This window comes from Bufo gargarizans, unplaced genomic scaffold (genome assembly GCF_014858855.1).
Source record: "Bufo gargarizans isolate SCDJY-AF-19 unplaced genomic scaffold, ASM1485885v1 original_scaffold_1315_pilon, whole genome shotgun sequence".
NCBI lineage: Eukaryota > Metazoa > Chordata > Amphibia > Anura > Bufonidae > Bufo > Bufo gargarizans.
In genome coordinates this window covers 59,728-194,250 of record NW_025334305.1, presented here as the reverse complement: position 1 = coordinate 194,250, position 134,523 = coordinate 59,728, and the positions used below count along the sequence as shown (strand labels likewise).

At 48.9% G+C, this 134,523-nt stretch overlaps 2 protein-coding genes across 2 annotated transcripts; both read right to left on the bottom strand.

Annotated features, from left to right (window-relative positions):
• Positions 1 to 30,415: 30,415 nt before the first annotated feature.
• On the bottom strand, positions 30,416 to 86,676 carry LOC122923180 (E3 ubiquitin-protein ligase Mdm2-like). The gene is made up of 10 exons (XM_044273914.1): positions 86,633 to 86,676; positions 86,399 to 86,545; positions 86,196 to 86,199; positions 59,637 to 59,711; positions 59,417 to 59,550; positions 58,081 to 58,130; positions 48,565 to 48,695; positions 33,732 to 33,854; positions 33,488 to 33,562; positions 30,416 to 30,934 (listed from the first exon to the last, which is right to left on the bottom strand). The coding sequence occupies exons 1-10, from the start codon at positions 86,674 to 86,676 to the stop codon at positions 30,416 to 30,418; spliced, it is 1,302 nt and encodes a 433-aa protein (XP_044129849.1).
• Positions 86,677 to 86,695: 19 nt separating this feature from the next.
• LOC122923179 (E3 ubiquitin-protein ligase Mdm2-like) lies at positions 86,696 to 106,222 on the bottom strand. The gene is made up of 5 exons (XM_044273913.1): positions 106,199 to 106,222; positions 97,230 to 97,304; positions 97,010 to 97,143; positions 95,665 to 95,714; positions 86,696 to 86,850 (listed from the first exon to the last, which is right to left on the bottom strand). The coding sequence occupies exons 1-5, from the start codon at positions 106,220 to 106,222 to the stop codon at positions 86,696 to 86,698; spliced, it is 438 nt and encodes a 145-aa protein (XP_044129848.1).
• Positions 106,223 to 134,523: the final 28,301 nt, after the last annotated feature.

The window sequence follows — 134,523 nt, the reverse complement described above, 5'->3', positions numbered from 1 at the left end:
GGCTGCTTTACGCTTTTTTTTCACCGTATTAGTCATCTTTCACATGAATGTTTTTTTTTTTTTCCGTTTATGGGGCGTTTTCTGCATTCTGTATACGGTCTGTATACGGAACAATTCATTTCAATGGGTCATCAAAATATAACACAAAAAACGGAAGTGTTTTGTAAGCGTTCAGTTCCGTTTTTTCCGTTCAGAGATAGAACAGTGCTATCCTTGTCCATGATGTGGACAACAATAGGACAAGTTCTATTAGGGGCCACATTTTCCTTTCCACAAAATAAGAGAAGGCACGCGGATGTCATCCGTTTTTGTTTTATTTGTGGTTCCTTTTTTTTGCGGACCTCAAAACCATACGGTCTCGTGCAATAGGCCTTAGCCAAAAACCATGGTGTCCAATAGCGATCTTCCGCTGTATCGGGACGAGCAATGCCACGTTGATCGCCCCCCTCCACGACTGCTGCACGTAATAGGTGTTGTGAATGCGGTTTTAGGCCTCGTTCACATTTCCATTTCAGGGCCACGTGTTCGTGAAAGAAATAAAAAATATGGTTAAAAACATTCTGGTGTGAACGGACACATTTAACTCAACGGGTACAAAACGCGGACAGCGCACGTCACTGAAAAAGATGTATGTGACCGAGGCCTTAATCTGTTGGTTTAATACAGGCCTTGGGCCTCATGCACAATACCGTATGTATTTGGCGGTCTGCAAAAAATACCGATCTGCAAAAAGTACAGATGACGTCCGTGTGCATTCAGTATTTTTGGAACGGAACAGCCGGCTCCTAATAGAACAATACTTTCCTTGTCCGTAATGCGGAAGATAATAGGACATCTTCTGTTTTTGGCGGAACGGACATATACGGAAACAGAATTCAAACGGAGAAACTTGCGTGTTTTTAGTTTTGTTTTTTTGCGGACCCATTAAAATGAATGGTTCCGTCTAAGGTCCGCCAAAAAAACGGAATGGACACAAAAAGAAAATCTGGATTTCTGCCTCCAAAAGGTGATGCTGTGAATGTTTCCCTTTGACAAACCTGGTGTAGCTGAAGGCAGGCATCCTCATTCTGCACAACTACAACTCCCACAATGCCCTGCTGGAGGCTGTGCGGGCATGCTGGGAGTTGTAGTTTTGTAACAGCTGGAGGGCCGCAGTTAGAGGATGCCTGCTGTAGGATGATACCTGTAGGCTGTTGGGGCATGCTGGGAGTTGTAGTTTGGGAACAGCTGGAGAGCCGCAGTTAGAGAATGCCTGCTGTAGGCTGATACCTGTAGGCTGTTTGGGCATGCTGGGAGTTGTAGTTTGGGAACAGCTGGAGGGCCGCCGTTAGAGGATGCCTGCTGTAGGCTGATACCTGTAGGCTGTGCGGGCATGCTGGGAGTTGTAGTTTTGGAACAGCTGGAGGGCCGCCGTTAGAGGATGCCTGCTGTAGGCTGATACCTGTAGGCTGTGCGGGCATGCTGGGAGTTGTAGTTTGGGAACAGCTGGAGAGCCGCAGTTAGAGAATGCCTGCTGTAGGCTGATACCTGTAGGCTGTTTGGGCATGCTGGGAGTTGTAGTTTGGGAACAGCTGGAGGGCCGCCGTTAGAGGATGCCTGCTGTAGGCTGATACCTGTAGGCTGTGCGGGCATGCTGGGAGTTGTAGTTTTGGAACAGCTGGAGGGCCGCCGTTAGAGGATGCCTGCTGTAGGCTGATACCTGTAGGCTGTGCGGGCATGCTGGGAGTTGTAGTTTGGGACAGCTGGAGGGCCGCAGTTAGAGGATGCCTGCTGTAGGATGATACCTGTAGGCTGTTGGGGCATGCTGGGAGTTGTAGTTTGGGACAGCTGGAGGGCCGCCGTTAGAGGATGCCTGCTGTAGGCTGATACCTGTAGGCTGTGCGGGCATGCTGGGAGTTGTAGTTTGGGAACAGCTGGAGGGCCGCCGTTAGAGGATGCCTGCTGTAGGCTGATACCTGTAGGCTGTTCGGGCATGCTGGGAGTTGTAGTTTGGGAACAGCTGGAGAGCCGCAGTTAGAGGATGCCTGCTGTAGGCTGTGCGGGCATGCTGGGAGTTGTAGTTTGGGAACAGCTGGAGGGCCGCAGTTAGAGGATGCCTGCTGTAGGCTGATACCTGTAGGCTGTGCGGGCATGCTGGGAGTTGTAGTTTTGGAACAGCTGGAGGGCCGCCGTTAGAGGATGCCTGCTGTAGGCTGATACCTGTAGGCTGTGCGGGCATGCTGGGAGTTGTAGTTTTGGAACAGCTGGAGGGCTGCCGTTAGAGGATGCCTGCTGTAGGCTGATACCTGTAGGCTGTGCGGGCATGCTGGGAGTTGTAGTTTTGGGAACAGCTGGAGGGCCGCCGTTAGAGGATGCCTGCTGTAGGCTGATACCTGTAGGCTGTTCGGGCATGCTGGGAGTTGTAGTTTTGGAACAGCTGGAGGGCCGCCGTTAGAGGATGCCTGCTGTAGGCTAATACCTGTAGGCTGTGCGGGCATGCTGGGAGTTGTAGTTTGGGAACAGCTGGAGGGCCGCCGTTAGAGGATGCCTGCTGTAGGCTGATACCTGTAGGCTGTGCGGGGCATGCTGGGAGTTTGTAGTTTTGGGAACAGCTGGAGGGCCGCCGTTAGAGGATGCCTGCTGTAGGCTGATACCTGTAGGCTGTGCGGGCATGCTGGGAGTTGTAGTTTTGGGAACAGCTGGAGGGCCGCCGTTAGAGGATGCCTGCTGTAGGCTGATACCTGTAGGCTGTGCGGGCATGCTGGGAGTTGTAGTTTGGACAGCTGGAGGGCCGCCGTTAGAGGATGCCTGCTGTAGGCTGTGCGGGCATGCTGGGAGTTGTAGTTTGGGACAGCTGGAGGGCGCCGTTAGAGGATGCCTGCTGTAGGCTGATACCTGTAGGCTGTGCGGGCATGCTGGGAGTGTAGTTTGGGACAGCTGGAGGGCCGCAGTTAGAGGATGCCTGCTGTAGGCTGATACCTGTAGGCTGTGCGGGCATGCTGGGAGTTGTAGTTTTGGAACAGCTGGAGGGCCGCCGTTAGAGGATGCCTGCTGTAGGCTGATACCTGTAGGCTGTGCGGGCATGCTGGGAGTTGTAGTTTTGGAACAGCTGGAGGGCCGCCGTTAGAGGATGCCTGCTGCAGGCTGATACCTGTAGGCTGTGCGGGCATGCTGGGAGTTGTAGTTTTGGAACAGCTGGAGGGGCCGCCGTTAGAGGATGCCTGCTGTAGGCTGATACCTGTAGGCTGTGCGGGCATGCTGGGAGTTGTAGTTTCGGACAGCTGGAGGGCCGCAGTTAGAGGATGCCTGCTGTAGGCTGATACCTGTAGGCTGTGCGGGCATGCTGGGAGTTGTAGTTTTGGAACAGCTGGAGGGCTGCGTGTTTTTAGTTTTGTTTTTTTGCGGACCCATTAAAATGAATGGTTCCGTCTAAGGTCCGCCAAAAAAACGGAATGGACACAAAAAGAAAATCTGGATTTCTGCCTCCAAAAGGTGATGCTGTGAATGTTTCCCTTTGACAAACCTGGTGTAGCTGAAGGCAGGCATCCTCATTCTGCACAACTACAACTCCCACAATGCCCTGCTGGAGGCTGTGCGGGCATGCTGGGAGTTGTAGTTTGGGAACAGCTGGAGGGCCGCCGTTAGAGGATGCCTGCTGTAGGATGATACCTGTAGGCTGTGCGGGCATGCTGGGAGTTGTAGTTTGGGACAGCTGGAGGGCCGCCGTTAGAGGATGCCTGCTGTAGGCTGATACCTGTAGGCTGTGCGGGCATGCTGGGAGTTGTAGTTTGGGACAGCTGGAGGGCCGCCGTTAGAGGATGCCTGCTGTAGGCTGATACCTGTAGGCTGTGCGGGCATGCTGGGAGTTGTAGTTTGGGACAGCTGGAGGGCCGCCGTTAGAGGATGCCTGCTGTAGGCTGATACCTGTAGGCTGTGCGGGCATGCTGGGAGTTGTAGTTTGGGACAGCTGGAGGACCGCCGTTAGAGGATGCCTGCTGGAGGCTGTGCGGGCATGCTGGGAGTTGTAGTTTTGGGACAGCTGGAGGGCCGCCGTTAGAGGATGCCTGCTGTAGGCTGTGCGGGCATGCTGGGAGTTGTAGTTTGGGACAGCTGGAGGGCCGCCGTTAGAGGATGCCTGCTGTAGGCTGTGCGGGCATGCTGGGAGTTGTAGTTTGGGACAGCTGGAGGGCCGCCGTTAGAGGATGCCTGCTGGAGGCTCATGTCAGGGGATCTGCTGGGTCATTACGGAATGCAGGCCTGTCGCATCATTCAGAGATTGTCTCCAGACGTTGCTCCTCAGAGAACTTGACTCAGGCAGCAGATCAGCCTCCAGAGAGGCCCAGGACCATCGCTCTTCTGCGGTATGGGGCTCAGTGACAGCACGTCGGCCGCTCCATGTGACAGAGCACAGCGTGTAATAGCTGCGTTGTCATGCGCTAGCTAGATGGCGATAGCCGGGACGGTTCCCTCCTGGCAGCGTCTATCTGACCAACATCCGCCCACTCTGACCAGTTGACGGCGTGTAATCGCCCATCTGACCAACGATTAGCATACATGACACTGATGGCCCAATCAGATGGCCGCATGAATGGCTCCCCACCTGTTTCGCCATTGATTTTAATGGGGCTGTAAAAGAATCGGAGCGCGTGCGCTGTCGGCATCCGCGGTTCAGTTCTGCGGCCTGCGGATACAGCATGTCCTATTCCTGCCCACATTCATAGACTGGAATATGCATATTCTATTATGGCAATGGACATGTGCAGTCTGCAAACTGCGCAGCGCACACGCCTGGCAGCCATGTTTTGCGGATCTGCAATGTGAGGCTCCGATAAACACTGCGTTTGTGTGAATGTGCCCTTAGTCTGTTGGTCCAGACCTTATACCCTTCACACCGTGTGACTGCAGGTTATATTACAGAGAGATGGATCGCGGTCCTTGCATCGCACTAAGGCGACTTTCACACTTTCTGGGATCCGTCTCAGGGCTCTCACAAGTGGCCCAAAACGGGTCCATCCAGCCCCAATGCATCCTGAATGGACAAGGATCTGCCCAGAGCGCATCAGTTTGGCTCCGTTCCACCTCTATTCCGCTCTGGAGCATAGGCGTGCGCAGGGGGTGTGCGGGGTGTTCCCGGGCACACCCTAATTACGCCTGCTGGCCGGCGAGTACTAATGAGCGCCTCCATTTTGGAGGACCAGGAAGCTGTGAGCGCTATGTTCTTACCGCTTCTGGAGCATAGGCGTTGCGCAGGGGGTGTGCGGGGTGTTCCTGGGCACACCCTAATTACGCCTGCTGGCCGGCGAGTACTAATGAGCGCCTCCATTTTGGAGGACCAGGAAGCTGTGAGCGCTATGTTCTTACCGCTACTGGAGCATAGGCGTGCGCAGGGGGTGTGCGGGGTGTTCCGGGGCACACCCTAATTACGCCTGCTGGCCGGCGAGTACTAATGAGCGCCTCCAGTTTGGAGGACCAGGAAGCTGTGAGCGCTATGTTCTTACCGCTTCTGGGTCCTTGGCTGTGCAGGGGGTGTGCGGGGTGTTCCCGGGCACACCCTAATTACGCCTGCTGGCCGGCGAGGACTAATGAGCGCCTCCATTTTGGAGGACCAGGAAGCTGTGAGCGCTATGTTCTTACCGCTTCTGGGTCCTTGGCTGTGCAGGGGGTGTGCGGGGTGTTCCCGGGCACACCCTAATTACGCCTGCTGGCCGGCGAGTACTAATGAGCGCCTCCATTTTGGAGGACCAGGAAGCTGTGAGCGCTATGTTCTTACCGCTTCTGGAGCATAGGCGTGTGCAGGGGTGTGCGGGGTGTTCCGGGGCACACCCTAATTACGCCTGCTGGCCGGCGAGTACTAATGAGCGCCTCCAGTTTGGAGGACCAGGAAGCTGTGAGCGCTATGTTCTTACCGCTTCTGGGTCCTTGGCTGTGCAGGGGGTGTGCGGGGTGTTCCGGGGCACACCCTAATTACGCCTGCTGGCCGGCGAGTACTAATGAGCGCCTCCAGTTTGGAGGACCAGGAAGCTGTGAGCGCTATGTTCTTACCGCTTCTGGAGCATAGGCGTGTGCAGGGGTGTGCGGGGTGTTCCAGGGCACACCCTAATTACGCCTGCTGGCCGGCGAGTACTAATGAGCGCCTCCATTTTGGAGGACCAGGAAGCTGTGAGCGCTATGTTCTTACCGCTTCTGGAGCATAAGCGTGTGCAGGGGTGTGCGGGGTGTTCCGGGGCACACCCTAATTACGCCTGCTGGCCGGCGAGTACTAATGAGCGCCTCCAGTTTGGAGGACCAGGAAGCTGTGAGCGCTATGTTCTTACCACTTCTGGGTCCTTGGCTGCGCAGGGGGTGTGCGGGGTGTTCCCGGGCACACCCTAATTACGCCTGCTGGCCGGCGAGTACTAATGAGCGCCCTCCATTTTGGAGGACCAGGAAGCTGTGAGCGCTATGTTCTTACCGCTTCTGGAGCATAGGCGTGTGCAGGGGTGTGCGGGGTGTTCCGGGGCACACCCTAATTACGCCTGCTGGCCGGCGAGTACTAATGAGCGCCTCCATTTTGGAGGACCAGGAAGCTGTGAGCGCTATGTTCTTACCGCTTCTGGGTCCTTGGCTGTGCAGGGGGTGTGCGGGGTGTTCCGGGGCACACCCTAATTACGCCTGCTGGCCGGCGAGTACTAATGAGCGCCTCCAGTTTGGAGGACCAGGAAGCTGTGAGCGCTATGTTCTTACCGCTTCTGGAGCATAGGCGTGCGCAGGGGGTGTGCGGGGTGTTCCGGGGCACACCCTAATTACGCCTGCTGGCCGGCGAGTACTAATGAGCGCCTCCATTTTGGAGGACCAGGAAGCTGTGAGCGCTATGTTCTTACCGCTTCTGGGTCCTTGGCTGCGCAGGGGGTGTGCGGGCTGTTCCGGGGCACACCCTAATTACGCCTGCTGGCCGGCGAGTACTAATGAGCGCCTCCATTTTGGAGGACCAGGAAGCTGTGAGCGCTATGTTCTTACCGCTTCTGGGTCCTTGGCTGTGCAGGGGGTGTGCGGGGTGTTCCCGGGCACACCCTAATTACGCCTGCTGGCCGGCGAGTACTAATGAGCGCCTCCAGTTTGGAGGGCCAGGAAGCTGTGAGCGCTATGTTCTTACCGCTTCTGGGTCCTTGGCTGCGCAGGGGGTGTGCGGGGTGTTCCGGGGCACACCCTAATTACGCCTGCTGGCCGGCGAGTACTAATGAGCGCCTCCATTTTGGAGGACCAGGAAGCTGTGAGCGCTATGTTCTTACCGCTTCTGGAGCATAGGCGTGCGCAGGGGGTGTGCGGGGTGTTCCGGGGCACACCCTAATTACGCCTGCTGGCCGGCGAGTACTAATGAGCGCCTCCATTTTGGAGGACCAGGAAGCTGTGAGCGCTATGTTCTTACCGCTTCTGGGTCCTTGGCTGCGCAGGGGGTGTGCGGGCTGTTCCGGGGCACACCCTAATTACGCCTGCTGGCCGGCGAGTACTAATGAGCGCCTCCATTTTGGAGGACCAGGAAGCTGTGAGCGCTATGTTCTTACCACTTCTGGGTCCTTGGCTGTGCAGGGGGTGTGCGGGGTGTTCCGGGGCACACCCTAATTACTCCTGCTGGCCGGCGAGGACTAATGAGCGCCTCCATTTTGGAGGACCAGGAAGCTGTGAGCGCTATGTTCTTACCACTTCTGGGTCCTTGGCTGCGCAGGGGGTGTGCGGGGTGTTCCGGGGCACACCCTAATTACGCCTGCTGGCCGGCGAGGACTAATTAGCACTTCCAGTTTGGAGGACCAGGAAGCTGTGAGCGCTATGTTCTTACCGCTTCTGGGTCCTTGGCTGTGCTTTGTGGCCTCACACTGTGCGCGCCAGTACAGAGCACAGCCGACAACAGGAGGTAGAGGAGCGCGGGCGTCGAGGAGCAGAAATGAGGCATAATGGGGGCTAGTGAGGCATAATGGGGCTAGTGAGGCATAATGGGGCATAATGGGGCTAGTGAGGCATAATGGGGCTAGTGAGGCATAATGGGGCATAATGGGGCTAGTGAGGCATAATGGGGCTAGTGAGAGGCATAATGGGGGCTAGTGAGGCATAATGGGGGCTAGTGAGGCATAATGGGGCTAGTGAGGCATAATGAGGCATAATGGGAGCTAGTGAGGCATAATGGGGCTAGTGAGGCATAATGAGGCATAATGGGGCTAGTGAGGCATAATGGGGCTAGTGAGAGGCATAATGGGGGCTAGTGAGAGGCATAATGGGGGCTAGTGAGGCATAATGGGGGCTAGTGAGGCATAATGGGGCTAGTGAGGCATAATGGGGGCTAATGAGAGGCATAATGGGGGCTAGTGAGGCATAATGGGGGCTAATGAGAGGCATAATGGGGGCTAATGAGAGGCATAATGGGGGCTAATGAGGCATAATGGGGGCTAGTGAGGCATAATGGGGGCTAGTGAGGCATAATGGGGGCTAGTGAGGCATAATGGGGGCTAGTGAGGCATAATGGGGCTAGTGAGGCATAATGGGGCTAGTGAGCCATAATGGGGGCTAATGAGGCATAATGGGGCTAGTGAGGCATAATGGGGCTAGTGAGGCATAATGAGGCATAATGGGGCTAGTGAGGCATAATGGGGGCTAGTGAGAGGCATAATGGGGGCTAGTGAGAGGCATAATGGGGGCTAGTGAGGCATAATGGGGGCTAGTGAGGCATAATGGGGGCTAGTGAGAGGCATAATGGGGGCTAGTGAGGCATAATGGGGGCTAGTGAGGCATAATGGGGGCTAGTGAGGCATAATGGGGCTAGTGAGGCATAATGGGGGCTAATGAGAGGCATAATGGGGGCTAGTGAGGCATAATGGGGGCTAATGAGAGGCATAATGGGGGCTAATGAGAGGCATAATGGGGGCTAATGAGAGGCATAATGGGGGCTAGTGAGGCATAATGGGGGCTAGTGAGGCATAATGGGGGCTAGTGAGGCATAATGGGGGCTAGTGAGGCATAATGGGGCTAGTGAGGCATAATGGGGCTAGTGAGGCATAATGGGGCTAGTGAGCCATAATGGGGGCTAATGAGGCATAATGGGGCTAGTGAGGCATAATGGGGGCTAATGAGGCATAATGGGGCTAGTGAGGCATAATGGGGCTAGTGAGGCATAATGGGGGCTATTGAGAGGCATAATGAGGGCTAATGAGGCATAATGGGGGGCTAATGAGGCATAATGGGGGCTAGTGAGGCATAATGGGGGCTAGTGAGGCATAATGGGGGCTAGTGAGAGGCATAATGGGGGCTATTGAGGCATAATGGGGGCATATGAGGCATAATGGGGCTAGTGAGGCATAATGGGGGCTAGTGAGGCATAATGGGGGCTAATGAGGCATAATGGGGCAAATGAGGCATAATGGGGCTAGTGAGGCATAATGGGGGCATATGAGGCATAATGGAGTCTAATGGGGCTAGTGAGGCATAATGGGGGCTAGTGAGGCATAATGGGGGCTAGTGAGGCATAATGGGGGCTAGTGAGGCATAATGGGGCTAGTGAGGCATAATGGGGCTAATGAGGCATAATTCGGGCTAATGAGGCATAATGGGGCTAGTGAGGCATAATGGGGGCTATTGAGAGGCATAATGGGGCGAGTGAGGCATAATGGGGCTAATGAGCCATAATGGGGCGAGTGAGGCATAATGGGGCTAATGAGCCATAATGGGGCGAGTGAGGCATAATGGGGCTAATGAGCCATAATGGGGCGAGTGAGGCATAATGGGGCTAGTGAGGCATAATGGGGCTAGTGAGGCATAATGGGGCTAATGAGGCATAATTCGGGCTAGTGAGGCATAATGGGGGCTATTGAGAGGCATAATGGGGCGAGTGAGGCATAATGGGGCTAATGAGGCATAATGGGGCGAGTGAGGCATAATGGGGGCTAATGAGGCAAAATGGGGCTAATTAGACATAATGGGGCTAATGAGGCATAAGGGCTGATAATAAAAAATAAAGAATATATATATACACACACACACACACATGCATACATACATGCGTGCGGTGTTGGTGCTTTAGGGCGCACACCCTAATGCAATAGGCTGTGCACACCTATGCTCTGGAGGAGGACACCAAAACGCCTGGCGATGTGGAGCCAAACGGACCCGTATCTCACTTGCAATGTAAGTCAATGGGGACGGATCCGTTTACGTTGACACAATGTGGTGCAATTGTAAACGGATCCATCCCCCATTGACTTTCAATGTAAGTCAGGACGGATCCGTTTGACTTACACTTAGGCAGCATGCACACGACAGTTGTTTTTCTCGGCCTCCGTTCAGGTTTTTTCTGCGGATGGGATGGGGACCCATTCGTTTAAATGGGTCAGCAAAAAAAAATGCTGATAGTTCATCCGTTTGTGTTCTGTGTCAATTGTCCGTGTTTCCCTTCAGCAAAAAAGGTAGTGCATGTAATACATTTTTTTTTTACAATTGTGGACAAGGGATCTGTGGAAAAAAACGGATCCTCCCCAAAAACAAAAAACGGATGCCGCATCCGTTTTATTTTTGTGGACTCACATATTGCGGACGCAAAAAACAACTGTCACAGTGTGCATGAGAACTTAGACTTAGGCCTCATGCACACAACAGTGTTTTTTCACGGTCAGTGATTTGGCTTCAGTGGTCCGTGTCCGATTTTGCTTCAGTTGTGTTTCCTTGTCTTCCTTTTTTTCATTTTTTTTTGTCTGACGGGGGAAAAAAAAAAGGAAAGTTAATGAAAAGTTTAATTTTATTGCACTAAGGTCTTGTAGAAAAAAACGGACACGGCCGCTGACACGGATGACATACCAGTTCTGCATCTTTGCTTTTTTTATGGGTCCGTCCTCTGTTTTCCACTGACAAGAATAGGACAGGTTATATTTTTTTGATGGACCGGAATCACGGATCACGGATGCGGAGAAAAAGCGGAGGACTATCAGTTTTTTTTACAGCTACATAGAAATGAATGGGACCCCCCCCATAAACTGTGAGAAATGACAGAACAGACGTGGATGCACACAACGCTCGTGGGCATGAGGCCGTAATGCAGACGGATCCGTTCTGTACTCATATCAGCACTTGCATTATGGGTGCGGGTCCGTCTGTGCAGAAGCAGACGGATCCGCACCTAACGCAGGTGTGACAGTAGCCTAAGTGTTAATGAAGTCTGAAACTGTTCATGGACTATCCCTCAATACCATAAGGGTTGGCCCCAGACAGCCGGATGCCATGGTGGGGTTACACACAGTCTGAATGTTGTGAGCTGTGGACCAATAGCCTTCCAGGAGGCACACCATTGGTCAGGTGACAGGCTCATGGACGATCCCTCAATACCATAAGGGTTGGTCCCAGACAGCCGGGTGCCATGGTGGGGTTACACACAGTCTGAATGTTGTGAGCTGTGGACCAATAGCCTTCCAGGAGGCACACCATTGGTCAGGTGACAGGCTCATGGACGATCCCTTAATACCATAAGGGCTGGTCCCAGACGGCCGGGTGCCATGGTGGGGTTACACACAGTCTGAATGTTGTGAGCTGTGGACCAATAGCCTTCCAGGAGGCACACCATTGGTCAGGTGACAGGCTCATGGACGATCCCTCAATACCATAGGGGTTGGCCCAGACAGCCGGGTGCCATGGTGGGGTTACACACAGTCTGAATGTTGTGAGTTGTGGACCAATAGACTTCCAGGAGGCACACCATTGGTCAGGTGACAGGCTCATGGACGATCCCTCAATACCATAAGGGTTGGTCCCAGACAGCCGGGTGCCATGGTGGGGTTACACACAGTCTGAATGTTGTGAGCTGTGGACCAATAGCCTTCCAGGAGGCACACCATTGGTCAGGTGACAGGCTCATGGACGATCCCTCAATACCATAAGGGCTGGTCCCAGACAGCCGGATGCCATGGTGGGGTTACACACAGTCTGAATGTTGTGAGCTGTGGACCAATAGACTTCCAGGAGGCACACCATTGGTCAGGTGACAGGCTCATGGACGATCCCTCAATACCATAAGGGTTGGCCCCAGACAGCCGGGTGCCATGGTGGGGTTACACACAGTCTGAATGTTGTGAGCTGTGGACCAATAGCCTTCCAGGAGGCGCACCATTGGTCAGGTGACAGGCTCATGGACGATCCCTCAATACCATAGGGGTTGGCCCCAGACAGCCGGGTGCCATGGTGGGGTTACACACAGTCTGAATGTTGTGAGCTGTGGACCAATAGACTTCCAGGAGGCACACCATTGGTCAGGTGACAGGCTCATGGACGATCCCTCAATACCATAGGGGTTGGCCCCAGACAGCCGGGTGCCATGGTGGGGTTACACACAGTCTGAATGTTGTGAGCTGTGGACCAATAGACTTCCAGGAGGCACACCATTGGTTAGGTGACAGGCTCATGGACGATCCCTCAATACCATAAGGGTTGGTCCCAGACAGCCGGGTGCCATGGTGGGGTTACACACAGTCTGAATGTTGTGAGCTGTGGACCAATAGCCTTCCAGGAGGCACACCATTGGTCAGGTGACAGGCTCATGGACGATCCCTCAATACCATAAGGGTTGGTCCCAGACAGCCGGGTGCCATGGTGGGGTTACACACAGTCTGAATGTTGTGAGCTGTGGACCAATAGCCTTCCAGGAGGCACACCATTGGTTAGGTGACAGGCTCATGGACGATCCCTCAATACCATAAGGGCTGGTCCCAGACAGCCGGGTGCCATGGTGGGGTTACACACAGTCTGAATGTTGTGAGCTGTGGACCAATAGCCTTCCAGGAGGCACACCATTGGTCAGGTGACAGGCACATGGACGATCCCTCAATACCATAAGGGCTGGTCCCAGACAGCCAGGTGCCATGGTGGGGTTACACAGAGTCTGAATGTTGTGAGCTGTGGACCAATAGCCTTCCAGGAGGCACACCATTGGTCAGGTGACAGGCTCATGGACGATCCCTCAATACCATAAGGGTTGGTCCCAGACAGCCGGGTGCCATGGTGGGGTTACACAGAGTCTGAATGTTGTGAGCTGTGGACCAATAGCCTTCCAGGAGGCACACCTTTGGTCAGGTGACAGGCTCATGGACGATCCCTCAATACCATAGGGGTTGGTCCCAGACAGCCGGGTGCCATGGTGGGGTTACACAGAGTCTGAATGTTGTGAGCTGTGGACCAATAGCCTTCCAGGAGGCACACCATTGGTCAGGTGACAGGCTCATGGACTATCCCTCAATACCATAAGGGTTGGCCCAGACAGCCGGGTGCCATGGTGGGGTTACACACAGTCTGAATGTTGTGAGCTGTGGACCAATAGCCTTCCAGGAGGCACACCATTGGTCAGGTGACAGGCTCATGGACGATCCCTCAATACCATAAGGGCTGGTCCCAGACAGCTGGGTGCCATGGTGGGGTTACACACAGTCTGAATGTTGTGAGCTGTGGACCAATAGACTTCCAGGAGGCACACCATTGGTCAGGTGACCGGCTGATGGACGATCCCTCAATACCATAAGGGTTGGTCCCAGACAGCCGGGTGCCATGGTGGGGTTACACACAGTCTGAATGTTGTGAGCTGTGGACCAATAGCCTTCCAGGAGGCACACCATTGGTCAGGTGACAGGCTCATGGACGATCCCTCAATACCATAAGGGTTGGCCCCAGACAGCCAGGTGCCATGGTGGGGTTACACAGAGTCTGAATGTTGTGAGCTGTGGACCAATAGCCTTCCAGGAGGCACACCATTGGTCAGGTGACAGGCTCATGGACGATCCCTCAATACCATAAGGGCTGGTCCCAGACAGCCGGGTGCCATGGTGGGGTTACACACAGTCTGAATGTTGTGAGCTGTGGACCAATAGACTTCCAGGAGGCACACCATTGGTCAGGTGACAGGCTCATGGACGATCCCTCAATACCATAAGGGCTTGTCCCAGACAGCCGGGTGCCATGGTGGGGTTACACAGAGTCTGAATGTTGTGAGCTGTGGACCAATAGCCTTCCAGGAGGCACACCATTGGTCAGGTGACCGGCTCATGGACAATCCCTCCATACCATAAGGGTTGGTCCCAGACAGCCGGGTGCCATGGTGGGGTTACACACAGTCTGAATGTTGTGAGCTGTGGACCAATAGCCTTCCAGGAGGCACACCATTGGTCAGGTGACAGGCTCATGGACGATCCCTCAATACCATAAGGGTTGGTCCCAGACAGCCGGGTGCCATGGTGGGGTTACACACAGTCTGAATGTTGTGAGCTGTGGACCAATAGCCTTCCAGGAGGCACACCATTGGTCAGGTGACAGGCTCATGGACGATCCCTCAATACCATAAGGGTTGGCCCAGACAGCCGGGTGCCATGGTGGGGTTACACACAGTCTGAATGTTGTGAGCTGTGGACCAATAGCCTTCCAGGAGGCACACCATTGGTCAGGTGACAGGCTCATGGACGATCCCTCAATACCATAAGGGCTGGTCCCAGACAGCCGGGTGCCATGGTGGGGTTACACACAGTCTGAATGTTGTGAGCTGTGGACCAATAGCCTTCCAGGAGGCACACCATTGGTCAGGTGACAGGCTCATGGACGATCCCTCAATACCATAAGGGTTGGTCCCAGACAGCCGGGTGCCATGGTGGGGTTACACACAGTCTGAATGTTGTGAGCTGTGGACCAATAGCCTTCCAGGAGGCACACCATTGGTCAGGTGACAGGCTCATGGACGATCCCTCAATACCATAAGGGCTGGTCCCAGACAGCCAGGTGCCATGGTGGGGTTACACACAGTCTGAATGTTGTGAGCTGTGGACCAATAGCCTTCCAGGAGGCACACCATTGGTCAGGTGACAGGCTCATGGACGATCCCTCAATACCATAAGGGCTGGTCCCAGACAGCCGGGTGCCATGGTGGGGTTACACACAGTCTGAATGTTGTGAGCTGTGGACCAATAGACTTCCAGGAGGCACACCATTGGTCAGGTGACCGGCTCATGGACAATCCCTCCATACCATAAGGGTTGGTCCCAGACAGCCGGGTGCCATGGTGGGGTTACACACAGTCTGAATGTTGTGAGCTGTGGACCAATAGCCTTCCAGGAGGCACACCATTGGTCAGGTGACAGGCTCATGGACGATCCCTCAATACCATAAGGGTTGGCCCAGACAGCCGGGTGCCATGGTGGGGTTACACACAGTCTGAATGTTGTGAGCTGTGGACCAATAGCCTTCCAGGAGGCACACCATTGGTCAGGTGACAGGCTCATGGACGATCCCTCAATACCATAAGGGCTGGTCCCAGACAGCCGGGTGCCATGGTGGGGTTACACACAGTCTGAATGTTGTGAGCTGTGGACCAATAGCCTTCCAGGAGGCACACCATTGGTCAGGTGACAGGCACATGGACGATCCCTCAATACCATAAGGGCTGGCCCCAGACAGCCGGGTGCCATGGTGGGGTTACACAGAGTCTGAATGTTGTGAGCTGTGGACCAATAGCCTTCCAGGAGGCACACCATTGGTCAGGTGACAGGCTCATGGACGATCCCTCAATACCATAAGGGCTGGTCCCAGACAGCCGGGTGCCATGGTGGGGTTACACACAGTCTGAATGTTGTGAGCTGTGGACCAATAGCCTTCCAGGAGGCACACCATTGGTCAGGTGACAGGCTCATGGACGATCCCTCAATACCATAAGGGCTGGTCCCAGACAGCCAGGTGCCATGGTGGGGTTACACACAGTCTGAATGTTGTGAGCTGTGGACCAATAGCCTTCCAGGAGCAGTGGCGGATTACAATAGGGACGTTCGGGTCGGCAGCCCCGGGCCCAGCACCGCTGGGGGGCCCAACGCTGACCCGAACGCCCACATACTGCGGCGGGGCACAGGAGCGCATAGCTCCCTGTCCCGTCGCCGATCTCCGGCATTCACCGCATAGGCCTCAGGCCTTCTAGGCCTGAGGCCTATGCGGTAGTGAAATCCCGGCGCAGGCGTGCGTGATGACGTCATCGCGCGCCTGTGCCGGGACGCAGCACTGTGACGCGCCTGACTCATCCCGCCCGCCTTCCTCTGCGAGCAAGCGCCTGGCCCTGGACATAGGTGAGTATTTATTTTTTCATTTTTTGTTCATTTTTTATTTTTTTATTTAATTTGCCTACTTGGGGGGGACACAGGAGGACCTATTAGGGAAGATAAATCGATTACATGGGGGGGAATGTGGGGGCTGTATGGGGCCAAATTATTATGGGAGGGAATACTATGTGGGGGCAAATTACTAGATGGGGCAGTGTGGGGGCAAATTATTATGAGGGAATACTATGTGGGGGCAAATTATTATGGGAGGGACTACTATGTGGGGGCAAATTACTAGATGGGCAGTGTGGGGGTAACTATTGTGTGGGGGCAATTTGCTGTGTGGGGGCAAATTATTATGGGAAGGACTACTATGTGGGGGCAAATTTCTATCTGGGGGTAGTGTGGGGGAAACTATTGTGTGGGGGTAATTGCTATGTGGGGACTATGTGGGAGCAAATTACTATGTGGGGGAAACTATTGTGTGGGGCAGTGTGGGGGAAATTGCCATGTGGGGACAGTGTGGGGTAATTGCTATGTGGGGACAGTGTGGGGTAATTTCTATGTGGGGACAGTGTGGGGTAATTTCTATGTGGGGACAGTGTGGGGTAATTTCTATGTGAGGGCAATTTACTATGTGGGGGCAAATTACTATGTGGGGGCAGTGTGGGGAAAACTATTGTGTGGGGGCAAATTATTATGGGAGGGAATACTATGTGGGAACAAATTACTATGTGGGGGCAAATTATTATGAGAGGGACTACTATGTGGGGGCAAATTACTAGATGGGGCAGTGTGGGGGCAAATTACTAGATGGGGCAGTGTGGGGGCAAATTACTAGATGGGACAGAGTGGGGGCAAATTGCTATGTGGGGGCAGTGTGGGGAAATTGCTATCTGGGGACAAATTACTATATGGGGCAGTGTGGGGGCAAATTACTATGTGGGGGAAACTATTGTGTGGGGGAAATTGCAATGTGGGGACAGTGTGGGGTAATTTCTGTGTGGGGTAATTTCTATGTGGAGACAGTGTGGGGTAATTGCTATGTGGGAAAATTGCTATGTGGGGGCAAAATACTATGTGGGGGCAGTGTGGTGGAAATTACTATGTGGGGGCAGTGTGGGGCAAATTACTATGTGGGGGCAGTGTGGGGCAAATTACTATGTGGGGGCAGTGTGGGGCAAATTACTATGTGGGGCAGTGTGGGGCAAATTACTGTGTGGGGGCAAACTACTATATGGGGCAGTGTGGGGCAAATTACTGTGTGGGGGCAAACTACTATATGGGGGCAGTTTGGGGGAAATTACTGTGTGGGGGCAGTGTGGGGCAAATTACTATGTGGGGGCAGTGTGGGGCAAATTACTATGTGGGGGCAGTGTGGGGCAAATTACTGTGTGGGGGCAAACTACTATATGGGGGCAGTGTGGGGCAAATTACTGTGTGGGGGCAAACTACTATATGGGGCAGTTTGGAGGAAATTACTATGTGGGGGCAGTGTGGGGCAAATTACTATGTGGGGGCAGTGTGGGGCAAATTACTATGTGGGGGCAGTGTGGGGCAAATTACTGTGTGGGGGCAAACTACTATATGGGGGCAGTGTGGGGCAAATTACTGTGTGGGGGCAAACTACTATATGGGGCAGTTTGGAGGAAATTACTATGTGGGGGCAGTGTGGGGCAAATTACTATGTGGGGGCAGTGTGGGGCAAATTACTATGTGGGGGCAGTGTGGGGCAAATTACTGTGTGGGGGCAAACTACTATATGGGGGCAGTGTGGGGCAAATTACTGTGTGGGGGCAAACTACTATATGGGGGCAGTTTGGGGGAAATTACTGTGTGGGGGCAAATTACTATGGGGGGATTACTATGTGGGGGCAGTGTGGTGGAAATTACTATATGGGGTGTTGCTATTGGGGAGGCACTATAGGGGCAATTCTATTATTTCTGGGGACACTATACAGGGATTATTGTCTGGAGCACAATAGAGGGTGGTATTATTACTGGGGGTCTCTAGGGGACATTATAGCTGCTGTGGACATTATAGGGACATTTGGGGTAATTTATCAAACTGGTGTAATGCAGAACTGGCTTAGTTGCCCATAGCAGCCAATCAGATTCCACCTTTCATATTTGACAGCTCTTTTGGAAATCGAGTTCTACTTTACACCAGTTTGATAAATTACCCCAATTATATCTATCAGGGTCACTATTTTTTCAGCAGTATAGTTCCTGGGGCATTGGGGAGCACAACGGGCACAGTATTGGGGGTGGCAGGATGACACTGTGGGGACACCAGGATGAGGAGGTTGATGGAAAATTTGAGAAATCTAACGTTTCTGTGTTACAAACTGTAGAGACGAGATGCGGCTAAAAGAATTTGCCATGGTGGTCTGGGTCAAATGGAGGAGAAAAGGAAATAAAAGGTCTACATGACAGGAGATGTCACTGGATGTAAGAGGTATGTGGTGCTGTATTCTCCTCCATGTCTTTTTTATTACAATTATATGTATTTAAAATTTGACGACCAAATTTTTCAGTTTAGGACCCAATTTGGGGTATTTTTTTTTTGTCTGAAGATGTCATATGGCCTAAGAAGAGACTGTGGCGCTCATAAGGCACCGCAGCCTCTTCATACAAAAAATAAATAAAAATAAACTAAAATGGAGGGGGGGGGGGGGCCCAAGTTGGGTAGACAGCCCCGGGCCTATCATGCACTTAATCCGCCCCTGTCCAGGAGGCACACCATTGGTCAGGTGACAGGCTCATGGACGATCCCTCAATACCATAAGGGCTGGTACCAGACAGCCGGGTGCCATGGTGGGGTTACACACAGTCTGAATGTTGTGAGCTGTGGACCAATAGCCTTCCAGGAGGCACACCATTGGTCAGGTGACAGGCTCATGGACGATCCCTCAATACCATAAGGGTTGGTCCCAGACAGCCGGGTGCCATGGTGGGGTTACACACAGTCTGAATGTTGTGAGCTGTGGACCAATAGCCTTCCAGGAGGCACACCATTGGTCAGGTGACAGGCTCATGGACGATCCCTCAATACCATAAGGGTTGGTCCCAGACAGCCAGGTGCCATGGTGGGGTTACACACAGTCTGAATGTTGTGAGCTGTGGACCAATAGCCTTCCAGGAGGCACACCATTGGTCAGGTGACAGGCTCATGGACGATCCCTCAATACCATAAGGGCTTGTCCCAGACAGCCGGGTGCCATGGTGGGGTTACACACAGTCTGAATGTTGTGAGCTGCCAAAACCCTCACACTATCCTGAGAGAAGAGAACGACGCCCCTTTTCACCGTTACTTATTCCTAAACCAGTGGAACTGCCTGATATATACATTTAATGTATTTTTTCGCAAATGTAGATGTATTTTCCTGCTTTGCATTATTGTTCTATTACAGGTGCAGTATCCAGCTGGGCAGGGCAACGTTATAGCATGGGGGTATGTAGTGTCCCACTAGGTAGGGGTGGGCACTACACAAGGGTCAATTGGTGTGCGCGTTACTCCTACTCACAAGGGACAGAAATGTTACATTTAATTGTGCATTTAATGTATGTTCTAATGTGTTTTTATTTGCAATGTTCCCCTGTATGATGCAATAGCAGGCCTAGTTGGGTGTAGTTAGACATCCCAGACACTAGAGGGAGATAGGGAGCCCCTAGTATAAATGTCCAGGCCTAGACAGGGAGTGTTAGTGCAGAGTCAGGAGTCTGAGAAGACAGAAGCTAGAAGGCATCAGCCAGAGATATGCTGAGGGCCTCCTCCTGACATGCAGCTTGATAGCCCTGGCTGCTAGCTATGACCAGGAGGCTAGTGAGGAGACCTAGCCTGCCTGAAGCCAAGAGAGCCTTAGTTAGCTCTGAAGTCACCCCAGTAGCAGGACAGAACCTCCTGGGAGAAACCCACAGTCCTTCACCAGACAAGTAAGGAAATCACAGGGAAAGATAAGTAACCCTGATGGGCAGATGCATTAGAAAGTAAAGCAAGGATCTAATACCTGAGGAAGATATAGTTACCAAGGATTTAAGCCACCATTTAGGCATCCGGGCCTTGGGATAGAGAGCCAGACAGGAGTTCTAGAAGGAACAGTGTACGCTAATTCTGAGGAAAGGTACAACCTGATTCTGAGTGCATTGTGGATTTACCCTCTGAGTATCATAACCAATACCTGCCATCTTGTGGAGTAAGCCTGCTTGTAAATCTGTGAACTAAGAGACTGTGTCACCATCTGCATGTACAAAGTTGGACTGTTAAGTAAAGCAACGTTTGGTTCACTATACCACCTGTGTACCTCACTTATTCCAACTATCAACCAGTGTGCCACCATCACAGGCACTGGCGTCACGTATCTTAAAGGGACCTTGCCCCAGGCAATCAAAATACCCGTAACATCCAGGGCACCTCATCCACCATCAGGCCTGGTCCCTCCATACAGAGTGTGCCCCAGAGGAACCGTGTCTACCTCTCCTTCACTGCCACATGCCTGCCCAGGGTTCTCCAATACAGTGAGCAACCCTCGACTGCCCATAACCGTGACCTCACTTCGCTGTACCCTGCAGGTCTGGCGTGTTGCACAATGTATAAGGCCAGTACTGTATCCCAAAGTAGTGCAATTACTCCGCCCAAGGAAGGGGGCAATGCATACGACAAGTACTGCTGGCCACCGTAGACGCAATCTTGGGAGATTGCTTCGGATTCATGTCAGGGTCTGAATCAGCGATTCCCCCCCCTTAGACTGACCCTCTCCGGGGAGGGAAGGTCTGTCTGAGCATGATTGGGAATGTCAGAGGTCCTTCTTGGATGCGCAGGTGGAGGATTGTGAGCCAATGGCCCCGGAGGGAGTATAGGGAATCCTTCAGGGTTCACTGTATTGCGCAGGTGTATGCAGAAGTATCAACCAGGCGGCCGTGTAGGGTGGATTGGGACTATGAGAGGTCCTTCTGTGACCAGGACAGGGTACAGGCCCAGTCTGTTACCGTACGATGATTATGCATAACCACTTTCCCAGAATGTGTGCTAAGGGGACCGGGGCCCGTACTAAATGCTTTTTTTGTTTATAATACTGGGAGTCGGAGCGTTACTTCATAAGTAGCCGCACTGTTTTAACTCCTTAAAGACCCAGCGCTGGCCAAAAGAAATGGCTGGCCAGGAAGGGTTAAAAATGCAGAGAGCAGGGGCGGAGCTCAGCTGGCTTCTGGGGGAGGGGAACAGCTAGGCGGAAACAATTTGCGCCAGCTCGCCGCCCCCTCCCCCAAACGGGAAGAGTTGTGGCCTAGTCTGCCGCAAAACCCGGGGCCTAAATTAACACCCGGCCGCTGGGAGCACTGCCAGACGGTCCGGGTCAAAAGGGGGCCTGGAGCGGAGCAGATTGCGCATCGCCCGAAACAGACACTGCCTGGATCCAGGTCGGGCAGAGTACTCACCCTCGCAGCCGGAGTCCCCCATGCCGTAAGAGCTGTGCGGCGCACGAGGCGTCCAAGACTGTCTTGTCCACCATTAACCCTGTCGGAGCGGCACGCTTGGCGCCCGCTCCTGATGGGCGGAATATGGAGCTAGATAGCGGGGAGCGGGAGCAGTGCGCTCCTCTCTCTCCCGCTGATTTAGTAGTCTGTTTGTGCCGGTGTGATTTCCAGCAGCGCGCTCCGCCCGACTAGGTGCCATATTATCTCCTCCTTGCTCACAAAGTCAAATCGCCGTAATCTCGCGATGCGCAGTGCTGGCATAGTGTTCCTTCCCCGTGCTGGCATCAGCCTCAGGGAAGGAACTGTAAATGTGCGAGCTTGCGCATGCGCAGTGCTGGCATAGTGTTCCTTCCCTGTGCTGGCATCAGCCTCAGGGAAGGAACTGTGAATGTGTGAGCTCGCGCATGCGCAGTGCTGGCATAGTGTTCCTTCCCTGTGCTGGCATCAGCCTCAGGGAAGGAACTGTGAATGTGTGAGCTCGCGCATGCGCAGTGCTGGCATAGTGTTCCTTCCCTGTGCTGGCATCAGCCTCAGGGAAGGAACTGTGAATGTGCGAGCTCGCGGATGCGCAGTGCTGGCATAGTGTTCCTTCCCTGTGCTGGCATCAGCCTCAGGGAAGGAACGGTGAATGTGCGAGCTCGCGCATGCGCAGTGCTGGCATAGTGTTCCTTCCCTGTGCGGGCATCAGCCTCAGGGAAGGAACTGTGAATGCGCGAGCTCGTGCATGCGCAGTGCTGGCATAGTGTTCCTTCCCTGTGCTGGCATCAGCCTCAGGGAAGGAACTGTGAATGCGCGAGCTCGTGCATGCGCAGTGCTGGCATAGTGTTCCTTCCCTGTGCTGGCATCAGCCTCAGGGAGGGAACTGTGAATGTGCGAGCTCGCGCATGCGCAGTGCTGGCATAGTGTTTCTTCCCTTTGCTGGCATCAGCCTCAGGGAAGGAACTGTGAATGTGCGAGCTCGCGCATGCGCGGTGCTGGCATAGTGTTCCTTCCCTGTGCTGGCATCAGCCTCAGGGAAGGAACTGTGAATGCGCGAGCTCGCGCATGCGCGGTGCTGGCATAGTGTTCCTTCCCTGTGCTGGCATCAGCCTCAGGGAAGGAACTGTGAATGCGCGAGCTTGCGCATGCGCGGTGCTGGCATAGTGTTCCTTCCCTGTGCTGGCATCAGCCTCAGGGAAGGAACTGTGAATGTGCGAGCTCGCGCATGCGCGGTGCTGGCATAGTGTTCCTTCCCTGTGCTGGCATCAGCCTCAGGGAAGGAACTGTGAATGTGCGAGCTCGCGCATGCGCAGTGCTGGCATAGTGTTCCTTCCCTGTGCTGGCATCAGCCTCAGGGAAGGAACTGTGAATGTGCGAGCTCGCGCATGCGCAGTGCTGGCATAGTGTTCCTTCCCTGTGCTGGCATCAGCCTCAGGGAAGGAACTGTGAATGCGCGAGCTTGCGCATGCGCAGTGCTGGCATAGTGTTCCTTCCCTGTGCTGGCATCAGCCTCAGGGAAGGAACTGTGAATGCGCGAGCTTGCGCATGCGCGGTGCTGGCATAGTGTTCCTTCCCTGTGCTGGCATCAGCCTCAGGGAAGGAACTGTGAATGTGCGAGCTCGCGCATGCGCGGTGCTGGCATAGTGTTCCTTCCCTGTGCTGGCATCAGCCTCAGGGAAGGAACTGTGAATGTGCGAGCTCGCGCATGCGCGGTGCTGGCATAGTGTTCCTTCCCTGTGCTGGCATCAGCCTCAGGGAAGGAACTGTGAATGTGCGAGCTCGCGCATGCGCAGTGCTGGCATAGTGTTCCTTCCCTGTGCTGGCATCAGCCTCAGGGAAGGAACTGTGAATGCGCGAGCTTGCGCATGCGCGGTGCTGGCATAGTGTTCCTTCCCTGTGCTGGCATCAGCCTCAGGGAAGGAACTGTGAATGTGCGAGCTCGCGCATGCGCGGTGCTGGCATAGTGTTCCTTCCCTGTGCTGGCATCAGCCTCAGGGAAGGAACTGTGAATGTGCGAGCTCGCGCATGCGCGGTGCTGGCATAGTGTTCCTTCCCTGTGCTGGCATCAGCCTCAGGGAAGGAACTGTGAATGTGCGAGCTCGCGCATGCGCAGTGCTGGCATAGTGTTCCTTCCCTGTGCTGGCATCAGCCTCAGGGAAGGAACTGTGAATGCGCGAGCTCGCGCATGCGCAGTGCTGGCATAGTGTTCCTTCCCTGTGCTGGCATCAGCCTCAGGGAAGGAACTGTGAATGCGCGCGCTCGTGCATGCGCAGTGCTGGCATAGTGTTCCTTCCCTGTGCTGGCATCAGCCTCAGGGAAGGAACTGTGAATGCGCGCGCTCGTGCATGCGCAGTGCTGGCATAGTGTTCCTTTCCTGTGCTGGCATCAGCCTCAGGGAAGGAACTGTGAATGCGCGAGCTCGCGCATGTGCAGTGCTGGCATAGTGTTCCTTCCCAGTCCTGGCATCAGCCTCAGGGAAGGAACTGTGAATGTGCGAGCTCGCGCATGTGCAGTGCTGGCATAGTGTTCCTTCCCTGTGCTGGCATCAGCCTCAGGGAAGGAACTGTGAATGTGCGAGCTCGTGCATGCGCAGTGCTGGCATAGTGTTCCTTTCCTGTGCTGGCATCAGCCTCAGGGAAGGAACTGTGAATGCGCGAGCTCGCGCATGTGCAGTGCTGGCATAGTGTTCCTTCCCAGTCCTGGCATCAGCCTCAGGGAAGGAACTGTGAATGCGCGAGCTCGCGCATGTGCAGTGCTGGCATAGTGTTCCTTCCCTGTGCTGGCATCAGCCTCAGGGAAGGAACTGTGAATGTGCGAGCTCGTGCATGCGCAGTGCTGGCATAGTGTTCCTTCCCTGTGCTGGCATCAGCCTCAGGGAAGGAACTGTGAATGCGCGAGCTCGTGCATCGTGAGATTACGGCGATCTGACTTTGTGAGCATGGAGGAGATTCCCGGTGACAGGCGGTGCTGGGCTCCGGAACGGTTAGTACAGCCCCTTGGGCTCCTTACCAGGCTGATTTACATATATATATAAAATCATTTTTTGCACTCAATAAAACCACACAGAGCTATGGGACAGGTATATTGCGGACATGCTAGCGGCGATCTAGCCGTGCATGTCCGCATCTCTATACAGTAACAAGAGGTGACAGAATCGCTGAGACCTGAAGAATTCCCAAACCTGACTACCCCGGACCAGTTAATGGAAGGTTGGACTTTAATTCGAAGACATGTTTGTAGTGAAATCTGGAGGGAGACACCGTTTATGATAACCCACAGGGCTTTATATGGCTTCCATACTCCTAGGGACCCTAACAAAAACCTGAAGGTAGAATAACCCACTGCCCTACCACAGACATTACTCATGGACTATGGTCCTGTCCAAGGGTACAAGATTCTTGGCAAAACTTCCTAATTATGATAGAAACCAAGAGTCCCATAAAAATCCCAATGGATCCAGTGATCCTTCTATTTCATATAGGGAGGGAAACCACTAAACCCAAAATACCAGCAGCCTTCCATGTATTAATCTTAGCAGCTAAGAGGTCTCTGAAATCACTGGCCTAAATCAGAAACTCCACCAATGTAATAAATGAGTGTCCGACACCGGAACGTCTAGAGACGGAATACTGTAACTGGAGACGACTCCTGCTTTACAAACTGGAAACCATATATATCAGCCTTCTTCACCACGGGAGAAATATCGGCAACTATTCGTCCTTTTCTACATACCGACTGGTTTCTCCAACTGGGAATCTCAGACCCTTAGTACAAAATGCACATTCAACAAAAAATGTAATAAAAAAAGACTCAACACAAAATGTAACCCAAAAAATCCTTTATTCCACAGAAAATAACAGAGAATGGATATTGGTCGACATTCACCAATGGCTACAACTGAGATGGGGGAGGGAAACCATGTTGTAACTAAGTGTCTACCACTAACTCTGGTGACATGAAACGTTATATATACCTGTATACCTGTATATACCTTCTACACATTTATATATACCTGTATACCTGTATATATCTTCTACACATTTATATATACCTGTATACCTGTATATATCTTCTACACATTTATATATACCTGTATACCTGTATATATCTTCTACACATTTATATATACCTGTATACCTGTATATATCTTCTACACATTTATATATACCTGTATACCTGTATATATCTTCTACACATTTATATATACCTGTATACCTGTATATATCTTCTACACATTTATATATACCTGTATACCTGTATATATCTTCTACACATTTATATATACCTGTATACCTGTATATATCTTCTACACATTTATATATACCTGTATACCTGTATATACCTTCTACACATTTATATATACCTGTATACCTGTATATATCTTCTACACATTTATATATACCTGTATACCTGTATATATCTTCTACACATTTATATATACCTGTATACCTGTATATATCTTCTACACATTTATATATACCTGTATATATCTTCTACACATTTATATATACCTGTATATATCTTCTACACATTTATATATACCTGTATATCTGTATATATCTTCTACACATTTATATATACCTGTATACCTGTATATATCTTCTACACATTTATATATACCTGTATATATCTTCTACACATTTATATATACCTGTATACCTGTATATATCTTCTACACATTTATATACACCTGTATACCTGTATATATCTTCTACACATTTATATATACCTGTATATATCTTCTACACATTTATATATACCTGTATACCTGTTTATATCTTCTACACATTTATATATACCTGTATATATCTTCTACACATTTATATATACCTGTATATATCTTCTACACATTTATATATACCTGTATACCTGTATATATCTTCTACACATTTATATATACCTGTATACCTGTATATATCTTCTACACATTTATATATACCTGTATACCTGTATATATCTTCTACACATTTATATATACCTGTATACCTGTATATATCTTCTACACATTTATATATACCTGTATATATCTTCTACACATTTATATATACCTGTATACCTGTTTATATCTTCTACACATTTATATATACCTGTATATATCTTCTACACATTTATATATACCTGTATACCTGTATATATCTTCTACACATTTATATATACCTGTATACCTGTATATATCTTCTACACATTTATATATACCTGTATACCTGTATATATCTTCTACACATTTATATATACCTGTATACCTGTTTATATCTTCTACACATTTATATATACCTGTATATATCTTCTACACATTTATATATACCTGTATATATCTTCTACACATTTATATATACCTGTATATATCTTCTACACATTTATATATACCTGTATACCTGTATATATCTTCTACACATTTATATATACCTGTATACCTGTATATATCTTCTACACATTTATATATACCTGTATACCTGTATATATCTTCTACACATCTTCTTTTTGTAACATAACTATGTTTATTCAGCTCTATCAGAAATAATTCTTTAGAAAACTGCTTAGCGGGGGTTGTCGGGGTTGTCAGAGCTGAGCCCGGAGATGCCCCTATTGTCACCCCGGCCGCCCCCTGACTGAGCATCGGAGCAGTTCATGCTGAATCGCGCAGGACAAAGGCATTTTCTGGAGTTCTGGTGACAAACCGGGCTCTGCATCAGGATGGCAGGAAGCCCGGTGACGTCACTGGCACTGATGGGTGGGCTTTAGCACTGTTGTGGCCTGTAAAACGGCTAGGGCAGCACTAAAGCCCACCCACCAGAGCCGGTGACGTCACCGGACACACTGCTGGGGGGGAAGTCTCCGTCCGGCAGTGTGTTATTGTAAACAAAAGCCTTTGCTCTGCTCGAAGGAGAGCATCGGAGCAGTTCAAGTCAGGGGGCTGCCGGGAGAAAATGGGGGTATGTCCAGGTTCAGCTCTGAACCCAGACAACCCCTTTAAATTGGTATTTTATGTAAACCTGAATATGGAAAACTTCAATCAAAGACTTTGGTAATTCAATACACGCTCCACCACCAAACAGAAAACACACAAGAAAACTACTTCACGGGAGAAACTTTTCCGAATTATCTCCGATTTCAGTAACACAGGAGAACATTACATTGTTTTCCCCCAAATAATATTGTCTGTATAGTATAAAGAAAAAACCTCTTAGAAGTAGCAATATAATTTATATCACCCTACAGGGCGTGCAAATAGGACAGTAAGCGGCCAAGTCCATCTGCAATGTATCCGGACCTGAGCTCAGATTGGACAATTTCCTTGGCTGCGTCCTAAGAAGTCTCACTTTCCCCAGCTACAAGATGTTATATGTGAGCTCCAAGTCTGAAGTGTCTGCTATTGTAGCACAGCTCCACTGAACTGAATGGGGCTGAACCTGCGGTGCCCTTTCTGAAAGAACGTGGCCATCTTTTTCTGATCCTGGACAACACCTTTAATGTGACACAAGCCTTTAGCGTCACTGGATGAGCTGAGGAAGGACATGTTTAGCAAAGCGTTACCAATCCTAGAAGCTAGGTAATGGATGTATATTTTACCTTACTTTGCATTTGAAGCCAGTTATTTCTCCATAACTAGCCGTCTACTATGAAATTGTGTTTTTTCAGAAAAAGCAACCTTTCAGGATGACCAGGCACAACCTACTTACAGTTGTGCCACATGAGCATCTGAAGGTCACCTACCTGGCATCACATGGTTTAACCAGAGTAAGATGTGAACAGCCAACTGTATGGGGTGTGAGGGTATCCCCCTAACTGGACAGACATTCAGACGTCGGTACATCTGGCTGTGACCGGTACTACGACTCAGCCTCGAATCACGTGGCGCTCTGGAAGGCAGCAGCCGCATCTGCTGATCAGCTGACCACCAGTCCGGCACCAATGGCAAAGATGGGCATCAACGTGTTTTCTCTGAAAATCCATTTAAAGAACAAGGCCCCTTGCAGACGAGCGTTTGTCCACAGCTCCCAGCGCTGCCGGGGGTCACATAGCATTCTATTGATTTAGGATGCTATGTAACCCTTACAGTTCTGGAAAGTATTGTAGAACACTGACAGCATTATGTCAGTGTCATCTAATACATTCCAGAATTGTAAGGGTTACATAGCACCATAAATGAATAGAATGCTATGTGACCCGGTCCGTGCTGGGAGCTGCGGACTCGTAGTAGTGTGACAAACGCTCGTCCACAAGGGGCCTAAAGGACCTGTTACACTAGCTTAGCATCAGGCACATAACTGCTAGCTAGCATTCGTAGGAATGTCCGTTAGCCATGAACTGCAGGTGTAAAGGCGCCATCATTACCCCACGAATAAGCCAAACGCTATTCATCTGCTAATAAGATCATTTGCCGGCAGCACAGCGCTCCGCTGCGGGCAAACAACGACTCTGTATGGGAATCTATGAAGGGTAGAGAAGGGACTGTTAGAACCTAAATGGCATCAGCAATCACTCCTCAAATTGTGGGGTGGGTGGGGGTCTCTGCATGTAAATACCGCTTTCTTCAGCCGTGTAAAGGGGCCTTTAATCCTGTTCTAAGTGATAACTAAAACCCAAACGACTTCCTGCTGTTTAGGTCCTCCTGCCCCTACTCACGGATTTGGAGCTTCTTTCTATTAGAAATACCTTGGCAGTACCCAAATAATTCCAACAGTCACGTTACTGATGACTAGACAAATGAGTATTTGGTCCAAGGATGATTGTTGCAGGATCCTATTGGAGTCAACAGCGCACATACTGCTAGGACGCAATCTAAATACGGATTCCTAGCAGCACGAAAGCCAGGAGTACATAAGATTTAGAAGAAGGCACGGCATGCCATAAGGGGGATAACCTTTCAACAGATTTTATACTGACCTCGTGTGACAGGTCCCTGCTAGGGAACTTCAAATGCCCATCTAATACACTGTAGGCTAGGGCTTACCACACCTAGAACTTTCTATGGAGGTCTTCACTGTCTGACTGCCACACTGATGGAATTGACTCCTTAAAGGGATCCTGTCACCTGGATTTGGGGTACAGAGCTGAGGACATGGGCTGCTAGATCGCCGCTAGCACATCCGCAATATCCATTCCCCGTAGCTCTGTGTGCTTTTATTGTGTCCAAAAAAGGAGATTTTATATCTATGTAAATGAGGCAAGTAAGACGCCCCAGGAGCTGTTACTAACGTTTCCGAAGCCCAGCCACGCGCACTGTGAAGGAGCCCAGCACCGCTCTGCATACTCCGAATCTCCTCCTTCCTCCCCGACATCACAAAGCTAGTGCGCCGTAATCTCGCAATGCGTGAGCTAGCGCATGCGCAGTGTCGGCATAGTGTTGCTTCCCTGTGCTGGCATCAGCCTCAGGGAATGAACTGCGCATGCGCTAGCTCGCACATCGCAAGATTACGGCGCTCTAGGTTTGTGACATTGGGGAGCAAGGAGGAGATTCGGACGGTGCTGGACTCCTTCACAGTGAGCGTGGCTGGGCTCAGAGTCCGAGAGCGCTGGACTCATCTCTGAAGCATGGAGGAGACAGGACTCATCTAAGGGTCATTTACATATCTATTCAATCGGTTTTTGACACAATAAAAGCACATAGAGCTATAGGGACTGGGTATTACGGATGTGCTAGCGGCGATCTAGCAACCCATGTCCTCAGCTCTATACCCAAAATCCAGGTGACAGGTTCCCTTTAAATTTAAAGTAAGCGGTCCACTTAAAAATAACCTGCATAAACTGTTCATTTATGTGCAAGTGCAAAAATAAAGTAATGTAGTAAGTTATTTCCGTATAACGGAAGCTTATTTAGGCTCTAACAGTCCCTCCTCTACCAGTCATATATTCTAGAGTCCAATGTTTTGGTCTTGCATCTTCATGCTGTGTTGATTCATCTGTCCTGCCTTCTAGCTGACATAGGTTAATACGATCATTTGAATTGGTTGTCTGCATACAGGGCAAGGCTTGTTCCTCTTCTGAAGCTTTTTCGCGCATGTATAACATGCCATGAGATGCCCTGTTCTGCCATGGACAATGCAGCCATTCTTCAGCCTAGTCTGGCAGATTACGCAAGGTCCAACACTAGAAAGTGGAAGGCTCCCTTCTAAACTTTCCTGGTGAGCTTGGTCACCATCTCTGTACTCCTCCTGACTACAAGATGTGGAGGGCTGAGAAAAGCTCTGGATTCCCTCATCATCTTTTCTTGCGAGAACTGAATCTTGCATATCTGTCAGTTTGGGCTTTTTGCCATCTAGGACATCAATGCCCACATCTTCCAGGGAAACTTCAATCCCTTTTCTTTTCAAGGGGAAATTCTTCTTTTCACTTTGGTCTGGGAGACAGTCTTTACGAAGAGACCTACATCTTTTACAGTATCTTGGAATAGGAGGATTCATCTCATCACACTGTGAACACTTCCAGTAATCCTGTAATGAGATTTCAAAAAACATTAAAGGGGTTTTCAGACATTTTTATACTGATGACTAGGGATGAGCGAATCAACTTCAGCTGAAACATCCAAAGTCTATTCACATAAAACTTCATTTCAATACTGTACGCAGCAAGAGCAATAACTTCATAAATTGACTTCTACTGTAAAAAAAATAAATAAAATTCCCGAACTCAGGTTCAGTTCCAAGGTACCACTTGTGGGATGGAGGTCCTATCAGTGACTGACAGCCTTCCCTCTATGAGGAGGAGGTCCTATCAGTGACTGACAGCCTTCCCTCTATGAGGAGGAGGTCCTATCAGTGACTGACAGCCTTCCCTCTATGAGGAGGAGGTCCTATCAGTGACTGACAGCCTTCCCTCTATGAGGAGGAGGTCCTATCAGTGACTGACAGCCTTCCCTCTATGAGGAGGAGGTCCTATCAGTGACTGACAGCCTTCCCTCTATGAGGAGGAGGTCCTATCAGTGACTGACAGCCTTCCCTCTATGAGGAGGAGGTCTTATCAGTGACTGACAGCCTTCCCTCTATGAGGAGGAGGTCCTATCAGTGACTGACAGCCTTCCCTCTATGAGGAGGAGGTCCTATCAGTGACTGACAGCCTTCCCTCTATGAGGATGGGGTCCTATCAGTGACTGACAGCCTTCCCTCTATGAGGAGGAGGTACTATCAGTGACTGACAGCCTTCCCTCTATGAGGAGGAGGTCCTATCAGTGACTGACAGCCTTCCCTCTATGAGGAGGAGGTCCTATCAGTGACTGACAGCCTTCCCTCTATGAGGAGGAGGTCCTATCAGTGACTGACAGCCTTCCCTCTATGAGGAGGAGGTCCTATCAGTGACTGACAGCCTTCCCTCTATGAGGAGGAGGTCCTATCAGTGACTGACAGCCTTCCCTCTATGAGGAGGAGGTCCTATCAGTGACTGACAGCCTTCCCTCTATGAGGAGGAGGTCCTATCAGTGACTGACAGCCTTCCCTCTATGAGGAGGAGGTCCTATCAGTGACTGACAGCCTTCCCTCTATGAGGAGATGGTCCTATCAGTGACTGACAGCCTTCCCTCTATGAGGAGGAGGTCCTATCAGTGACTGACAGCCTTCCCTCTATGAGGAGGAGGTCCTATCAGTGACTGACAGCCTTCCCTCTATGAGGAGGAGGTCCTATCAGTGACTGACAGCCTTCCCTCTATGAGGAGGAGGTACTATCAGTGACTGACAGCCTTCCCTCTATGAGGAGGAGGTCCTATCAGTGACTGACAGCCTTCCCTCTATGAGGAGGAGGTCCTATCAGTGACTGACAGCCTTCCCTCTATGAGGAGGAGGTCCTATCAGTGACTGACAGCCTTCCCTCTATGAGGAGGAGGTCCTATCAGTGACTGACAGCCTTCCCTCTATGAGGAGGAGGTCCTATCAGTGACTGACAGCCTTCCCTCTGTGAGGAGGAGGTCCTATCAGTGACTGACAGCCTTCCCTCTGTGAGGAGGAGGTCCTATCAGTGACTGACAGCCTTCCCTCTATGAGGAGGAGGTCCTATCAGTGACTGACAGCCTTCCCTCTATGAGGAGGAGGTCCTATCAGTGACTGACAGCCTTCCCTCTATGAGGAGGAGGTCCTATCAGTGACTGACAGCCTTCCCTCTATGAGGAGGAGGTCCTATCAGTGACTGACAGCCTTCCCTCTATGAGGAGGAGGTCCTATCAGTGACTGACAGCCTTCCCTCTATGAGGAGGAGGTCCTATCAGTGACTGACAGCCTTCCCTCTATGAGGAGGAGGTCCTATCAGTGACTGACAGCCTTCCCTCTATGAGGAGGAGGTCCTATCAGTGACTGACAGCCTTCCCTCTATGAGGAGGAGGTCCTATCAGTGACTGAAAGCCTTCCCTCTATGAGGAGGAGGTCCTATCAGTGACTGAAAGCCTTCCCTCTATGAGGAGGAGGTCCTATCAGTGACTGACAGCCTTCCCTCTATGAGGAGGAGGTCCTATCAGTGACTGACAGCCTTCCCTCTATGAGGAGGAGGTCCTATCAGTGACTGACAGCCTTCCCTCTATGAGGAGGAGGTCCTATCGGTGACTGACAGCCTTCCCTCTATGAGGAGGAGGTCCTATCAGTGACTGACAGCCTTCCCTCTATGAGGAGGAGGTCCTATCAGCTATGTAACATCCCCCCCCCAAAAAAAAAATATCATTCAAAAAAATGATACAAACATGAAGTGGTCATATGGGGAATGTAAAGTCATCACAATTTTTGGGGGTATTACTATGTATTACAGAAGCAGAGAAACTGAAACTTTGAAATTTGCTAAACTTTTTTGACCCAATTTTAGCAGTGTCATGAAGTACAATATGTGACGAAAAAACAATCTCAGAACGGCCTGGGTAAGTAAAAGCATTTTAAAGTTATCAGCACTTAAAGTGACACTGGTCAGATTTGCAAAAAATGGGCAAGTCCTTACGGTGAAATAGGCAGAGCCCTTAAGGGGTTAATATCAGATTCCATCTTTCTTCTGTGTAAGCTCAGCAAGGTCATACTTACAGCTTCAGAAATGTCCATCTCCTCGTCCAAAGAGTCTCCTGATTCTTCATCTTGGTACATAGTCACCTGGTAAACCTGAGGCCCGAGAAGACAATGAGAAGGTAAAAGTATTGATAGAAGGCAGATTGTAAAGCAACACTAGAGTGAGGTCACACCAAACTGTACCCAATAGTTCCCTCCAGGCACCAGTGCAAATCTAGATTCTGCATGATGCCAGTGACATCCATGCTTCTAACAGTCTTACCTCATCATCCAGGTAATCTGACAGACTTTCTTCTCCTCCACTGGGACTATAATCTTCGGAATATACAGACTCCACCTCAAACTCAACACTGAACTGATCAGAGACAGAACCTGCCTCATGGTCCTAAAGGGAACAGGAAAAAAAAGATCCAACAGGATTAAGACTTCCTACGATGCCAGTCAAGGGCACCCGTCATCAGTTCTGTGCTGTCCTCACCAGTGTTGTGCATTTTCATACGTATACAATATTATCTAATGACATTATAACCAAAATGAATGCTCATCGCATTGACTTTAAGAATAAAATCAGCCTGAACCAAAGTTCTATTATGTGGCTGAGGAAGCCAAGATGAGTTCATGGCAAATTCAGTTTATATAAAAATAATTGTGAACATGAACGGATATTGTATTTAAAAGTTATTACTAAAGATATGGGATTATCTATGGGGAGTAAACTAGCTTCCCCAGACATGTCTGTCTGAAGGGAACAAGGTTGTTTCATGGATAAGCCATGACGTGATAAGGATTCCTATCCTTGAGGCACACCTGCTGTATGAGGTTCAATTTATATATTCAAAAGTTATTACTGAAGATATGGGATTATCTATGGGGAGTAAACTAGCTTCCCCAGACATGTCTGTCTGAAGGGAACAAGGTTGTTTCATGGATAAGCCATGACGTGATAAGGATTCCCATCCTTGAGGCACACCTGCTGTATGAGGTTCAATTTATATATTCATAATTATATTATATATAGCTCTGTATGGCATATTTAGATTACAACATATTTTAATCAATAATTCATATAATGTGTTATCCATGTGTAACAATGTATCGATTTATATATGTTATACCATGTATTTATCATTTAGAAGGTATTGTAGAAGGTACAGAAACATTGAAGTAAGTTTATGTTAATTGTGGATTTCTGAGAAGAGTAAATTTTATTTCAAAACAATAGTTATTCATGGATGTAGATAAGTGAAATGTACAAGTTCGATGCCAAGCATCAAAGCCATTATATAAAATTTTCATCAAGTTAACACATTTCACAAAGATAGGAGAAGACAACCGACTCCAACAAGTCCAGGATATAGGTAATTAAAAGTGTCAGGAAAACGCCTTCCTCAATGATGTATATTAAAAGGTCAAGAAGGTCCTGTGAACATATTTATTAGATATTTAGTTTTAAATGCTTAAAAGTTGTGATGTTCATCTGCAGTACCACAGTGCCATCTGGAGGCAGATGGACAATATTATATTATTTCATTATTTGTTCTATGCCATATTAGGACTTAATATGACATCATGGTTTTATTAGCATGCGAATACACCCACCTTACCTGATTGGAAATCCCTAATCTAAAAGGGGATGATTCTTAGATAAGGGGGGGAATAATTACTCGTGTGCGGAGCAGCAAAAGAGATCCATAGATCCATCCAATCAAAAAGAAAACTTTTCCAGAAGAAACTTGGATTATTATTTTGGGATTACTAGGAAAGTTCCTGAGAACTGGTCCCATCTGAACTCTGTCTACCTGTGACCCGGTAACGTATATTTTGTTTACTGCTCATGATAATAATAAGATATTTCTCTCGGTATATAGCCAAGAGTCCCCATACTGTGGGAATATATAGTGTCAGGTGCCTCCATAATGCTGATTCTTCTCTTAGCGAAGATGCATATTGTTACTGGAAGATCTGACATTGTTTGAAGAGAGGACTAAACCCTTGGAGAGTTATTGTCCACAGTCTGATTGCCGAGCTGAATATTTTATCATATTCCTGTATAATCCGTGTTTTATTGTTACAGCCTGTTTGATAACAGAAGATCCTAAGTTTCTCTTGGTATATGAGTCCGCTTGTTAAAGGTACGACACTGGTGGTCATAAATCACTAAGTCACACTGTGCTGGTCAGATAGGGGTGTGTTAGCGCCACCGTGTGGTACATTTTGGGTATTAATTTGTAACTTCATCATTTGTTTTGCAATAGTATTGATTTTATATTCTTTTATAAAAACGATGATATATTTTTGCACATACAACTGTCCCTTTGTGTCACTGCTCGCACAGATCAGATTAAGATACTGGATAAAAGAACTTAGAGGCGATTATGTCCGCCCGAAGGAGAAGATCATTTTTATGTTTTTTTAATCCTCTCTTTTATATGAAGATTCTTTTTATATAGAAGGTATATGAGACCAGGGGCAGCATGACATCCTGGTAGGGGAACACAAAGAACTATGCTCTATCCAAAATGCTGGGGCCCGGGATAAGTGGCCACTAGATGGCTCCACGCATCTCCCCCGCTCTTAACCCTTTACGTTTTGGCCTTTTCATTTTTCTTCCCCATCTTCCTTTTTCGTTACGCCATTGGTCGTGTTGGAAAAATATTTTTATATTTGAATAGTACGGGCGTTTTAGGTCACGGTGATAACTATGAGGTTTATAGTTTTTGTTATTTAGATATTTATATTTTTATTATACGGAAAGGGGGGGGTGATTTAAACTTTTATTTTTTTATTTATTTTATATATTTAACAGTTCAGAAAAATTTGGACTGATTCTGAAGCCCATATCTGAGCCGACAACATCTAGTTTTTGAACAATCCCGTATTTTTAAACTGGAGTCATTATTGAGAATTGCTCATTTCTTATGTTGGCCTGTCACCTGGTGGCCAAAACAGGAATTGCACTCTGAATGTTCTCAGCCTCTTTAGACTGAGCCCATTCAAATCAATTACCAGCCTCCCCATTGGCCACAGGCGAGGCCGGGTGCGCATTTAGATGGCGCAATCTCACTTGATCACGGCATCTAAAGCCTTCAATTGAAACAGCAGAGTCCTGCCGGCCATGACGCCCGCTGCACGCCATGTTTGCCTATCGCTCCACCTCCGTACTCGTACGGCACTGGTAGCAAAAGGGTTAATACATTTTAGAAGTGGCTCTAAGGTGGTGCTTCAGTTCTAACATTTCTGCAGTCGCTTCAACACCTAAAGGATTCTCTGGATTCTGCCAATAAGTCTTAACCATTGTATAACGGAAACATATCCATCTAGGACGGGCATGTCCAAACTGCGGCCCTCCAGCTGTTGCAAAACTACAACTCCCAGCATGCCTGGATAGCTTACAGCAATAAGGGCATGCTGGGAGTTGTAGTTTTGCAACAGCTGGAGGGCCGCAGTTTGGACATGACTGATAAGGCTACTCTCACACTGGTGTTTTGGCTTCCTGTTTGTGAGATCCGTCATGGGCTCAGCGCTCCAAAACGGATCCGTCCTGGCGCACAATGTAAGTCACTGGGGACGGATCCGTTTTCTCTGACGCAGTCTGGCACACTAGAAAACGGATCCGTCCTGGCCCACAATGTAAGTCACTGGGGACGGATCCGTTTTCTCTGACACAGTCTGGCACACTAGAAAACGGATCCGTCCTGGCGCACAATGTAAGTCACTGGGGACGGATCCGTTTTCTCTGACGCAGTCTGGCACACTAGAAAACGGATCCGTCCTGGCCCACAATGTAAGTCACTGGGGACGGATCCGTTTTCTCTGACGCAGTCTGACACAATAGAAAACGGATCCGTCCTGGCGCACAATGTAAGTCACTGGGGACGGATCCGTTTTCTCTGACGCAGTCTGGCACACTAGAAAACGGATCCGTCTTGGCCCACAATGTAAGTAAATGGGGACGGATCCGTTTTCTCTGACACAATAGAAAACGTATCCGTCCTGGCGCACAATGTAAGTCAATGGGGACGGATCCGTTTTCTCTGACGCAGTCTGGCACACTAGAAAACGGATCCGTCCTGGCCCACAATGTAAGTCACTGGGGACGGATCCGTTTTCTCTGACGCAGTCTGGCACACTAGAAAACGGATCCGTCCTGGCGCACAATGTAAGTCACTGGGGACGGATCCGTTTTCTCTGACACAGTCTGGCACACTAGAAAACGGATCCGTCCTGGCGCACAATGTAAGTCAATGGGGACGGATCCGTTTTCTCTGACGCAGTCTGGCACACTAGAAAACGGATCCGTCCTGGCCCACAATGTAAGTCACTGGGGACGGATCCGTTTTCTCTGACGCAGTCTGGCACACTAGAAAACGGATCCGTCCTGGCCCACAATGTAAGTCACTGGGGACGGATCCGTTTTCTCTGACGCAGTCTGACACAATAGAAAACGGATCCGTCCTGGCGCACAATGTAAGTCACTGGGGACGGATCCGTTTTCTCTGACGCAGTCTGGCACACTAGAAAACGGATCCGTCTTGGCCCACAATGTAAGTAAATGGGGACGGATCCGTTTTCTCTGACACAATAGAAAACGTATCCGTCCTGGCGCACAATGTAAGTCACTGGAGACGGATCCGTTTTCTCTGACGCAGTCTGGCACACTAGAAAACGGATCCGTCCTGGCACACAATGTAAGTCACTGGGGACGGATCCGTTTTCTCTGACGCAGTCTGGCACACTAGAAAACGGATCCGTCCTGGCGCACAATGTAAGTCACTGGGGACGGATCCGTTTTCTCTGACGCAGTCTGGCACAATAGAAAACGGATCCGTCTTGGCACACAATGTAAGTCAATGGGGACGGATCCGTTTTCTCTGACACAATAGAAAACGGATCCGTCCTGGCGGACAATGTAAGTCACTAAGGACGGATCCGTTTTCTCTGACAGTCTGACACAACAGAAAACGGATCCGTCCTGGCGCACAATGTAAGTCACTGGGGACGGATCCGTTTTCTCTGACGCAGTCTGGCACAATAGAAAACGGATCCGTCCTGGCGCACAATGTAAGTCACTGGGGACGGATCCGTTTTCTCTGACAATAGAAAACGGATCCGTCCTGGCGCACAATGTAAGTCAATGGGGACGGATCCGTTTTCTGTGACACAGTCTGGCACACTAGAAAACTGATCCGTCCTGGCGCACAATGTAAGTCACTGGGGACGGATCCGTTTTCTGTGACACAGTCTGGCACACTAGAAAACTGATCCGTCCTGGCGCACAATGTAAGTCACTGGGGACGGATCCGTTTTCTCTGACGCAGTCTGGCACACTAGAAAACGGATCTGTCCTGGCCCACAATGTAAGTCACTGGGGACGGATCCGTTTTCTCTGACGCAGTCTGGCACACTAGAAAACGGATCCGTCCTTGCCCACAATGTAAGTCACTGGGGACGGATCCGTTTTCTCTGACGCAGTCTGGCACACTAGAAAACTGATCCGTCCTGGCGCACAATGTAAGTCACTGGGGACGGATCCGTTTTCTCTGACGCAGTCTGGCACAATAGAAAACGGATCCGTCTTGGCCCACAATGTAAGTCAATGGGGACGGATCCGTTTTCTCTGACACAATAGAAAACGGATCCGTCCTGGCGCACAATGTAAGTCAATGGGGACGGATCCGTTTTCTCTGACACAATAGAAAACGGATCCGTCCTGGCGGACAATGTAAGTCACTAAGGACGGATCCGTTTTCTCTGACAGTCTGACACAACAGAAAACGGATCCGTCCTGGCGCACAATGTAAGTCACTGGGGACGGATCCGTTTTCTCTGACGCAGTCTGGCACAATAGAAAACGGATCCGTCCTGGCGCACAATGTAAGTCACTGGGGACGGATCCGTTTTCTCTGACAATAGAAAACGGATCCGTCCTGGCGCACAATGTAAGTCAATGGGGACGGATCCGTTTTCTCTGACGCAGTCTGGCACACTAGAAAACGGATCCGTCCTGGCCCACAATGTAAGTCACTGGGGACGGATCCGTTTTCTCTGACGCAGTCTGGCACACTAGAAAACGGATCCGTCCTGGCCCACAATGTAAGTCACTGGGGACGGATCCGTTTTCTCTGACGCAGTCTGGCACACTAGAAAACGGATCTGTCCTGGCCCACAATGTAAGTCAATGGGGACGGATCCGTTTTCTCTGACGCAGTCTGGCACACTAGAAAACGGATCTGTCCTGGCGCACAATGTAAGTCACTGGGGACGGATCCGTTTTCTCTGACGCAGTCTGGCACAATAGAAAACGGATCCGTCCTGGCGCACAATGTAAGTCACTGGGGACGGATCCGTTTTCTCTGACACAATAGAAAACGGATCCGTCCTGGCCCACAATGTAAGTCACTGGGGACGGATCCGTTTTCTCTGACGCAGTCTGGCACACTAGAAAACGGATCCGTCCTGGCCCACAATGTAAGTCACTGGGGACGGATCCGTTTTCTCTGACGCAGTCTGGCACACTAGAAAACGGATCCGTCCTGGCGCACAATGTAAGTCAATGGGGACGGATCCGTTTTCTGTGACACAGTCTGGCACACTAGAAAACTGATCCGTCCTGGCGCACAATGTAAGTCACTGGGGACGGATCCGTTTTCTCTGACGCAGTCTGGCACACTAGAAAACGGATCTGTCCTGGCCCACAATGTAAGTCACTGGGGACGGATCCGTTTTCTCTGACGCAGTCTGGCACACTAGAAAACGGATCCGTCCTTGCCCACAATGTAAGTCACTGGGGACGGATCCGTTTTCTCTGACGCAGTCTGGCACACTAGAAAACTGATCCGTCCTGGCGCACAATGTAAGTCACTGGGGACGGATCCGTTTTCTCTGACGCAGTCTGGCACAATAGAAAACGGATCCGTCTTGGCCCACAATGTAAGTCAATGGGGACGGATCCGTTTTCTCTGACACAATAGAAAACGGATCCGTCCTGGCGCACAATGTAAGTCACTGGGGACGGATCCGTTTTCTCTGATGCAGTCTGGCACACTAGAAAACGGATCCGTCCTGGCGCACAATGTAAGTCAATGGGGACGGATCCGTTTTCTCTGACACAATAGAAAACGGATCCGTCCTGGCGCACAATGTAAGTCACTGGGGACGGATCCGTTTTCTCTGACACAGTCTGACACACTAGAAAACGGATCCGTCCTGGCACACAATGTAAGTCACTGGGGACGGATCCGTTTTCTCTGACGCAGTCTGGCACACTAGAAAACGGATCCGTCCTGGCACACAATGTAAGTCACTGGGGACGGATCCGTTTTCTCTGACACAATAGAAAACGGATCCGTCCTGGCGCACAATGTAAGTCACTGGAGGACGGATCCGTTTTCTATTGTGCCAGATTGTGTCAGTGAAAACGGATCCGTCCTGGCGCACAATGTAAGTCAATGGAGGACGGATCCGCTTTCTATTGTGCCAGATTGTGTCAGTGAGGACGGATCCGTCCTGGCACACAATGTAAGTCACTGGAGGACGGATCCGTTTTCTATTGTGCCAGACTGTGTCAGTGAAAACGGATCCGTCCTGGCGCACAATGTAAGTCACTGGAGGACGGATCCGTTTTCTATTGTGCCAGACTGTGTCAGTGAAAACGGATCCGTCCTGGCGCACAATGTAAGTCAATGGAGGACGGATCCGTTTTCTATTGTGCCCGATTGTGTCAGTGAAAACGGATCCGTCCTGGCACACAATGTAAGTCAATGGAGGACGGATCCGTTTTCTATTGTGCCCGATTGTGTCAGTGAAAACGGATCCGTCCTGGCGCACAATGTAAGTCAATGGAGGACGGATCCGTTTTCTATTGTGCCAGACTGTGTCAGTGAAAACGGATCCGTCCTGGCACACAATGTAAGACAATGGAGGACGGATCCGTTTTCTATTGTGCCCGATTGTGTCAGTGAAAACGGATCCGTCCTGGCACACAATGTAAGTCACTGGAGGACGGATCCGTTTTCTATTGTGCCCGATTGTGTCAGTGAAAACGGATCCGTCCTGGCGCACAATGTAAGTCAATGGAGGACGGATCCGTTTTCTATTGTGCCAGACTGTGTCAGTGAAAACGGATCCGTCCTGGCACACAATGTAAGTCACTGGAGGACGGATCCGTTTTCTATTGTGCCCGATTGTGTCAGTGAAAACGGATCCGTCCTGGCACACAATGTAAGTCAATGGAGGACGGATCCGTTTTCTATTGTGCCAGACTGTGTCAGTGAAAACTGATCCGTCCTGGCACACAATGTAAGTCACTGGAGGACGGATCCGTTTTCTATTGTGCCAGACTGTGTCAGTGAAAACGGATCCGTCCTGGCACACAATGTAAGTCAATGGAGGAGGGATCCGTTTTCTATTGTGCCCGATTGTGCCAGTGAAAACGGATCCGTCCTGGCACACAATGTAAGTCAATGGAGGACGGATCCGTTTTCTATTGTGCCAGACTGTGTCAGTGAAAACGGATCCGTCCTGGCGCACAATGTAAGTCAATGGAGGACGGATCCGTTTTCTATTGTGCCAGATTGTGTCAGTGAAAACGGATCCGTCCTGGCACACAATGTAAGTCACTGGGGACGGATCCGTTTTCTCTGACAGTCTGACACAACAGAAAACGGATCCGTCCTGGCCCACAATGTAAGTCACTGGGGACGGATCCGTTTTCTCTGACGCAGTCTGGCACACTAGAAAACGGATTCGTCCTGGCACACAATGTAAGTCACTGGGGACGGATCCGTTTTCTCTGACAGTCTGACACAACAGAAAACGGATCCGTCCTGGCCCACAATGTAAGTCACTGGGGACGGATCCGTTTTCTCTGATGCAGTCTGGCACACTAGAAACGGATCCGTCCTGGCCCACAATGTAAGTCACTGGGGACGGATCCGTTTTCTCTGATGCAGTCTGGCACACTAGAAACGGATCCGTCCTGGCCCACAATGTAAGTCACTGGGGACGGATCCGTTTTCTCTGATGCAGTCTGGCACACTAGAAACGGATCCGTCCTGGCGCACAATGTAAGTCAAAGGGAACGGATCCGTCCTCCATTGACATGAAGTGAAGTTCATTACATGACAGATGCAGGCGGTTGTATTATCAAAGCGGAAGCGTTTTTTGCAGGTCCATGATGGATCCGCAGAAAACGCCAGTGTGAAAGTAGCCTAAGTGACATTTGTTACCGTTTCCGAGAGCCGTTCGCACTCAGAGAAGGAAAGTATTCCAGAGGACACAAGGTAATACATTAGTGGGAACAATTTGCATTCATCTCCTACAATTGCGGATACAATCCGGACTGCCCCGCAAAACACATAACTGCAGCTATAGGGTCAGAATGTGGCCACAAATAGAAAAAAAGTAATTTTTTTCAAGATTTTTTTTGTATTAAAACTCACGAAAAACTCTACACGTCTGGTATCTGTTGGGGAATTGTGTTTTTTTACTCCAGGTTCCCCCCATTTGGAATTCCTTTCCAGCTTCCCACCACATCATGTATGATGAAATTAGAAAGTGCAACTTGTCCTGCAAAAAACAAGCCCTCATACGGCTGAGCGAGCGGGAAGAGTAAACATGTTACGGTCCCTGGAACAGGGGTGAGGAAAAAATTCCCAAAAAAGAGTGTCAGTCAAGGAACCTCTTGGATGTGTCTCCAAAAGGTGAAAGAATAACGGCAGGGCACCAAAGGAAGGAAGGATGGTGACTATAGCATAGAGCGGATAGGCTGCCGGCAGTGGTTGTATATGTGGAGTGCACTACTACATACCTGACTGTGATAGGAGAGGAAAAGGGAGAAGATAACCACAGTAAAGGCGCCAATCCACTGACGGTAGGACTCAGGGCCGGCGTCATAACCCGGCATCCCCGGGCAAGTGCCGGGGCCCAATGCTCCTGGGGGGGCCCACTGAGCTGCTATGAGCACTTCCATCAATACAGATGGGAGCTCTCACTGCTGTCATTTCACTTACACAGTACCCCTTTGGTGGGCCCTCTGACTGCAGAGACTCAGACACGCCCCCTCTACACAGGACACGCCCCCCCCCTACACAGGACACGCTGCCTGAGGAGAGAGACCACAGGGCTGGAGCAGAGAAGTGTGTAGACAGTCTGTGAGTGAGTCTGCACTGTGACTGTCTCTTGTCTGTGGGACAGAAGGGGGGGACTCTTCAATCTGCTGCTGCTTCATTCTATTTAGTTGTGTTACTGTTTCATTAAGCAGTTTGGCTCCATGACACCTGCCCCCCCCCCCCCCCCCACATATCCTGTCCTTTCTCATCCTCATGGGGCCCCTGCTGTCTCCTTTCCTCCCTCATGTATCCAGAGCTCCTGTTTCACCCTCCTATCTCCTATTGCTGCCCTGCACAGACCTCCTGCCACTACTTCTTGTATGAATCCCCCTCAGAGCCCCTTCCCCCTACTTGCTGTGTCCACCCCTCCTGTCCATCCAGAGCTCCTGTTTCACCCTTCTATCTCCTGTTGCTGCCCTGCACAGACCTCCTGCCCCTACTTCTTGTATGAATCCCCCTCAGAGCCCCTTCCCCCTACTTGCTGTGTCCACCCCTCCTGTCCACCCAGGGCCCCTGTCTCACTCCTCTGCCTCTCATTATGGTGGCATCTGAACAGCATTCACCATAAGGACCTTCTAACGTCACAGGGTCATGTGACTGTGCCCCCCACCCCGTACTGTGCCCACTTATACCCTGCATTGTGCCCTCTTACCACACCCTGTGCAGTGCCCATAGTCATTCCCTGTACTGTGCCCTCTTATACCCTTTTATCCGGTCACGGTATGGTGGTTTTATCATTGTATGGCGGTGTTATCACTATATGGCGGTGGTATCCAATAACTGCATGGCCATAACTGTATCTCCTTCCATGCCCACACCACTTTTTTTAGACCTGGCATGAGCGGGAAAAGATACAGATTGCGGTGCTAAGGACCTTTGCGCCACAATCTGTGTCATGTCAGAAATACACCTAATATAGACGTATTTATATATAATAAATGACCCCCTAATTGTATTATTATTCGGGGGTAGGGCTAATATCTTTATATTATATAGATTCCAGTGTATTATACTGGGCCCTGTATTTCAGTCCTCACCCCTGACCACCAGGACCAGTTAGCGCTCTGTCAGTACATGGCGGCCTCCTCTCCCGCCACGCTTCTCCGCTGTGTACTGGGGATTATTCTGACACTAGGGCTGGGTTCACGTCCTATTTGTTCCATCCGTTTAATGCATACCAAAAAAGTATACGTTAACAGATGCCTCAGACTGATGGCGTACAGTGGCGTCCGTTCACCATACAATCCTCAGACTGATGCCGTACAGTGGCGTCCGGTCACCATACAATCCTCAGACTGATGCCGTACAGTGGCGTCCGGTCACCATACAATCCTCAGACTGATGCCGTACGATCACCATACAATCCTCAGACTGATGCCGTACAGTGGCGTCCGGTTACCATACAATCCTCAGACTGATGCCGCACAGTGGCATCCGGTCACCATACAATCCTCAGACTGATGCCGTACGATCACCATACAATCCTCAGACTGATGCCGTACAGTGGCGTCCGGTTACCATACAATCCTCAGACTGATGCCGCACAGTGGCATCCGGTCACCATACAATCCTCAGACTGATGCCGTACACTGGCGTCCGGTCACCATACAATCCTCAGACTGATGCCGTACAGTGGCGTCCGTTCACCATACAATCCTCAGACTGATGGCGTACAGGGGCGTCCGGTCACCATACAATCCTCAGACTGATGCCGTACAGTGGTGTCCGTTCACCATACAATCCTCAGACTGATGCCGTACAGTGGCGTCCGGTCACCATACAATCCTCAGACTGATGCCGTACAGTGGCGTCCGTTCACCATACAATCCTCAGACTGATGCCGTACAGTGGCGTCCGGTCACCATACAATCCTCAGACTGATGCCGTACAGTGGCGTCCGCTCACCGTACAATCCTCAGACTGATGCCGTACAGTGGCGTCCGGTCACCATACAATCTCAGACTGATGCCGTACAGTGGCGTCCGGTCACCATACAATCCTCAGACTGATGCCGTACAGTGGCGTCCGGTCACCATACAATCCTCAGACTGATGCCGTACAGTGGCGTCTGGTCACCATACAATCCTCAGACTGATGCCGTACAGTGGTGTCCGTTCACCATACAATCCTCAGACTGATGCCGTACAGTGGCGTCCGGTCACCGTACAATCCTCAGAGTGATGCCGTACAGTGGCGTCCGGTCACCATACAATCCTCAGACTGATGCCGTACAGTGGCGTCCGGTCACCGTACAATCCTCAGACTGATGCCGTACAGTGGCGTCCGTTCACCGTACAATCCTCAGACTGACGCCGTACAGTGGCGTCCGTTCACCATACAATCCTCAGACTGATGCCGTACAGTGGCGTCCGGTCACCATACAATCCTCAGACTGATGCCGTACAGTGGCGTCCGTTCACCATACAATCCTCAGACTGATGCCGTACAGTGGCGTCCGGTCACCATACAATCCTCAGGCTGATGCCGTACAGTGGCGTCCGGTCACCATACAATCCTCAGACTGATGCCGTACAGTGGCGTCCGGTCACCATACAATCCTCAGACTGATGCCGTACAGTGGCGTCCGGTCACCATACAATCCTCAGACTGATGCCGTACAGTGGCGTCCGGTCACCATACAATCCTCAGACTGATGCCGTACAGAGGCGTCCGGTCACCATACAATCCTCAGACTGATGCCGCACAGTGGCGTCCGGTCACCATACAATCCTCAGACTGATGCCGTACAGTGGTGTCCGTTCACCATACAATCCTCAGACTGATGCCGTACAGTGGTGTCCGTTCACCATACAATCCTCAGACTGATGCCGTACAGTGGCGTCCGGTCACCATACAATCCTCAGACTGATGCCGTACAGTGGCGTCCGGTCACCATACAATCCTCAGACTGATGCCGTACAGTGGCGTCCGTTCACCATACAATCCTCAGGCTGATGCCGTACAGTGGTGTCCGTTCACCATACAATCCTCAGACTGATGCCGTACAGTGGCGTCCGGTCACCGTACAATCCTCAGACTGATGCCGTACAGTGGCGTCCGGTTACCGTACAATCCTCAGACTGATGCCGCACAGTGGCGTCCGGTCACCGTACAATCCTCAGACTGATGCCGTACAGTGGCGTCCGGTCACCATACAATCCTCAGACTGATGCCGCACAGTGGCGTCCGGTCACCATACAATCCTCAGACTGATGCCGCACAGGGGCGTCCGGTCACCATACAATCCTCAGACTGATGCCGTACAGTGGCGTCCGGTCACCATACAATCCTCAGACTGATGCCGTACAGTGGCGTCCGTTCACCGTACAATCCTCAGACTGATGCCGTACAGTGGCGTCCGGTCACCATACAATCCTCAGACTGATGCCGTACAGTGGCGTACGGTCACCATACAATCCTCAGACTGATGCCGTACAGTGGCGTCCGGTCACCATACAATCCTTAGACTGATGCCGTACAGTGGCGTCCGGTCACCATACAATCCTCAGACTGATGCCGTACAGTGGCGTCCGGTCACCATACAGTTCCATGGTAGAAAAAAACATATACGTTAACGTCTGCATTTTTTACTTGACTCTGCAGGATACAAAAACGTGGAGCGCTGCATATTTGTATACATCAAACCGATAGGAAAAACGTGATGTGAACACACATGGGGGGGGAGGGGGGCGTACTAAAATTTGCTGTGGGGCCCAGTCAGTTCTAGCTACATCACTGCACATCTCCTTCTCTGCTCCAGGCCCGGCTCACTGCTGCAGCGGAGGAGAGAAGGAGCGCAGGGAGCTGCGGTTAGTGATGGACAGGACCACCAGCTCCCCTGCAATGATAGATATGTGAGGGGGCCACTGGGGGGTCATTCATCACACTGTGAGGGCCCCTTACACAGTATAATGACTCCCAGTGCCCCCCATTTAGTATAATGATCCCCATAGACCCTCCATTTAGCATAATGACCACCAAAGCCCCCATTAAATATAATAACCCCTCGTGCCCCCTCCATACAGTATAACCCCCAGTGTGGGGGTGACTGGGGGTCATTATTCTGAATGGAGGGTCACTGTGGGGTCATTATACTGTGAAGCCCTTTACATAGTATAATGACCCCCAGTGTCCCCCATTTAGTATAATGATCACCAATGACCCTCCATTCAGTATAATGACCCTCAGAGCCCCCTCCATACAGTATTCCCCCAGTGTGGGGGCTACTGGGGGTCATTATTCTGAATGGGGGCGACTGGGGGTTATTATTCTGAATGCAGGGCCACAGGTGGTCATTATACAGTGTGGGGGGGGGGGAATTGGGGGTTCATTATACTGTGTGAAGGGCCACTAGTAGTCATTATACTGTGTGAAGGGCCACTAGTAGTCATTATACTGTATAGGGGCCACTGGGGGTCATTATACTGTGTGGGAGCCACAGGGGGACATGTCAATGTAAAAAAATGCCTCATGGGGGCCCACTGGGATTTATCGCCCAAGGGCCCACATGAACCTGGAGCCGGCCCTGGTAGGACTAGCGGAGGGCAATAAAAGCATGGATAGAGCTATATGTACCACTTATTATAAACCCACCTACAGTCCGTAGGAAGTGTCACTGAAAATAATAGAATGAACACAATATGATACAAATGGTGATCAAAGACTCACTTCACCGGGGAGGTGTTTTGTGGGATAAAACTCAAGACCCCCACAAATCCAACCTCCCTCGCCTGGATGGCTCGTAGTGTCCACAGCTGGGACTTCCATCGGTAACACAGGTCGGGCTCAAGGCGTTTCGGGGGTACATTAATCCCCCTTCATCAGGAGCAGTCACCAATAATGAAGATGTATGGAAGACCATTATTGGGAGTGAGAATGAAATCTTTTCTCCAGTAATAGTACATTCCGTCCATTACGCTCATGTGGCCTGACTGGACGTTGTTCCTCTCTGTGGTCAGAATGGTGTCATCTAGGAGCCTTACTTACTGCATTAGAAGAGGTGTCTGTAGAGTCACTTATCACCGACCATGAAAGGCTCTCATCTAGGGTTAAAGAGACACCGTCTGACTTCTGGCCCTCTCTCTGAGGTTCTGATGGTTGACCATTTGAAGAACTTTCTTCTAAGCAAAGTAAAAAAATATACAATAAAATACTCAGCAGGCAATTGTTGAAATAACGCACCTCTGTAGTGCACCGCCACTGGTGCCGTACCCATACGTTTAACCCCTTCAGGACCAGGCTCGTTTGTACCTTCAGGACCAAGCCACATTTAGCAAATCTGACATGTTTCACTTTATGTGGTGATAACTCTGGACCGCTATTACTTATATAAGCCATTCTGAGTGTTTTCTCGTGACACATTGTACTTCGTGTTAGTGGTACCTAACGGAGTCAATACGTTTCACCTTTATTTATTAAAAATTCCCAAATTTACTGAAAATTTTGAAAAATGGATCATTGCTGAAATTGGAATGTCTCTGCTTTTAAAGCAGATTGTGATACCTCATAAAACAGTTGTTACTGTGCATCTCCCAGATGTCTACTCCGTGTTGCCATCTTTTATCAAACATCATTTTATTTTTTAGGATGTTACAAGGCTTAGAAGTTTACATGCAATTCTTAAAATTTCCAAAACCCACTTTTTAAGGACCAGTTCAGTTATGAAGTCACTTTGTGAAGCTTACATAGTAGAAACCCCCCAAAAATGACCATTTTAGAAACTACACCCTTCAGGTTATTCAACACAGATTTTATAAACTTTGTTAACCCTTTAGGTGTTCCACAAGAATGAAAGGAAAATGGAGGTGGAGGGGATTTTCCATTTTAATCTATTTTTCTCTGTAACCCAGCAAGGGTTAACAGCCAAAGAAAACTCAATATTTATTACCCTGATTCTGCAGTTTACAGAAACACCCCATATGTGGTCGTAAACTGCTGTACGGGCACACGGCAGGGCGCAGGAGGGAAGGAACGCCATATGGTTTTTGGAAGGCAGATTTCACTGGAATAATTTTAACTTGCCATGTCACATTTGAAGACCCCCTGATGCAGCCCTAGAGTAGAAACTCCAAAAAGTGACCCCAATCTGTAAACTACGGGATGAGGTGACAGTTTTGTTGGTACTATTTTGGGGTACACAGGATTTTTGTTTGCTCAATATTATACTTTTTGTGAGGCAAGGTAACCAAAAAATGGCTGTTGTGCACAGTATTTTTACGGATAGATCATGTGTTGCTTTTATAGAGCAGGTTGATGTGGATGCGACAATACCAAATATGTGCATTTGTTTTGCTGTTTGTTTCACATAATAAAGCATTTTTTAAAACAAATATAATGTTTTTGTGTCATCATTTTCTGAAAGCTACATTTCTTTTATTTTTCTGCCGATTGTCTTGTGCAGGGCTCTGTTTTATTTGGCACCATTTTTGGGTACATTAGATTTTTTTGATCATTTAATATGAGACTTTTTTGGGGCACGGTGATTTTGGCACAGTTTGCATATTTATTTTTTTAACAGCGTTCAACTGAGGGGGTAGATCATATGATATTTTTATAGAGCAGGTTTTTACGGACACGGCAATACTTAATATGTCTACTTTTTTAGGTATTTCAGTTTTACACAATAAAAGCATTTGTGAAAATAAAAAAAAACATGTTTTATCATCTCCATTTTCTGAAGGCCATTTTTTTTATTTTTTGGGGAGATCATCTTATGTAGGGGCTCATTTTTTGTGGGATGAGATGACGGTTTGATTGGTACTATTTTGGGGTACATACAGTACAGACCAAAAGTTTGGACACACCTTCTCATTTTAAAGAGTTTTCTTTATTTTCATGACTATGACAATTGTAGATTCACACTGAAGGCATCAAAACTATGAATTATCACATGTGGAATTATATACATAACAAAAAAGTGTGAAACAATAGAAAATATGTCATATTCTAGGTTCTTCAAAGTAGCCACCTTTTGCTTTGATTACTGCTTTGCACACTCTTGGCATTCTCTTGATGAGCTTCAAGAGGTAGTCACCTGAAATGGTCTTCCACCAGTCTTGAAGGAGTTCCCAGAGATGCTTAGCACTTGTTGGCCCTTTTGCCTTCACTCTGCGGTCCAGCTCACCCCAAACCATCTCGATTGGGTTCAGGTCCGGTGACTGTGGAGGCGAGGTCATCTGGCGCAGCACCCCATCACTCTCCTTCATGGTCAAATAGCCCTTACACAGCCTGGAGGTGTTTGGGGTCATAGTCCTGTTGAAAAATAAATGAAGGTCCAACTAAACGCAAACCGGATGGAATAGCATGCCGCTGCAAGATGCTGTGGTAGCCATGCTGGTTCAGTATGCCTTCAATTTTGAATAAATCCCCAACAGTGTCACCAGCAAAGCACCCCCACACCATCACACCTCCTCCTCCATGCTTCACGGTGGGAACCAGGCATGTAGAGTCCATTCGTTCACCTTTTCTGCGTCGCACAAAGACACGGTGGTTGGAACCAAAGATCTCAAATTTGGACTCATCAGACCAAAGCACAGATTTCCACTGGTCTAATGTCCATTCCTTGTGTTCTTTAGCCCAAACAAGTCTCTTCTGCTTGTTGCCTGTCCTTAGCAGTGGTTTCCTAGCAGATCTTCTACCATGAAGGCCTGATTCACACAGTCTCCTCTTACCAGTTGTTCTAGAGATGTGTCTGCTGCTAGAACTCTGGGTGGCATTGACCTGGTCTCTAATCTGAGCTGCTGTTAACCTGCGATTTCTGAGGCTGGTGACTCGGAGGAACTTATCCTCCGCAGCAGAGGTGACTCTTGGTCTTCCTTTCCTGGGGCGGTCCGCATGTGAGCCAGTTTCTTTGTAGCACTTGATGGTTTTTGTGACTGCACTTGGGGACACTTTCAAAGTTTTCCCAATTTTTCGGACTGACTGACCTTCATTTCTTAAAGTAATGATGGCCACTGGTTTTTCTTTACTTAGCTGCTTTTTTCTTGCCATAATACAAATTCTAACAGTCTATTCAGTAGGACTATCAGCTGTGTATCCACCTGACTTCTCCACAACGCAACTGATGGTCCCAACCCCATCTATAAGGCAAGAAATCCCACTTATTACACCTGACAGGGCACACCTGTGAAGTGAAGACCATTTCAGGTGACTACTTCTTGAAGCTCATCAAGAGAATGCCAAGAGTGTGCAAAGCAGTAATCAAAGCAAAAGGTGGCTACTGTGCAGAACCTAGAATATGACATATTTTCAGTTGTTTCACACATTTTTGTTATGTAGATAACTCCACATGTGATAATTCATAGTTTTGATGCCTCCAGTGTGAACCTACAATTTCCATAGTCATGAAAATAAAGAAAACTCTTTGAATGAGAAGGTGTCCAAACTTTTGGTCTGTACTGAATGTTTTTTTCATCGCTTGGAATTACACTTTTAGTGATGTACGGTGCCATTCACCTGAGGTGGTAGATGATGTGACATTTTTATAGAGCACGTCGTTACCACGGACCATAACGCCATTCTATGACGGAATGCATAACGGGATGCCTTTAAAGGACTCCCCTGCATAACGGAAATGGGACGGATCCGTTTGGCAGCCCATAGACTTCTATTATGCCTCTAAAGGCATTCCGTTATGCATTCCGTCATAGAATTGCGTTGTGGCCCGTGGTAATGTAATCCATAACGCAATTCACCTTTTACCACCAAATGAAGTGTGAACAAAATGTAAAAATAAGAAATTTGCTCCTCTCTAGTCCCCATGATCAACCCAATTAGGCCAGACATACTGCATGGCAGGACTGATCATGGTGAAGTAAAGCGATTGTGCAGTGGCTTAAAACTGACGGATAGGTCATCAATATCAGATCGGTAGAGCTCGGACTCCTGGCGCCCCTGCCGATCAGCCAATCAAAGGGGCAGCTGTGTTTGTGCAAGCACTGCTTCCTCTTCAAAATGACTTGTGTTATTCACTGGACCGGCTGGGGTGCTGGGACTCAGACACCCGTCAATCCGGTAATGACGACCCCCCCCGAGGATAGGTCATCGTTATTTCCTGGATAACCACTTTAAAAAGTTGATTACTTACAGTGATACATTTTAAAGATAAATGCAAATTAAAGGGGTTCTCAAGTCTAATTTAAAACCTAAAATAAAAAACATTACACTCCCACCTCAGCTCCGTTGCCTGTGGTGCCGGTCCGGTCCTCCTGCCACTGCTTGCTTACTAATGCAGCGGTGACGTGCTGCGGCCAGTGATTGGCTGCAGCGGCGCTGTACTGACACATCACCACTGCAGTAAGAGGACCGGACCAGCACCACACAGCAAAGAGAGAGGATATCAGCATTTTTTATTTTAGGATGTTGTCCCAGATTTTTAATGATCTCAGACAACCCCTTTAACTAAACCCCTTTAGTGCGCTAACCTTGTCCTCCGATTTCCAGGAATTAATCACATTTCTAGCACAGAAGCAATAAAAAATAATTCACAGCAGTCACTGTACAGGTCGCCCCAACGAAGTCCAGAAATAACAAAACTGGATTCTTCTCTAACACAAAGGGGAAGATTTATCCTCTCCCTTGCACCTAAAAAGTAGCATTAAGAAGTCGCTAATTACCGTATTTTTCGCCCAAGGTTTTAGAGGAGGACAATAAGAAAAAAATATTTCTTGCTCATATCATTGGGGGACACAGGACCCTGGGTATAGCTTGCTGCTGCCACTAGGAGGCAACACTAGGCTGAAAACGGTTATGCTCTCTCCAGACTGGAGGGGGTATAGCTGGCAGGGGAGGAGCTAACAGTTTTTAGATTAGTGTCGTAGGAGGCAGACCTCCCTGCTTAGCAGGGTGGCTCTGTGGCTTATTTTATTTTCTCTTAATTTTATTATTTTTTCACAGGTCTTGGGGACCCAGAGTTACAATGCTGCTCTGTATCCCCGGGAGGCTGGCCGATGTCAGTTGTCCCACCGCCTTTCCTCCCCCAAGAAGACAACTGGACCAGGGCAGCCTAGCTCCCCTGCCTCCCACCAGCAAGAGGGCCAAGAGCTCCAAGCCCTTTACTGCCCGGTCCCCTGCCACTTCGGTGCCAGCGGCCGTAAAGGTCGCCATTCCTCCTGTGACGCTTTAACATCCCCACCTCCTCCCGGTTCCCATTCACAAGTGTCCTTCCTGGGCAACGCGCTGTCGAAGGGGGAGATTGTGGATTCGGATGCAGAAATGGATCTGGAGCAGTCTTCCCAGATTGCATCCATGGTGGATAGTCTAGTATCTGCTATCCAGGATACTTTTCAGGTACAGGAGGACCTTCCCTCCACGAGCCACCAGGGGTGTCTTTTTTGCGTGCAAGGCAGTACCCTAAATCTTTTCCCTTGCGCGACGATTTTTCTGTGGTTGTAGCAGAAGCTTGGGAACAGCCAGGTCTAAGCTTCCTGGTTTCAAAGCGCCTGGACCTGCTCTATCCCTTTCCAGCTGAGTGCGTGGTGAAATGGTCCTCTCCTCCGAAGGTGAACCCATCGGTTGCTCGCCTAGCGAAGAACACGGCCATTCCGGTGGCAGATGGCTCCTCTCTCCAGGACCCGGTGGACTGTTAATTACGGCCAGTGGATCTGCCCTGCGACCCATTTTTGCCTCTGCGTGGGTGGCCAGGGCGGTCTCGGAGTGGGCCCTCCACTTACACCAAGACCTGGCAGCGGATCACCCTATTGCGGAACTCAAATCCTTGGCAGACCAAATCTCTCAGGCAGGGAAGTACCTCTATGAGGCCGCTCTGGATGCTGGTACTATGGTCGCGTGCTCTTCTGCTCTCGCGGTCTCTATTTGCCGGGAGCTCTGGCTTAAAGTTTGGGCTGCAGATTCCTCCAAGCGCTCGCTTTCTAGCCTCCGTTTTATGGGGCTCGATTCTTTGGTTCCCGTCTCGACGAGATCATATCGGAAACGACGAGTGGGAAGAGCACTCATCTTCCACAACCCAAGGCGAAACGTTCCTTTCGTCCCAGAACTTCGACCTCCCGTTATCAGTCCTTTCGGAGGTTCTCTGGCATCCGTGAGGCAGCTACCTCGGCGGCCAGACCGCTCATACAGGACCAGCGAAAAAAGCCATCCTTTAAGCCTCAGCTCACTCTGGACACTCTCTCCTGATTTGGTTGGATAGTGAATCTGCGAAAATCCTCCCTCAGTCCTTTCACCCACATCAGATTCCTCGGCATGACGCTGGATTCGGGCATGGCATTGGTGCGCCTTCCGCAGGACAAGAGACTGGACATCCAACGGTCAGTGCGTCTGCTACTTTGGCGCCACAGGACGTCAATCCGAATTTGTATGCGGGTACTGGGGATGATGGTGGCCTCCTTCGAGGCAGTCCCATTCGCTCAGTTTCACACCAGGTCTTTTCAGCATGCCATTTTGTTTCCTGGGACAAACTTACGGATTCGCTAGATCGGGAGATTCACCTGTCTCGGCAGGTTCGGTTGGTGGATACCTCCTGCACACCTGACGATGGGGAGATCTTTTCTCCCAGTCTCATGGATGGCTGTTACAATGAACACCAGTCTTCACGGTTGTGGGGGGGTCTTAGCCACCCGGACGGTCCAGGGCATTTGGTCTCAATCGGAGTCCATACTGCCCATCAACATCTTGGAGCTCCGGGCAATTTATCTATCCCTTCGCCATTGGACTCCCCTACTTCAGGGCCATCCGATCCGAGTACAAATCGGACAATGCTACGGCGGTGGCTTATATCAACCACCAAGGGGGGACCCACAGCCTGGCGGTGATGAAGGAATCTGTGAAGATTCTGCAGTGGGCGGAAGAACAGGTTCCGGTGATATCTGCGGTCTAAATTTCAGGAGTGGGACAATTGGACGGCGGATTTTCTAAGCCGGACGACGGTGGACCCGGGGGAGTGGTCTCTTCATCAGGAGGTGTTCGAGGCTCTCTGAAACCTTCATTTTGAAACACAAGGGTTTCTCGGATGCGGTCATTAGGACTACGATTAGAGCCAGGAAACCTTCATCATCCAAGACTAATTACAGGACATGGAGGCACCTCCTCCTGGGTTCACGGCTCACTCTACCAGGGCGGTCGGGGCTTCTTGGGCTCACCTACACCACGCTTCTGCGTTAGAACTGTGTAAGGTGGCAACCTGATCCCCCTTACACACCTTCACAAAATGTTACCGGGTGCATTCTCTGGCCTCGACGGATGCTGCTCTCGGCCGCAGAGTCTTGCAGGTCGCAGTGTAGTGACTTCCGTGAGGGAGTTGTTTTTTTTAGACATGTTTTCTTCCCTCCCTGGGGACTGCTTTAGGACATCCCACGGTCCTGTGTCCCCCAATGATATGAGCCAGAAAACAAGATTTTTGTGAACTCACCTGTAAAATCTCTTTCTCGCTCTATTCATTGGGGGACCACCATTGTTCTTAGTGCGGCATGTGGGGTCCATGGGTTGCCAGTTCTTGTTTGGTTTTTCTGCTTCTCCTACTGCTGGAGCACAAACTGATATGCTCTCTCTAGACTGGAGGGGGTATAGCTGGCAGGCGAGGAGCTAACAGTTTTCAGCCTAGTGTCACCTCCTAGTGGCAGCAGCAAGCTATACCCACGCTCCTGTGTCCCCCAATGAATAAAGCGAGAAAGATTCACAAAAATCTAGTTTTTTTCATTAGAACTCAGATCAGACCAGCGATCAGACCCCTAACGTTAATAAGACCCCAACAAGACCTCAGATCAGACCCACAATATCAGACCTCACATAAGAGCCCCATGTCTCTCATCAGCCCCCAGCAGCCCCCTTTGCCTCAAATCAGCCCCCACTGCCTCTCAGGTTAGCCCCCATTGCCTCAGACCAGTCCCCAGCAGCCCCATATTGCCCCACATCAGCGCCCAGCATCTCCATATTGCCCCAGATCAGCCTCTAAATTGTGCTCAGCATCTCAGAGTACAGAGCCCTTACCGCTTCCCGGTCCTCCGGTACTAATGAGCGCTTCCATAAATGGAAGAGCTCATTAGTATTCACCCCATAAGACGCAGGGGCATTCCCCCCCCCCCCCCACTTTTTTTTGGGGGGGGAATGCTTCTTATGGGGCGAAAAATACAGTATGTTTGCAATTTTTTTTTTATTGTTGCATCTGTCACTTTGTAGGCCACCCTCACCACTTTTCAGGAAGGGAGGGGGGGCTTGGCAAGGGTGGGAAGGGGCATGGACAGAAACCGTAACGGTTTTATCTTCATTTACACCACTTTCCAGAAAGGGAGGGGGGGGCTTGGCAAGGGTGGGACGGGGCATGGACAGCAACCGTAACGGTTTTATCTTCATTTACACCACTTTTCAGGAAGGGTGGGGGGGCTTGGTAAGGGTGGGACGGGGCATGGGCAGCAACCGTAACGGTTTTATCTCCATTTACACCACTTTCCAGAAAGGGAGGGGGGGGCTTGGCAAGGGTGGGACGGGGCATGGACAGCAACCGTAACGGTTTTATCTTCATTTACACCAGTTTTCAGAAAGGGAGGGGGGGCTTGGCAAGGGTGGGACGGGGCATGGACAGCAACCGTAACGGTTTTATCTTCATTTACACCAGTTTTCAGAAAGGGAGGGGGGGCTTGGCAAGGGTGGGACGGGGCATGGACAGCAACCGTAACGGTTTTATCTTCATTTACACAAGTTTTCAGAAAGGGAGGGGGGGCTTGGCAAGGGTGGGACAGGGCATGGACAGTAACCGTAACGGTTTTATCTTCATTTACACCACTTTCCAGAAAGGGAGGGGGGGCTTGGTAAGGGTGGGACGGGGCATGGACAGTAACCGTAACGGTTTTATCTTCATTTACACCAGTTTTCAGGAAGGGAGGGGGGGCTTGGCAAGGGTGGGACGGGGCATGGACAGCACCCGTAACGGTTTTATCTTCATTTACACAAGTTTTCAGAAAGGGAGGGGGGGCTTGGCAAGGGTGGGACAGGGCATGGACAGTAACCGTAACGGTTTTATCTTCATTTACACCACTTTCCAGAAAGGGAGGGGGGCTTGGTAAGGGTGGGACGGGGCATGGACAGTAACCGTAACGGTTTTATCTTCATTTACACCAGTTTTCAGGAAGGGAGGGGGGGCTTGGTAAGGGTGGGACGGGGCATGGACAGTAACCGTAACGGTTTTATCTTCATTTACACCAGTTTTCAGGAAGGGAGGGGGGGCTTGGCAAGGGTGGGACGGGGCATGGACAGTAACCGTAACGGTTTTATCTTCATTTACACCAGTTTTCAGGCGTCAGTGAAGCCAGAGATGTAAGATTTCTGTTTAGGAACATGGACTGCCGGAGGAGGCACCACATGTGTGATGAGGCCTGAGCCTTGTCCCAGATTAGGCGCACCCACCAGCATCGCAGGGGATAGTAACACTGGCATCGCAGACAATCATTTCAGGTGTTACTCTCTCACTGCATCCCTCACTTGTCAGACATTAGAAATCCCATAAGATTGGGGCCACACGGCGCTAAAACGGTTATTTCTACAAAATGTTACCTTCTGAATCAGTAGTTAGCAGATTTCTGAAAATCATTGCATACAGTCTCCTGAAACAGAGAGATGATAATTTACATCTAGATGGACTTTCCGACAGGGTTCCGAGCTCCATTTGCAGTAATACCATAAACATGTCCGTGCATCCCACCCCAGATACCTGTGCAGCGTTTCATCCTCTGTCCGAATATATACACGGAAAACATAGGAAACACCGACCGCACGGTCCAGATTTATTCCATCATTTACAGGAAACCTCCACAACCTAAATCTCACCGGATTGTTTTGTGGAAATCATCCATTTTGATCAACTTTAGTGTAATGTGCATGGGTACATTTACCCCAATATAGCAGCCGAAATACGAGCTAAGGCCAATGAGCCCCCAATAATCAGGTGGCCCCCATTATTCAGGCTGTTTGTACTGTACTAAGAGGATGACTAAGCTCTAGTGCCCACCTATTACATCATGATATAGATGTGCAATTACTTAAAGGGGTTGTCCAGGCTACTGATGAGGTATCCTCAGGATAGTCATCAGTATCAGATGGGTGGGGTCCGGCACCTCCAGCGATTAGCGGAGCGGAAGGGTCTGCACACTGTATTTCAGGAGCTCTGCACTTGAATAGGAGCTGCACTGCAGTACCCAGCATGCCCACTGCACAGCTGTCTTATTCTACATTCATACACTGTTTAGTTTAATCCAGTGCCGCAGCCACCCAAACCAGCTCATCAGAGGGGGTGCCAGGTGCAGGACCGCCACTGATCCGATATTGCTAGTATCAGCACATGTCAATATCCATATCTGGATACCTGAAACAACCCTAATCTGAATACTATTGTAATTGCAGGTAATAAACAATGTAGCATAGCCCCCGAGTTACTCAATACAATGCATTTGTATAGCACCACCGGCTGTTATTCTTATTTCTTTGTCCTGCTCACTGAGAAGGTCGCACATGCTCAGTGTCATCCTTCATCTGCCTCCTGAGCTGTGATACGCAGAGCAGGGACACGCCCCCTGAGCTGCAGCAGAAAGGACACTGCCCTTGAGCTGTCAGCTGGAGATAAATCTAGCAGAGCAATGAATGGGGAGATCTCTGGATCCATGTGAGGTCCAGGACTGGCTCTGGCTTTGTTAGAAAGAGGTTGTCATGTCCTATACGATGTCTGGTTTTCAATGTTTAGATTTGTCCTGGGATAACCACTTTAAGTGGAAGGGGGTAAAGGAAGATAACAGGACACCCAAAATAATATTGGGGTCAATTTTATTCTACAGACTGAAAAAATCCCTTCTGGAAAATGACATCAAACATTGATTGTTAGAAGCCCATCAGTTACCTGGGTTCTTTCACAGAGAAGCTCTGTACCCCAAATAGTTCTCCGAGAGGATCATTAGAGCAGTGGACAATGTGCTGCTGCTTCTTGTCATACAACTGCTTGGCCATAATGTACTGACCAAGATGGTGAAGCACCTACAGAGCAAGTACAAAGACACAGCAATAACCAGCATACAGAATATCACAGCATCATACATCATCATCAGGGATTGTGCACCCACCTCTTTCATTGTAAAGGTTTCCTTCTTGGCACCACCAGATTGTAACAGATTTAGCAGAAGAGCATTTGGTCTTACCTTAAAAATAAAGAAAATGTTGCATATGAACATATAATGCCAAGACTGAAGTGTAGGTTTACAGACTTACACAGAGAATGCTATGACTCACTGATAACACCTCCCTATGTACAGCTATCAGGGACTGACAGCTATCTCTGTATACACACTTACACAGAGAATACTATCACTGATAACACCTCCCCTGTGTACAGATATCAGGGACTGACAGCTATCTCTGTATACACACTTACACAGAGATTACTATCACTGATAACACCTCCCTGTGTACAGATATCAGTGACTGACAGCTATCTCTGTATACACACTTACACAGAGACTACTATCACTGATAACACCTCCCCTGTGTACAGATACCAGTGACTGATAGATATCTCTGTATACACACTTACACAGAGAATGCTATCACTGATAACACCTCCCTGTGTACAGATATCAGTGACTGACAGCTATCTCTGTATACACACTTACACAGAGAATACCATCACTGATAACACCTCCCCTGTGTACAGATACCAGGGACTGACAGCTATCTCTGTATACACACTTACACAGAGAATACTATCACTGATAACACCTCCCCTGTGTACAGATATCAGGGACTGACAGCTATCTCTGTATACACACTTACACAGAGAATGCTATGACTCACTGATAACACCTCCCCTGTGTACAGATATCAGTGACTGACAGATATCTCTGTATACACACTTACACAGAGAATACTATCACTGATAACACCTCCCTGTGTACAGATATCAGTGACTGACAGCTATCTCTGTATACACACTTACACAGATAATACTATCACTGATAACACCTCCCTGTGTACAGATATCAGTGACTGACAGCTATCTCTGTATACACACTTACACAGAGAATACCATCACTGATAACACCTCCCCTGTGTACAGCTATCAGGGACTGACAGCTATCTCTGTATACACACTTACACAGAGATTACTATCACTGATAACACCTCCCCTGTGTACAGATATCAGGGACTGACAGCTATTTCTGTATACACACTTACACAGAGAATACTATCACTGATAACACCTCCCTGTGTACAGCTATCAGTGACTGACAGCTGTCTCTGTATACACACTTACACAGAGAATACTATCACTGATAACACCTCCCCTGTGTACAGCTATCAGGGACTGACAGCTATCTCTGTATACACACTTACACAGAGATTACTATCACTGATAACACCTCCCCTGTGTACAGATATCAGGAACTGACAGCTGTCTCTGTATACACACTTACACAGAGATTACTATCACTGATAACACCTCCCCTGTGTACGGATATCAGGGACTGACAGCTATCTCTGTATACACACTTACACAGAGAATACTATCACTGATAACACCTCCCCTGTGTACAGATACCAGTGACTGACAGCTATCTCTGTATACACACTTACACAGAGATTACTATCACTGATAACACCTCCCCTGTGTACAGATACCAGGGACTGGCCGCTATCTCTGTATACACACTTACACAGAGAATACTATCACTGATAACACCTCCCTGTGTACAGATATCAGTGACTGACAGCTATCTCTGTATACACACTTACACAGAGATTACTATCACTGATAACACCTCCCTGTGTACAGATACCAGTGACTGACAGCTATCTCTGTATACACACTTACACAGAGAATATATCACTGATAACACCTCCCTGTGTACAGATCAGGGACTGACAGCTATCTCTGTATACACACTTACACAGAGATTACTATCACTGATAACACCTCCCCTGTGTACAGATATCAGGGACAGACAGCTATCTCTGTATACACACTTACACAGAGAATACTATCACTGATAACACCTCCCCTGTGTACAGATATCAGGGACTGACAGCTATCGCTGTATACACACTTACACAGAGAATGCTATCACTGATAACACCTCCCCTGTGTACAGATACCAGTGACTGATAGATATCTCTGTATACACACTTACACAGATAATACTATCACTGATAACACCTCCCTGTGTACAGATATCAGTGACTGACAGCTATCTCTGTATACACACTTACACAGAGAATACCATCACTGATAACACCTCCCCTGTGTACAGCTATCAGGGACTGACAGCTATCTCTGTATACACACTTACACAGAGAATACTATCACTGATAACACCTCCCCTGTGTACAGCTATCAGGGACTGACAGCTATCTCTGTATACACACTTACACAGAGATTACTATCACTGATAACACCTCCCCTGTGTACAGATATCAGGGACTGACAGCTGTCTCTGTATACACACTTACACAGAGATTACTATCACTGATAACACCTCCCCTGTGTACAGCTATCAGGGACTAACAGCTATCTCTGTATACACACTTACACAGAGAATGCTATCACTGATAACACCTCCCCTGTGTACGGATATCAGGGACTGACAGCTATCTCTGTATACACACTTACACAGAGATTACTATCACTGATAACACCTCCCTGTGTACAGATATCAGGGACTGACAGCTATCTCTGTATACACACTTACACAGAGATTACTATCACTGATAACACCTCCCTGTGTACAGATACCAATGACTGACAGCTATCTCTGTATACACACTTACACAGAGAATATATCACTGATAACACCTCCCTGTGTACAGATCAGGGACTGACAGCTATCTCTGTATACACACTTACACAGAGATTACTATCACTGATAACACCTCCCCTGTGTACAGCTATCAGAGACTGACAGCTATCTCTGTATACACACTTACACAGAGCATACCATCACTGATAACGCCTCCCTGTGTACAGATATCAGGGACTGACAGCTATCTCTGTATACACACTTACACAGAGATTACTATCACTGATAACACCTCCCCTGTGTACAGATATCAGGGACAGACAGCTATCTCTGTATACACACTTACACAGAGATTACCATCACTGATAACACCTCCCTGTGTACAGATATCAGGGACTGACAGCTATCTCTGTATACACACTTACACAGAGAATACTATCACTGATAACACCTCCCCTGTGTACAGCTATCAGGGACTGGCCGCTATCTCTGTATACACACTTACACAGAGAATACTATCACTGATAACACTTCCCTGTGTACAGATATCAGTGACTGACAGCTATCTCTGTATACACACTTACACAGAGAATACTATCACTGATAACACCTCCCTGTGTACAGATATCAGGGACTGACAGCTATCTCTGTATACACACTTACACAGAGAATACTATCACTGATAACACCTCCCTGTGTACAGATATCACTGACTGACAGCTATCTCTGTATACACACTTACACAGAGAATACTATCACTGATAACACCTCCCCTGTGTACAGATATCACTGACTGACAGCTATCTCTGTATACACACTTACACAGAGAATGCTATGACTCACTGATAACACCTCCCCTGTGTACAGATATCAGGGACTGACAGCTATCTCTGTATACACACTTACACAGATAATACTATCACTGATAACACCTCCCTGTGTACAGATATCAGTGACTGGCCGCTATCTATGTATACACACTTACACAGAGATTACTATCACTGATAACACCTCCCTGTGTACAGATATCAGGGACTGACAGCTATCTCTGTATACACACTTACACAGAGAATACTATCACTGATAACACCTCCCCTGTGTACAGATATCAGGGACTGACAGCTATCTCTGTACACACACTTACACAGAGAATACTATCACTGATAACACCTCCCCTGTGTACAGATACCAGTGACTGACAGCTATCTCTGTATACACACTTACACAGAGATTACTATCACTGATAACACCTCCCTGTGTACAGATATCAGTGACTGACATCTCTGTATACTGTCAGGATAATTATAGGCCCAAAATGAATCAAGCCCAAATTTCTATGTTAAATAGTGTGGCATCTGCCATTTTGTAATATGTCCACCATTTTGTGTGAGCTTATGGAAAGGCTACACAGTCCTAAAGTGTATTCTTATATTTTTCTCTATAATTATACCAGTTGGAGGGAGTATTTGCTTCCTTACAGATTATATAAAAAGACAAGACATTTATCCATATATGCTAGTTATAGTGGATTTGATTATATACATATATGTATCTATAAAAGGCCATATTCTTATTTATACAAAGATGGCCGAAAGAGGTTCATGAAAGTTCAGTATGTATAAGGTTCATATTGAATATAGAGAGCATTGTTCATTACAAGGAGGTTTTTGTATAACTTACCAGTAAAATCTCTTTCTCTGTCTTCATTGGGGGTCACAGGAACCGTGGGTATAGCCATGTCCTCTAGGAGGCGTTGACATTAGTAAAAGCTGTTAGCTCCTCCCCTGGCAGCTATACCCCCTCCAGCCTGGAGAGAGAGCTTCAGTTTGTGTACAAGCAGAAGGAGAAGCAAGCCAACCAAAGAAAAAACATGGAACACCAACCATGCCAAAAGGACCTAGTGGGGTTCAAACCAGCAACTGCTCAACTGTGGTCATACAACAAAACTGGGTGGGTGCTGTGTCCCTCAATGAAGAGCAAGAAAGATTTTACTAGTAAGTTATACAAAAATCTTCTTTTCTCGCCCATATTCATTGGGGGACACAGGAACCGTGGGACGTCCAAAAGCAGTCCACAGGGAGGGAAAAACTACAGACCCATGGTAGCAAGCGTCCTGGCAGGCATCCAAGAATCTGCCGCCTGCAAGACCATGCGGCCTAAGGCAGCGTCCGCCAATGCATAAGTATGCACCTGGTAAAATTTGTGAATGTGTGTAAGGAGGGCCAAGTAGCCGCCTTACACAACTGAGCAGCCGAAGCGCGATACCTCTGAGCCCAAGATGCGCCCACCGCTTTGGGGTAGAAGTCATGATACTTAAGGTCAGAACTCTGCCTCGGGTGCGTTATGCTTCAGCAATTGTAGACCGAATTTGGTGTGCGACTGCCACCTTGAAAGCCGCCAATCCCCTTTGAGGACCCTCAGGAATGCCAAAAAGGGGATCCGTACGGCGGAAGGGATCGGAGACTGCTAAATAGATCTTCAGAGCTCTGACAACAACCAATAGTGTAACTCCGTTTCCTTATGGTGAAGGAGATGGGCACAGTGAGGGAAGGACAATTTCCTCGTTGATATGGAAGTCAGAGACCACTTTCGGAAGAAAAGAAGGGACAGGCCAGCGAACCACCTTGACCCTATGAAGAACCAGGAAGAGTTCTTTGCAAAGAGCGCCGCCAACTCAGACACCAGTCTGATGAAAGTGATAGCGACCAGAAAAAGCTACCTTCCAGGACAGGAGTTGGAGAAACTCTCCCACAAGGGCTCCAGGGAAAGCCTGGAGCGCTGAGAGGACTAAACTCAGATCCCAAGGCAGTAAGGGAGGACGGTACGGAGGAACCGTACTAGCTACTCCCTAAAGAAGGTCCTTACAGTCCCTAGGGAACCTGAGAGCGCTGGAAAAGAATAGAAAGCGACGACGCCTGACTCTGCAAGAACTAAGAGCCAGAACAAGGTCCAACCCTGATTGTAGAAAGGACAGGACCGTGAGGAGGAAAACGAAGTGGCAGAACATTTCGGCTTCCACAGAAATCCAGGAAGGACCTCCAAGTCCTGAATAGATCCTGGATGATGCAGGCTTGCAGATGACATCCACCGAAAAAAATCTCTTCGCATAGAATGGCGGTCTTAATAGCCACGCCGGCAAACCAAGAGACCTAAAATACTAATGGAAGACCGGACTCTGCGAAGGAAGGATATCTCTGAGTGACAGTGACCAGGACATCACCTAGAACAGGGGTGTCAAACTCAAATTCATCGGGGGCCGCATCAGCAGTTTGGTCACCCTCAAAGGGCCGGTTGTATCTGTAGGACTATGTGTCCACTCTTTATTATCATAAATTATTGTCACTGCATTCAATTATTACTGTTTTTTGTAATAATGTAAGTAATAACTAGCTCTGAAACAGGGGCGTAGCTATAGGGGGTGCAGAGGTAGCAGTCGCTACCAGGCCCAGGGGCCTGAGGGGGCCCAAAGACCCTTGTGATGCATACAAAAACACTGGTATTATAGAAATGCTGGTCAAGTTACACCTCTGGCTGGAGGGAAGGGGTTAGTTCAATAATTTAGCATGGTAGGGTAGTTCCAATTTTTACATCAGGCAGCAGAAAGGCTATATGCTTCCCTGCTCCTGACCACAGAGCACTGAGGGAAGGGGGCCCAAGCTGAACTCTTGCACCAGGGCCCATGAGCCTTTAGCTACGCCCCGCTCTGAAAGCTTGACCTGCAAGCGCTGACTGGGGTCACATAGCATTATACTGATTTATGATGCTATGTAACCCTTACAGTTCTGGAATGTGTTGGATAACACTGACATAATGCTGTCAGTGTTATCCAACACATTCCAGAACTGTAAGGGTTACCGTATTTTTCGCCCTATAAGACGCACCGGCCCATAAGACGCACCTAGGTTTTTGAGGAGGAAAATAAAAAAATATATATTTTGAACCAAAAAGGTGTGCTTTTGGTGGGTTTTGAACTAATTGTGGTCTGTGGATGGCACTGTTATGGGGGGTCTGTGGATGTCACTGTTATGGGGGATCTGTGGATGGCACTGTTATGGGGGATCTGTGGGTGGCACTGTTATGGGGGATCTGTGGGTGGCACTGTTATGGGGGATCTGTGGGCGGCACTTATGGGGGATCTGTGGGCGACACTTATGGGGGATCTGTGGATGACACTGTTATGGGGGATCTGTGGGTGGCACTGTTATGGGGGATCTGTGGGCGGCACTTATGGGGGATCTGTGGGCGACACTTATGGGGGATCTGTGGGCGGCACTTATGGGGGATCTGTGGGCGGCACTTATGGGGGATCTGTGGGCGGCACTTATGGGGGATCTGTGGGCGACACTTATGGGGGATCTGTGGGCGACACTTATGGGGGATCTGTGGGCGACACTTATGGGGGATCTGTGGGCGGCTCTTATGGGGGATCTGTGGGCGGCTCTTATGGGGGATCTGTGGGCGGCTCTTATGGGGGATCTGTGGGCGGCTCTTATGGGGGATCTGTGGGCGGCTCTTATGGGGGATCTGTGGGCGGCTCTTATGGGGGGATCTGTGGGCGGCTCTTATGGGGGGATCTGTGGGTGGCTCTTATGGGGGGATCTGTGGGTGGCTCTTATGGGGGGATCTGTGTATGACAGTTATGGGGGGGGGGGGATCTGTGGATGACACATATATAGCATCTTATGCTATGTGTCATCCACAGATCCCCTCCATAAGTGTCCCTGTAGTAGTGAATGACCCTCAATACACGGGCTAGGGGCCGGCATCTGCTTTTATAATGACAGCGGGGCCCATGCAGTGACTATTCTACTACACGGGCCCGCTCACTGTATAATCGTATCTCTAATAGTTAATGGTTACCGTACATATATAATCGCATAAGGAGCGCTGTGTATTACCGGTACTTACAAATACAAGCGCTCGCCGAGAGGAGGAGGGGGCAGGCCGGGAGGACAGGCGCTGGCAGCGAGAGTCATACGTCATGCGCCCACGCCGCCTGCTTCATTCATAAAGTGGGCGGCGCATGACGTATGACTCACACTGCCAGCGCCCATCCTCCCAGCCTGCCTCCTCCCTCCTCTCGGCGAGCGCTTGTAGTTGTAAGTACCGGTAATACACAGCGCTCCTTATGTGATTTATTATCACTGTCTGCAGGGGCCGCCTGCAGGAAGTGATAATAAAAGGTGAAGGCTGGCGGCCGGCGGCGGCTATGCGGGCCACATGACGAGGTCTGGCGGGCCGGATTCGGCCCGCGGGCCTTGTGTTTGACACCCGTGACCTAGAAGGAGACGAGGTCGGCGTACCACGTGCGACGGCCAATCCCCAGGGTGACTAGGATAGTCGGAATACCCTCCATCCTGATCTTTCTTAGAACTCTGGGTAGGAAGGGGAAGGGGGGAAAATGCAAAGGAGGGAGAACCCTGCCAAGGGGAATCAGGGCATCCACACTGCAAGCTTCCGGATCTCTGCTCGGGAGAGAAAGGTGGGAAGCTTCCGAGTCTCGAAGCCATCAAGTCCACTTCTGGGTGACTCCAACGCAGACAGACCGCCTCGAACACCTTCCACAGTCCAGGAATACAGAACGGAGAGGCCGGCAGACGTTTGGTCGAGGGGGAAGAAGAAATAGAAGGGTGTTCCGTACCAGGAATGGAACATCTATCATTGCGGCAAGACGTGACAGCAATCCCGCTCTATCTGGTGTGGGGAGTCTCGCAGTCTAGCCCCGAATGGGCAGTGGGAAGTATGATCACCAGAGGGCTGACGTGACCTAGACATTAGTGATGTCTTAAGAGAGGTAATATATATACAGGTAAAACACCAAGGACCAATGGGAAGGATTCACCTGCAGAAGGAGAGATGTGGAGCGCGCCACACCCCACCAGCCGGGTCCGAAACTCTGGAATACCCCATGCAAATGCGATGTAGTCAGGAATTTAGTGGCTGTACCAAAACTCTACCTGAGGAGGAAGCCAAGTAAGGGGAGCAACAACTGTATCGCTAGCCCTTACTCCAGCAGAGGAGGGGGCCATACCGCAGAGGCCACCAATTCAGATCTAGAAGAATCAGTCACCTGACGAAGGAGCTGTGCAGTAAGAACCATAGTAGGTAGCGGTAACGCAAATACCACTCTCCCAGAAGTAGCCAGCGCCTGCTCCGTCGGCGCAAAACTAAAGGGAAGCTGTGAGGCCACCCGTAGAAGCCATGGCACCATACTGCGCCAGTTTAGAAGAGCTAGCTTTAACACTTTACCTGGAAGGGCTCTGAACAGGAGCAACAACAAGCTAGTGTCAGGGTAGAACCCCCAGCTGAGGGGGGACTACAGAGTCAGTGAATACTCGACTCGCTGAAACGTACTCCCCAGAATATGCGCAATGGCACATGCACTACGTAGTGATGAGGACAATGTCCTGACTGACTGGAACCGAGGAGGCCCATGGAGATGGGTGGTCTCTAGGACACATAAATGTTGCTAGTCAACCCCTCTGAGAGACAGAGGATGGCACAACCATGCTCCAAACCAGCATCGATAGATAAGAAGGATACCAAGTGGAAACAGCGACCGTATCCACTGGCTGCCCCCGTACACCGCAGATGGAGAGCACCGGCAACAGGAAGCATGGTGATGGGAGAAAGGCTAATGCATACGGCAGGGACAGAACCCAGTGGAGGGCCTGCGGTGAAGAGGCTGACGGGTAGGGGGGGCCCTTATAAAAACGTATCTACCTTGTCCTGAAACTAGGATGCCCAACGACAAGTGTGCAGAGAGACAGGAAGGGGTTTACTGTTTTAACTTTCACGCAAAGTTTGTACTGAAGATAGAATCCTCAGATAATCTGGGGCTGGCCGCAGGAGGTGGCTGGCCAGAAGGGGTTAAGCTGACCTGAGGAAGGGAGGCAGGGCCAAGCGGCTTCAGGGGGGGTGAGTGGAGGGAAGAATTTGCGCCTGTTGTTAACCCCCTAGTTCCCTGACACTAGCGATCCTACATAGGGGGAAGCCTCTACGCTTCCTTCCCTGTTTGTCTGCCGATGCATGTTCCCAGTTCGCAGCGGGGATGTTCGGGTCCAATCATGTTGCACACGGCCGATCGAATGGCCGGGGCGCAGAGGTACACCGAGCGAGAGTGCATGTCGGTGAGCTCTCACTGTCAATACACTCTGGTTTGCTCCACTGATCCCCACCAGCTGGGGGATTTCACCCCGGACTGGAAACAGCCCGGGCTGGAATGCTGCAGTGGCCGGCATCACTCAGGCATTAACCCCCTCCGGAGCGGCGCTTCTGCTGCCTGCTCCAGAAAGGGCGGAATCGTGTTGGAGACGCGGTCAGACCGACTGGAGGCCGAGAGGGCAGTGCGTTCATCTGAAATAAGCCCTGCACATGGTCCCTCGCCGTGCGCCTGCCCGGATGCCATTAACCCCCTAGTGCCCGCGAGTCGTCGGCCCAGAGGGGAGCGAGGGGAGTCCGGAGCTATAAATAAAGGCAGTGCCTGTTTTGTGCGCAAAGTTTTAACCAGGATTTGAAGTCACAAGCTTCTGCAGAGTCCCACTTGGCCTATACAAAACTGCCACCAAAGAGAGAGAAAGGAGAGGAGGGGGGATACTTACCTAATCCCGTGTACTCACCTCATCATCATCCTCTTCTCATCACCCTCCCTAATTGTGCCTATAAGGTCACCTTCTCCAGCAGGGTCGCCTCCTCAGCAGCTGGCACCGGTGTGGCAGGAGTCTGGTATGGCGGTATGCAGGGGAGCGAGGCTGTCCTGGTCCACCTTGTCTTCTTGTGGGGGAGGAGGCAGCGTGGTGAGCCAACGCTGGTGTGCTGCCCCGGGAGAACAGGGAGGCGAGGCGACCACTGTTTCCCACCTGAAAGAAGGAAAAATAATAAAATAAAAAATATTCAGGGAGGTCTTGCCTACTATTGACACTAGAAAAAACTGAAGCTCTCTCTCCAGGCTGGAGGGGGTATAGCTGCCAGGGGACGAGCTAAAAGCTTTGTCAGCGCCTCCTAGAGGACATGGCTATACCCACAGTTCCTGTGTCCTCCAATGAATATGGGCGACAAAAGTTATTACCACAGATGTAGGTTTATCTGAAGGGAGTAGAGTTGAGCGAACACCTGGATGTTCGGGTTCGAGAAGTTCGGCCGAACATCCCGGAAATGTTCGGGTTCGGGATCCGAACCCGATCCGAACTTCGTCCCGAACCCGAACCCCATTGAAGTCAATGGGGACCCGAACTTTTCGGCACTAAAAAGGCTGTAAAACAGCCCAGGAAAGAGCTAGAGGGCTGCAAAAGGCAGCAACATGTAGGTAAATCCCCTGCAAACAAATGTGAATAGGGAAATGAATTAAAATAAAAATTAAATAAATAAAAATTAACCAAAATCAATTGGAGAGAGGTCCCATAGCAGAGAATCTGGCTTCACGTCACCCACCACTGTAAGAGTCCATTTTCATAAATTTAGGCCCAGCACCCAGGCAGAGGAGAGAGGTCCCGTAACAGAGAATCTGGCTTCATGTCAGCAGAGAATCAGTCTGCATGTCATAGCAGAGAATGAGGCTTCACGTCAGCCACCACTGCAACAGTCCATTGGCATATATTTAGGCCCAGCACACAGGCAGAGGAGAGAGGTCCCGTAACAGAGAATCTGTCTTCATGTCAGCAGAGAATCAGTCTGCATGTCATAGCAGAGAATGAGGCTTCACGTCAGCCACCACTGTAACAGTCCATTGTCATATATTTAGGCCCAGGCACCCAGGCAGAGGAGAGAGGTCCCGTAACAGAGAATCTGGCTTCATGTCAGCAGAGAATTAGTCTGCATGTCATAGCAGAGAATGAGGCTTCACGTCAGCCACCACTGCAACAGTCCATTGGCATATATTTAGGCCCAGCACCCAGGCAGAGGAGGGAGGTCCCGTAACAGAGAATCTGTCTTCATGTCAGCAGAGAATCAGTCTGCATGTCATAGCAGAGAATCAGGCTTCACGTCAGCCACCACTGCAACAGTCCATTGGCATATATTTAGGCCTAGCACACAGGCAGAGGAGAGAGGTCCCGTAACAGAGAATCTGTCTTCATGTCAGCAGAGAATCAGTCTGCATGTCATAGCAGAGAATGAGGCTTCACGTCACCCACCACTGCAACAGTCCATTGGCATATATTTAGGCCCAGCACCCAGGCAGAGGAGAGAGGTCCCGTAACAGAGGATCTGGCTTCATGTCAGCAGAGAATCAGTCTGCATGTCATAGCAGAGAATCAGGCTTCACGTCAGCCAACACTGCAACAGTCCATTGGCATATATTTAGGCCCAGCACACACACAGGCAGAGGAGAGAGGTCCCGTAACAGAGAATCTGTCTTCATGTCAGCAGAGAATTAGTCTGCATGTCATAGCAGAGAATCAGGCTTCACGTCAGCCACCACTGCAACAGTCCATTGGCATATATTTAGGCCCCGGCACCCAGGCAGAGGAGAGAGGTCCCGTAACAGAGAATCTGGCTTCATGTCAGCAGAGAATCAGTCTGCATGTCATAGCAGAGAATGAGGCTTCACGTCAGCCACCACTGCAACAGTCCATTGTCATAAATTTAGGCCCAGCACACAGGCAGAGGAGAGAGGTCCCGTAACAGACAATCTGTCTTCATGTCAGCAGAGAATCAGTCTTCATGTCATAGCAGAGAATGAGGCTTCACGTCAGCCACCACTGAAACAGTCCATTGTCATATATTTAGGCCCAGCACCCAGGCAGAGGAGAGAGGTCCCGTAACAGACAATCTGGCTTCATGTCAGCAGAGAATCAGTCTGCATGTCATAGCAGAGAATCAGGCTTCACGTCAGCCACCACTGCAACAGTCCATTGTCAGATATTTAGGCCCAGCACCCAGGCAGAGGAGAGAGGTCCCGTAACAGAGGATCTGGCTTCATGTCAGCAGAGAATCAGTCTGCATGTCACAGCAGAGAATCAGGCTTCACGTCACCCAACATTGGAACAGTCCATTGGCATATATTTAGGCCCCGGCACCCAGACACAGGAGAGGTTCATTCAACTTTGGGTTGCCTCGCAATATAATGGTAAAATGAAAATAAAAATAGGATTGAATGAGGAAGTGCCCTGGAGTCCAATAATATATGGTTATGGGGAGGTAGTTAATGTCTAATCTGGACAAGGGACGGACAGATCCTGTGGGATCCATGCCTGGTTCATTTTTATGAACGTCAGCTTGTCCACATTGGCTGTAGACAGGCGGCTGCGTTTGTCTGTAATGACGCCCCCTGCCGTGCTGAATACACGTTCAGACAAAACGCTGGCTGCCGGGCAGGCCAGCACCTCCAAGGCATAAAAGGCTAGCTCTGGCCACGTGGACAATTTAGAGACCCAGAAGTTGAATGGGGCCGAACCATCAGTCAGTACGTGGAGGGGTGTGCACACGTACTGTTCCACCATGTTAGTGAAATGTTGCCTCCTGCTAACACGTTGCGTATCAGGTGGTGGTGCAGTTAGCTGTGGCGTGTTGACAAAAGTTTTCCACATCTCTGCCATGCTGACCCTGCCCTCAAAGGAGCTGGCATTGACACAGCTGCCTTGGCGACCTCTTGCTCCTCCTCTGCCTTGGCCTTCCACTTGTTCCCCTGTGACATTTGGGAATGCTCTCAGTAGCGCGTCTACCAACGTGCGCTTGTACTCGCGCATCTTCCTATCACGCTCCAGTGCAGGAAGTAAGGTGGGCACATTGTCTTTGTACCGTGGATCCAGCAGGGTGGCAACCCAGTAGTCCGCACAGGTTAAAATGTGGGCAACTCTGCTGTCGTTGCGCAGGCACTGCAGCATGTAGTCGCTCATGTGTGCCAGGCTGCCCAGGGGTAAGGACAAGCTGTCCTCTGTGGGAGGCGTATCGTCATCGTCCTGCCTTTCCCCCCAGCCACGCACCAGTGATGGACCCGAGCTGCGTTGGGTGCCACCCCGCTGTGACCATGCTTCATCCTCCTCCACCTCCTCCTCATCCTCGTCCTCCAGTAGTGGTCCCTGTCTGGCCACATTTGTACCTGGCCTCTGCTGTTGCCAAAAACCTCCCTCTGAGTCACTTCGAAGAGACTGGCCTGAAAGTGCTAAAAATGACCCCTCTTCCTCCTCCTGGGCCACCTCCTCTTCCATCATCGCCCTAAGTGTTTTCTCAAGGAGACATAGAAGTGGTATTGTAACGCTGATAACGGCGTCATCGCCACTGGCCATGTTGGTGGAGTACTCGAAACAGCGCAACAGGGCACACAGGTCTCGCATGGAGGCCCAGTCATTGGTGGTGAAGTGGTGCTGTTCTGTAGTGCGACTGACCCGTGCGTGCTGCAGCTGAAACTCCACTATGGCCTGCTGCTGCTCGCACAGTCTGTCCAGCATGTGCAAGGTGGAGTTCCACCTGGTGGGCACGTCGCATATGAGGCGGTGAGCGGGAAGGCCGAAGTTACGCTGTAGCGCAGACAGGCGAGCAGCAGCAGGATGTGAACGCCGGAAGCGCGAACAGACGGCCCGCACTTTATGCAGCAGCTCTGACATGTCGGGGTAGTTGTGAATGAACTTCTGCGCCACCAAATTCAGCACATGCGCCAAGCAAGGGATGTGCGTCAAATTGGCTAGTCCCAGAGCTGCAACGAGATTTCGCCCATTATCGCACACCACCAGGCTGGGCTTGAGGCTCACCGGCAGCAACCACTCGTCGGTCTGTTGTTCTATACCCCGCCACAACTCCTGTGCGGTGTGGGGCCTGTCCCCCAAACATATGAGTTTCAGAATGTCCTGCTGACGTTTACCCCGGGCTGTGCTGAAGTTGGTGGTGAAGGTGTGTGGCTGACTGGATGAGCAGGTGGAAGAAGAGGAGGAGGAAGCCGAGAAGGAGGAGGTGGCAACAGGAGGCAAAGAATGTTGCCCTACGATCCTTGGCGGCGGAAGGACGTGCGCCAAACAGCTCTCCGCCTGGGGCCCAGCTGCCACTACATTTACCCAGTGTGCAGTTAGGGAGATATAGCGTCCCTGGCCGTGCTTACTGGTCCACGTATCTGTGGTTAGGTGGACCTTGCCACAGATGGCGTTGCGCAGTGCACACTTGATTTTATCGGATACTTGGTTGTGCAGGGAAGGCACGGCTCTCTTGGAGAAGTAGTGGCGGCTGGGAACAACATACTGTGGGACAGCAAGCGACATGAGCTGTTTGAAGCTGTCTGTGTCCACCAGCCTAAATGACAGCATTTCATAGGCCAGTAGTTTAGAAATGCTGGCATTCAGGGCCAGGGATCGAGGGTGGCTAGGTGGGAATTTACGCTTTCTCTCAAATGTTTGTGAGATGGAGAGCTGAACGCTGGCGTGTGACATGGTTGAGACGCTTGGTGACGGAGGTGGTGGTGGTGGTGTTGGTGGTACATCCCCTGTTTGCTGGGCGGCAGGTGCCAACGTTCCTCCAGAGGCGGAGGAAGAGGCCGAGGCGGCGGCAGCAGAAGAGGCAGCAGGGGGAGCCTGAGTGACTTCCTTGGTTTAGGGTGGTTACTCCACTGCAGTTCATGCTTTGCATGCAGGTGCCTGGTCATGCAGGTTGTGCTCAGGTTCAGAACGTTAATGCCTCGCTTAAGGCTCTGATGGCACAGCGTGCAAACCACTCGGGTCTTGTCGTCAGCACATTGTTTGAAGAAGTGCCATGCCAGGGAACTCCTTGAAGCTGCCTTTGGGGTGCTCGGTCCCAGATGGCGGCGGTCAGTAGCAGGCGGAGTCTCTTGGCGGCGGGTGTTCTGCTTTTGCCCACTGCTCCCTCTTTTGCTACGCTGTTGGCTCGGTCTCACCACTGCCTCTTCCTCCGAACTGTGAAAGTCAGTGGCACGACCTTCATTCCATGTGGGGTCTAGGACCTCATCGTCCCCTGCATCGTCTTCCACCCAGTCTTGATCCCTGACCTCCTGTTCAGTCTGCACACTGCAGAAAGACGCAGCAGTTGGCACCTGTGTTTCGTCATCATCAGAGACGTGCTGAGGTGGTATTCCCATGTCCTCATCATCAGGAAACATAAGTGGTTGTGCGTCAGTGCATTCTATGTCTTTCACCGCTGGGGAAGGGCTAGGTGGATGCCCTTGGGAAACCCTGCCAGCAGAGTCTTCAAACAGCATAAGAGACTGCTGCATAACTTGAGGCTGAGACAGTTTCCCTGGTATGCATGGGGGTGATGTGACAGACTGATGGGGTTGGTTTTCAGGCGCCATCTGTGCGCTTTCTGCAGAAGACTGGGTGGGAGATAATGTGAACGTGCTGGATCCACTGTCGGCCACCCAATTGACTAATGCCTGTACCTGCTCAGGCCTTACCATCCTTAGAACGGCATTGGGCCCCACCATATATCGCTGTAAATTCTGGCGGCTACTGGGACCTGAGGTAGTTGGTTCACTAGGACGTGTGGCTGTGGCAGAACGGCCACGTCCTCTCCCAGCACCAGAGGGTCCACTAACACCACCACGACCATGTCCACGTCCGCGTCCCTTACTAGATGTTTTCCTCATTGTTATCGTTCACCACAACAACAAATATATTATTTGGCCCAATGTATTGTATTCAAATTCAGCGGGATATAAATTTGAGGCCTAGTATTTAGGCGCTGGGTGACCGGTATGGATTTACTGACAGAATTAGACTTGGAAATACACAGTAGCGTGTGTGTGAAGTTATTCTGAATGACCCTATGTGCACCTTGAATATTATATACCCTTTTAGGGATAGATTTCAAATAGCTCTGATACAGCAGAAACCACTAAATTAGGAAATTGCTAAATTGGGAATTGTATTTCAACCAAGAACAAAAAATGTGCTTTGACGGACACTAAATAACTTTCCCAGCCACAACAGGACAGCGGTAACGACAGATTTAGCGGGATATAAATTTGAGGCCTAGTATTTAGGCGCTGGGTGACCGGTATGGATTTAGTGACAGAATTAGACTGGGATATGGCCAAAAAATAACCACACTATTGCTGGTTAAATGCACTTGGTGACGGGCGCAGCTTGCCCCTGATGTAGTATATGGCCAAAAAATAACCAGACTATTGCTGGTTAAATGCACTTGGTGTGACAGCTTGACCAACCACACTACTGAGGGTTAAATGCACTTGGTGACGGGCGCAGCTTGCCCCTGATGTAGTATATGGCCAAAAAATAACCAGACTATTGCTGGTTAAATGCACTTGGTGTGACAGCTTGACCAACCACACTACTGAGGGTTAAATGCACTTGGTGACGGGCGCAGCTTGCCCCTGATGTAGTATATGGCCAAAAAATGAACAGACTATTGCTGGTTAAATGCACTTGGTGACGGGCGCAGCTTGCCCCTGATGTAGTATATGGCCAAAAAATGAACAGACTATTGCTGGTTAAATGCACTTGGTGTCACAGCTTGACGAACCACACTACTGAGGGTTAAATGCACTTGGTGACGGGCGCAGCTTGCCCCTGATGTAGTATATGGCCAAAAAATGAACAGACTATTGCTGGTTAAATGCACTTGGTGACGGGCGCAGCTTGCCCCTGATGTAGTATATGGCCAAAAAATGAACAGACTATTACTGGTTAAATGCACTTGGTGTGACAGCTTGACCAACCACACTACTGAGGGTTAAATGCACTTGGTGACGGGCGCAGCTTGCCCCTGATGTAGTATATGGCCAAAAATTAAACAGACTATTGCTGGTTAAATGCACTTGGTGTGACAGCTTCACCCTGATGTAGGCTTTAGCCAAAAAACAACCACACCATTGAGGGTTAAATGCACTTGGTCGCAGCTTGTGCTGGCGCACCACAAGACACAAAATGGCCGCCGATCACTCCAGAAAAATGTGACTGACAAACGGTCTGGGCAGCCTAAAAACAGTGAGCATTTGAATTTCAGCAGCTCAATGATGCACAGCTGCAGATCGATCGATTAATCAAGTGAAGTCCTTTGGAGGAGTTAATCTGCCTAATCTCGCCCTACTGTCGCAGCCGCAACCTCTCCCTACGCTAATCAGAGCAGAGTGACGGGCGGCGCTATGTGACTCCAGCTTAAATAGAGGCTGGGTCACATGGTGCTCTGGCCAATCACAGCCATGCCAATAGTAGGCATGGCTGTGACGGCCTCTTGGGGCAAGTAGTATGACGCTTGTTGATTGGCTGTCACGGACACCCCAAAATTCGGTACGAACCCGAACTATACAGTTCGAGTTCGCTCATCCCTAGAAGGGAGTAATCTTACCTTATTACAGGGACATGAAGGAGGTAGCACTGTTTCATGAGAGACATCTGGTGTATATGTTTATTCATATAATCAATAGTATAATGTTTGTATATATATGGTGGAATTATTTAGTTTTAGCATAAACGAATAGATAAATCATATATATATTATATGCAGTACAGACCAAAAGTTTGGACACTTTCTTCTCATTCAAAAGAGTTTTCTTTATTTTCATGACTATACACACTTACACAGAGATTACTATCACTGATAACACCTCCCTGTGTACAGCTATCAGTGACTGACAGCTATCTCTGTATACACACTTACACAGAGAATACTATCACTGATAACACCTCCCTGTGTACAGATATCAGTGACTCACAGCTATCTCTGTATACACACTTACACAGAGAATACTATCACTGATAACACCTCCCCTGTGTACAGATATCAGGGACTGACAGCTATCTCTGTATACACACTTACACAGAGAATACTATCACTGATAACACCTCCCTGTGTACAGATATCAGTGACTGACAGCTATCTCTGTATACACACTTACACAGAGATTACTATCACTGATAACACCTCCCCTGTGTACAGATACCAGTGACTGACAGCTATCTCTGTATACACACTTACACAGAGAATACTATCACTGATAACACCTCCCCTGTGTACAGATATCAGGGACTGACAGCTATCTCTGTATACACACTTACACAGAGATTACTATCACTGATAACACCTCCCTGTGTACAGATATCAGTGACTCACAGCTATCTCTGTATACACACTTACACAGAGAATACTATCACTGATAACACCTCCCCTGTGTACAGATATCAGGGACTGACAGCTATCTCTGTATACACACTTACACAGAGAATACTATCACTGATAACACCTCCCTGTGTACAGATATCAGTGACTGACAGCTATCTCTGTATACACACTTACACAGAGAATACTATCACTGATAACACCTCCCTGTGTACAGATACCAGTGACTGACAGCTATCTCTGTATACACACTTACACAGAGATTACTATCAATTACTGCTAACACCTCCCCTGTGTAGAGATACCAGTGACTGACAGATATCTCTGTATACACACTTACACAGAGAATACTATCACTGATAACACCTCCCTGTGTACAGATACCAGTGACTGACAGATATCTCTGTATACACACTTACACAGAGATTACTATCAATTACTGCTAACACCTCCCCTGTGTACAGATACCAGTGACTGACAGCTATCTCTGTATACACACTTACACAGATAATACTATCACTGATAACACCTCCCTGTGTACAGATATCAGGGACTGACAGCTATCTCTGTATACACACTTACACAGAGATTACTATCAATTACTGCTAATACCTCCCCTGTGTACAGATACCAGTGACTGACAGATATCTCTGTATACACACTTACACAGAGATTACCATCAATTACTGCTAACACCTCCCCTGTGTACAGATACCAGTGACTGACAGCTATCTCTGTATACACACTTACACAGAGAATACTATCACTGATAACACCTCCCCTGTGTACAGCTATCAGGGACTGACAGCTATCTCTGTATACATACTTACACAGAGAATACTATCACTGATAACACCTCCCCTGTGTACAGATATCAGTGACTGACAGCTATCTCTGTATACACACTTACACAGAGAATACTATCACTGATAACACCTCCCTGTGTACAGATACCAGTGACTGACAGCTATCTCTGTATACACACTTACACAGAGAATACTATCACTGATAACACCTCCCCTGTGTACAGCTATCAGGGACTGACAGATATCTCTGTATACACACTTACACAGAGAATACTATCACTGATAACACCTCCCCTGTGTACAGATATCAGGGACTGACAGCTATCTCTGTATACACACTTACACAGAGATTACTATCACTGATAACACCTCCCCTGTGTACAGATATCAGTGACTGACAGCTATCTCTGTATACACACTTACACAGAGAATACTATCACTGATAACACCTCCCCTGTGTACAGATATCAGGGACTGACAGCTATCTGTGTATACACACTTACACAGAGATTACTATCACTGATAACACCTCCCCTGTGTACAGATATCAGTGACTGACAGCTATCTCTGTATACACACTTACACAGAGAATGCTATCACTGATAACACCTCCCCTGTGTACAGATATCAGTGACTGACAGCTATCTCTGTATACACACTTACACAGAGAATACTATCACTGATAACACCTCCCTGTGTACAGATATCAGTGACTGACAGCCATCTCTGTATACATACTTACACAGAGAATACTATCACTGATAACACCTCCCCTGTGTACAGATATCAGGGACTGACAGCTATCTCTGTATACACACTTACACAGAGATTACTATCACTGATAACACCTCCCTGTGTACAGATATCAGGGACTGACAGCTATCTCTGTATACACACTTACACAGAGAATACTATCACTGATAACACCTCCCTGTGTACAGATACCAGTGACTGACAGCTATCTCTGTATACACACTTACACAGAGATTACTATCACTGATAACACCTCCCTGTGTACAGATATCAGGGACTGACAGCTATCTCTGTATACACACTTACACAGAGATTACTATCACTGATAACACCTCCCTGTGTACAGATATCAGTGACTGACAGCTATCTCTGTATACACACTTACACAGAGAATACTATCACTGATAACACCTCCCCTGTGTACAGATATCAGGGACTGACAGCTATCTCTGTATACACACTTACACAGATAATACTATCACTGATAACACCTCCCTGTGTACAGATATCAGTGACTGACAGCTATCTCTGTATACACACTTACACAGAGAATACTATCACTGATAACACCTCCCTGTGTACAGATATCAGGGACTGACAGCTATCTCTGTATACACACTTACACAGATAATACTATCACTGATAACACCTCCCTGTGTACAGATATCAGTGACTGACAGCTATCTCTGTATACACACTTACACAGAGAATACTATCACTGATAACACCTCCCTGTGTACAGATATCAGTGACTGACAGCTGTCTCTGTATACACACTTACACAGAGAATGCTATCACTGATAACACCTCCCTGTGTACAGATATCAGGGACTGACAGCTATCTCTGTATACACACTTACACAGAGAATACTATCACTGATAACACCTCCCTGTGTACAGATATCAGGGACTGACAGCTATCTCTGTATACACACTTACACAGAGATTACTATCACTGATAACACCTCCCCTGTGTACAGATATCACTGACTGACAGCTATCTCTGTATACACACTTACACAGAGAATACTATCACTGATAACACCTCCCCTGTGTACAGATACCAGTGACTGACAGCTATCTCTGTATACACACTTACACAGAGATTACTATCACTGATAACACCTCCCTGTGTACAGATATCAGGGACTGACAGCTATCTCTGTATACACACTTACACAGAGATTACTATCACTGAAAACACCTCCCTGTGTACAGATATCAGGGACTGACAGCTATCTCTGTATACACACTTACATAGAGATTACTATCACTGATAACACCTCCCCTGTGTACAGATATCAGTGACTGACAGCTATCTCTGTATACACACTTACACAGAGAATACTATCACTGATAACACCTCCCTGTGTACAGATATCAGTGACTGACAGCTGTCTCTGTATACACACTTACACAGAGAATGCTATCACTGATAACACCTCCCTGTGTACAGATATCAGGGACTGACAGCTATCTCTGTATACACACTTACACAGAGAATACTATCACTGATAACACCTCCCCTGTGTACAGATATCAGTGACTGACAGCTGTCTCTGTATACACACTTACACAGAGAATACTATCACTGATAACACCTCCCCTGTGTACAGATATCTGGGACTGACAACTATCTCTGTATACACACTTACACAGAGATTACTATCACTGATAACACCTCCCCTGTGTACAGATACCAGTGACTGACAGCTATCTCTGTATACACACTTACACAGAGAATACTATCACTGATAACACCTCCCCTGTGTACAGATATCAGTGACTGACAGCTGTCTCTGTATACACACTTTCCAATCACTGTTAACAATATTAGTAATAATAGTACGGGCGTTTTAGGTCACGGTGATAACTATGAGGTTTATAGTTTTTGTTATTTAGATATTTATATTTTTATTATACGGAAAGGGGGGTGATTTAAACTTTTATTTTTTTTATTTATTTTATATATTTAACAGTTCAGAAAAATTTGGACTGATTCTGAAGCCCATATATGACCGACAACATCTAGTTTTTGAACAATCCCGTATTTTAAAACTGGAGTCATTATTGAGAATTGCTCATTTCTTATGTTGGCCTGTCACCTGGTGGCCAAAACAGGAATTGCACTCTGAATGTTCTCAGCCTCTTTAGACTGAGCCCATTCAAATCAATTACCAGCCTCCCCATTGGCCACAGGCGATGCCGGTTGCGCATTTAGATGCCGCAATCTCACTTGATCACGGCATCTAAAGCCTTTAATTGAAACAGCAGAGTCCTGCCGGCCATGACGCCCGCTGCACGCCATGTTTGCCTATCGCTCCACCTCCGTACTCGTACGGCAGTGGTAGCAAAAGGGTTAATACATTTTAGAAGTGGCTCTAAGGTGGTGCTTCAGTTCTAACATTTCTGCAGTCGCTTCAACACCTAAAGGATTCTCTGGATTCTGCCAATAAGTCTTAACCATTGTATAACGGAAACATATCCATCTAGGACGGGCATGTCCAAACTGCGGCCCTCCAGCTGTTGCAAAACTACAACTCCCAGCATGCCTGGATAGCTTACAGCAATAAGGGCATGCTGGGAGTTGTAGTTTTGCAACAGCTGGAGGGCCGCAGTTTGGACATGACTGATAAGGCTACTCTCACACTGGTGTTTTGGCTTCCTGTTTGTGAGATCCGTCATGGGCTCAGCGCTCCAAAACGGATCCGTCCTGGCGCACAATGTAAGTCACTGGGGACGGATCCGTTTTCTCTGACGCAGTCTGGCACACTAGAAAACGGATCTGTCCTGGCCCACAATGTAAGTCACTGGAGGACGGATCCGTTTTCTATTGTGCCAGACTGTGTCAGTGAAAACGGATCCGTCCTGGCGCACAATGTAAGTCAATGGAGGACGGATCCGTTTTCTATTGTGCCAGACTGTGTCAGTGAAAACGGATCCGTCCTGGCGCACAATGTAAGTCAATGGAGGACGGATCCGTTTTCTATTGTGCCAGACTGTGTCAGTGAAAACGGATCCGTCCTGGCGCACAATGTAAGTCACTGGGGACGGATCCGTTTTCTCTGACAGTCTGACAAACTAGAAAACGGATCCGTCCTGGCCCACAATGTAAGTCACTGGGGACGGATCCGTTTTCTCTGACGCAGTCTGGCACACTAGAAAACGGATCCGTCCTGGCCCACAATGTAAGTCACTGGGGACGGATCCGTTTTCTCTGACACAGTCTGGCACAATAGAAAACGGATCCGTCCTGGCCCACAATGTAAGTCAATGGGGACGGATCCGTTTTCTCTGACGCAGTCTGGCACACTAGAAAACGGATCCGTCCTGGCCCACAATGTAAGTCAATGGAGGACGGATCCGTTTTCTATTGTGCCCGATTGTGTCAGTGAAAACGGATCCGTCCTGGCACACAATGTAAGTCAATGGAGGACGGATCCGTTTTCTCTGACACAGTCTGGCACACTAGAAAACGGATTCGTCCTGGCGCACAATGTAAGTCAATGGGGACGGATCTGTTTTCTCTGACGCAGTCTGGCACACTAGAAAACGGATCCGTCCTGGCGCACAATGTAAGTCAATGGGGACGGATCCGTTTTCTCTGACACAGTCTGGCACACTAGAAAACGGATCCGTCCTGGCCCACAATGTAAGTCAATGGGGACGGATCCGTTTTCTCTGACGCAGTCTGGCACAATAGAAAACGGATCCGTCCTGGCGCACAATGTAAGTCAATGGGGATGGATCCGTTTTCTCTGACGCAGTCTGGCACAATAGAAAACGGATCCGTCCTGGCCCACAATGTAAGTCACTGGGGACGGATCAGTTTTCTCTGACGCAGTCTGACACAATAGAAAACGGATCCGTCCTGGCGCACAATGTAAGTCACTGGGGACGGATCCGTTTTCTCTGACGCAGTCTGGCACACTAGAAAACGGATCCGTCCTGGCGCACAATGTAAGTCAATGGAGACGGATCCGTTTTCTCTGACACAGTCTGGCACACTAGAAAACGGATTCGTCCTGGCGCACAATGTAAGTCAATGGGGACGGATCTGTTTTCTCTGACGCAGTCTGGCACACTAGAAAACGGATCCGTCCTGGCGCACAATGTAAGTCAATGGGGACGGATCCGTTTTCTCTGACACAGTTTGGCACACTAGAAAACGGATCCGTCCTGGCCCACAATGTAAGTCAATGGGGACGGATCCGTTTTCTCTGACGCAGTCTGGCACAATAGAAAACGGATCCGTCCTGGCGCACAATGTAAGTCAATGGGGATGGATCCGTTTTCTCTGACGCAGTCTGGCACACTAGAAAACGGATCCGTCCTGGCGCACAATGTAAGTCACTGGGGACGGATCCGTTTTCTCTGACGCAGTCTGGCACAATAGAAAACGGATCCGTCCTGGCGCACAATGTAAGTCAATGGGGATGGATCCGTTTTCTCTGACGCAGTCTGGCACACTAGAAAACGGATCCGTCCTGGCCCACAATGTAAGTCACTGGGGACGGATCAGTTTTCTCTGACACAGTCTGGCACAATAGAAAACGGATCCGTCCTGGCGCACAATGTAAGTCACTGGGGACGGATCCGTTTTCTCTGACAGTCTGGCACACTAGAAAACGGATCCGTCCTGGCGCACAATGTAAGTCACTGGGGACGGATCCGTTTTCTCTGACGCAGTCTGGCACACTAGAAAACGGATCCGTCCTGGCCCACAATGTAAGTCAATGGGGACGGATCCGTTTTCTCTGACACAGTCTGGCACACTAGAAAACGGATCCGTCCTGGCCCACAATGTAAGTCACTGGGGACGGATCCGTTTTCTCTGACGCAGTCTGGCACACTAGAAAACGGATCCGTCCTGGCCCACAATGTAAGTCAATGGGGACGGATCCGTTTTCTCTGACACAGTCTGGCACACTAGAAAACGGATCCGTCCTGGCGCACAATGTAAGTCAATGGGGACGGATCCGTTTTCTCTGACAGTCTGGCACACTAGAAAACGGATCCGTCCTGGCGCACAATGTAAGTCACTGGGGACGGATCCGTTTTCTCTGACAGTCTGGCACACTAGAAAACGGATCCGTCCTGGCGCACAATGTAAGTCACTGGGGACGGATCCGTTTTCTCTGACAGTCTGGCACACTAGAAAACGGATCCGTCCTGGCACACAATGTAAGTCAATGGGGACGGATCCGTTTTCTCTGACGCAGTCTGGCACAATAGAAAACGGATCCGTCTTGGCACACAATGTAAGTCACTGGGGACGGATCCGTTTTCTCTGACGCAGTCTGGCACACTAGAAAACGGATCCGTCCTGGCCCACAATGTAACTCAATGGGGACGGATCCGTTTTCTCTGACACAGTCTGGCACACTAGAAAACGGATCCGTCCTGGCACACAATGTAAGTCACTGGGGACGGATCCGTTTTCTCTGACGCAGTCTGGCACACTAGAAAACGGATCCGTCCTGGCCCACAATGTAACTCAATGGGGACGGATCCGTTTTCTCTGACACAGTCTGGCACACTAGAAAACGGATCCGTCCTGGCACACAATGTAAGTCACTGGGGACGGATCCGTTTTCTCTGACAGTCTGGCACACTAGAAAACGGATCCGTCCTGGCCCACAATGTAAGTCACTGGGGACGGATCCGTTTTCTTTGATGCAGTCTGGCACAATAGAAAACGGATCCGTCCTGGCGCACAATGTAAGTCACTGGGGACGGATCCGTTTTCTCTGACGCAGTCTGGCATAATAGAAAACGGATCCGTCCTGGCCCACAATGTAAGTCACTGGGGACGGATCCGTTTTCTCTGATAAAGTCTGGCACACTAGAAAACGGATCCGTCCTGGCACGCAATGTAAGTCAATGGGGACGGATCCGTTTTCTCTGACGCAGTCTGGCACAACAGAAAACGGATCCGTTCTCCATTGACTTTCTATGGAGTTCATGACGGATGCAGGCGGTTGTATTATCAAAGCGGAAGCGTTTTTTGCAGGTCCATGATGGATCCGCAGAAAACGCCAGTGTGAAAGTAGCCTAAGTGACATTTGTTACCGTTTCCAAGAGCCGTTCGCACTCAGAGAAGGAAAGTATTCCAGAGGACACAAGGTAATACATTAATGGGAACAATTTGTATTCATCTCCTACAATTGCGGATACAATCCGGACTGCCCCGCAAAACACTCCAAAAGGTGAAAGAATAACGGCAGGGCACCAAAGGAAGGAAGGATGGTGACTATAGCATAGAGCGGATAGGCTGCCGGCAGTGGTTGTATCTGTGGAGTGCACTACTACATACCTGACTGTGATAGGAGAGGAAAAGGGAGAAGATAACCACAGTAAAGGCGCCAATCCACTGACGGTAGGACTAGCGGAGGGCAATAAAAGCATGGATAGAGCTATATGTACCACTTATTATAAACCCACCTACAGTCCGTAGGAAGTGTCACTGAAAATAATAGAATGAACACAATATGATACAAATGGTGATCAAAGACTCACTTCACCGGGGAGGTGTTTGGTGGGATAAAACTCAAGACCCCCACAAATCCAACCTCCCTCGCCTGGATGGCTCGTAGCGTCCACAGCTGGGACTTCCATCGGTAACACAGGTCGGGCTCAAGGCGTTTCGGGGGTACATTAATCCCCCTTCATCAGGAGCAGTCACCAATAATGAAGATGTATGGAAGACCATTACTGGGAGTGAGAATGAAATCTTTTCTCCAGTAATAGTACATTCCGTCCATTACGCTCAGGTGTCCTGACTGGACGTTGTTCATCTCTGTGGTCAGAATGGTGTCATCTAGGAGCCTTACTTACTGCATTAGAAGAGGTGTCTGTAGAGTCACTTATCACCGACCATGAAAGGCTCTCATCTAGGGTTAAAGAGACACCGTCTGACTTCTGGCCCTCTCTCTGAGGTTCTGATGGTTGACCATTTGAAGAACTTTCTTCTAAGCAAAGTAAAAAAATATACAATAAAATACTCAGCAGGCAATTGTAGAAATAAGGCACCTCTGTAGTGCACCGCCACTGGTGCCGTACCCATACGTTTAACCAGGCCCGTCGCTAACGGACAGGCAAAACAAGCAATTGCTTGGGGCCCCGAGCTGGATGGGGCCAAACAGAGTAACTCAGAAGATTCGATGGTATATTCTAACCCCTTGCCTGGGGGTTAGAATATACCATCGGATCTGAGTTTTACGAGCTCAGTGAGATCGCAAAAACTCAAATCCAATGGTATATTCTAACCCCCAGGCGTTCCCATGGTGACGGGGACGCTTGCCTGGGGGTTAGAATATACAGGGCCACGCCGCTCACAGCAGTATATTTTAAACTAATCAGTAACTACTTTAACTTTATTCATTGCTCATTGCTGAGCTCTTAACTTGGATTATTTGGATATCTCTTACTTTGTCTTCGCTCCGGTAACTAACAGCAGGCAGCGGGTGGCGGCGCTCACTCACTGTCACTGACGTCAGGCGCCTGCTCCTCCCACTAGGCGGCGCAGGCGCGTGACGTCAGTGAGTGAGCGCCGCCACCCGCTGCCTGCTGTTAGTTACCGGAGCGAAGACAAAGTAAGAGATATCCAAATAATCCAAGTTAAGAGCTCAGCAATGAGCAATGAATAAAGTTAAAGTAGTTACTGATTAGTTTATAAATATACTGCTGTGAGCGTCGGGGAGGGGGATGTGTGGATGGCACTGTAGGGGGATCTGTGGATGGCAGTGCCATCCACAGATCCCCCCTCCCCTAAACAGTGCCATCCACAGATCCCCCCTCCCCTAAACAGTGCCATCCACAGATCCCCCTACAGTGCCATCCACAGATCCCCCCTCCCCTAAACAGTGCCATCCACAGATCTCCCCCCTAAACAGTGCCACCCACAGATCTCCCCCCTAAACAGTGCCATCCACAGATCCCCCCCCTAAACAGTGCCATCCACAGATCCCCCCTAAACAGTGCCATCCACAGATCCCCCCTCCCCTAAACAGTGCCATCCACAGATCTCCCCTCCCCTAAACAGTGCCATCCACAGATCCCCCTACAGTGCCATCCACAGACCTCCCCTAAACAGTGCCATCCACAGATCTCCCCCTAAACAGTGCCATCCACAGATCCCCCCAAACAGTGCCATCCACAGATCCCCCCATAACAGTGTCATCCACAGATACCCCTCATAACAGTGTCATCCACAGATCTCCCCTCCCCTAAACAGTGCCATCCACAGACCTCCCCTAAACAGTGCCATCCACAGATCTCCCCCCTAAACAGTGCCATCCACAGATCCCCCCCAAACAGTGCCATCCACAGATCCCCCCCAAACAGTGCCATCCACAGATCCCCCCCATAACAGTGCCATCCACAGACCTCCCCTAAACAGTGCCATCCACAGATCCCCCCCAAACAGTGCCATCCACAGATCCCCCCATAACAGTGTCATCCACAGATACCCCTCATAACAGTGTCATCCACAGATCTCCCCTCCCCTAAACAGTGCCATCCACAGACCTCCCCTAAACCGTGCCATCCACAGATCTCCCCCCTAAACAGTGCCATCCACAGATCCCCCCCAAACAGTGCCATCCACAGATCCCCCCCAAACAGTGCCATCCACAGTATTTGCACTGTAAACCTCCTTTTTATTTATATAAAGTGTGGGTGAACTTAAACTGTATGGCTATACTGTGGTTCCTGTAGGCTTTGCGTGCGTAAGGTGGGGAGGGCGTGGAGGGGGGGGGGGCCTCCATGTCTATTTTGCTTGGGGCCCCCAAATTCCTTCAAACGGCCCTGCGTTTAACCCCTTCAGGACCAAGCTCGTTTGTACCTTCAGGACCAAGCCACATTTAGCAAATCTGACATGTTTCACTTTATGTGGTAATAACTCTGGACCGCTATTACTTATATAAGCCATTCTGAGTGTTTTCTCGTGACACATTGTACTTCGTGTTAGTGGTACCTAACGGAGTCAATACGTTTCACCTTTATTTATTAAAAATTCCAAAATTGACAGAAAATTTTGAAAAATGGATCATTGCTGAAATTGGAATGTCTCTGCTTTTAAAGCAGATTGTGATACCTCATAAAACAGTTGTTACTGTGCATCTCCCAGATGTCTACTCCGTGTTGCCATCTTTTATCAAACATCATTTTATTTTTTAGGATGTTACAAGGCTTAGAAGTTTACATGCAATTCTTAAAATTTCCACCAGTTCAGTTATGAAGTCACTTTGTGAAGCTTACATAGTAGAAACACCCCAAAAATGACCATTTTAGAAACTACATCCTTCAGGTTATTCAACACAGATTTTATAAACTTTGTTAACCCTTTAGGTGTTCCACAAGAATGAAAGGAAAATGGAGGTGGAGGGAATTTTCCATTTTAATCTATTTTTCTCTGTAACACAGCAAGGGTTAACAGCCAAAGAAAACTCAATATTTATTACCCTGATTCTGCAGTTTACAGAAACACCCCATATGTGGTCGTAAACTGCTGTACGGGCACACGGCAGGGCACAGGAGGGAAGGAACGCTATATGGTTTTTGGAAGGCAGATTTCACTGGAATAATTTTAACTTGCCCTGTCACATTTGAAGACCCCTGATGCAGCCCTAGAGTAGAAACTCCAAAAAGTGACCCCAATCTGTAAACTACGGGATGAGGTGACAGTTGTGTTGGTACTATTTTGGGGTACACAGGATTTTTTCATCGCTTGGTATTCCACTTTTAGTGATGTAAGGTGCCATTCACCTGAGGTGGTAGATGATGTGACATTTTTATAGAGCACGTCGTTACCACGGACCATAACGCCATTCTATGACGGAATGCATAACGGGATGCCTTTAAAGGACTCCCCTGCATAACGGAAATGGGACGGATCCGTTTGGCAGCCCATAGACTTCTATTATGCCTCTAAAGGCATTCCGTTATGCATTCCGTCATAGAATTGCGTTGTGGCCCGTGGTAATGTAATCCATAACGCAATTCACCTTTTACCACCAAATGAAGTGTGAACAAAATGTTAAAATAAGAAATTTGCTCCTCTCTAGTCCCCATGATCAACCCAATTAGGCCAGACATACTGCATGGCAGGACTGATCATGGTGAAGTAAAGCGATTGTGCAGTGGCTTAAAACTGACGGATAGGTCATCAATATCAGATGGGTAGAGCTCGGACTCCTGGCGCCCCTGCCGATCAGCCAATCAAAGGGGCAGCTGTGTTTGTGCAAGCACTGCTTCCTCTTCAAAATGACTTGTGTTATTCACTGGACCGGCTGGGGTGCTGGGACTCAGACGCCCGTCAATCCGGTAATGACGACCCCTCCCGAGGATAGGTCATCGTTATTTCCTGGATAACCACTTTAAAAAGTGATTACTTACAGTGATACATTTTAAAGATAAATGCAAATTAAAGGGGTTGTCAAGTCTAATTTAAAACCTAAAATAAAAAACATTACACTCCCACCTCAGCTCCGTTGCCTGTGGTGCCGGTCCGGTCCTCCTGCCACTGCTTGCTTACTAATGCAGCGGTGACGTGCTGCGGCCAGTGATTGGCTGCAGCGGCGCTGTACTGACACATCACCACTGCAGTAAGAGGACCGGACCAGCACCACACAGCAAAGAGAGAGGATATCAGCATTTTTTATTTTAGGATGTTGTCCCAGATTTTTTATGATCTCAGACAAGCCCTTTAACTAAACCCCTTTAGTGCGCTAACCTTGTCCTCCGATTTCCAGGAATTAATCACATTTCTAGCACAGAAGCAATAAAAAATTATTCACAGCAGCCACTGTACAGGTCGCCCCAACGAAGTCCAGAAATAACAAAACTGGATTCTTCTCTAACACAAAGGGGAAGATTTATCCTCTCCCTTGCACCTAAAAAGTAGCATTAAGAAGTCGCTAATTACCGTATTTTTCGCCCAAGGTTTTAGAGGAGGACAATAAGAAAAAAATATTTTTCATTATAACTCAGGTCAGACCAGTAACCAGACCCCCAACGTTAAAAAGACACAAACAAGACCTCAGATCAGACCCCAATATCAGACCTCACATAAGAGCCCCATTGCCTCAGATCAGCCCCCAGCATCTCCATATTACCAGAGATCAGCCTCCCAGCATCTCCATATTACCAGAGATCAGCCTCCAGCATCTCCATATTACCAGAGATCAGCCTCCAGCATCTCCATATTACCAGAGATCAGCCTCCAGCATCTCCATATTACCAGAGATCAGCCTCCAGCATCTCCATATTACCAGAGATCAGCCTCCAGCATCTCCATATTACCAGAGATCAGCCTCCAGCATCTCCATATTACCAGAGATCAGCCTCCAGCATCTCCATATTACCAGAGATCAGCCTCCAGCATCTCCATATTACCAGAGATCTGCCTCCAGCATCTCCATATTACCAGAGATCAGCCTCCAGCATCTCCATATTACCAGAGATCAGCCTCCAGCATCTCCATATTACCAGAGATCAGCCTCCAGCATCTCCATATTACCAGAGATCAGCCTCCAGCATCTCCATATTACCAGAGATCAGCCTCCAGCATCTCCATATTACCAGGGATCAGCCTCCAGCATCTCCATATTACCAGAGATCAGCCTCCAGCATCTCCATATTACCAGAGATCAGCCTCCAGAATCTCCATATTACCAGAGATCAGCCCCCAGCATCTCCATATTACCAGAGATCAGCCTCCAGCATCTCCATATTACCAGAGATCAGCCTCCAGCATCTCCATATTACCAGAGATCAGCCTCCAGCATCTCCATATTACCAGAGATCAGCCTCCAGCATCTCCATATTACCAGAGATCAGCCCCCAGCATCTCCATATTACCAGAGATCAGCCCCCAGCATTTCCATATTACCAGAGATCAGCCCCCAGCATCTCCATATTACCAGAGATCAGCCCCCAGCATCTCCATATTACCAGAGATCAGCCTCCAGCATCTCCATATTACCAGAGATCAGTCTCCAGCATCTCCATATTACCAGAGATCAGCCCCCAGCATCTCCATATTACCAGAGATCAGCCTCCAGCATCTCCATATTACCAGAGATCAGCCTCCAGCATCTCCATATTACCAGAGATCAGCCTCCAGCATCTCCATATTACCAGAGATCAGCCTCCAGCATCTCTATATTACCAGAGATCAGCCTCAAGCATCTCCATATTACCAGAGATCAGCCACCAGCCACAGAATCTCCATATTACCAGAGATCAGCCCCCAGCATCTCCATATTACCAGAGATCAGCCTCCAGCATCTCCATATTACCAGAGATCAGCCCCCAGCATCTCCATATTACCAGAGATCAGCCCCCAGCATCTCCATATTACCAGAGATCAGCCCCCAGCATCTCCATATTACCAGAGATCAGCCTCCAGCATCTCCATATTACCAGAGATCAGCCCCCAGCATCTCCATATTACCAGAGATCAGCCTCCAGCATCTCCATATTACCAGAGATCAGCCCCCAGCATCTCCATATTACCAGAGATCAGCCTCCAGCATCTCCATATTACCAGAGATCAGCCTCCAGCATCTCCATATTACCAGAGATCTGCCTCCAGCATCTCCATATTACCAGAGATCAGCCTCCAGCATCTCCATATTACCAGAGATCAGCCCCCAGCATCTCCATATTACCAGAGATCAGCCCCCAGCATCTCCATATTACCAGAGATCAGCCTCCAGCATCTCCATATTACCAGAGATCAGCCTCCAGCATCTCCATATTACCAGAGATCAGCCTCCAGCATCTCCATATTACCAGAGATCAGCCCCCAGCATCTCCATATTACCAGAGATCAGCCTCCAGCATCTCCATATTACCAGAGATCAGCCCCCAGCATCTCCATATTACCAGAGATCAGCCTCCAGCATCTCCATATTACCAGAGATCAGCCTCCAGCATCTCCATATTACCAGAGATCAGCCTCCAGCATCTCCATATTACCAGAGATCAGCCTCCAGCATCTCCATATTATCAGAGATCAGCCTCCAGCATCTCCATATTACCAGAGATCAGCCTCCAGCATCTCCATATTACCAGAGATCAGCCCCCAGCATCTCCATATTACCAGAGATCAGCCTCCAGCATCTCCATATTACCAGAGATCAGCCCCCAGCATCTCCATATTACCAGAGATCAGCCTCCAGCATCTCCATATTACCAGAGATCTGCCTCCAGCATCTCCATATTACCAGAGATCAGCCTCCAGCATCTCCATATTACCAGAGATCAGCCCCCAGCATCTCCATATTACCAGAGATCAGCCTCCCAGCATCTCCATATTACCAGAGATCAGCCCCCCAGCATCTCCATATTACCAGAGATCAGCCTCCAGCATCTCCATATTACCAGAGATCAGCCTCCAGCATCTCCATATTACCAGAGATCAGCCCCCAGCATCTCCATATTACCAGAGATCAGCCTCCAGCATCTCCATATTACCAGAGATCAGCCTCCAGCATCTCCATATTACCAGAGATCAGCCTCCAGCATCTCCATATTACCAAAGATCAGCCCCCAGCATCTCCATATTACCAGAGATCAGCCTCCAGCATCTCCATATTACCAGAGATCAGCCCCCGCATCTCCATATTACCAGAGAACAGCCTCCAGCATCTCTATATTACCAGGGATCAGCCCCCAGCATCTCCATATTACCAGAGATCAGCCTCCAGCATCTTCTATAATGGAGTCATATTTAGGACCTAACCTGGGTAAGGTATTTTAACCAATATATTAATTAAAGCCTAACGCGGCAGTAAGAGCTCCCCGGACCCCGGTGTAGTATAAAGCGTCACTGCTATTACTATAGGTACTAAACCTGAATGTCAGCAGACGGGGGAAGGTACTGCTTATCTTTACTAATTGTTCCTACAAACCAGATTACACTGAGCGTCCCCACTGCAGCAGGAGTTGGGGTACTAGACGGTGAGGAGGACGCGGGAGACGGCACTAACTGCCACCCTCTCACTAGGTATACAAGATACTACAGTGTACCTGGCTATTACTAGCTCTATGCTGCTGGCAGTTTGGCAGTGTAAAGCAGTGGGGACCTAAAGGCCTTTCCACACTGTCAAGGAAGTGCAAGTTGCACCCATACACACAGCGGATCGGCTGGAGGCTGACAGGCTAGAAGCACTACACACTATAGTGATCACTGATAGATGACGTGGATGAATGATCGCACTATTGGTGATCACTGATAGATGACGTGTATGAATGATCGCACTATTGGTGATCACTGATAGTGTGATCATTCATACATGTCATCCATCAGTGATCACCAATAGTGCGATCATACATACACGTCATCCATCAGTGATCACTAATAGTGTGATCATTCATACACGTCATCTATCAGTGATCACCAATAGTGTGATCATTCATACACGTCATCTATCAGTGATCACCAATAGTGCGATCATTCATACACGTCATCTATCAGTGATCACTATAGTGTGATCATTCATACACGTCATCTATCAGTGATCACCAATAGTGTGATCATTCATACACGTCATCTATCAGTGATCACCAATAGTGCGATCATTCATACACGTCATTATCAGTGATCACCAATAGTGTGATCATTCATCCACGTCATCTATCAGTGATCACCAATAGTGCGATCATTCATACACGTCATCTATCAGTGATCACCAATAGTGCGATCATTCATACACGTCATCTATCAGTGATCACCAATAGTGTGATCATTCATACACGTCATCTATCAGTGATCACTATAGTGTGTAGTGCTTCTAGCCTGTCAGCCTCCAGCCGATCCGCTGTGTGTATGGGTGCAACTTGCACTTCCTTGACAGTGGGGAAAGGCCTTTAGGTCCCCACTGCTTTACACTGCCAAACTGCCAGCAGCATAGAGCTAGTAATAGCCAGGTACACTGTAGTATCTTGTATACCTAGTGAGAGGGTGGCAGTTAGTGCCGTCTCCCGCGTCCTCCTCACCGTCTAGTACCCCAACTCCTGCTGAAGTGGGGACGCTCAGTGTAATCTGGTTTGTAGGAACAATTAGTAAAGATAAGCAGTACCTTCCCCCGTCTGCTGACATTCAGGTTTAGTACCTATAGTAATAGCAGTGACGCTTTATACTACACCGGGGTCCGGGGAGCTCTTACTGCCGCGTTAGGCTTTAGACTTCCATAATGGCAGAGCTCATTAGTACTCACCCCATAAGACGCAGGGGCATCTCCCCCACTTCTGGGGGGGGGGGGGATACTTCTTATGGGGGCTTCTTATGTGTTTGCAATGTTTTTTATTGTTGCATCTGTCACTTTGTAGGCCACCCTCACCAGTTTCCAGAAAGGGAGGGGGGGCTTGGCAAGGGTGGGACGGGGCATGGGCAGCAACCGTAACGGTTTTATCTTCATTTACACCAGTTTCCAGGAAGGGAGGGGGGGCTTGGCAAGGGTGGGACGGGGCATGGACAGTAACCGTAACGGTTTTATCTTCATTTACACCAGTTTTCAGGCGTCAGTGAAGCCAGAGATGTAAGATTTCTGTTTAGGAACATGGACTGCCGGAGGAGGCACCACATGTGTGATGAGGCCTGAGCCTTGTCCCAGATTAGGCGCACCCACCAGCATCGCAGGGGATAGTAACACTGGCATCGCAGACAATCATTTCAGGTGTTACTCTCTCACAGCATCCCTCACTTGTCAGACATTAGAAATCCCATAAGATTGGGGCCACACGGCGCTAAAACGGTTATTTCTACAAAATGTTACCTTCTGAATCAGTAGTTACCAGATTCTTGGAAATCATTGCATACAGTCTCCTGAAACAGAGAGATGATAATTTACATCTAGATGGACTTTCCGACAGGGTTCCGAGCTCCATTTGCAGTAATACCATAAACATGTCCGTGCATCCCACCCCAGATACCTGCGCAGCGTTTCATCCTCTGTCCGAATATATACACGGAAAAGATAGGAAACACCGACCACACGTTCCAGATTTATTCCATCATTTACAGGAAACCTCCACAACCTAAATCTCACCGTATTGTTTTGTGGAAATCATCCATTTTGATCAACTTTAGTGTAATGTGCATGGGTACATTTACCCCCATATAGCAGCCTAAATACGAGCTAAGGCCAATGAGCCCCAAATAATCAGGTGGCCCCCATTATTCAGGCTGTTTGTACTGTACTAAGAGGATGACTAAGCTCTAGTGCCCACCTATTACATCATGATATAGATGTGCAATTACTTAAAGGGGTTGTCCAGGCTACTGATGAGGTATCCTCAGGATAGTCATCAGTATCAGATGGGTGGGCTCCGGCACCTCCAGCGATTAGCGGAGCGGAAGCAGAAGGGTCTGCACACTGTATTTCAGGAGCTCTGCACTTGAATAGGAGCTGCACTGCAGTACCCAGCATGCCCACTGCACAGCTGTCTTATTCTACATTCATACACTGTTTAGTTTAATCCAGTGCCGCAGCCACCCAAACCAGCTCATCAGAGGGGGTGCCAGGTGCAGGACCGCCGCTGATCCGATATTGCTAGTATCAGCACATGTCAATATCCATATCTGGATACCTGAAACAACCCTAATCTGAATACTATTGTAATTGCAGGTAATAAACAATGTAGCATAGCCCCGAGTTACTCAATACAATGCATTTGTATAGCACCACCGGCTGTTTGTTATTCTTATTTCTTTGTCCTGCTCACTGAGAAGGTCGCACATGCTCAGTGTCATCCTTCCTCTGCCTCCTGAGCTGTGATACGCAGAGCAGGGACACGCCCCCTGAGCTGCAGCAGAAAGGACACTGCCCTTGAGCTGTCAGCTGGAGATAAATCTAGCAGAGCAATGAATGGGGAGATCTCTGGATCCATGTGAGGTCCAGGCCTGGGTCTGGCTTTGTTAGAAAGAGGTTGTCATGTCCTATATGATGTCTGGTGTTCAATGTTTAGATTTGTCCTGGGATAACCACTTTAAGTAGAAGGGGGTAAAGGAAGATAACAGGACACCCAAAATAATATTGGGGTCAATTTTATTCTACAGACTGAAAAAATCCCTTCTGGAAAATGACATCAAACATTGATTGTTAGAAGCCCATCAGTTACCTGGGTTCTTTCACAGAGAAGCTCTGTACCCCAAATAGTTCTCCGAGAGGATCATTAGAGCAGTGGACAATGTGCTGCTGCTTCTTGTCATACAACTGCTTGGCCATAATGTACTGACCAAGATGGTGAAGCACCTACAGAGCAAGTACAAAGACACAGCAATAACCAGCATACAGAATATCACAGCATCATACATCATCATCAGGGATTGTGCACCCACCTCTTTCATTGTAAAGGTTTCCTTCTTGGCACCACCAGATTGTAACAGATTTAGCAGAAGAGCATTTGGTCTTACCTTAAAAATAAAGAAAATGTTGCATATGAACATATAATGCCAAGACTGAAGTGTAGGTTTACAGACTTACACAGAGAATGCTATGACTCACTGATAACACCTCCCCTGTGTACAGCTATCAGGGACTGACAGCTATCTCTGTATACACACTTACACAGAGAATACTATCACTGATAACACCTCCCCTGTGTACACATATCTGGGACTGATAGCTATCTCTGTATACACACTTACACAGAGATTACTATCACTGATAACACCTCCCTGTGTACAGATATCAGTGACTGACAGCTATCTCTGTATACACACTTACACAGAGAATACTATCACTGATAACACCTCCCCTGTGTACAGCTATCAGGGACTGACAGCTATCTCTGTATACACACTTACACAGAGATTACTATCACTGATAACACCTCCCCTGTGTACAGATATCAGGGACTGACAGCTATCTCTGTATACACACTTACACAGAGAATACTATCACTGATAACACCTCCCCTGTGTACAGATATCAGGGACTGACAGCTATCTCTGTATACACACTTACACAGAGAATACTATCACTGATAACACCTCCCTGTGTACAGATACCAGTGACTGACAGCTATCTCTGTATACACACTTACACAGAGAATACTATCACTGATAACACCTCCCCTGTGTACAGCTATCAGGGACTGACAGCTATCTCTGTATACACACTTACACAGAGAATACTATCACTGATAACACCTCCCCTGTGTACAGCTATCAGTGACTGACAGCTATCTCTGTATACACACTTACACAGAGATTACTATCACTGATAACACCTCCCTGTGTACAGCTATCAGGGACTGACAGCTATCTCTGTATACACACTTACACAGAGAATACCATCACTGATAACACCTCCCTGTGTACAGATATCAGGGACTGACAGCTATCTCTGTATACACACTTACACAGAGATTACTATCACTGATAACACCTCCCTGTGTACAGATATCCAGTGACTGACAGCTATCTCTGTATACACACTTACACAGAGAATGACTATCACTGATAACACCTCCCTGTGTACAGATATCAGTGACTGACAGCTATCTCTGTATACACACTTACACAGAGAATGCTATCACTGATAACACCTCCCCTGTGTACAGATATCAGTGACTGACAGCTATCTCTGTATACACACTTACACAGAGAATGCTATACTCACTGATAACACCTCCCCTGTGTACAGATATCAGGGACTGACAGCTATCTCTGTATACACACTTACACAGAGAATACTATCACTGATAACACCTCCCCTGTGTACAGATATCAGGGACTGACAGCTATCTCTGTATACACACTTACACAGAGAATACTATCACTGATAACACCTCCCCTGTGTACAGCTATCAGTGACTGACAGCTATCTCTGTATACACACTTACACAGAGAATACTATCACTGATAACACCTCCCTGTGTACAGATATCAGTGACTGACAGCTATCTCTGTATACACACTTACACAGAGATTACTATCACTGATAACACCTCCCCTGTGTACAGATACCAGGGACTGGCCGCTATCTCTGTATACACACTTACACAGAGAATACTATCACTGATAACACCTCCCTGTGTACAGATATCAGGGACTGGCCGCTATCTCTGTATACACACTTACACAGAGAATACTATCACTGATAACACCTCCCTGTGTACAGATATCAGGGACTGACAGCTATCTCTGTATACACACTTACACAGAGAATACTATCACTGATAACACCTCCCTGTGTACAGATATCAGGGACTGACAGCTATCTCTGTATACACACTTACACAGAGATTACTATCACTGATAACACCTCCCTGTGTACATGATATCAGTGACTGACAGCTATCTCTGTATACACACTTACACAGAGAATACTATCACTGATAACACCTCCCCTGTGTACAGATATCAGGGACTGACAGCTATTCTGTATACACACTTACACAGAGAATACTATCACTGATAACACCTCCCTGTGTACAGCTATCAGTGACTGACAGCTATCTCTGTATACACACTTACACAGAGATTACTATCACTGATAACACCTCCCTGTGTACAGATATCAGGGACTGGCCGCTATCTCTGCATACACACTTACACAGAGAATACTATCACTGATAACACCTCCCTGTGTACAGATATCAGGGACTGACAGCTATCTCTGTATACACACTTACACAGAGATTACTATCACTGATAACACCTCCCCTGTGTACAGATATCAGTGACTGACAGCTATCTCTGTATACACACTTACACAGAGAATACTATCACTGATAACACCTCCCCTGTGTACAGATATCAGGGACTGACAGCTATCTCTGTATACACACTTACACAGAGAATACTATCACTGATAACACCTCCCCTGTGTACAGATATCAGTGACTGACAGCTATCTCTGTATACACACTTACACAGAGAATACTATCACTGATAACACCTCCCTGTGTACAGATATCAGGGACTGACAGCTATCTCTGTATACACACTTACACAGAGAATTACTATCACTGATAACACCTCCCCTGTGTACAGATATCAGGGACTGACAGCTTATCTCTGTATACACACTTACACAGAGAATACTATCACTGATAACACCTCCCCTGTGTACAGATATCAGGGACTGACAGCTATCTCTGTATACACACTTACACAGAGAATACTATCACTGATAACACCTCCCCTGTGTACAGATATCAGTGACTGACAGCTATCTCTGTATACACACTTACACAGAGATTACTATCACTGATAACACCTCCCCTGTGTACAGATATCAGAGACTGACAGCTATCTCTGTATACACACTTACACAGAGATTACTATCACTGATAACACCTCCCCTGTGTACAGATATCAGGGACTGACAGCTATCTCTGTATACACACTTACACAGAGAATACTATCACTGATAACACCTCCCCTGTGTACAGATATCAGGGACTGACAGCTATCTCTGTATACACACTTACACAGAGAATACTATCACTGATAACACCTCCCCTGTGTACAGATATCAGTGACTGACAGCTATCTCTGTATACACACTTACACAGAGATTACTATCACTGATAACACCTCCCTGTGTACAGATATCAGGGACTGACAGCTATCTCTGTATACACACTTACACAGAGAATACTATCACTGATAACACCTCCCCTGTGTACAGATATCAGTGACTGACAGCTATCTCTGTATACACACTTACACAGAGATTACTATCACTGATAACACCTCCCCTGTGTACAGATATCAGTGACTGACAGCTATCTCTGTATACACACTTACACAGAGATTACTATCACTGATAACACCTCCCCTGTGTACAGATATCAGGGACTGACAGCTATCTCTGTATACACACTTACACAGAGAATTACTATCACTGATAACACCTCCCCTGTGTACAGATATCAGTGACTGACAGCTATCTCTGTATACACACTTACACAGAGAATACTATCACTGATAACACCTCCCCTGTGTACAGATATCAGGGACTGACAGCTATCTCTGTATACACACTTACACAGAGAATACTATCACTGATAACACCTCCCTGTGTACAGATATCAGGGACTGACAGCTATCTCTGTATACACACTTACACAGAGATTACTATCACTGATAACACCTCCCTGTGTACAGATATCAGTGACTGACAGCTATCTCTGTATACACACTTACACAGAGATTACTATCACTGATAACACCTCCCTGTGTACAGATATCAGGGACTGACAGCTATCTCTGTATACACACTTACACAGAGAATACTATCACTGATAACACCTCCCTGTGTACAGATATCAGGGACTGACAGCTATCTCTGTATACACACTTACACAGAGATTACTATCACTGATAACACCTCCCTGTGTACAGATATCAGTGACTGACAGCTATCTCTGTATACACACTTACACAGAGAATACTATCACTGATAACACCTCCCCTGTGTACAGATATCAGGGACTGACAGCTATCTCTGTATACACACTTACACAGAGAATACTATCACTGATAACACCTCCCCTGTGTACAGATATCAGGGACTGACAGCTATCTCTGTATACACACTTACACAGAGAATACTATCACTGATAACACCTCCCTGTGTACAGATATCAGTGACTGACAGCTATCTCTGTATACACACTTACACAGAGAATACTATCACTGATAACACCTCCCTGTGTACAGATATCAGTGACTGACAGCTATCTCTGTATACACACTTACACAGAGAATACTATCACTGATAACACCTCCCCTGTGTACAGCTATCAGTGACTGACAGCTATCTCTGTATACACACTTACACAGAGATTACTATCACTGATAACACCTCCCCTGTGTACAGATACCAGTGACTGACAGCTATCTCTGTATACACACTTACACAGAGATTACTATCACTGATAACACCTCCCTGTGTACAGATATCAGTGACTGACAGCTATCTCTGTATACACACTTACACAGAGAATACTATCACTGATAACACCTCCCTGTGTACAGATATCAGTGACTGACAGCTATCTCTGTATACACACTTACACAGAGAATACTATCACTGATAACACCTCCCTGTGTACAGATATCAGTGACTGACAGCTATCTCTGTATACACACTTACACAGAGTATACTATCACTGATAACACCTCCCCTGTGTACAGATATCAGGGACTGACAGCTATCTCTGTATACACACTTACACAGAGAATACTATCACTGATAACACCTCCCTGTGTACAGATATCAGTGACTGACAGCTATCTCTGTATACACACTTACACAGAGATTACTATCACTGATAACACCTCCCTGTGTACAGATACCAGTGACTGACAGCTATCTCTGTATACACACTTACACAGAGATTACTATCACTGATAACACCTCCCTGTGTACAGATATCAGTGACTGACAGCTATCTCTGTATACACACTTACACAGAGAATACTATCACTGATAACACCTCCCCTGTGTACAGATATCAGGGACTGACAGCTATCTCTGTATACACACTTACACAGAGAATACTATCACTGATAACACCTCCCCTGTGTACAGATATCAGGGACTGACAGCTATCTCTGTATACACACTTACACAGAGAATACTATCACTGATAACACCTCCCTGTGTACAGATATCAGTGACTGACAGCTATCTCTGTCTACACACTTACACAGAGAATACTATCACTGATAACACCTCCCTGTGTACAGATATCAGTGACTGACAGCTATCTCTGTATACACACTTACACAGAGATTACTATCACTGATAACACCTCCCTGTGTACAGATATCAGGGACTGACAGCTATCTCTGTATACACACTTACACAGAGATTACTATCACTGATAACACCTCCCCTGTGTACAGATATCAGTGACTGATAGCTATCTCTGTATACACACTTACACAGAGAATACTATCACTGATAACACCTCCCCTGTGTACAGATATCAGTGACTGACTGCTATCTATGTATACACACTTACACAGAGAATGCTATGCCTCACTGATAACACCTCCCCTGTGTACAGATATCAGGGACTGACAGCTATCTCTGTATACACACTTACACAGAGATTACTATCACTGATAACACCTCACCGTGTACAGATATCAGTGACTGACAGCTATCTCTGTATAAAAACTTACACAGAGAATGCTATCACTGATAACACCTCCCCTGTGTACAGCTATCAGTGACTGACAGCTATCTCTGTATACACACTTACACAGAGAATACTATCACTGATAACACCTCCCTGTGTACAGATATCAGTGACTGACAGCTATCTCTGTATACACACTTACACAGAAAATACTATCACTGATAACACTTCCCTGTGTACAGATATCAGTGACTGACAGCTATCTCTGTATACACACTTACACAGAGTATACTATCACTGATAACACCTCCCCTGTGTACAGATATCAGGGACTGACAGCTATCTCTGTATACACACTTACACAGAGAATGCTATCACTGATAACACCTCCCTGTGTACAGATATCAGTGACTGACAGCTATCTCTGTATACACACTTACACAGAGATTACTATCACTGATAACACCTCCCTGTGTACAGATACCAGTGACTGACAGCTATCTCTGTATACACACTTACACAGAGATTACTATCACTGATAACACCTCCCTGTGTACAGCTATCAGGGACTGACAGCTATCTCTGTATACACACTTACACAGAGAATACTATCACTGATAACACCTCCCTGTGTACAGATACCAGTGACTGACAGCTATCTCTGTATACACACTTACACAGAGAATACTATCACTGATAACACCTCCCTGTGTACAGATACCAGTGACTGACAGCTATCTCTGTATACACACTTACACAGAGATTACTATCACTGATAACACCTCCCTGTGTACAGATATCAGGGACTGACAGCTATCTCTGTATACACACTTACACAGAGAATACTATCACTGATAACACCTCCCTGTGTACAGATATCAGTGACTGGCCGCTATCTATGTATACACACTTACACAGAGATAACTATCACTGATAACACCTCCCTGTGTACAGATATCAGTGACTGACAGCTATCGCTGTATACACACTTACACAGAGAATACTATCACTGATAACACCTCCCCTGTGTACAGATATCAGTGACTGACAGCTATCTCTGTATACACACTTACACAGAGATTACTATCACTGATAACACCTCCCTGTGTACAGCTATCAGGGACTGACAGCTATCTCTGTATACACACTTACACAGAGATTACTATCACTGATAACACCTCCCTGTGTACAGATATCAGGGACTGACAGCTATCTCTGTATACACACTTACACAGAGAATACTATCACTGATAACACCTCCCTGTGTACAGATACCAGTGACTGACAGCTATCTCTGTATACACACTTACACAGAGATTACTATCACTGATAACACCTCCCTGTGTACAGATATCAGGGACTGACAGCTATCTCTGTATACACACTTACACAGAGAATACTATCACTGATAACACCTCCCTGTGTACAGATATCAGTGACTGGCCGCTATCTATGTATACACACTTACACAGAGAATACTATCACTGATAACACCTCCCTGTGTACAGCTATCAGTGACTGACTGCTATCGCTGTATACACACTTACACAGAGATTACTATCACTGATAACACCTCCCCTGTGTACAGATATCAGTGACTGACAGCTATCTCTGTATACACACTTACACAGAGATTACTATCACTGATAACACCTCCCTGTGTACAGCTATCAGTGACTGACAGCTATCTCTGTATACACACTTACACAGAGAATGCTATCACTGATAACACCTCCCTGTGTACAGATATCAGGGACTGACAGCTATCTCTGTATACACACTTACACAGAGAATACTATCACTGATAACACCTCCCCTGTGTACTGATATCAGTGACTGACAGCTATCTCTGTATACACACTTACACAGAGATTACTATCACTGATAACACCTCCCCTGTGTACAGACATCAGGGACTGACAGCTATCTCTGTATACACACTTACACAGAGAATGCTATGACTCACTGATAACACCTCCCTGTGTACAGATATCAGTGACTGACAGCTATCTCTGTATACACACTTACACAGAGAATACTATCACTGATAACACCTCCCTGTGTACAGATATCAGTGACTGACAGCTATCTCTGTATACACACTTACACAGAGAATACTATCACTGATAACACCTCCCCTGTGTACAGATACCAGTGACTGACAGCTATCTCTGTATACACACTTACACAGAGATTACTATCACTGATAACACCTCCCTGTGTACAGATACCAGTGACTGACAGCTATCTCTGTATACACACTTACACAGAGATGACTATCACTGATAACACCTCCCTGTGTACAGATACCAGTGACTGACAGCTATCTCTGTATACACACTTACACAGAGATGACTATCACTGATAACACCTCCCTGTGTACAGATACCAGTGACTGACAGCTATCTCTGTATACACACTTACACAGAGATTACTATCAATCACTGATGAGACAGCCCTCATGTACAGCTGAAGTAAGAGAAAGCAGAGATTTATAAATTACAAGTTGTATTGAATCTTTGTCCACAGAAGTCTGCATCCGTCTGCCCAGCTCCTCCTGCTCTGTAGCCTGCTGCATACAGATTGCACTGCATTTTGTGATGACGGCTCCGTTTTACACCCAAGTTACTGTAAAAGACTACGAATACCGACTGACAGGCTGCACACACGTCAGAAATAACTTGGCTTTAGCTTCTCAGGTTTTGGTAAAGAAATGGCTGAGTTTATACCGCCAGACTAGTTCTGCTTAGCAGCAGCAGGAGGTGCAGCGGGATTATTGAGACGCACCTTTCCCATCACATTTAGAAGTAGTTTTATACATAATAACCTAATATAGAAATGATGCGTTACCTCCAGGTGCCGAAGGCCTCACGCACATCACCCTAGTTTTGGTCTGGGTCTGATCCGCATTTTTTGCGGATGACACGTCGACCAATTTAAATTCTATGGGTCTGCAAAAATGTGTCGTCAGCATCCATATGGCAGTCCCGAAAATTATCGAATATGTCCTATACCTGTCTGTTTTGTGGACAAGAATAGGCTTGTTCTAGTGAAGGGAGCGAAAAAGTGATGGATAGCGCATATCCGGTATCTGTACTTTGTGGATCTACAGTTTGTGGACCGCCAAAGGTTATGTGTGCGGGAGACCTAAAGGGGCTTTTAGTATTTCAGATTATAACATCAACCATGTGATACGTCACTCACCAGCGTCACTTCATCTGTTGTCATGACGGAAGACTGCGCCAAACTATGTGTGTGCGATGAGGAGCTCTCCATATATCACGCTTGCCTGGAAAGCCCCCCCCCCCAGAAAAAATAGGGTTAATGTCTGTTCAATTCTAGATCACATCAGTATAAATATATGTACAAGTCCTCCCTGATCAGTTCTAGATCACATCAGTATAAATATATGTACATGTCCTCCATGATGGGTTCTAGATCACATCAGTATAAAGATATGTACATGTCCTCCATGATGGGTTCTAGAGCACATCAGTAAAAATATATGTACAAGTCCTCCATGATCGGTTCTAGAGCACATCAGTATAAAGATATATACATGTCCTCCATGATGGGTTCTAGATCACATCAGTATAAAGATATGTACATGTCACCCCTGATCAGTTCTAGATCACATCAGTATAAAGATATGTACATGTCATCCCTGATCAGTTCTAGATCACATCAGTATAAAGATATGTACATGTCACCCCTGATCAGTTCTAGATCACATCAGTATAAAGATATATACATGTCCTCCATGATGGGTTCTAGATCACATCAGTATAAAGATATATACATGTCCTCCATGATCAGTTCTAGATCACATCAGTATAAAGATATGTACATGTCCTCCATGATGGGTTCTAGATCACATCAGTATAAAGATATATACATGTCCTCCATGATTGGTTCTAGATTACATCAGTATAAAGATATGTAAATGTCATCCCTGATCAGTTCTAGATCACATCAGTATAGAGATATATACATGTCCTCCATGATGGGTTCTAGATCAAATCAGTATAAAGATATATACATGTCATCCCTGATCAGTTCTAGATCACATCAGTATAGAGATATATACATGTCCTCCATGATGGGTTCTAGAGCACATCAGTAAAAATATATGTACAAGTCCTCCATGATGGGTTCTAGAGCACATCAGTATAAAGATATATACATGTCCTCCATGATGGGTTCTAGAGCACATCAGTATAAATATATGTAAATGTCATCCCTGATCAGTTCTAGATCACATCAGTATAAATATATGTACAAGTCCTCCCTGATCAGTTCTAGATTACATCAGTATAAAGATATGTACATGTCCTCCATGATGGGTTCTAGATCACATCAGTATAAAGATATGTATAAGTCCTCCATGATGGGTTCTAGAGCACATCAGTATAAAGATATGTACATGTCCTCCATGATGGGTTCTAGAGCACATCAGTATAAAGATATATACATGTCCTCCATGATAAGTTCTAGATCACATCAGTATAAAGATATGTACATGTCATCCCTGATCAGTTCTAGATCACATCAGTATAAAGATATGTACATGTCACCCCTGATCAGTTCTAGATCACATCAGTATAAAGATATATACATGTCCTCCATGATGGGTTCTAGATCACATCAGTATAAAGATATATACATGTCCTCCATGATCAGTTCTAGATCACATCAGTATAAAGATATGTACATGTCCTCCATGATGGGTTCTAGATCACATCAGTATAAAGATATGTAAATGTCATCCCTGATCAGTTCTAGATCACATCAGTATAGAGATATATACATGTCCTCCATGATGGGTTCTAGATCACATCAGTATAAAGATATGTAAATGTCATCCCTGATCAGTTCTAGATCACATCAGTATAGAGATATATACATGTCCTCCATGATGGGTTCTAGATCACATCAGTATAAAGATATATACATGTCCTCCATGATCAGTTCTAGATCACATCAGTATAAAGATATGTACATGTCCTCCATGATTGGTTCTAGATCTCATCAGTATAAAGATATATACATGTCCTCCATGATCAGTTCTAGATCACATCAGTATAAAGATATGTACATGTCCTCCATGATGGGTTCTAGATCACATCAGTATAAAGATATGTACATGTCCTCCATGATGGGTTCTAGATCACATCAGTATAAAGATATGTAAATGTCATCCATGATGGGTTCTAGATCACATCAGTATAAAGATATATACATGTCCTCCATGATCAGTTCTAGATCACATCAGTATAAAGATATGTACATGTCCTCCATGATTGGTTCTAGATCTCATCAGTATAAAGATATATACATGTCCTCCATGATCAGTTCTAGATCACATCAGTATAAAGATATGTACATGTCCTCCATGATGGGTTCTAGATCACATCAGTATAAAGATATGTACATGTCCTCCATGATGGGTTCTAGATCACATCAGTATAAAGATATGTAAATGTCATCCATGATGGGTTCTAGATCACATCAGTATAAAGATATATACATGTCCTCCATGATGGGTTCTAGATCACATCAGTATAAAGATATATACATGTCCTCCATGATCAGTTCTAGATCACATTAGTATAAATATATGTACATGTCCTTCATGATGGGTTCTATATCAAATCAGTATAAAGATATGTAAATGTCATCCCTGATCAGTTCTCGATCATATCAGTATAAATATATCTACATGTCCTCCATGATGGGTTCTATATCACATCAGTATAAAGATATGTAAATGTCATCCCTGATCAGTTCTCGATCATATCAGTATAAATATATCTACATGTCCTCCATGATGGGTTCTAGATTACATCAGTATAAAGATATATACACTAGTCCTCCATGGTCGGTTCTAGAGCACATCAGTATAAAGATATATACATGTCCTCCATGATGGGTTCTAGATCACATCAGTATAAAGATATATACATGTCCTCCATGATCAGTTCTAGATCACATTAGTATAAATATATGTACATGTCCTTCATGATGGGTTCTATATCACATCAGTATAAAGATATGTAAATGTCATCCCTGATCAGTTCTCGATCATATCAGTATAAATATATCTACATGTCCTCCATGATGGGTTCTATATCACATCAGTATAAAGATATGTAAATGTCATCCCTGATCAGTTCTCGATCATATCAGTATAAATATATCTACATGTCCTCCATGATGGGTTCTAGATTACATCAGTATAAAGATATATACATGTCCTCCATGATGGGTTCTAGATCACATCAGTATAAAGATATATACATGTCCTCCATGATGGGTTCTAGATCACATCAGTATAAAGATATATACATGTCCTCCATGATCAGTACTCGATCATATCAGTATAAATATATCTACATGTCCTCCATGATGGGTTCTAGATCACATCAGTATAAAGATATATACATGTCCTCCATGATCGGTTCTAGATCACATCAGTATAAAGATATGTAAATGTCATCCCTGATCAGTTCTAGATCACATCAGTATAAATATATATATAAGTCCTCCATGATGGGTTCTAGAGCACATCAGTATAAAGATATATACATGTCCTCCATGATCTAGAGCACATCAGTATAAAGATATGTAAATGTCATCCCTGATCAGTTCTAGATCACATCAGTATAAAGATATATACATGTCCTCCATGATGGGTTCTAGATCACATCAGTATAAAGATATATACATGTCCTCCATGATGGGTTCTAGAGCACATCAGTATAAAGATATGTAAATGTCATCCCTGATCAGTTCTAGATCACATCAGTATAAAGATATATACATGTCCTCCATGATCTAGAGCACATCAGTATAAAGATATGTAAATGTCATCCCTGATCAGTTCTAGATCACATCAGTATAGAGATATATACATGTCCTCCATGATGGGTTCTAGAGCACATCAGTATAAAGATATGTACATGTCATCCCTGATCAGTTCTAGATCACATCAGTATAAAGATATATACATGTCCTCCATGATCTAGAGCACATCAGTATAAAGATATGTAAATGTCATCCCTGATCAGTTCTAGATCACATCAGTATAAAGATATATACATGTCCTCCATGATGGGTTCTAGATCACATCAGTATAAAGATATATACATGTCCTCCATGATCTAGATCACATCAGTATAAAGATATGTAAATGTCATCCCTGATCAGTTCTAGATCACATCAGTATAGAGATATATACATGTCCTCCATGATGGGTTCTAGAGCACATCAGTATAAAGATATGTAAATGTCATCCCTGATCAGTTCTAGATCACATCAGTATAAAGATATATACATGTCCTCCATGATGGGTTCTAGAGCACATCAGTATAAATATATGTACATGTCATCCCTGATTGGTTCTAGAGCACATCAGTATAAAGATATGTACATGTCATCCATGATGAGTTCTAGATCACATCAGTATAAAGATATGTACATGTCATCCATGATGAGTTCTAGATCACATCAGTATAAATATATGTATAAGTCCACTATGATTAGTTCTAGATCACATCAGTATTAACCCCCTCAGCCCCGCTAGCTGAAACCCCCTTCATGACCAGAGCACTTTTTACACTTCTGCACTGCACTACTGTCACCGTTTATCGCTCGGTCATGCAACTTACCACCCAAATGAATTTTACCTCCTTTTCTTCTCACTAATAGAGCTTTCATTTGGTGGTATTTCATTGCTGCTGACATTTTTACTTTTTTGTTATTAATCGAAATTTAACGATTTTTTTGCAAAACAATGACATTTTTCACTTTCAGCTGTAAAATTTTGCAAAAAAACAAAACGACATCCATATATAAATTTTTTGCTAACTTTATTGTTCTACATGTCTTTGATAAAAAAAAAATGTTTGGGCAAAAAAAAAAAATGGTTTGGGTAAAAGTTATAGCGTTTACAAACTATGGTACAAAAATGTGAATTTCCGCTTTTTGAAGCAGCTCTGACTTTCTGAGCACCTGTCATGTTTCCTGAGGTTCTACAATGCCCAGACAGTAGAAACACCCCACAAATGACCCCATTTCGGAAAGTAGACACCCCAAGGTATTCGCTGATGGGCATAGTGAGTTCATAGAACTTTTTATTTTTTGTCACAAGTTAGCGGAAAATGATGATGATTTTTTATTTTTATTTTTCCTTACAAAGTCTCATATTCCACTAACTTGCGACAAAAAATAAAAAATTCTAGGAACTCGCCATGCCCCTCACGGAATACCTTGGGGTGTCTTCTTTCCAAAATGGGGTCACTTGTGGGGTAGTTATACTGCCCTGGCAATTTAGGGGCCCAAATGTGTGAGAAGTACCTTGCAATCAAAATGTGTAAAAAATGACCGGTGAAATCCGAAAGATGCTCTTTGGAATATGTGCCCCTTTGCCCACCTTGGCAGCAAAAAAGTGTCACACATGTGGTATCGCCGTACTCAGGAGAAGTTGGGGAATGTGTTTTGGGGTGTCATTTTACATATACCCATGCTGGGTGAGAGAAATATCTTGGTTAAATGCCAACTTTTCCCATTTTTTTATACAAAGTTGGCATTTGACCAAGATATTTCTCTCACCCAGCATGGGTATATGTAAAATGACACCCCAAAACACATTCCCCAACTTCTCCTGAGTACGGCGATACCACATGTGTGACACTTTTTTGCAGCCTAGATGCGCAAAGGGACCCAAATTCCTTTTAGGAGGGCATTTTTAGACATTTGGATCCCAGACTTCTTCTCACACTTTCGGGCCCCTAAAAAGCCAGGGCAGTATAAATACCCCACATGTGACCCCACTTTGGAAAGAAGACCCCAAGGTATCAATGAGGGGCCTGGCGGGTTCATAGAAATTTTTTATTTTTTTTGCATAAGTTAGCGGAAATTGATTTTTTTTTTTCTCACAAAGTCTCCCTTTCCGCTAACTTGGGACAAAAATGTCAATCTTTCATGGACTCAATATGCCCCTCACGGAATACCTTGGGGTGTCTTCTTTCCAAAATGGGGTCACATGTGGGGTATTTATACTGCCCTGGCTTTTTACGGGCCCTAAAGCGTGAGAAGAAGTCTGGAATATAAATGTCTAAAAAATGTTCCGCATTTGGATTCCGTGAGGGGTACGGTGAGGTCATGTGAGATTTTATTTTTTGACACAAGTTAGTGGAATATGAGACTTTGTAAGAAAAAACAAAAACAAAAACAAATAATTTCCGCTAACTTGGGCCAAAAAAAATGTCTAAATGGAGCCTTACAGGGGGGGGTGATCACCCCCCTGTCATTGATCACCCCCCAGTCAGGCTCCATTCAGACGTCCGTATAATTTTTACGGATCCATGGATCGGATCCGCAAAACACACACCGACGTCTGAATGGAGCCTTACAGGGGGGTGATCAATGACAGGGGGTGATCAGGGAGTCTATATGGGGTGATCAGGGGTTCATAAGGGGTTAATAAGTGACAGGGGGGGGGGGGTGTAGTGGTGTTTGGTGCTACTTATTACTGACCTACCTGTGTCCTCTGGTGGTCGATCCTAACAGAAGGGACACCAGAGGACCAGGTAGCGGAATATCAGACGCGGTTATCAGAACAGCAGCTAATATACCTGTTAGGGGTTAATAAATTCGGATCTCCAGCTGCCCGTGAGCGATCGCCGCTGCCAGGCTGGAGATCCGCTCGCTTACCTTCCGTTCCTGTGTGCGCGCGTTCACAGGAAGTCACGGCTCTCGCGGGAGGACGCGTATATGCGTCGTTGAGCGCACAGCTGCCACCTCCCGGACGCAGATCTGCGTACAGCGGTCCGGAGGTGGGTAAAGTAATGATGGCCGCTCGCTTGTCTTTACTTAGCTGCTTTTTTCTCGCCATAATACACATTCTAACAGTCTATTCAGTAGGACTATCAGCTGTGCGTCCACCTGACTTCTCCACCACTGATGGTCCCAACCCCATCTATAAGGCCAGAAACCCCACTTATCACACCTGACAGGGCACACCTGTGAAGTGAGGACCATCTCAGGTGACTACGGAGCTCATCCAGAGAATGCCAAGAGTGTGCAAAGCAGTAATCAGAGCAGAAGGCGGCTCCTGTGAGACCCTAGAATGTGACCTATTTTCAGTGGTTTCACACTTTCTGTGATGTAGATAATTCCACATGTGATAATTCATAGTTTTGAGGCCTTCAGTGCGAATCTACATCGGTCATGAAGATGAAGGAAACTCTTTGAATGAGAAGGTGTCCAACCCTTTGGTCTGTACTGTCCATGTCCTCCATGATCAGTTCTAGATGACATTTACATATCTTCATACCGCAGTTATTCGGAAACGGTGACATCGCCGTGTTTTACTATTGCGGTATATCGTGGATAGCGGTATATCGCTCAGCCCTATGCAGACCACAGTGTTATCTGCGCCTCCCTCTATGGGTAGCCAAGTGGCGCCCTAGGTGGATGACTACCCTCGCCTAGCCATCGTCCTGGCCTTAATGCAGAGCTCATTACCGCAGGAGGCATAACAGGAGAGGACTACAACTCCCAGCATATTTAACATCAGAACACATTACAGGGGGACAAGTAAGAGGATGGGATTACAACTCCCAGCATGTCCAAGCCGTCATTATATAATATCAGAGTACATTATAAGAGGAGGTATAGAGAGGACTATAACTCTGATAGTACATAATAAGCTGGACATGCTGGGGGTTGTACAGGTGCATGTAGCAGTGTAGCATGATGCACCCTGTACACACACAGCTCTGCTACATGCCCCTCCCCCCGGACGGACTTACAGGAGCCTGGCAGGGACTCGGGGACTCGCGGTTCTTTTAACTCAAAGACTCCCCCTGTGCTGTGATTGGTTGGAGGGCGGGGAGGGGCGGGGCTAGCGTCCACTGTCGGCGGCTCCTATCACACTGCCTGCTGCGTCCCGGATCTGTACTATTGCCCCTGAGTGCCCCACCTGCTGCCCCTGAGTGCCCCGCCTGCTGCCCCCTCAAAAAGGAGCCCCTGTTGCCCCCACCTGCTCTCCGGAAGCTCTGTGCACTCCGGCAGGCACGTCTGTGCGGAGCGCTGGGCAATCACGTCAGCAGTCACGTGTGTAGCGGGGGCTCCTCCCATTGGCTGAGCGCGCTGCTGCTGACGTCCAGCACTGTAGCTCTGCGCTCCTCCGGATCCATCCGCCGCGGCCTAGATCCGCCCAGATCCCGGTCCCCAGGTGAGCACTTTATAGCCGTGTGCGCGGGAGCGCTGCCTGAACATGTTATTTGTATGGACCCCTTTAATGGGGGGACCTCCTGTTAAAGGGGCGGTCGTCTCAGGAAGACACACCAGTCCCAGGTTCCTACAAGGATGTCCTATAAGGGGACAATCACTGCCTGAATGGGCTGCTTTTGGCTCACAAGCTTAAAGGGAGACGGGTGTAAGTCGCTGCCAGTCATCTCAGGCGCTGGTTTATGTCCTTGAGGTAAGATCACCATGTTGAACTCCAACCGCCTGATTCTTCTTCTCCACCGAGGGGGAGTCCTGACAACCCCCAAACGCATTAGACGGTCAGCAGGCTCTGCAAAAGCGTGAAGGGCCAACTTAAAGGGGTTTTCCATCATGTAAACTTCCAAACTGACAGGTTGTTGTGCACTGCTGCAGCCAATGACAATGTCACTGCTAGGTGACATCACTGCGGAGGCCAGTGCAGCGGCCACGTGACCAGAGGTAAAGAGACCCTGCCCCGGAAGATCAGCCCTGGAGCGGAGCGATGGGAAGCAGGAGGTAAACTAACTGTACCACCCGCTCTGGGGCATCTGTAGGAATTGGCTGCGGAGCTCATGGGGGGGGGGGGGGCACCAGTGATGGGCACAAGCTGTTAGGGCACACAATGGGGGAGATTCAGGGCCGTCTTTAATATTGATTGGAGGCAAGAATTTACTTGGGCCCCCTGCAGGGGCGTAGCTAGAACTGACTGGGCCCCACAGCAAACTTTTGTACTGGGCCCCTCCCAAACTTAATGGACGCAGACATACACACACTCGCCACATACATGGACGCACTCGCCACATACATGGACGCACTCACCACATACATGGATGCACTCACCACATACATGGACGCACTCATACACACACTCGCCACATACATGGACGCACTCACCACATACATGGATGCACTCACCACATACATGGACGCACTCACCACATACATGGATGCACTCATACACGCACTCACTACATACATGGACGCACTCATACACGCACTCACCACATACATGGACGCACTCATACAGGCACTCACTACATACATGGACGCACTCATACACGTACTCACCACATACATGGACGAACTCATACAGGCACTCACTACATACATGGACGCACTCATACACGCACTCACCACATACATGGACGCACTCATACACGCACTCACCATATACATGGACGCACTCATACACGCACTCACCATATACATGGACGCACTCATACACGCACTCACCACATACATGGACGCACTCATACACGCACTCTCCACGTACATGGACTCACTCATACACGCACTCACCACATACATGGACTCACTCATACACGCACTCACCACATACATGGACGCACTCATACACGCACTCACCATATACATGGACGCACTCATACACGCACTCACCACATACATGGACGCACTCATACACGCACTCTCCACGTACATGGACTCACTCATACACGCACTCACCACATACATGGACTCACTCATACACGCACTCACCACATACATGGACGCACTCATACAGGCACTCACCACATACATGGACAGACTCACATACGCACTCACCACATATATGGACAGACTCACATACACACTCACCACATACATGGACGCACTCATACAGGCACTCACCACATACATGGACAGACTCACATACGCACTCACCACATATATGGACAGACTCACATACGCACTCACCACATACATGGACGCACTCATACACGCATTCACCACATACATGGACTCACTCATACACGCACTCACCACATACATGGACGCACTCACATACGCACTCACCACATATATGGACACACACACACACATTACATACACATGAACTTACAAGTAGTTATACACCTATTTCTACAGACAGACACTTACCTTTCCTGTAGACAGCTGATGTCTGGTCCTCACAGGCAGCCTGGAGAAGTAGGTGCCATCACCCCTCTGTGCCATCCAGTGACAGCAGTAGTAGGTTTTAGGCGGGACCAGTCTCCCTCCATAGTCCCACTCCCAGTCCCTCCTCCCCACAGCAGGACAGGTAACAACCCCCCCCCCCCCCCCCCCCGGCCTGGCCCCGCCCCTCCACCACCTGAGTCCGCCTCCTACTAACTAGAGAGACTGGGTGGGAGGACTCAGGAGGCGGACTCAGGCGGTGGAGGGGGCGGGGAAATTCATTCCTTTCCTGCACTGCGGGCGGCGCCGGTGCCAGCCTGGCTCCGCCTCCGCTACGCCCCCGGTCCGGCCCCCTCCACCGCATCCGCCGGCCTACCTCATGTTGGACCGCCCGCGCCCCGCCCACTACACTGGGCGGGCGGTCGGCCCTGGCTGCCTGTGAGTGCTGTGATGTATAAAAAATAAAATAAAAATGATGCGGTCTGGACGGGTGGGCCCCCAGTGGCGTAGGGCCCCATAGCCACTGCTATGGTTGCTATGGCGATCCCTATGCCACTGGCCCCCTGGATCCCGCCTTCACACACCCTAGCATGCAATCACGCCTCCACCACAACACACAGTGAATGGGTCCACATCGGCTCGGATGCGGACCCAAACAACGGCCGTGTGAATGAGTCCTAAGCACATGCAGTCTCAGGAGTGGTCCACACCACCCCCTGCCCTGCAGCCTCACAGGAGTTCAGGACCCGTATCTGCACACGTATGTATGGCATCATTGGGATGCACATCACACATGACGTGACACAGGTCTTTACCAGACACACTACTATTGCCACATGTGTCACATGCCACTACTGACTGAGCAGCCGTTCAGAGTTCAGACAGTTCACCTTCCTTCAGAAAAGCGAGCCTGCCGTGCACTGCAGCGGGTTCAGACCTGAGCGTTCGCGGTGGAGCGCTCTGTATGTGCCATTGTACCGGCGTTTGCAATCGCGCATACAGAGACAAGCGAACGTCCATTGTCGCGTGTTCCCGCTGAAGTCTATGGACGGGAACGCGCGACAAGACGCCCCAAAGAAGCTCATGTACTTCTTGGGGCATCGGGCGTTTTACAGCGCGATCGTACGCGCTGTAAAACGCTCAGGTGAGAACCATTCCCATAGGGAAGCATTGGTGGGAACGCGCTGTAAAACGCTCAGGTGAGAACCATTCCCATAGGGAAGCATTGGTGGGAACGCGCTGTAAAACGCTCAGGTGAGAACCATTCCCATAGGGAAGCATTGGTGGGAACGCGCTGTAAAACGCTCAGGTGAGAACCATTCCCATAGGGAAGCATTGGTGGGGACGCGCTGTAAAACGCTCAGGTGAGAACCATTCCCATAGGGAAGCATTGGTGGGGACGCGCTGTAAAACGCTCAGGTGAGAACCATTCCCATAGGGAAGCATTGGTGGGAACGCGCTGTAAAACGCTCAGGTGAGAACCATTCCCATAGGGAAGCATTGGTGGGAACGCGCTGTAAAACGCTCAGGTGAGAACCATTCCCATAGGGAAGCATTGGTGGGAACGCGCTGTAAAACGCTCAGGTGTGAACCATTCCCATAGGGAAGCATTGGTGGGAACGCGCTGTAAAACGCTCAGGTGAGAACCATTCCCATAGGGAAGCATTGGTGGGAACGCGCTGTAAAACGCTCAGGTGAGAACCATTCCCATAGGGAAGCATTGGTGGGAACGCGCTGTAAAACGCTCAGGTGAGAACCATTCCCATAGGGAAGCATTGGTGGGAACGCGCTGTAAAACGCTCAGGTGAGAACCATTCCCATAGGGAAGCATTGGTGGGAACGCGCTGTAAAACGCTCAGGTGAGAACCATTCCCATAGGGAAGCATTGGTGGGAACGCGCTGTAAAACGCTCAGGTGAGAACCATTCCCATAGGGAAGCATTGGTGGGAACGCGCTGTAAAACGCTCAGGTGAGAACCATTCCCATAGGGAAGCATTGGTGGGAACGCGCTGTAAAACGCTCAGGTGAGAACCATTCCCATAGGGAAGCATTGGTGGGAACGCGCTGTAAAACGCTCAGGTGAGAACCATTCCCATAGGGAAGCATTGGTGGGAACGCGCTGTAAAACGCTCAGGTGAGAACCATTCCCATAGGGAAGCATTGGTGGGAACGCGCTGTAAAACGCTCAGGTGTGAACCATTCCCATAGGGAAGCATTGGTGGGAACGCGCTGTAAAACGCTCAGGTGAGAACCATTCCCATAGGGAAGCATTGGTGGGAACGCGCTGTAAAACGCTCAGGTGTGAACCATTCCCATAGGGAAGCATTGGTGGGAACGCGCTGTAAAACGCTCAGGTGAGAACCATTCCCATAGGGAAGCATTGGTGGGAACGCGCTGTAAAACGCTCAGGTGAGAACCATTCCCATAGGGAAGCATTGGTGGGAACGCGCTGTAAAACGCTCAGGTGAGAACCATTCCCATAGGGAAGCATTGGTGGGAACGCGCTGTAAAACGCTCAGGTGAGAACCATTCCCATAGGGAAGCATTGGTGGGAACGCGCTGTAAAACGCTCAGGTGTGAACCATTCCCATAGGGAAGCATTGGTGGGAACGCGCTGTAAAACGCTCAGGTGAGAACCATTCCCATAGGGAAGCATTGGTGGGAACGCGCTGTAAAACGCTCAGGTGAGAACCATTCCCATAGGGAAGCATTGGTGGGAACGCGCTGTAAAACGCTCAGGTGAGAACCATTCCCATAGGGAAGCATTGGTGGGAACGCGCTGTAAAACGCTCAGGTGAGAACCATTCCCATAGGGAAGCATTGGTGGGAACGCGCTGTAAAACGCTCAGGTGAGAACCATTCCCATAGGGAAGCATTGGTGGGAACGCGCTGTAAAACGCTCAGGTGAGAACCATTCCCATAGGGAAGCATTGGTGGGAACGCGCTGTAAAACGCTCAGGTGTGAACCATTCCCATAGGGAAGCATTGGTGGGAACGCGCTGTAAAACGCTCAGGTGAGAACCATTCCCATAGGGAAGCATTGGTGGGAACGCGCTGTAAAACGCTCAGGTGAGAACCATTCCCATAGGGAAGCATTGGTGGGAACGCGCTGTAAAACGCTCAGGTGAGAACCATTCCCATAGGGAAGCATTGGTGGGAACGCGCTGTAAAACGCTCAGGTGAGAACCATTCCCATAGGGAAGCATTGGTGGGAACGCGCTGTAAAACGCTCAGGTGAGAACCATTCCCATAGGGAAGCATTGGTGGGAACGCGCTGTAAAACGCTCAGGTGAGAACCATTCCCATAGGGAAGCATTGGTGGGAACGCGCTGTAAAACGCTCAGGTGAGAACCATTCCCATAGGGAAGCATTGGTGGGAACGCGCTGTAAAACGCTCAGGTGAGAACCATTCCCATAGGGAAGCATTGGTGGGAACGCGCTGTAAAACGCTCAGGTGAGAACCATTCCCATAGGGAAGCATTGGTGGGAACGCGCTGTAAAACGCTCAGGTGAGAACCATTCCCATAGGGAAGCATTGGTGGGAACGCGCTGTAAAACGCTCAGGTGAGAACCATTCCCATAGGGAAGCATTGGTGGGAACGCGCTGTAAAACGCTCAGGTGAGAACCATTCCCATAGGGAAGCATTGGTGGGAACGCGCTGTAAAACGCTCAGGTGAGAACCATTCCCATAGGGAAGCATTGGTGGGAACGCGCTGTAAAACGCTCAGGTGAGAACCATTCCCATAGGGAAGCATTGGTGGGAACGCGCTGTAAAACGCTCAGGTGAGAACCATTCCCATAGGGAAGCATTGGTGGGAACGCGCTGTAAAACGCTCAGGTGAGAACCATTCCCATAGGGAAGCATTGGTGGGAACGCGCTGTAAAACGCTCAGGTGTGAACCATTCCCATAGGGAAGCATTGGTGGGAACGCGCTGTAAAACGCTCAGGTGAGAACCATTCCCATAGGGAAGCATTGGTGGGAACGCGCTGTAAAACGCTCAGGTGAGAACCATTCCCATAGGGAAGCATTGGTGGGAACGCGCTGTAAAACGCTCAGGTGAGAACCATTCCCATAGGGAAGCATTGGTGGGAACGCGCTGTAAAACGCTCAGGTGAGAACCATTCCCATAGGGAAGCATTGGTGGGAACGCGCTGTAAAACGCTCAGGTGGAACCATTCCCATAGGGAAGCATTGGTGGGAACGCGCTGTAAAACGCTCAGGTGAGAACCATTCCCATAGGGAAGCATTGGTGGGAACGCGCTGTAAAACGCTCAGGTGTGAACCATTCCCATAGGGAAGCATTGGTGGGAACGCGCTGTAAAACGCTCAGGTGTGAACCATTCCCATAGGGAAGCATTGGTGGGAACGCGCTGTAAAACGCTCAGGTGTGAACCATTCCCATAGGGAAGCATTGGTGGGAACGCGCTGTAAAACGCTCAGGTGAGAACCATTCCCATAGGGAAGCATTGGTGGGAACGCGCTGTAAAACGCTCAGGTGAGAACCATTCCCATAGGGAAGCATTGGTGGGAACGCGCTGTAAAACGCTCAGGTGAGAACCATTCCCATAGGGAAGCATTGGTGGGAACGCGCTGTAAAACGCTCAGGTGAGAACCATTCCCATAGGGAAGCATTGGTGGGAACGCGCTGTAAAACGCTCAGGTGAGAACCATTCCCATAGGGAAGCATTGGTGGGAACGCGCTGTAAAACGCTCAGGTGAGAACCATTCCCATAGGGAAGCATTGGTGGGAACGCGCTGTAAAACGCTCAGGTGAGAACCATTCCCATAGGGAAGCATTGGTGGGAACGCGCTGTAAAACGCTCAGGTGAGAACCATTCCCATAGGGAAGCATTGGTGGGAACGCGCTGTAAAATGCTCAGGTGAGAACCATTCCCATAGGGAAGCATTGGTGGGAACGCGCTGTAAAACGCTCAGGTGAGAACCATTCCCATAGGGAAGCATTGGTGGGAACGCGCTGTAAAACGCTCAGGTGAGAACCATTCCCATAGGGAAGCATTGGTGGGAACGCGCTGTAAAACGCTCAGGTGTGAACCATTCCCATAGGGAAGCATTGGTGGGAACGCGCTGTAAAACGCTCAGGTGAGAACCATTCCCATAGGGAAGCATTGGTGGGAACGCGCTGTAAAACGCTCAGGTGAGAACCATTCCCATAGGGAAGCATTGGTGGGAACGCGCTGTAAAACGCTCAGGTGAGAACCATTCCCATAGGGAAGCATTGGTGGGAACGCGCTGTAAAACGCTCAGGTGAGAACCATTCCCATAGGGAAGCATTGGTGGGAACGCGCTGTAAAACGCTCAGGTGAGAACCATTCCCATAGGGAAGCATTGGTGGGAACGCGCTGTAAAACGCTCAGGTGTGAACCATTCCCATAGGGAAGCATTGGTGGGAACGCGCTGTAAAACGCTCAGGTGAGAACCATTCCCATAGGGAAGCATTGGTGGGAACGCGCTGTAAAACGCTCAGGTGAGAACCATTCCCATAGGGAAGCATTGGTGGGAACGCGCTGTAAAACGCTCAGGTGAGAACCATTCCCATAGGGAAGCATTGGTGGGAACCCGCTGTAAAACGCTCAGGTGAGAACCATTCCCATAGGGAAGCATTGGTGGGAACGCGCTGTAAAACGCTCAGGTGAGAACCATTCCCATAGGGAAGCATTGGTGGGAACGCGCTGTAAAACGCTCAGGTGAGAACCATTCCCATAGGGAAGCATTGGTGGGAACCCGCTGTAAAACGCTCAGGTGAGAACCATTCCCATAGGGAAGCATTGGTGGGAACGCGCTGTAAAACGCTCAGGTGAGAACCATTCCCATAGGGAAGCATTGGTGGGAACGCGCTGTAAAACGCTCAGGTGAGAACCATTCCCATAGGGAAGCATTGGTGGGAACGCGCTGTAAAACGCTCAGGTGAGAACCATTCCCATAGGGAAGCATTGGTGGGAACGCGCTGTAAAACGCTCAGGTGAGAACCATTCCCATAGGGAAGCATTGGTGGGAACGCGCTGTAAAACGCTCAGGTGAGAACCATTCCCATAGGGAAGCATTGGTGGGAACGCGCTGTAAAACGCTCAGGTGAGAACCATTCCCATAGGGAAGCATTGGTGGGAACGCGCTGTAAAACGCTCAGGTGTGAACCATTCCCATAGGGAAGCATTGGTGGGAACGCGCTGTAAAACGCTCAGGTGAGAACCATTCCCATAGGGAAGCATTGGTGGGAACGCGCTGTAAAACGCTCAGGTGAGAACCATTCCCATAGGGAAGCATTGGTGGGAACGCGCTGTAAAACGCTCAGGTGAGAACCATTCCCATAGGGAAGCATTGGTGGGAACGCGCTGTAAAACGCTCAGGTGAGAACCATTCCCATAGGGAAGCATTGGTGGGAACGCGCTGTAAAACGCTCAGGTGAGAACCATTCCATAGGGAAGCATTGGTGGGAACGCGCTGTAAAACGCTCAGGTGAGAACCATTCCCATAGGGAAGCATTGGTGGGAACGCGCTGTAAAACGCTCAGGTGAGAACCATTCCCATAGGGAAGCATTGGTGGGAACGCGCTGTAAAACGCTCAGGTGAGAACATTCCCATAGGGAAGCATTGGTGGGAACGCGCTGTAAAACGCTCAGGTGTGAACCATTCCCATAGGGAAGCATTGGTGGGAACGCGCTGTAAAACGCTCAGGTGAGAACCATTCCCATAGGGAAGCATTGGTGGGAACGCGCTGTAAAACGCTCAGGTGAGAACCATTCCCATAGGGAAGCATTGGTGGGAACGCGCTGTAAAACGCTCAGGTGAGAACCATTCCCATAGGGAAGCATTGGTGGGAACGCGCTGTAAAACGCTCAGGTGAGAACCATTCCCATAGGGAAGCATTGGTGGGAACGCGCTGTAAAACGCTCAGGTGAGAACCATTCCCATAGGGAAGCATTGGTGGGAACGCGCTGTAAAACGCTCAGGTGAGAACCATTCCCATAGGGAAGCATTGGTGGGAACGCGCTGTAAAACGCTCAGGTGAGAACCATTCCCATAGGGAAGCATTGGTGGGAACGCGCTGTAAAACGCTCAGGTGAGAACCATTCCCATAGGGAAGCATTGGTGGGAACGCGCTGTAAAACGCTCAGGTGAGAACCATTCCCATAGGGAAGCATTGGTGGGAACGCGCTGTAAAACGCTCAGGTGAGAACCATTCCCATAGGGAAGCATTGGTGGGAACGCGCTGTAAAACGCTCAGGTGAGAACCATTCCCATAGGGAAGCATTGGTGGGAACGCGCTGTAAAACGCTCAGGTGAGAACCATTCCCATAGGGAAGCATTGGTGGGAACGCGCTGTAAAACGCTCAGGTGTGAACCATTCCCATAGGGAAGCATTGGTGGGAACGCGCTGTAAAACGCTCAGGTGAGAACCATTCCCATAGGGAAGCATTGGTGGGAACGCGCTGTAAAACGCTCAGGTGTGAACCATTCCCATAGGGAAGCATTGGTGGGAACGCGCTGTAAAACGCTCAGGTGAGAACCATTCCCATAGGGAAGCATTGGTGGGAACGCGCTGTAAAACGCTCAGGTGAGAACCATTCCCATAGGGAAGCATTGGTGGGAACGCGCTGTAAAACGCTCAGGTGTGAACCATTCCCATAGGGAAGCATTGGTGGGAACGCGCTGTAAAACGCTCAGGTGAGAACCATTCCCATAGGGAAGCATTGGTGGGAACGCGCTGTAAAACGCTCAGGTGAGAACCATTCCCATAGGGAAGCATTGGTGGGAACGCGCTGTAAAACGCTCAGGTGAGAACCATTCCCATAGGGAAGCATTGGTGGGAACGCGCTGTAAAACGCTCAGGTGAGAACCATTCCCATAGGGAAGCATTGGTGGGAACGCGCTGTAAAACGCTCAGGTGAGAACCATTCCCATAGGGAAGCATTGGTGGGAACGCGCTGTAAAACGCTCAGGTGAGAACCATTCCCATAGGGAAGCATTGGTGGGAACGCGCTGTAAAACGCTCAGGTGAGAACCATTCCCATAGGGAAGCATTGGTGGGAACGCGCTGTAAAACGCTCAGGTGAGAACCATTCCCATAGGGAAGCATTGGTGGGAACGCGCTGTAAAACGCTCAGGTGAGAACCATTCCCATAGGGAAGCATTGGTGGGAACGCGCTGTAAAACGCTCAGGTGAGAACCATTCCCATAGGGAAGCATTGGTGGGAACGCGCTGTAAAACGCTCAGGTGTGAACCATTCCCATAGGGAAGCATTGGTGGGAACGCGCTGTAAAACGCTCAGGTGAGAACCATTCCCATAGGGAAGCATTGGTGGGAACCCGCTGTAAAACGCTCAGGTGAGAACCATTCCCATAGGGAAGCATTGGTGGGAACGCGCTGTAAACGCTCAGGTGAGAACCATTCCCATAGGGAAGCATTGGTGGGAACGCGCTGTAAAACGCTCAGGTGAGAACCATTCCCATAGGGAAGCATTGGTGGGAACGCGCTGTAAAACGCTCAGGTGAGAACCATTCCCATAGGGAAGCATTGGTGGGAACGCGCTGTAAAACGCTCAGGTGAGAACCATTCCCATAGGGAAGCATTGGTGGGAACGCGCTGTAAAACGCTCAGGTGAGAACCATTCCCATAGGGAAGCATTGGTGGGAACGCGCTGTAAAACGCTCAGGTGTGAACCATTCCCATAGGGAAGCATTGGTGGGAACGCGCTGTAAAACGCTCAGGTGAGAACCATTCCCATAGGGAAGCATTGGTGGGAACGCGCTGTAAAACGCTCAGGTGAGAACCATTCCCATAGGGAAGCATTGGTGGGAACGCGCTGTAAAACGCTCAGGTGAGAACCATTCCCATAGGGAAGCATTGGTGGGAACGCGCTGTAAAACGCTCAGGTGAGAACCATTCCCATAGGGAAGCATTGGTGGGAACGCGCTGTAAAACGCTCAGGTGAGAACCATTCCCATAGGGAAGCATTGGTGGGAACGCGCTGTAAAACGCTCAGGTGAGAACCATTCCCATAGGGAAGCATTGGTGGGAACGCGCTGTAAAACGCTCAGGTGAGAACCATTCCCATAGGGAAGCATTGGTGGGAACGCGCTGTAAAACGCTCAGGTGTGAACCATTCCCATAGGGAAGCATTGGTGGGAACGCGCTGTAAAACGCTCAGGTGAGAACCATTCCCATAGGGAAGCATTGGTGGGAACGCGCTGTAAAACGCTCAGGTGAGAACCATTCCCATAGGGAAGCATTGGTGGGAACGCGCTGTAAAACGCTCAGGTGAGAACCATTCCCATAGGGAAGCATTGGTGGGAACGCGCTGTAAAACGCTCAGGTGAGAACCATTCCCATAGGGAAGCATTGGTGGGAACGCGCTGTAAAACGCTCAGGTGAGAACCATTCCCATAGGGAAGCATTGGTGGGAACGCGCTGTAAAACGCTCAGGTGAGAACCATTCCCATAGGGAAGCATTGGTGGGAACGCGCTGTAAAACGCTCAGGTGAGAACCATTCCCATAGGGAAGCATTGGTGGGAACGCGCTGTAAAACGCTCAGGTGAGAACCATTCCCATAGGGAAGCATTGGTGGGAACGCGCTGTAAAACGCTCAGGTGAGAACCATTCCCATAGGGAAGCATTGGTGGGAACGCGCTGTAAAACGCTCAGGTGAGAACCATTCCCATAGGGAAGCATTGGTGGGAACGCGCTGTAAAACGCTCAGGTGAGAACCATTCCCATAGGGAAGCATTGGTGGGAACGCGCTGTAAAACGCTCAGGTGAGAACCATTCCCATAGGGAAGCATTGGTGGGAACGCGCTGTAAAACGCTCAGGTGAGAACCATTCCCATAGGGAAGCATTGGTGGGAACGCGCTGTAAAACGCTCAGGTGAGAACCATTCCCATAGGGAAGCATTGGTGGGAACGCGCTGTAAAACGCTCAGGTGAGAACCATTCCCATAGGGAAGCATTGGTGGGAACGCGCTGTAAAACGCTCAGGTGAGAACCATTCCCATAGGGAAGCATTGGTGGGAACGCGCTGTAAAACGCTCAGGTGAGAACCATTCCCATAGGGAAGCATTGGTGGGAACGCGCTGTAAAACGCTCAGGTGAGAACCATTCCCATAGGGAAGCATTGGTGGGAACGCGCTGTAAAACGCTCAGGTGAGAACCATTCCCATAGGGAAGCATTGGTGGGAACGCGCTGTAAAACGCTCAGGTGAGAACCATTCCCATAGGGAAGCATTGGTGGGAACGCGCTGTAAAACGCTCAGGTGAGAACCATTCCCATAGGGAAGCATTGGTGGGAACGCGCTGTAAAACGCTCAGGTGTGAACCATTCCCATAGGGAAGCATTGGTGGGAACGCGCTGTAAAACGCTCAGGTGAGAACCATTCCCATAGGGAAGCATTGGTGGGAACGCGCTGTAAAACGCTCAGGTGAGAACCATTCCCATAGGGAAGCATTGGTGGGAACGCGCTGTAAAACGCTCAGGTGAGAACCATTCCCATAGGGAAGCATTGGTGGGAACGCGCTGTAAAACGCTCAGGTGAGAACCATTCCCATAGGGAAGCATTGGTGGGAACGCGCTGTAAAACGCTCAGGTGAGAACCATTCCCATAGGGAAGCATTGGTGGGAACGCGCTGTAAAACGCTCAGGTGAGAACCATTCCCATAGGGAAGCATTGGTGGGAACGCGCTGTAAAACGCTCAGGTGAGAACCATTCCCATAGGGAAGCATTGGTGGGAACGCGCTGTAAAACAGATAGAGGCAGCGGCGTTGCTATGGCTGGTGTCACCCGCTGCTCAGGGGGGGCCCTCATGGTGTGGACTGGTCATTTTTTCAAAGGAATATAGTTTAACCGTTTATGTGCAAAAGAGAAAAAAATAAGTCACTAAGTCAGCTCCAATCTCCAAGACCCAGCGTCTTGGTCTATGTGCAGATATCTGATTGGAGCTGACTTCCTCTTTTGCACATAAATGGTTAAACGATATTCCTTAGTGAAAATGTCCAGTCCACACCATGAGGGCCCCCCCCTGAGTAAAGATTAGTAAATGTGGCCGGTGGTGGCCCCAGGCCACAGTTCAGCAGACAGAGAGAACCCAACTCTTTTGTCTCCCGTCTCTAATAATCCCCCAGTAATTTAAATAACCCCATTAGTGGGGGATTATTAGAGACGGGAGACAAAGGAGCTGGGTTCTCTCTGCTGAACTGGGGCCACCACCGGCCACATTTACTAATCTTTGCTCAGGGGGGCCCTCATGGTGTGGACTGGTCACTAAGTCAGCTCCATCAGACATCTGCACGGACCCAGCGTCTTGGTCTATGTGCAGATATCTGATTGGAGCGGACTTCTTATTTCTCTTTGGCACATAAATGGTTAAACTATATTTCTCGTGCTTTTTTCCATTGGGGGACACAGACCATGGGTATAGCTTGAGGTATTAGTAGGAGGGACACTATGCAAATGAAAGAACTCCTCCTCCTCGGGCTATACCCCCAGACTCCACCAGGAGGAACTCAGTCTTTGCTTAGTGTCTTTGAAGGAGGTTGACACTCTCTGATTCTACTCCTTTTTGTTATTTTTATTCTAGATGGGGACACAGGTCGGCATGGCGCCTTCCTGGTCCCCCGTGGAGTGCCCGCCGCCGTCTTTGGGACGTTGCCTGGCTGCCTCCATTTCCCCCCAAGAAGATAAGTGGATCCGGGCTCGACCTGTTAGCTCCGGCATCCCACCAGCTGCTGGGACGCCTGCTGCCTACCCTCCTCCAGAGCACTGTTCTCCTGGATTGGAGTCAGAAGTCTGAAGAGGCGCATCCCTGCTGGTCTGGACATCGAGGGAGCATGCTGAGCAGATAAGTATTGCCCAATCCCTCCCCCTCCCTCTGTGTCTATTTGTCTGTGGCTACCTGGGTGAACTTGAAGAAGGATCCTGATGGGGCACTTTCTTCATTTTGGCACTGGAGTACTGGCATCTCTTCCCCCTTAAACTGTGGGCTTCAGCGCTTCTCTCGTCGGGCCTTGGCTGCTGCGCTCCCTCAGCGCCCGCCGGCAGGCCGCTCCTCCACGTGGTGTTTGTTTAAATCACGCGCGCGCTTATTTCCGCGCGCGTGCGCTTATTTTCGCGCATATTTCCGCGCGTGCGCTTATTTTCGCGCGCGCGCTTATTTTCGCGCATATTTTCGCGCCATAATGACGCATTCGGGGAGGCGGAGCCTCGGCATGCCGCTCTGACACCGGAGACTCTGTTTGCTCATGGCCGTGCAGCTCCTCATCACTCTACTCCGTTTTGTGCCAGGCAAGCTGGTAGCTCAGTGGTACTGCTGCTGCTGCCCCATGTCCAGGCTTTCTGAGTTCAAAGCCCCTTTCAGCCTTCAAAAATTGTTTATATTATTCTAGATGGGGACACAGGTCGGCATGGCGCCTTCCTGGTCCCCCGTGGAATGCCCGCTGCCGTCCTTGGACGCTGCCTGGCTGCCTCCATTGCCCCCCAAAGAAGACAAGTGGATCCGGGCTCGACCTGCAGCTCCGGTATCCCACCAGCTACTGGGTCTCCTGCTGCCACCCTCCACCAGAACACTGCACTCCTGGACAAGGAGTCAGAAGCCTGATGAGGTGCATCCCTGCTGGTCCTGGAGTCGAGGGAGAAGTTCTGCAGGAGAAGTTCTGCAGGAGCAGATAAGTATTACCTGCATCCCTGCCTTACCCCCCTCCTCCACCCCTCCTCCACGTCCCTGGGGGCCTGCGGTCCCCGCTTGGGCATCTGCCATGTCCAGCGCGGCCGCTAAATTGGTCTTAGTCGCCAAGGCAACCATGTCCTTTAATCCTGTGGCGCTAACGACTCCATCTCTCTCAGTGGTCCCCACAGTGGGTGACTGACTACGAAGAGGCAGCGTGAGCGGCAGCATCACACCTCGGATGTCTCCGTCTCTCCACCCCCCTCACCTCGCCGGTGGCGCTTGCGGACTGCTCTTCCCCCTCCCTAGGGAGAGTAATCCGAAGGAGAATTATCCGGCTCGGACGAGCCAGGTCCTTTTTGGACTATAGGGCATTTTCAAATCCTGTGACGCCAACCACCTCTCTAAGTGGTTTTCCACAGAAGACGCCCGACTACTAACAGGGAGCGTGAGCAGCAGCATCCCTCCTCGGATGGCTCTGGCTCTCCCCCCCCCTCGTCTAGAGGCGCGTTCGGGCGACTCTCCCCTCCCTTAGGGAGCGCAAGTCTGAAGGAGAATTTCCGGCTCTGATTAGGTCATGGAGCGGGACCCCTCGCCTAAGCTCTCCACCAGGGTGGCTGACTTAGTGGTGACTGTCCGAGACACCTTTATTCTCCAAGGGGATTCTCCTCCTTCCACTGGTCAGGAGTTCCCCCTTTTTCCGTCCAGGCAGTCGGAGACTACCATGTTCCCGGTCCATGAGGGATTTTTCCGCGGTCATGTCCAGGGCCTGGGGTGGTCTTAATAAGGTTCTCGACCACCCAGCGCATGAATATACTTTCCTTTCCCTGCTGACGGCGAGGAGAGGTGTCTCCTCCCCCTAAGGTGGATCCTCCGGTGGCCGGATTAGCCAATTATGTGGCCCTTCCTGTCTTAGTCAGTTCCTCTTTCCAGGATGCTGTAGACAGACGCATAGACTCTCTTCCAGGTCCTTTTTTCGCTGGCAGCGCGTCCCTGTGACCTACCTTTCACTCAGCAGGGGTAGCCAGTGCTCTCTCGGTGTGGTTACAACACCACCACCAGGAACTGGCGGTACGAGATGCGGCTACTAACACACTGGAGTTGGTTCTCCAGATGTCTCAGGCTTCTAAGATTCTTTGCGAAGCTTCTAGGGACATTGTTTCCCTCTTTGCCCGCAGGTTGGCCATCTCTGTCACTCAGCGCGAAGAGATTTGATTGAAGGTGTGGGATGCTGACGCCTCCACCAAGCGTTCCCTTGCTAATCTCCCCTTTGGGGTTTCCAGACCTTATGGGGATCAGCTGGACGAGTTCATCTCTGCATGCCTTTTGCCGTTTCTCATCTGGTAGGCCGTCGCCTGCTTCCTCCGCCGGGGGTCTCAGGTCGCCCGCAAAGAGCCCTTCCTTTGCACCAGCCTTCCCGGCACTAGAGGGCCCAGTCAGCCCGCCCTGCTGCTCCTAGGCCTATCACATGTCCCGATTGCGGAATCCCACCATCGATTCCTGCGCTTCGCCATTATGGGTCGACACTGTCAGTTTGTCGCCCTTCCTTCGGGTTGGCGACCACCCCGCGGGTCCTTGCCACGGTCCTGGACCGCTCATGGCGCTTCTTCGTACCAGGGGCATTCCTTTTCTGCCCTATCGGGACGATATCCGGATAGAGGCCCCCCTCTCTACCGCAGACCACGGACAGCGTCCGGATCACTGTTCAGACCCTGGAACGGTTCGGCTGGCTGGTAACTTTCCCAAACTCCTGCCTCTTCCCGTCCCAGAGGCTCTCCTTCCGGAGGGTGATTTTGGACACCTCGGCTGCCTAAGTATTCTACCAGCCTTCAAGTCCTCCCAGGGGCAGTGTCGCATCTGCTGCGCTCCCCGTGCCTCTCCATTCGGGAATACTTGCAGGTCCTGGGTCTTATGGTAGCCTCTTTCGAGGCCTTCCATATGCCCAGTTTCACACTCGCCTGGCGCAACAGGAGATCCTTTACCTTTCAGCGGGTTCGGGCAGCTCTCCCTTGGTGGCTGTTCCCAAAGAACCTGAGGTCGGGGAGTTCCTTTCTCGCATTCTCCTGGACGATCGCCGCCACCGATGCCAGCATCCTGGGTTGGGGGGGGCGTTTTCCAGTCTCGCACGGTTCAAGGAATTTGGTCGGCGGCAGAGTCTCGCCTTCCAATCAACTTTCTGGAACTGAGGGCGATTTTTCCCGCTCTCTCTCTCCTATTGGACCTCTCTCCTTGCGGGCCTCCCAGTGCGGGTTCAAACGGGCAATGCCGCGGCCGTGGCCTATATCAACCATCAGGGCGGGACCCGCAGCCGGATGGTGATGCAGGAGGTGAAGAGAATTCTGACGTGGGCGGAGACGCACGTTCCGGTGTTGTCAGCAGTTTGCATTCCAGGAGTGGACAACTGGACAGCGGACTTTCTAAAGCCACAACACGGTGGATCCAAGCGGGTGGTCTCTGCATCCAGAAGGGTTCGAGGAAATCTGCCACAGATGGGACCGTCCGGATGTGGACTTAATGGCGTCCGGGTTCAACAACAAGATCCCAGTGGTCCTGGCTCGCGCCCGAGATCCGGAGGCGTACGGATGGATGCGCAGGTGTCTCCGTGGCAGGACTTCAGCCTCCTCTGTTTTCCTCTCCTACCAAAGGGTCTACGCCAGTTCGAGGCGGAAGGGACTCCGACCGTTCTCATCACCCCAGAGTGGCCTCGCCGCGCGTGGTTTTTTCGGACGTGGCTCGGTTGCTGGCGGACGCCCCATGGCCTCTTCCCGACGGACAGGACCTACTGTCTCAGGGCCCGTTCTTCCACCGGAATTTGCGGTCTCTTCGTTTACCGGCATGACTGTTGAAACCGCCATCCTGATAAAGATGGGGTTCTCGGATTCAGTGGTTAGGACCATGATCAGTCCGGGGAAGTCTTCTTCCTCCCGGATTTACTATCGTACCTGGATGGCCTTCCTATCCTTTTTTGAGGGTTCGGGGTTCCCTCCCCTTCGGTTTTCCATCTTGATGGTACTGTCTTTTCTTCAGTCTGGGCTTGTGCAGGGACTGTCGCTTAGTTCCCTGTAAGGTCAGGTTTCGGCGCGGGCCGTCAGAGGTCCCTTGCTCTTAAGGGTCCGGTGGTGACCTTTCTTCGGCGGTGGCGCATTCGGTTCCCCGTATGTTCCCCCTTTGTCTCCTTGGGATCTCAATTTGGTTCTGCGCGCTCTGCAGTCGGCCCCCTTCGAGCCTTTGAGGAGGGTCTCTCTGACTGTTCTCATCTGGACTTCCTTGTGACCATAGCTTCTGATACAGCTACATAGCGTAGTGATTAAAGTTCTGGGCTATTATGCAGTGGCTGTGAGTTCACGTCCCATCACGAGCTTTTAAGTCAGACTGGTGTCGGAGCTGGCCGCTCTTTCCTGTCAGGAGCCTTTCTGGTTTTCCACCAGGATTAAGTTGTGCTCCGTCCAGTCCCCTTCTTTTTGCCCAGGGTGGTCTCTCCCTTCCGCCTTGATGAGGATCTTGTCCTGCCTTCCTTTTGTCCTTCTCCGGCTAACCCCAAGGAATGCACTCTGCATTCCCTGGATGTTGTACGGGTCCTGGAGGTGTGTCTCGCGGCTACTGCTTCCGTCCGCCGTTCTTGGCGCTCTGGATCTGCTTGGCTATTTCCGCGGCTTGTCACGCTTGTGGTGGAGTTCCCCCGGCTAGAATTGCCGTTCTCTCCATTGGGGCGGAGGGGGCTTCCTGGGCAAGACGCAGTCGTGCCTCTGCGTCTCAGCTGTGTACGGCGGCCACCTGGTCGTCCTTGCATACCTTTGCAAATTTTTGTCAGTTGCATTCACTGGCTTCGGCTGATGCGGCTTTGGCCGCAGGGTTTTGCAGGCTGTGGTTCCTGTTTGACCGTTGGGGCGTTCCTCCTGGCGGTGCTGGTATTTTTTCCCACCCCATGGACTGCTTTTGGACGTCCCATGGTCTGTGTCCCCCAATGGAAAAAAGCACGAGAAAAGGAGATTTTTGTGAAACTCACCTGTAAAATCTTTTTCTCGTCTTTTCAATTGGGGGACACAGCTCCCACCCATTATTCCTGTTGCAGGAGGGGTCTTTAGTTCAGTTTTTCTGTTTCTGGTTGGACCTTATGGCTTGGTCCGATGGTTTCCATGATTTTTTTCTTGCTCCTTCTCCTACTGCTTGTGCAACGCCTGAGTTCCTCCTGGTGGAGTCTGGGGGTATAGCCCGAGGAGGAGGAGCTCTTTCATTTGCATAGTGTCCCTCCTACTAATACCTCTAAGCTATACCCATGGTCTGTGTCCCCCAATGGAAAAGACGAGAAAAAGATTTTACAGGTGAGTTTCACAAAAATCTCCTTTCCTTAGTGAAAATGACCAGTCCACACCATGAGGGCCCCCCCTGAGTAAAGATTAGTAAATGTGGCCGGTGGTGGCCCCAGGCCACAGTCAGACAGAGAGAAGAACCCTTACCCAACACAACCCCTTATGTCTCCTGGGGCCGTCTGTCTCTATAATAATCCCTTATCCCCCACTAATTTATGAATGGTCGGATCTGGGGTTAATTATTAAACCACATTCAGATATCAAATAAAGTCAATATATATAAGCGCAGCAGTTGCTTTACCTCACCTCGGTCCTCCCCTCCTGGCGCGGCAGTGGCAGGCTGCAGGTCTGGCTGGCTGACTACCTTAAGGTACTGGTACTACTACCATTAGGTCAGGACGGTGACGCCATGTGAGTGAGTCCCCGGTCTGGTCTGGCAGTGGTCACGTGAGGCGACTCACCACCGCCACCCAACCCCTTTAGCTCCGGACCGGAGGCGGGGACTTAGTCCTGCTGCTGGCTGCTCAGCCGTGGCACCACTCACCAGGCTGAGGTGAGGGACACCCCTTCTATCACGTGACGGGCGCTGAAGTGCTTCGCTTGTAAGGTCAAGTTGTTCTAGTGAAGAAGACTGCTGCATAGACAGTCAGAGTCAGTGGATGGGAGTCGCGAGGGCCCCCAGGAGCAACTGGGCCCAGGGCAGCTGCCCCTTTTGCCCTGCGGCAAAGACGGCCCTGGGGAGATTAATCCAAACTGGTGTGGAGGAAAACTGGCTTAGGCTAGTCTCACACCTGCGCTTTCCCTTTCCGCTATTGAGATCCGTCGCAGGATATTAACCTGTCCTGAGGGTAGTAGGTCATCAGTATGATGCCACTGCACCACCAAGGTCTATGAGGAAGCAGTGATCGGGGGGAGACATTGCAGATACAACTAGGGATGAGCGAATTCCATATTTGGACATTTGTTTTCGGGTTGTGGTATAATGTGAATTGCGTTATGGATTCCGGTACCACGCGCCCTAATGCAATCCCATAGCGGAAAGCCTTTAGAGGCATTCCGTTATTCATTCCGTCATAATAAGTCTATGGCCTGCATAACGGATCCGTCCGGTTTATGTTAGGCTACTTTCACACTAGCGGCAGTGTGATCTGGCGGGCAGTTCCGTCGTCGGAACTGGCCACCGGATCCGCCGATCTGCCGCTGACTGAAAGCATTTGTGAGACGGATCCGGATCCGTCTCACAAATGCATTGCAAGGACGGATCCGTCTCTGCGCTTGTCATGCGGACCGACAGATCCGTCTTGTACATTTTTTCTCATTTTTACTGATATGCGCATGCCGGAACAACGGATCCGGCATTCCGGTATTCTGAATGCCA

Coding starts and splice junctions, on each gene's coding strand:
- LOC122923180 (XM_044273914.1), bottom strand. CDS start 86,676: ATGAACAACGTCCAGTCAGGACACCTGAGCGTAATGGACGGAAT. Junction 86,546..86,632: donor CTGAGCGTAATGGACGGAAT/GTACTATTACTG, acceptor CTCCTGATGAAG/GGGGATTAATGTACCCCCGA. Junction 58,131..59,416: donor TTCTCTGTGAAAGAACCCAG/GTAACTGATGGG, acceptor TCTCTGTTTCAG/GAGACTGTATGCAATGATTT.
- LOC122923179 (XM_044273913.1), bottom strand. CDS start 106,222: ATGACAACAGATGAAGTGACGCTG. Junction 97,144..97,229: donor AAACCTTTACAATGAAAGAG/GTGGGTGCACAA, acceptor CTTGCTCTGTAG/GTGCTTCACCATCTTGGTCA. Junction 95,715..97,009: donor TTCTCTGTGAAAGAACCCAG/GTAACTGATGGG, acceptor TCTCTGTTTCAG/GAGACTGTATGCAATGATTT.